The sequence below is a fragment of the Pteronotus mesoamericanus genome, unplaced genomic scaffold (genome assembly GCF_021234165.1).
Source record: "Pteronotus mesoamericanus isolate MK-2021 breed Mesoamerican mustached bat unplaced genomic scaffold, CSHL_Meso_final scaffold_167, whole genome shotgun sequence".
Classification (NCBI taxonomy): domain Eukaryota; kingdom Metazoa; phylum Chordata; class Mammalia; order Chiroptera; family Mormoopidae; genus Pteronotus; species Pteronotus mesoamericanus.
The window spans coordinates 14,875,980-15,005,105 of NW_026555308.1; the positions used below are offsets into that span (position 1 = coordinate 14,875,980).

The window sequence follows — 129,126 nt, forward strand, 5'->3', positions numbered from 1 at the left end:
TCTAGTAACTGAATCCATTCAGGACGAAAGAGGCAAATCCAGATTGTGGGACTTCCTGCGAGGCAACTGGCCTGGATGGTTCAAAAATGACAATGTTTTGAATGACAAAAAGAAAACCAGGACAAATTAAAGCTTAAAGGGTTAAAGGAGAATAAAGAGGCATGAAACTAAATGCAATTTGTGATCCTGGATTGGATTCTGGCCTTGGTTCCTCCCGACAGGGCTCTTTTTACGGAGCTTCTTGAGTGTCCTCCCAACACGGCAGCTGGCTTCGCCCAGAGCAGGCGGTTCAGAAGAGGGAGTAAAAGGCAGAAGCTACCGTATCTTTTATGACCCAGTCATGGAGGTCACATCCTGTCATTTCCACAATATCCCACTGGTTACACATATTGGTCCTATTTGGTTCATGAGGACTATACACTGGGACCTGAACACCATGGGGTGAGAATAGTTAATGACCATTTTGGAGGCTGGCTACCACAAGTACCTACCTCACAAGACGTTGTGGGAATTAAATGCATTTAGAGTAAGTACTCACCAATGTTAGCTTTTAAAAAAAAATTATTTTTAATCCTCACCCAAGGGCATATTTTCATTGCTTTTAGAGAGAAGAGGGAAGAGAAAGAAACATAGAAGAAAGGGGAAAACATTGATGAAAGAGAGAAACATTGATTGGTTGCCTCCCATACATGCCCAGATGGGGGCTCAATCATACCCACCTGGACAAGGGACTGAACTCGCAACCCAGGTATGTGCCCTGATTAAGAATTGAACCTATAACCTTTTCGTCACAGGACAGCGTTCTAATCAGCTGAGCCACACTGGCCAGGGAATACACGTTAACTTTTGTTATTATTGGCATTTTCACTTTCTTCAGCTACATATCACTGTCATAATTTATAAGGTAATATTTTAATCTTTAGGATACCCCTCAGAATCACCTGTGGAGTTTTCAGTTTAAAACTGTTTTAAATGGCTTTTGAACTTATGAAAATAATAATGCTTGTCCAGATTTATAGGAGAAAGTATAATATACGCTTGTTTCCAGTGACACAGAAACAAGAATAGGAAGTAACATTCCTTAGGCTCTAGCCTAAAGTACTTAGCCTAGATGAGTTCCCTTTCCTGCAACCACATCTTCTGGACAGACGTCAGGACTCCCCACAAGGGGGCGCAGGTGAGAGGGTGTGAATAGATTGCAGCCCCTGGACTGAGCACAGGCTGAATTAGCAGAGGCTCAGAGGTTACCTACCTTTCATTCATTACAAGCATCAGTGTGTAAACACCACCCTCTCAGGGGATGGCTGAATGAAGTTGTGTCTTGCACATAATGAATGCTCCAGAGGGTGGCAACAGCTCTGTTCTGCCTCTGGGGAGCCTGCCTTCTGGTTGCTATAGATGTTTCACAGTCACTTTCTTCCCAAAAGTTTTGATTAAACCTCTTTTATGATCAAAGCCTTAGAAGCACTTTTAAAATAGGTGGCCTCATACCTTCCAGTCCCTCCACATGAGATAAGTACTATTACTTTCTCAGCTCAATGACTGAGAAAATGGAGAAACAGAGAGGGCTAGCAACTTTCTCAATGACACAAAACTATGGAGTGGTAGGAGCAAATTTCATAGTCTTGAAGCAGGAGATAGTCAGGAAGGAGGAAACTCCAGGGGTGCCCCAGGGCTAAGATAAAGAACATGGATAAAGGCCGGAGACCCTGTTCTAAGACTGGTAGTTTTTGCTTTCCGGAAAAGCATTGAATCCTAGTGAATCAGGAATGTACCTGTGCAGAAGATGCTACCTGACCCCTGCTTCATTATAATAGCATTATAACAAATTAGCATTGTGGGACCCCCTTCCCAGTAGCCAATCAAGGAAATCATGGGAGACCCACCCTAAAGGAATAAAAGCCCTCTAGCCCCTGAGGTCGGAACTGTTAGGCCGTTAGGCTGTTAGCCTGTTAGGCTCTGCTCTGCTCTGCTCTGCTCCTCTCTGCTCCGCTCTGCTCAGAGTTGGCCTGCACCCATGTTCTGTGTAGCTTAATAAATATGCTTTCTCCCACTTTCTGCTATAAACTCTGTGTTCGGTTCAATTTTTTGTCCGCGATCACCAAGAACCTGGTTACCTGTGCCCACCTGAGACAGTCTTATCTGTCCAAACAGCTTGTATGCCTAACCACTGCACACAGAACCTTTCTGCTTGACATAAAGATGCCTGAAATGGAGCCAGAAGATATGGTTGACTCACAGTTCTTTTATGCTGAATAAATTGATCCTGCTCAAGTCCCCTGGTTTTGTCTGTTTCTCCATCAAAAATTCCTGTCAGGGAACAGTGTGACTCTTGACTCCACTAATATCCCTCTCACGGGGTTGTGTAGGTATCACACATGATAATGGGCATGAAAGTGCTTTTTGCAAAGTATGAAGAGATGTACACAGCTGGGGGCAAAATACAAATGAAAGAGCAGTGAGGAACAGGGCTATGGCTAATGAGTCTGACACGAAAGAGATGAGGGAGATATGTAGATTTCTGAGGGAACCGGGCTCCAGGCAGAGGGAGCAGCAAGTGCAACAGCACTGAGGCAGGACTGCGTTGAAATGATCCTAGAACAAGAAAGCCAGGTGCCGTGGAGCTGAGCGAGCACGGTGAGGAAGAGTAGGGGAAGTCAAAAGGGTGATAGAGCAGAGTACGGGATCTCACAAGCCATTGCAGGGACTTTGGCTTTTCCTCTGGGTCAGGTAGGAGCTACTGAAGGGATTTGAACAGAAGAGGGGCAGGATCTGATTGTGCTTTAGCAGTCTGACTGCTGGCTTAAGAATAAACTGGAGGGTCAGAGTGGATGCAGGCAGACCATGAAGAGGTCAGTGCACTGGTCAAGAGATGATGGTGGCCTGGACCAGGGAGGTGGCTGTGGATACAGTGATAAGTGGCCAGATTCCAGACATAATTTAAAGGTTGGGCCACCAGAATTTGCTGACAAAGTAGATGTGAGGAGTAAAAATAGAAGAAACATTGATGATTTTCCCAAGGTTTCTGAGCTAAAGGGCAATCTGGAAGGATGGAGCTGTCATTTCCTGAGAGGGGAAATTGTGAGAGGAACAGGGTTGAGGGGGGACTCTCAGGGATCAACATTAGCCTTCTGGTCTGGGATGCACCCTTCTTTTACATGAGAAGATGGATTCTGATTCTGCAAGGTTACATTTGCAGAAAAGTATGCTTACAGAGATGGAAGGAATTTGCGACCATTCTGCAATATATTGAATATCATAGCATGTAAAGTGGTTAGCACAGTTAGTGGCATGCAATTGCATTTTATTTTATTTAACAAGCACTTATATAGCCTTTACAGTGTTGCAGGCACTGCACATATAACATAACTCGTGGTATACGCTACCTCATTATATTCTTGAAACAGCCCTGTGTGGTAGGTCTTGTTACTGTCCCCATTTTACAGATAAGGAAATGGAGGCACTGAGAAAAGTAATTTGCCCAAGATTATGAAGCTAGTAAAGAAAATTGCAGAGCTGGAATTTGAACTCGAGTAGCCTGATTCAGAATCTCTGCACTTACCATTGATGTTAATTAATTAACTACGTGGATTAATTTTTGGTACCTGTTGGCTGTCATCGTCATCACCATCATCTATTTGATTTACAAAGCAGGAAAGTTCAAGACAATTGCCCTATATAAGATAAATTTAGACTCACCATGTGCCCTATTTCCCTGGGGTCTTTGCATGGACTGCTCCCTCTGCACATGCTGCCTGCCTTCCTCCCCTGTTTTACTCTGACTGAGCTTATCCAACGCATCACTTCCTTATGGAAGCCTCCCTTGACACCCAGTAACCTTCCCCATTCAATTTTAAAATCTTACAATACCATTTACCCCTCCTTGGTTGCAATAATCACAGTTGCATTTGTTATGGTATAGTTTTGTTTTGTTTTGTTTTTTATTTACTGATGAGAGAGACATCAATTTGTTGTTCCACTTATTGATGCACTCATTGGTTGCTTCTTGTACGTGTCCTGACCAGATATCAAACCCACAACCTTGGCCTATCAGGATGACTTTCTAACTAACTGAGCTACCTGGTCAGGGCCTAGTAGTTTTTTAAGTTGCGGCAAAAACCATGTAACATTAAATTTACCATCTTAACCATTTTTAAGTGTTAAGTTTAGTAGTGTTAACTATATTCATGTTCTTGTGCAACAGATCTCTAGAATGTTTTCATCTTGCAAAACTGAAACTCCATACCCATTAAATACTAATTTCCCCTCTCCCTTCATTCCGCCCTTTCTATTTTCTGTTTTTATGATTTTCACTACTTTAGATACTTTGTATGAGTGGAATGATACAATATTTGCCTTCTTCTTATTGGCTTATTTAGCTTAGCATAATGTCCTTGAGTTTCATCCATGTTGTAGCATATAACAGAATCTTCTTCTTTTTAAAGGTTGAGTAATATTCCATTGTGTGTGTGTGTGTGTGTATACACCATATTTTCTTTATCCATTCATCTGTTGATGAACATTTGGGTTGTTTCTACCTCTTGACTATTGTGAATAGTGCTGCAATGAACATGGGTGTGCAAATATCTCTTTAAGATCCTGCTTTGAATTCTTTTGGAGCCAAAAGTGAGATTGCTATTTTTAATTTTTTAAGGAACTCCCACCCTGTTTTCCCTAATAGGTGCACTGCTTTACATTCTCACCAACAGTACAGAAGGGTCTCAATTTCTCCACATCTTCACCAACACTTGTTATTTTTCTTGTTTCTGTTTTCTTAGAGTGGCCATCCTAGTGGGTATGAGGTGATGTCTCATCATGGTTTTGATTTGCATTTCTCTTATGGTTAGTGACATTGAGCACCTTCATGTATTTGTTGGCCATCTGTATATCTTCTTTGGAGAAATATCTATTCAAGTTCTTTGACCATTTTAAAATCTGGTTATTTGTTTGTTATGGTTGTTGAGTTTGTAGGAGTTTTTAAAAATATATTCTGGATATTACCCTAGCTGAGTGGTTCAGTTGGGTGGAGTGTTGTCCCATGCACCAAAAGGTGGCAGGTTTGATTCACAGTCAGGGCACATACCTAGGTTTTGCATACAGTCCTTTGTCTGGGAACATACTTGAGGCAACTGATTAATGTTTCTCTCTCTCTCTCTCTTTTTCCCTTCCTCTCTCTCTGAAATCAATAAAATAAATAAATTCTCAGGTTTGGATTGAATATATATCATTATTTATATATAATATAATTACATAATATATAGTATAATATATTAATATAATATATAATATTATACATTATAGTATTACATTATATTTACATGTAACATAATTACATGTATATTATATTATATTAATACATTATATTTAAATATTTTATATATAATATATTATAGTATATAGTCTGCATAATTATATAAATAATATACTGTATATTATAATATACAATATTATATTGTTTATAAAGTATATTGTTCATATATTATTTAATTATATATGCTATTATTTATATCTTTAATATGTTAAATATATATTATATATTCTCTGGGTATTAATGGTTTGTCAGATAATTTGCAAATATTTCCCCCCATTCCTTAGATTGCCATTTCTAGTGTGAACCTCCAGAAGGAATATATCTGCCAAGAAAGGCTCCTCATGGTTAACTGGAGTCTAGCAGTCGTTGCTGACAAAGGTCTCTCACACAGACTGCACTCCAAGGAAAAGCCACAGACTGAGATACTGTCCTCCTGCCTTCTGAATCAACCCTTACAAGTGAGTTTCTGGTATCATCTTCCAAACAATGGACTGAGACCTGCCCCACCCAATTATTTGCATTGATACTGACCAATCAGAACAGCTCCACAGCAACTCAAGAATCTGCCACTCAGGATAGTGCTATTTGGACCAATCAGACTGCAAATTTTGATTCCTCATTTGCATAAAAATGGACGAATCTGGAACCAACACAGGAAATTTCTGTACAAAAAGCAGCTTCCCCTTTGTCTGGAGGAGTGCATTTCAATTTCTACCTGACAGCACATTTCTCGTTTGTAAACTGTTTACCTGAATATTCTCCTTTTACCAAACCCCAGACTATGGACTCCATTGGCATTAGATTGGTGACAGTGACCACTAATTATCATACACTTTATTTAATAGCCCTCTTTCACCTGACACGTGTCAACCTATGATTACTGGTGTCAATTGTGGAATCCCCAATTTGGGGTGCAGTAAGGAAGAACGCTTTGTTCAGTGCAAACAGCTCAATCATCATGCCGCTGTGGAAGAGCTCAATTGTGACACAGCACAGCTGTGATAACAGCGTCGCTGTTAGGGGGCCTGTACTGGTCTGTTCTGCTCCAGGCTCCAGCTAGACTAGCTTCCATGTTTCACCTTTGGTGGTTCAGCTCCTGCCAGGGAAACATACTCTTCAGTCTTCATTGGTAAGGGAAAGTGCACTCCCAGAGCAAGAAGGGAACTGAACTTATATAGACAAAAGTCCCCACACTGTCCCAGATTGGTTCATCCTCATGCAAATAAGGACACCAAATCCTCGCAGTTTAATTAGTCCAAAAACTGTCCTGACTGGTCAAAAGGGAACGGCACTGATTGGTCAGTAAAGAAGTTGATGGGAATACAGCTGCCCAGTTCTAACTGGATGAGGAAAGCCCCAGTCCAGTTGGTTGAAATGGGGTTCCGTGAACTCTTTTATAAGGGCTGGCTCAGATGGCAGGAACACAGTACAGGCAGGAAGGTCAGTGCTGAGGAAGGTACTTCAGCGCAGGCTTTACCTTCAAATGCAGTTTGCATGAGAGACCCCTGTGCAGAAGTGGCTGCTAGGCTCTTTTTTAAAAATTTGAGGCCAGTTAGCCACTGGGGGCCCTTCTTAGCAAGTATCTTCTTTCTCAGGGTGCACACCTGTCAGCAATAGGAGGCCATGGGCAAAATCTGTTTTGCTCATCACTCTGTTTCCCCAGTGTCTAGCTGCTGGAGGAAGTAATGGAGAGGCAGTGACTGTCAGTTGACCAGAGAGCTGAACCCAGGCAAGCCTCACCCCCGCCCCTTCCTTGGAATATAAGTTCTGCCCACTCTTCTCACACTAGGAGCCATTTCAAGAATGCAGCCTTGAGAGAATAAGGTGTTGTTGAGACCATCAGGACCATACACGTGACTGAACCCTATTTAGTCCTCCAGAAACTTCAAGATTCTGACTTGTGAATTTGGATATCTACTCCTCTTACGGTACCCAAGACAAGCCTGGTAGAAAACGTTCCTTGATTGTTAACATTGCCAACTACACCTCTGGAGCAGTCTGCCTCTTCCCTCTCTTCGTGCCCTCCGTGCGGCCGGGGGGCGGGCGGGGTGGGGGGCGGCCGGGCGGGGGGAGCATAGGCAGCAGTTTCAGTTGTCACCTGAGAAGCTCCTGAGTTTACAGACACACACTAGTGTTATGACTGGAGCATGCTAAGTCTTCCCCAAGTGTTTTCTGAAGGAAGTAAGGAAGAGCTGAATAAGTTGTAGAAGAAATGAGAGAGGTATTTGGGAACACCCTGCGGGTTCCTGCCCAAGATCAACATTATCTAATAGAAGTATAATAGACATAGTTTAAAATTGTCTAGTAGCAGTATTTTCGAAAAGGAGAAACAGGTAAAATTTGTTGTAATAATACATTTCATTTAACAAATTGTACCCAGAATATCATAAACATGCAATCAGTTTAGAACTTGTAAATGCGTTTTAAAAAATACTTCCATTGCCCTATGTCTTAAAAACAGTTCACTTCAGTGGAGCCACCGTTTCCAATGCTTTATAACCACGTGGCTAGTGGCCAGCGTTTCTGAGAGAGCAGCGCTGGCCTCTGGGAGCCTGCAGTGCCCGTGCCTGGTGAGCGCTTGGTAAGATTTGCCGGGTGGAAGGAAAGAGTAAATGCAAACCCGCGGCAGTGGATACGCCGGCGGGTGTACACGCCCAGCACTCGGAGGAACTCGGCTTAGTTCCAAGAAGAAAGCGATCAGCCCTCCAGGCAGGACGCGCAACCCCAGGTCGGAGTCGCTGACTGGCTCCGCAGGAGAGCAGACAGGCGCTGGGACGCGACGGCGGGTGGGAGGTGAGGCGGTTTACCGGGTCCCGGGGCCGGCACCGGGACGTCTTCCCAGGTATCCGCCGAGGCGGACCGCTTGCGGAGCCGCCTCCCGGCCTCCGACAGGCGCCTCAGTGAGAGTGTCCCAAACGCGCAGCTGCGGCAGGGTGGCCAGGGGTGGCCGCTGTGGCCGGGGAGCGGGAGCGAGCGGGAGTGGGGTGCGAGAAATGGGGGGAGAATCACCGGGGGACCGCAATGGAGAAGTGGGGGAATCCCGGTGGCGGCTGCAGCTCCGCCAGCCGCGCTACCTTCTGCGGTAGCCAAGTTTCAGAGGAGGGCACGCAATCGGTCACCCCCATTCAGCCTGTCCGGCGGCTGCAGGGAGGAAAAACTAATCGCACCCATTAATCGGGAGTTTACTCAACGGTGCCCGACCAGGTAAACTTTGCGCGGCGACTGGGTTCAGAGCGCGGGCTTTAAAATCGCCTCTGGGCAAGGCACTTCCCTCTCTGGGCCACAGTTTCCGTCTTTTTTTCCCTTTCCTTTCCTTCCTTCCCTTCCCTTCCCGCTTCCTCCCTCCCTCCCTCCTCCTTTCTTTCTTTTCCCCTCCCTCCCTCCCTTCTTCCTTCAGTCCTTTTTCTTTCCTTCCTTCTTTCTTTCTTTCCTCTTCCTTCCTTCCTTCCTTCCTTCCTTCCTTCCTTCCTTCCTTCCTTCCTTCCTTCCTTCCTTCCTTCCCTCCTTCCTTTCTTCCTTCCTTCCTTCCCTCCTTCCCCCCTTCCTTCCTTCCTTCCTTCCTTCCTTCCTTCCTTCCTTCCCTCCCTCATAGTATTCCTGTTCCCTGGAGACCCAGGAAGCACTTCCTAAATGTTAGACATTTACCCTGGGATAATCTTCTGAGATAGGGCCTCCTGGTCCCATTTTACCCATGAGGAAATGCAGGCTCAGACAGATTAAGTGCCTTGGCCACAACAACGAGATAGAAACAGCAGGATTTGAACCCAAAAAGTTGAACTCCAGTGCCAAAGTTAATGTCTAGACCAGGTCCCACCATTTCTTAGAAGGAATGGGACAGGGCACTAAAATGATTCTGAGACTCCTTCTATCTGTGAAATGGGTGCAAAAACAGTGCCTAACCTATGGGTCATTGTGAAGATTAGCTGTGCTAACACATAAATGCCTACCTCCTAGAGTGTGCATGCCACAAGGGTAGGAATTTTTTTCTGGTTTGTTTGCAGATACATCTCCAGTGCCTGGCTCAAAGTACATGCTCAATAAGTACTTGCTAAATGAATGAGGAATGCATATTTTTACCCTTACAATAATCCCTTTAATCCCACACTACTGATGAGTAGACTGAGGTTCAGAGAGGTTAGGTAACTTGGAGGATGTTACACAGGTGGTTGGTAGAAGAATCAACATTTGAACCTAGGTCTGATCATCAAGTCTATGTGGTATTGACATCCAATTCCTTATCTGTAAGATGGAGACAAGATAAAGATGAAGCACTCAGCACAGTGCAGACACTTAGCAGTACTCAATAAACACTGGCTGCAGTGATTGCTCACTGCCCACTCCAAGAATGGAGGGGTTGGCACCACAGGCACGTCCATTTAGAAGAGGCAGAGAGGAGAGTGGAGGTCAGAGGTCGGGGAGGGGGGAGGCGGGGAGGTGATCAAGTTGCTTTCCTGCTTTCTGTTTAGTCCACAGAACCAGGCCCCATTTGCTCTCTGGAACACTCCTGAGAAGCCTCCCTTGCTAAGTGCAAAAGGAGGGATTGTCACCTGGTGTCCTGCTCTCCATCTAGTGTACAAGGAAGCTGTCACAAGGACCTGCTACCCTTCTGTTGTACATACAGGGCACAAAGTCCTCTCCACTTCTGCTGATTCCCTGTTGGCAAGTGAGGCTTTTGGGAGGAGAATTTCAGGTGGCAAAGACAGTTATGCAAATGTTATTCTAGCTAGATGGGGGTTCAAATATCATCTCTAAGGATTTCCGAGGTCGGAGGCTTTGGCAAGTAGCTTTCAGAGCCTCAGTTCCCTGATCTGTTGAAGGGGCACAATACTAGGACATCACAGGGTTGTTGGAAGGCTAATCTAAGCTCATGTCTAGACAACATTTAGCACAGTGTCTAAACCACAATACATGGCAACTCTTGCTTGTGTTACTGGATGCCTGATGCTTCCTTCTATTCCTGGCCTTAGGATCTCCTGCTGTGCAGGTAAAACTCTCTAAGGAGGATTAAATAAAGCGCCCTTTCCTTGAACCTCTCCTCATCTAGAGAGTCTCATTCCAGCGATCCTCACCTGTCAAATCCTTGGACTTTGTGCTCTGATAGAGCAAGTGCTGCCCTGAACTATGCCAGGCCAGTTTCTGGGGACCGTAAAGCTGGCGTGTGACGGGAAGGGCACTGTGCTCTCTGCCTCGGAACTTCCATCCTTTGATGTGGGCACTTGGTGGGAGTAGGGATCCGAACCTCTTTTAATATTATTTGAGTTGTTAACATTGTTTTGCGTACTCTGTGGCAGGCATTGTGCTAAGCCCCAGCTCTAGTGATCTATGGAAGCTGGGCTCCAGAGCTGGGCTGCCCAAGTTCTAATCCTACCTCTGCCACTTTTTAGCTGTATGACTTGGACCAAGTTACTTAACCCGTGTTTCAAATCTGTAAAATTGGATGATTATAATATACCTAATTAATAGAGTTGTTGTGAGGAAAGTAATATGTTTCTCATTTGACGTTTCCCTCTCCATCTCTTCCACTCTCTCTAAAATCAATGGTCATGGGTCCTTGCCAATGTCGTTCAGTTGGTTGGGCATTGTTCACACAGCGAAGGTCACCTGTTCAGTTCCAGGTCAGGGCACATGCCTGGGTGGCAGGTTTGGTCCCTGGTTGGGACACCGGCGAGGGGCAACCAGTCACTGATGTTTCTCTCTCACACTGATGTTTCTCTCCCTCTCTTTCTCCCTCACTCCCCCTCTCTGTAAAAAGAAATAAAATATTTTTGTAAAAAATCAATGAGCATGTCCTAAAAAAAAGAGGGAATCTATCCAATGACACAAAGCTTTATCCTTTCTTCTCTCTCAACTGCTCATTGTTGCCCATTCCACTGCCACCGTCGCAATTCACAACCCTTTCTTCCCATGTCCGGATTCCTTTGTCTGTTCCTGTCTAGGATCTGTTTCCTATTCTGGGGCTGCCAATATCTTCTGCTGCCTGAAAATTCTCTCCTTCACCTCCAAAACTTTTGGAGGTCCCCAGTGACGTTGGAACTAGTTCTTTTTCTTTTTTTCTCTTCAGCTAAGATAGAAGAGATGATTTATTGCACACATTACAGTCAGCCACAACTGAGACCAACTAGTCCAGAATGTCACAGGTCCAGGGAAAAAGACCAAAGGGGCTGTTTTTGAGCAAGGTGTGTCTCTCAAAAAGTGGTTGGCACAATCAGATGACAATGTACATTCTAGGTCCACTGAGAAGTTCTACACAGCAAACATGCAGTCCAGTGATTTGTACCAGTGTCCATGGCCTCTGGTTTCCCTTATTTCTGCTCCTGTGACTTCTATGGGTGCACAAACTAGCAGTTTACTTGGACCTCTGTCTCATTTCTGCACTTCAGCCTACGCATTTGCTTCTTCCTTCATTTGGCTCTCATGGCTTGGAGGTTTCTAAGAAAATTGGGCTAAGTTCTAGTTCTTTTTCTTTTACTCTTCCTATTGTTTTATCTGATTAAAAACATAATGCATGTACAAGTTACTTTAAAAATTTATTTCTTATAGGCCCTGGTGGGGTAACTCAGTTGGTTAGAGCATCATCCTTATACACCAAGGCTGCGGGTTGGTCCTGGGTCAGGGCACATACGAGAATGAACCAGTGGATGCATAAATAAGTGGAACAACAAACTGATGTCTCTCCTTCTCTCCCTTCCTCTCTTTGCTTCATGTATTGCATTTAGGTTTCCCATTCCCCCCCTCCCCAGATATACTAATATAGATTTTTTTAAAGTTGTCTTTAACAAAAATGAGATTATGCCACCCAAACTGTGTGCAATTCACAGCAAAAAAAAATTCAACATTTAATTTATTTTTGAGTGTTACAATTCTGCATGGTATAAAATCCAAAAGATGGCTAGGCAAATATTGAAAAATCTCTCCTTTCCCATATATCCCTGACTGCACAGTTTCTCACTCTAGAAACTACCTCATTTGCCAGTTTACAGTCCACCTGCAGACAAAGGAAGAAACATATAATTACAGTTTGTAGGGCTTAATATGTGGTCATAAACCACAATATGTAAAAATAAGTGGGGAGCCCTGATTGGTGTGGCTCAGGGGGTTGGGTGTCGTCTTGCAAGCCAAAAGGTCACCGGTTTGATTCCTGGTCAGGGCACGTGCCTGGGTTGCAGGTCAGGTCCCCCAAGTTGGGAGCATGCAAGAGGCAACTACTCGATGCTTCTCTTGCACATCAAGGTTTCTCTCTTTTCCTCTCTCTCTAAAAATAAATAATATTTAAAAAAAAATAAGTGGTGAAGTGGAGGGGGATGAACACTTTACTAGAGGAAAATATTTCTGTCTTTTTCCCATCTGAATAGTCTCATTCTGAGAGATAACCGTGTATGGCAGATTATCCATTGCCTGGAGTTCTCTCTGGGAACTTGAGTTTTAGGTGGTTTTTAATAACCTGAGCATTAAAATGGTCCAGACTTTGTCAAAGATGAACCCATTTTTCTCCTACCTACACTCGGAGGAGGTATATTTTCTTCATTTTGCAGAAGGGTAGAGTCACTTCAGAGCAATACAGCTGTTAAGTGCTGGTCAGGATATGATTCAAGTCACCCTGCCTTGAAATGTGGGCTGGTTCTAGGCTGACTGTCCTTTTATTCCTAGAGGGGATGCCACCACCATTGTGCAGGTAAATGTGTAGGGTCTGAATGTTGCCCCAGGGCAAAGGGGCCAGGGCTTGAGTGTGTCTTGAGGATTGTCTCTTTCTACTCCACCTCACTTTCTGGGGAGCAGTGACTGGGATACAACTGATGTGACTTACTTCCTTACGGTGCCCAAGAAATAAAATAGTCTCTAGAGAGGACTTTGTTCTTTTTACTGCACTGAGGCCAAAAGAAAATTAAGAGGGAGAGGCTGAGGTCCAGGAAGAAAGAAATATACAATTTGGTCCCTGAGTTACAGCTGCTGCTCCTCAAAGCCAGGACACAGAGGCAGTGGAGCAATCGTGACGTTGGGGACTGAGCACTGATCTGCGTTTAATGGGTGAGACCAGCCCCCATTCATTGGCCAGCAAAGGAAGACATAATAACCGGGGTGGCACAACATAATCATGAGCTGGTAAACATAACATAATCATGCCCTGGGAGACCAGCAGCATGACTAAGATTAAACAGGGCTGTGTTTAAGGCAGAAAAAGATGGATTGGTAAAAAAGAGGACCCACTATCTCTACGTGGTATAGAGGAAATGCCTGCATGTTCCCAGAGGTAAAAGAGGGTGCTTTGAAGGGATGATGGGGACATAGAAATAATGGGGAACGCTTGGTAATGTGTCTTTGGAGGAGAACTGAAACCAAGGCTGCCGTGTAGCTTACCAAATATAGAAAAATGCACAATAAATATTGGTTAGAGGAAAGAATGACTATGCGGAGGTGGGAGGCAAGAGGACATGTGTTGGCTGTAAGAGAAAGCTCCAGGGCTGTCTTACTGAATCGGAATCTGGGCTTCCCTGGGTCCTAGCTCTGAGACTCTGGGTGAGTTACTGTACTTTTCTGGCCTCAGTTTGCTTGTTTGTAGAATGGGTAGTATGGTGAGATGGTGAGAGCACCCACCTCTACGGGTGCATATTCAGATTAATAATAAAATATGGTGCACTGTGAGCACTCAATAAGTTTTTCCTTTAACTCATTCTCTTCTTCCTTCTTGTATTTATCATCGTTCTCTGATAACAACCAATGTTGATAATGATGATCAAAGTTCAGAGAGGTAGGGGTTTCAATCCCATTCTGCCTCTGATTAGCTGTGTGACTTTGGACAAATTACTTAACATCTTGGGACTTCACTGTATTCCTCATGAAGTGGGGATAATAAATTCTCTCCATAAGGTTGATTGAGGGGTGAGTGGCTAAGGCATGGGAAGGGTATAGCACAGTGCCTACGCTTTCATAAGTTTGGGTAAATGGTCTTCCAGGATGCAGAATCATCAGGGTCAAGGTTTAAACATCAGTAAGTCACCTGATGTTTGCCATGGTTTCCTAAAATGGAGTGGTGGGAGATAAGACTACTTTACAGCTTGGTTTATTTCCAACCATCTAAGGGGTCAATGTTACAGCTAAGGGAAGGCAAATCACTAGGTAGGGTCATTTCTAGGAAGAACACTCCTTAATAATAGAGAAAGAAATAAGGAACTGGGCGAGATCACTGTATTTCAGCTCCATTTCCGGTGGCATTTGAATTTGGGTAGGTATCAATTAAAAGAAGAAAGTCCTATTTCTATAATTTATAAGAAGGATTGGAGGCCCATAGTTACTGTTCCCAACCTTTCCTTTATTAGTTCCCCCAATAAATGCAAACTAGTGACTTCAAAGGAGAGCCAGAATTTTCCCCTGCGGTAGACAGTTATTTTATAAATTGTGCACTCAACGGAATGGTCTTAAAATGAGAGGAAGTAGGTGGTGGTCTCCAGGAAGATGGTTTTACTTGCCACAAAAACTGTCATTCTCAGGGTGGGATGACAGCACCTGGCAGCATGAGACTCACAGAACACCTGGATTTGGGGGTCCTGCCTGCCAATCAGCATCGAGCTAAGCCAAATTAGAGCAAAAGGACAAATTAGTAATCTTGATCAGGTCTTTATAGAAAATGTTGAATTTTGTTCATCATGGAATTTTGCATTATTTTCTACTTTTAAAAATATTGCTTGAAAGTATTATTTATCTTGATTACTGGGATTTTTGGTACCCCTCAAATTTGTGTCCCAGGTCAGCAACTCATTCCTTTACCGTGCTGTTGGCTCTGATGCAAATGGAACTGAATCTAGAGATTTCCCAAGTTTAATATCATACTTACCCATCATGAACAAAAAGATGACCAACATCAAGATATGAATGTGAACAAATGAGTTGGAAAAGAGCGAATTCGTTCCCCTGAAAAGAAGGAGCATCTATGATACTGCACTCCAAACTGCACAGCAACGTGCTGCTTCAAAACCACGCAGGTGGTCTCTAGGGATTGGTATTGCCCCAAACCTCCACCAGTCACTTCTTTGCATTTTTAAGTCCCTACTTAATTTTTGTATTTTTTATTTGGATTTGTGGACATCACATACTTTATTCTCAAAAAGTCATAAGATATATATTTATATATGTATATATGTCAAAAATACTTCAAATTAAACAAAAGTGTAGACTAGAAACTTAAGTGCTTTCTTCTCCTATCTCCTACCCCAAATCTCACACTGCACAAGGAACCACCTTTAACCCTTTCTGGTTTCTTTCACTGGCCATCACCAGTAAGCTAACGGATTTCCGTGGCTGGTGTGGCTCAGTGGATTGAGTACCGGCCTGTGAACCAAAGGATCACTGGTTTGATTACCAGTCAGGGCACATGCCTGGGTTGCAGGCTAGGCCCTCAGTAGGGGGTGTGCGAGAGGCAACCACGCATTGATGTTTCTCTCTTTTCCTTCCCCTCTGTCTGAAAAAATTAATTTTTTAAAAAAAGGGATTTCTTGCTTTGTCATATGTCCATAGTGTGTGTTGATTCTCCTATATGAAAGCTTGGGAATTTCTCTCATTTACTCTTTATTCCCTCTCCTTTCTCTTCTGTTCGTCTCCCATGCCATTCTTTCTCTCCCAGTTTTGTTTATTATTTATATTTGTTAAAAGTGTTCCTTTTGTAGCTATAAGTCAGGTTTTCTCAGCCTTTGCACTATTGCTGCATTAGGTGGGATAATGCTTTGCTGTGGGGGCTGCTCTGGGCACAGTAAGACATTAAGCAGCATCCCTGGCCTCTACCCCACTAGATGCCCGTAGCACACATATACACACCCCCCGGCTGTGACAACCAACAAATTGCCTGACTTTGCCAAATGTCCCCTGGAGGCGAAATTACCCCCAGGTGAGAACCATTGACAAGGATGCTATATTTAGCTGCATGAACTTTGGCCAGTGTTTTCTAACTCACCATTTAAGATGATGAAATTATCTCAACATTCTTATCTGATACTTCTCCCATCTATTTACCTACTCCCAGAAACTGAGCCATATATTTACTTACTGTGGTTTATAAATAGGTCTATCATCTCTTATAAACTATATTGATGTGTTTCTTGCATTGTCTTTGAGTGAATTATAAAAATTGAAAATTAATATGCATGGCTACAAGGTTATACTTATGTGCATATTAGGGAAAGTGGATCATAGAAAAGGGCATGTAAGACTAGTCTTTTATATAAACCAAAAACATCCTTGCATATAAAATTAAGAAAATGTATTGGTTCCCCAAAATACATTACTTTCTAGAAAAAAATTCACTACTCAGGTACTCTCCAGTGACGACCAATGCTCTATTCATGGAAGCCTAAAATAAGGACTGACATGTGGTACTTGAAAATAGTTATAACATAAAAAAAGGGACATGTAATTGCTACTACACCTGAGTCCCTGAAAGAAACCAATTCCAAAATTCTGGTGAATTGGGTTTTATTTTCATGAGCTTCGTTAATTACTCAGGTCAGAGTTTTGGTATTTCATATTCAGATCATGACTTTCTTATTTGGCTTTTGGGAGATACCTTAGAGTTTCTACGCTTCTTTAATTTTTTCTTGTAGACAGAGAAAACATACAACTTTGACTGCATGTTGGAGTTCATGCAGGCTCTTACTCATCCTCTTTGTGAGATGGTATAATTTGCACCAACTGCTTTTCAGGACTGTTGCGATTTCTTTCCAATGACCTCTTTGTCTTGCTTCAGCTTACCCTCAAGCAATTTTTAAATGAACAAGTGTATGAGCAATACACTTTCTTACACTTTACCTATCTGTACGCGTCTGTTTTAGTCCTCACTCTTGCTTCTGTAGTTTGGCTGGGCACAGGATCTTAGATAGAGTCATTTTTCCTCGGAACTTTGCGGGCTTAGAGATGACCTCTCAGTAGCTGAGGGCAAAGCCCAGACTCCTGTTTAGATAAGGTTAAATTCTTTACTACATGGTGTCCATTCTAAAATCAAAGGGTACCCTGTAGGTACCAGAATGGAAACAGCCTGCTTGTTTTCTACCAATATTAAATATGCCAATGATTGCCTCTCAGCCCATGTGGGCAATCCTTACCTGTCTGCCCTGAGCTTGGCACCTTCTTGGCTCTGAGCTGGGTGGAATGTTCCACCTCTGCCTGCCTTCCTGCGGTGCGGGTTCTGATGTACAGTTTCCTCCACCCTTGCTTATCCATGAAGGGGTCCTTTCACTTCCTGTATTTTGGAAATTCATTGTCATCTCTATCCAATGGTTGCCTTCCTCTTGTCTTGTTCTTTACATTGTTATGAATTTATTCCTGTTTATACACTTTTTTTTGTAACTTCACTGAGACTTTAGCCGGAAGGAAAGTTCTGCCCATCAGGCTCAGTCTGCCATCTTGAATCAGATTACAGTTTCTTTTGTTACGTTCTGAACATAAGATGATATCTAGCATTTTGTTTCTTCCTCCTGAACCCCTTCAATAAATTTGTCGTGTGACCAATCAAGGACAAATTAAATTTGTCATGTGGCTCAGTGGAGGCATGAAGGACTTAGAGTTCTGCAGACCTAGGTTCTAGCCCTGGATATGGACAAGACATTTAACTTGTGGCAAGTTACTTTCTGTCTTTGGACACTATAAAACACAATGATGCCAGTTTTGGAATCAGTTTACCTGGTTTTATATCCAAGCTCCTCTTCTTACTGGCTGTATTTCCAAGTTACTTAGTCTCTCTCTGCCTCAGTATCCTTCTCAGTAGATCAGGGGTAATAATAATAGCACCTATTGTAAGGATTTAATGGGTAACACCTGTCAAGTTCTCATAACAGCGTCTGTCTGGCACATACATATTAATTGCTTTGTTTTCATTGGTTTCTGCTTTTGTTTTTCTGTCTGCAAATCAGGAACAATGATACTTGGGTTGTGTTACATAGTGTTTGCTTAAATAGGCAGTATAGAGATTATTATATTGTGGGGATCTGAATTAGTTTGATTAAGAATTAAGTTTCTACAGACTGATGGTTGAACCAGTCAGAGGCGAGAGGGGTTGGGCGGCTGGGTGGAAAAGGTGAAGAGATTAAGAAGTAGAAATTAGTATTTACAGAATAGTCACAGAGATGTAAATTACAGCATAGGCAATGTAGTCAATGATATTGTCATAACTATGTATCAGTAGACCACTCTGTAAAGTACATGAGTATCTAACACTATGCTGTAAATCTGAAACTAATACAGAATAATGCTGTAATTGAAAAAAATTGTTAAAAGGACAAAATAAAATAAACCTTTAGCTTAAAAAAAAAAAAAGGAATTAAGCTTCTAAGTCCCCAGGATGAATCCAGAAGGAGGTCCTTTATCTCCTAAAGGCCAAACAGACCCAGAGCTACAGGGTAAGGCTCAACGTGGCTTTATTGCCCCCTCCTGCCTTTCTGACAGAGAGAGGTGAGAATCCCTAGCCACAGAGGGTGTTAATGTTTATCATTTTTCACTGCTCCTGGCAGGATCCTGAGCACATGGACAGTGGGAAAGGGGCACAGACAGTTTCCATAGCTTATGGAGGACTCCAGCCTGTGAAGTCCATCCGAAGGCCCCGGATGAAAGAATGAGTCATTCCAGACACCATTTTCCTGTCAAGGAAAGGGGATGGCAATTACCTCTGAAGGAGACTCCCCTGAGCCCCTGTGCTCAATGGCTTTTATTGAGAGGGTTGAGGGTTACGAGTGGGGGATAGGTAGCAGGAATGTATAGGTAATCTCATTACATCAACAATTTAACCTTACAGAGAATAGGCGTTGTTTAAAGATGACAATAGCAGGAACACACCGAACTGCTTAGGTCTGAGTTGAGCAAACATTATGGCGCCAGATGAGATTTGGGTCAGGGTCCAAGATGACCAGAGCTTGAGGGAGAAACAAAGCATGCTTCAAGGAGTGAAATTTACTTCTAGGCCTGATTTCCCCCCGGGGCGCTTGTAGGTATTATTGGGTCCTGCCTATCAACCTCACTACCAGTGTTCCGGCCAAGTCTAAACGGGTCCTCTCCCAGGCCCCAGCTTGCACGGGACTACAGTTCCCAATACCACTCAAAGCAGGCCCCCTACAATAGCCTGCAATATGTCTCAAGGAAGCAGTTCTTCCTTGGGTAGCAGAGGAGCCCACTCCTTCTAACAGGTCTCAGTGGGTACAAGAATCATGATGTGCACCTCATGACCCCAACTGCCCCAGAGACTGGTCCTCCTTCCCCTGGGATGGGCTGGCACATTCCAGCCAGGCAAAAAGGCACAGAGCTGCCAGGACACAGGCAATCCGTGAATCCACTTCTCCCCTTCCCCTCTCTCCGCCTGCTCCTTGTAGCTTCCATTAACCTGCAGATCTGCAGTGATTTTCAAACCTTGGTGTACAGAATTTCCAGCAACCCCCCCACCCCGCGGCAAAAGGCAACTTCCCAGGTCCTACCCTGAATTCAGTTGTTGAATCAAAACTTCTGGGAATAGGACTTGAGCTAGGTGGTTCTTCCAGGTTCCAAGGACACTGAGCCTCCGATGCTACAACTCAGAAAGTTCTGTCCAAACTGGGATGAGTTGGTCACCTAATGACCCCCAGCGCCCCCTCCTCCCAAAATCTAGCAAGCTCCCAAGTAAGTATCATAGACAACCCAGCCAGGTGCTCTCTGATGCACACCAATCAGCGAAGTTTAAGTGTTGTAGTTCCTTCAGGCTCTATTCTTCCCTAGACTTGCCCTGTAAAATATAATAGCCCCATAAGCTACTTATGACTATTTACAATAAAATTAATTAAAATCAAATAAATTTACAAATTCAGGGCCCTGGCCAGCATGCCCCTGTTGGCTGGAGCATTGTCCTGTGCGCCGAAAGTTCTCAGGCTCAATCCTAGGTCAGGGCATATACTTAGGTTGCAGGTTCAATCCCCAGTTGGGGCACATACGGAAGGCAACTAATGGATGGCTCTCACATGAATGTTCCTCTCCTCCCCCGCCCCCCACCACCTTCCTCTTTCTCTAAAATCAATAAATGGATCCTCAGGCCAGGATTAAAAAAAAAATTCAGTTCCTGAGTTGCATTAGCCACATTTTAAGTACTCAATAGACACATACACCTAGTGGCTTCTGTGTTGGACAGCCCCATATAGAATGATTCCATCATCAGAGACTTCTATTGGACAGTATTGCCCCAGATGATCTCTCTGTAGATTAGGGTTTCTCAGCCTTGCCACTATTGACATTTTGGACCAGATAATTCTCTTCTTATGCAGGGCTGTCCTGGGCAATGTAGGATATTTGGCAGCACCCCTGGCCACTACCTAATAATAGATGCCAGTATCACACCTCTTGCTTCACGTTGTGACAACCAAAGATGCCTCTAGACATTTGAAATCTGCTATCAAGGGCAAAACTGCACTGATTGAGAATCGCTGCCCTAGACACGTGGCTTTCACCAGTCTCTAAAATTGAATATTAGCTAACCACACACCCTGCAGTTCAAACAGACCCCAGAATGCAAACACTGTCTTGCAACTCAGGTGCATCAATCAGCTTATATCTAAGGCCTGTGGCTTTCACCTTCTTTGATGGCAGTCTTACATACAAGAAAGTCTTGTTACAAGATGTCATTTGCATGGGGTGGGTGGTTAGGGTTATAGTAAGGGTAAGACCCCTAGGAAGAGTTTGGTCCAGAAAATTCCCACTGAGAAAGGATTATAGTAAAAGAAGAAGCATCTTAGCCAGTGCAGTGAGATTTGAGGAGCTTCAAAATGTTCATGTAAATAAAATAATTATCCCAGTCTAGCTTCTTGAATTTTCCTCATGGAGATTAATTGGTGACATTTGCCAACTCCATTGTCCCAAGTTTCCCAATTCTTGTTTTGAAAATATATTTGAACTCATTCTCTGGATGTATTTTTGCCATGTCTAGATGGTGCCCTTCATGAGATAAAATTCATGTTTGTTTTTCAGCTTCTGACACTTTCTCATGTGCTTAACAAGCTAAAATCTTATATGTATTTTACATTCATGAAATATAATTGCCTTTCCTTGTGAATTAAGTAAATATATTGAAAACTTAGTAAATTCTTTGGTGAAGGGAAAACATAAATAAAGAACAAGAAGACATACCCATTTTATTTTATTTAGACTTTTCTGCTGCTTTTCATAGCTTTGATTTTGGGTCTTGCATACACAGATCTGATTTTTTGAAGGGCCCAAACCCGTGGCTCTGAACATGCCCAGGTCAGAGGCGGAAACACGCTGGAAAGCACTGTGGGGTATGCGCTACCAAATGTTTGGTTATGGGAGGGTTTTGTAAAATGGGTGATTAGAGGTTATGCCCTCATGTGCTTTTAAGAAACTGTTTACATTGCCGTTATTTCCTTGTTCTAAATAGTACACACGACAAGTAAAAGATTTAAGGCATTATCTTGTAGTGACAGCAGAAGTAATCTGTAAGCTAACATGACAAGCCCAGAAAGAACAATGAAGTCTTTGTAAACAAAAGCTGCATCTCTGCTCAAATGTAGATTGAGTGCTGGGTGGCCTGGTGCATGGGCAACCTCTTAGGGACATGTAGTGGCCTTCCAAGATCAAGAGAAAGGAATCGAAGCTTCCAGAACTGTGATTATGAAAGCTTCATTGAAATGAGATGCCTGGGATGAGCCATTTCTTCTGGCTCAAAAGGAAAACAATCTTTTTCCTTCCTTTTCAGGAATTTTTAGAAACACAGACTTGTATTGTGTGTGTGTGTGTTGGGGGAAGGAGGCAAGTATGCTATTATATTTCTGTATAACATCCATTGTTTCCCAAAATTTAGTGATTTGCATTCCACTCTCATAATTTTTGCCACTTTAAAGAATTTTTTATTGATTAATTTTAGAGAGAGAGGAGAGAGAGAGGGAAAGACATCAATTTGTTCCACCTTTTTATGCATTCATTCATTGACTCTTGTATCTGCCCTGACTGGGATCTAACTCACAGCCTTGATGTATTGAAACGACACTCTAACCAACATAGCTACCCGGCCAGGGCCTTTTTGCCATTTTTTTTACCATGCATAGTAACATTTATGGATTCTCATTTTATTTTTACCTAGTAGGTTTATTTTTAAAGGAAACCAATGTCATTATTGTGAATGGGAAACTTGTACCACTTGTTTATAAATATGGGTGACTATATATTTATATGAATACATACATACAGGGAAAACCAAATCATGTTATTAAATTCTAGCTAGATCATGTTGAGTGAAAGAAGCTACATACTGTGCAATTCCATTTATATGACATTTTGGAAAAAACAAATCTATAAGATCAGTGATGGGCAAAAGGTAGGGGGAGGGGTTGATTATAGAGAGGAGGCATGAGGCAGTTTGGGGTGATAGAACTGCTCTGCATCCTAATTTTGGGGGTAGTTATGCATGTGTTTAAACTCATAGAACTATGCACTAAAAATATTTTATTGTGTGTTAATTTTAAAATAAAATAGTTCAATTCTAAACTTCATGTGGCCTCATGACGTTTCTGAGCTTGGAGCTTTGCTCTGTCTTTGGTAAATTCAGAGAGGTGTTAAAGATTTATTAGCACCAATGGAGACTTTACCTAGTTATTAATTCAAAATATGAAATGGGAATTAAAAAGGAAAGAACTGTTGCTGGGAGATTCCTTGTTATTTGCCACCAGGAAAATGGTCCTTTCAGGAATCCCTGAACTTATCCAAAACTCTCAGTTTATAAATGGGATGTGTTTGTGCCACTTACGGACCCAGGCGTGAGAAGTGCAGGCCCTCCCCTCCCCTCCCCACCACTCCCACCCCCGCTGATGCCAGTGTAGGTTTAGTTCCCTTCTCACTGGCTGAGGATGGCCTCCGCCACAAGATGGACTCCAGGTGGTGCATGAAATGAATGAGAACTTTGTGGGACAACATTCATTCATTCATTCAACAATATTAATTGAGTGCCTTCTATATATTAGGCATAGTGTTAGATGCTGGGGACAAAGTAAGCAACACAGAACAGCTCCTGCCCTTACAGAGCTTTCAGTCTAGTGGAGGACAAATACTGAGCAATACTAGCACAAAACTAGTATATAATTACAAACCATATGTCTTATGGGAACAGGGCAGGATACTGCAAGAGAGACTTTCAAGGAAACTATTTGTCTGTGGAGGGAAAAAGGATGTCTCTTTGCGAAAAAAGAGCTAGTCACACCAGGAGTGAAGAGAAAACCATTCTAAGCAGAGGGAACAGCATGTACAAAGGCCACATCCCAGGAAAACAGCCCAGTGTGTGTACTGCAGGCGTTGACAAATGATGCCATGCACTTCAAATGTGGCTGATGAACTAAGAAGGATTTTTATATTTGTAAATTGTTGACAAAAGAATAATAATTCATGACACATGAAACTTGTGACATTTAAATTTTGTTGACCATGAACTGGAACAAAGACACACCCATTCATGTTCTCTGGGTTGTCAGCTGTCTTTGTCAAGTGCAGATGGGGTTGGAAATGTGTTCAGGGCTGTTGGTTTTTAAATTTCCTTTTATTGCTGTAATGGATGTTATGTTTAACATTTCATTGGTGGTTTTATTGTGCTTGTTTTGGGGGCTTTAAGTAAATTATGCAGTTCAAAAACGCAATACATTTTGATTACAGCTAATTTTGATTTATTTTAAAACCTCCACAGTTTATTTGGGGATTGGGCAAAGAAGCATTCACACAGTCAGCTTATTCCAGCCTTTTCTCCCCTTTTACCCCACAGTGCTTTAGTGTTTTTCTCGTTTTAAAAACTGGTTTTTATTTTAAAATGACCGTGATTTGGAAAAATTTTTGTCGCATTTTTTTGTCTTTACTATTCTTCTTTTTTAATTGTGGTAAAATACATGTAACATTAAATGTATCATCTTAACCATTTTTAAGTCAATAGTTCAGTAATGTTAAGTACATTCACATTGTTATGTAATCAATCTCTAGAACTTTTTTTGTCTTGCAAAACTGAAACTCTATACCCATTAAACAACTAACTCCCTGTTTTTTATTTCTATAAGTTTGACTACTGTAGATAATTTATACAACTGGGGTCCTACAGTATTTGCCTGTAACCGACTGGCTTATTTCACTTAGCATGATGTCCTTAAGGTTTATCTCCGTTGTATCCTGTGTCAGAATTTCATTCCTTTTTAAGGCTGAATAATAGTCCATGTGTAGCTATACCAGTTTTGTTTATCCATTCATCCATGGATGAACACTTGGGTTTCTTCTACTTTTTGGTTTTTGTGAATAATGCTGCTATGGATACGGGTGTACATATATCTCTTTGAGGCCCTGCCTTCGATTCCTTTATGTGGTAATTCTGGATAATGTGGTAATTCTATTTTTAATTATTTGAGGAACCACCATACTGTTTTCCATAGCAGCTGCGCTATTTTACATTCCCACCAACAGAGCACAAGGGTTGTAATTTGTTCACATCTTTGCCAGCATTTGTTATTTTCTTTCTTTTTCCTTTTTTTAAATAGTGGCCATTCTAATGGATATGCAGTGATATCTCGTTGTGGTTTTGATTTGAATTTCTTAATAATCAGTGAAGTTGAGTATCATTTCATGTACTTGTTGGCCATCTGATTATCTTCTTTGGAGAAATGTCTATTTAAGTCCTTTGCCCATTGTAAAATCTGGTTATTTTGTATGTGTGTGTGTGTGTGTGTGTGTGTGTGTGTTTGTAGTTGGGTTATAGGTATTCTTTGTATATTCTGGATATTAACCTGTGTTCAGAGATACGATTTGCAATTATTTTTCTCCCATTTCATGTGTTGCCTTTTCACTCTTTTGATTGTGTCCTTTGATGCACAGAAGTTTAAAAAATTTTTTAAAGATTTTATTTATCTATTTTCAGAGGGAGGGTAAGGGAGAGAGAAAAAGAGAGGGAGAAGCATTGATGTGCGAGAGAAACATTATTGGTGTTTCATTATTGCCTCCCTCATGTCCCCAACCAGGGACCCAACCTGCAACCCAGGCATGTGCCCTGACCAGGAATCAAACCAGCGACCCCTCACCTTGTGGGACACGCCCAACCCACTGAGCATGCTGATCAGGGCTCAAATTTTGATATAGTCCAATTTTGATATAGTCCAGTAAAAATTTTTGCTGCTGTGCTTTTTTTCACATCCAAGGAAGTAATTGCCAAATCTAATGTTGAATCTTTTTTCCTGTTTTCTTCTAAGAGGTTTATAGTTTTAGGTCTTATTTTTTTAAGGTTTTTGATCCATTTTTGAATTAAATTTTGTATATAGTATAAGGTAAGGGACCAACTCCATTCTTCTGCACGTGGATCTGCAGTTTCCCCAACACCATTTGTTGAAAAGGCTGTTCTTTCCCCATTGAATGGTTTGGGCATCCTTATAGAAAATCATTTGGCCCTTTAAGAGAGGGTTTACTTCTGGGATCTCTTTCTATTCCATTGGTCTACATGTCTGTCTTTATGCCAATTCTTGCCAATTGTTTGTTTTTCTTTCTGCAAAAAAGAATTTTATTCTCCTGGATCAAAATTGTGTTGTTTCTATTATCTATCTTTAATGGAGCAAAAACTCTGCCCTTATTTCCCCTTTTCCTTAAGCAATCTTCACTGATTGTTCAAAACATGTAATTTTTAAATTTTATTTATTTACTATTAAAGAGAGGGGGAGGGGGAGAGAAATATCAATGTGCAGGAGATACATCGATCAGCTGCCTCTTGCACGCCCCGAACTGGCCACCTGGCCTGCAACCCATGCAAGTGCTGTGACTGGGAATCAAATAGGTGACCTTTTGGTTCACAGGCTGGCACTCCATCCACTGAGCCACACCAGCCAGGGTGGTGTAATTAAACAAGTAAATTAAAAAGTGAGGAGATCAGTCTACGTGGGAAATGGTCAAGTGTAGTTAAGAAACTTACATTAAAATCCTTGCCCTTGCTTACTATGTGTGAGAACTTGGAGAAGTTTCCAAGTTCCTCTAAGCCTCCATTTCCTCATTCATATAATACGAACAGGAAGAGTCCTTGATGCTGAATCGAGTAACGATTCTGGGAGAGTATGTTTGTGTATTGCTCTGCTCTATGCCTGGCTCAGAGTAATCAGTAAAGCTTATGCCTCATTTTCTTACTTTGTCCATTTCACTTCCTAACTTAGATTACACTTTCATCCAAAATGTCTGCCCTTTTCTATTTAATGAAAAAGTTTCCCCTCTGCTTCCGTTGCTTTTTTTCCCTATAATTTTTTCTTTACATCATTGACTTGGAGAATTGGAAAAACCCTTTTAGATCTCCAACGTTATTCTTAGTTTAACTTAGTCATTCTCAAATGCACGGGTGGGGTGGGATAGAAGGAGCCGTGATTTTGTCATCTGAAGACATTTGACAATGTCTGGACATATCTCATGGCCACGCTTTAAGAAGATGCTATTGACACCCATAGGCAGAGGCCAGGGCTGCTGCTGAACATCCTACGAGGCACAGCATAGCCCCCACAGCAAACAATTACCTGGCCCCAAATGGCAATAATGCTGAGAAAGAGAAAACCTGGTTTCACTGAGACAAATCCTGCCAGTCTTGTTTTTCTATATTAGTGTCTCGGACTTGCCTTTTTGCAAGCTTCATTGGGTACTGACTGGATATAATCCGGAGAAAAGGAAAAAGATCAATTTTGTGAATGTTCTTGGTTGTCCTTCTGGGGTGACAATGTGAAAATGAATAAGCTAATTACCTATAGCTGTTAGGAATTAGTACAGCTACTTGGGACCCACCTCCAGTAGGAGCTGAGAACACTGACATTGAAAATGCCGAAACCAACCTGGCAAAACCACTTCCAGGTCTCTTCCTTTGAGAAATTTTTTCATGAGCACAAAGAGACGCAGTTGGGATGCACACTGATCATTTCGTGGTGAAAAATGGGAAACAGCCTCGATGCCCACCAACAGGAGAAGGAACAAATACAATGTAGTTTGGTCATATAATGGAATAGTATACAGCCATTAAGATGAACAAACTTCTAGACTGTAGTTACTAGACATTCTACTTGTAGTTACTAGAACCGCCAACATGGATAGGTCTCAAGACCAACTTTATGTTAAAAAAGGCAAGTTGCAGAAATATGTAGGGGATGAGATAGATAGCTTTAGATATAACTTTTATGTGTATTGTTACTTTGACATATATGTGTGGCTTCCTTAGTTTCCTAGGGCTGCTGTAACAAGGTACCAGAGACTGGATGGTTTAAATAACCAAAATTTATTGTCTCACGGTTCTGGAGGCTGAGACTCTGAACACAATGTGTTGACAGGGTAATAGTCTCTCTGACACTGGTAAGGGAAGGAACCTTACTTGCCTTTACCAAGTTCTAGGAGCCCCAGACTTTGCTTGTCTGTGTCAGGAAAGCTCCAATCTTCACATGATGTCTCCCAATGTCTCTTCACATTTTCCTCCCTCAGTACACATCTGTATCCAAATTTCCTTTTTTGATAAGGACATCAGTCATATTGGATTTGGACTCATCCTAATAACCTCACTTAACTTCATTACTTTTATAAAGACTCTATTTCTAAATAAGGTCACATTCTGAGATTACAGGAGCTAGGACTTCAACCTATCTTTTTCTGGGGTCACAATGCAACCCCTAACAATGGTCAAAGTATAAACAATGTGACTTGGAAACACGCCAAATTCAGTGCTGGTTTCCGGACGGCGAAGAAGGGTGAAGTTGGTGGGAAACTGGATGGGGAGAGGCATAAAGAGCTTCAACTTAACCAACAATGTCTTACTTCCTTGGTAAAATAAACACTAATCTTGAATTAATATGAAAAAGATTAGTATTTGCTAATACTTGTTCTTTTATTCTCTATGTTTCTCTAGTTTACTTTTTTTTAATGTTACTAAGAGAGAAGAAAACAAGAAGGCATGTGAGCCAGCATTTCTCACTTCCGGGTACACCTGACTGAACTGTACCATATGAAATAAACTTTTATAGGTGTCAAAGTTCTCTGTTTTTCAGGGTGTATGGCTCTGCATACAGTCAGCGATTTGGAAAATTCAGACTTCAGACCAGTGTCAGAGATTATAACCTTTCATAAACCATCTGTGCCTGCTCCTATCAACAGCCAGCCTGAGAGGGGCCCAAGCACAGCCAACCCCCAGGGTTTCCAACACCATCTGCAGACCAAGTCGAGTTGCACAGGTTGCATCTGTTTAGGGCAAAGTGAGAAAAATAAGGAGAGAGGAGTAAATTTTTATGAAGCTAAATCTATTCAATTAAATGGCTTCCCTTCCTTTTGAGATTGGAGCCCTCTCCTTTTTTAAAAATATCCATAAAATGTTTTATGAAATAACAGGGATAGTAAATTGTTAGCTGTCATTGCTTTTACAATGTCCTTATTTAGCAAAATGTTTCTTCCCCTCCCCCATTTTTAACAATTTGATTGGTCTTTTAAATCAAATAGATCTGGCTCACTGAAACTAGTTAAGAATTTCTATAGAATCACTTTGATAATTTTGATTGTGGGTTTTAAATATGTATGTATCTTATATCATTTGTAGGATAGTAGCTAGCATAAGAATGTTGATTTCATTTAGGTTGAAAGGTTCACCTTGCCCCCTGTTGGCATGACAAAGTTCACCCGTTTAGGGGGGAAAAAAAAAAAGGTGCACTTGATCCTGGAATTTGTGGCTTGGCTTTGCCTCTTATGGGGTGTTGTCTTGTATTTGGTGATCAGGTTTGTTGCTATACAAGCCCCTGCTTTCTCTTTCCTTGACTTTCAGGTAATAAATGACCTCAACTAGCATAATTAACCTTTGTACAGTTCACAACTACGTGGCCACGATATTCTGGCCTGAGCCTAGGGCAGGAGATAGAAAAAGGAAATTTGCAAGAAGAACCATGACCAGCCATCTTCGGCTGGTACACGTAGGTCTAAAGCTTTCTTTTTTTGATAACAACGTATTTCATTATGCAGATGTGCTTACAGATTTGGCCCATCACCCATGGATGGACTTTTAGATCCAGTTTTTTGTTATTATATACAAAGCTTGACCTGACAACCTTTAATGACTCTGTGTCCCTGTTTTTTGTGAAGTCACTTTGGCAGCTGCAGGGAAGAGTTTGTGGGTGGCTTGCCTTGGCTTATGTTATTTTAAGACTGGCAAAGCTGAGAGGCAGCAGAGATCCAGATAAACATCCTTAATGTAATCTCATCGTGGTTATAAAATACACAGTAAATTCTTACTTAATATTATCAATAGGTTCTTTGACTTTAAGTGAAATGATGTGTAACAAAGCCAATTTTACCAGCGGCTAATTGACATAAACAAGAGTTAAGTTTCTACAGCATCTCATCAATGTTATAATGAAATGACATTGAACAAAACAATGTTATTCGAAGACCTGCAGTAATTTAAACGTGAATATTCCTGGACTAGCTGAATGACAAATGCAAGGTTTTTGTGATCACCCATTCAAACCAGGAGCCTTGCAAGATCAAATAGGGAGTCCACAATTAACAGACTTAGAAAGCATATGATTGCTTGGGAGTGTAACTGAAAACCTTGGAAACAGTGAAGTGGGAAACCCTAAATGGGATGACAAAAGGAGGACTCAGAATAGAGGGTTCATTGGCCCTTTTAGGAAAGTGTTAGAGCAGTAAAATCGAGAGGGGAAAAAAGTATAGCATCCCCTCTGTGCTTTTTCCAAGGCACAAAGAAGAATTATTCCTTTGAAAGGAAAGGATATTTGTTCCTCTAACAGTGAATAGGAATCAATGAATAAGGTTCTTAGAAGACACACCCACTTCATTTGACCGTTAATACAGGACTATTTCCTTAAAGTTACTTCCTCCTTCCTCTTCTTTCCCAATCCTTTTCTGTGGGCTTAGTTTTTTATTTGTTTAGGAGTTTGTCCCAGTGCAGGTGATAGTGGTTAAAGCACCATTTGGTCTCGGGCTGTGAAAAAGGCAGGCAGTACACAAGCTCCTGTCTAATGACAGTAGCAGAACAGAGAACTGTATCAATAAACTTGAAACTAAGTGCTGGCTGATCCCCTATGACATCTATCTATCTATTTATCGTCCATCCGTCATCTACTTTTTCTACTTTTCTACATCTACCTATCTCCACCATCTGTTTTTGTATCTATGTGTGTTTGTGTGTACTACATGAATATACTTGTATATATGAATAAATATGTAAAAATAGATTTGTCAAAGATTCTAAACAAAGATGACCTTGTATCGGTCAAGCTAAGCTAAAGCACATCAAGAAACAAATTCAAAATTTCAATGGCTTAACACATAAAAATTTATTTCTTCTTCATAAAAACAATTTGGGTTCGTGGAGGCAGACGTGAGCTGTGTTCCATGTAGACACTCAGGAACCCAGGCTGATGATTGAAACCCCACCGGAAATGTCACTGGCTGCCTTGGTAGGGAAAGTTGGTGCCAGCGGGTTGTGTTTTAGTTCTTAAATGCTTTGGCTTAGTCACAGTCACTTAAGTTCACAGCCCATTGGCCAGAAATAGCCGCATGCCACTGCCTTACTGCAAGGTGGCCGCACATCTCCTCACAGTGGCCTGAGGGGGACTCCAGAGTCTCCTCCCCACTCCACTCCCGGTTTTATTGTGTGGTTATCTGATCCCTTTGGAAACGTTCTGATGATATGTTGTTTTCAAAAATTTATGCTGGGAAGAAGTGTAACCCTCTTAAAAAACTAGTATACTTCCTCTGGTTCACAAGTGGTGTCAGATAATCCATCATGATTATTTTCTAATAAGCTCACAACAAAATTTAGTTACAGCCCCTATTACAAGCTAGGAATTTTGCAGACTTGCTCCTTCCTTTATCTCATTATAAAACATTTCCTTTTTCTTTAATCATGACCTTCTTAAGTGCATGACTTCTATTGTCTACCAAACCGGCATCTCCTTGGAAGTTTCCAGGGTTTGCATTACACTTAAATTCAAATAGTGGTAAAACAAACAAACAAACAAACAAACCCCAAAACAAAAAAAACTTTCATTCGGTAAATGCTTACTTGTTGGTAGCTGCTTTATGTCCCTTTTCTCAGTCATTCCTTATGACAGCCCTGTGAGATATTATTGTCAGCACTGGATGGGTAAGGAAACAGACTCAGAGAAGCCAAGTGGCTTGCCCAAGTCCACACAGCCATCAGAAAGAAACTGAATCCGGTTCTATCTGATGCAAAGAGCTGGGTTCCTAATGACTTTTATTTCACAGCATCACATAGACAAATGATTTAATTCAGGTAATGGGTCCTGTTCTCATGAAGCTTTTGCTTTCATTAATTCAGATTTTCTGGGATTATATCCAATTTGTGTGTGTGTGTGTGTGTGTGTGTTTGTGTATTTCATATATAAATGAAATTTGAAATGTTTGTGAGCCAAAATCTTTCATTTTTAAAAACAGGTGTAGTGGCCTCCTGGGGAAATAGAAAGTTTTGTATTATAGCTTCTAGTTTAGGTCTTTTTACTTTTCTTTTAAAAATTAAGAAGTAATATATTTACAGAGATGTGTATAACTCTAAAGTGTACTTGATGAACTTACACACACACACACAACCACCACCTAGATCCAGATGTAGAACATGTCCAGCACCCTAGCATTTTCCTTGCATCACTTTTCATCTCCTCCGTTTTCCAAGCTACTTCTGAGTTATATCACCATTTCCTAGTTGGTCTTTTCTTGACCTTTGTATAAATATTACACAGCATGTACTCTTTCACTCTTTGTGTCTGACTCTTTCACTCATCATTACATCTGTAAGATGCATCCATGTTGTTGCATGTAGCAGAAATTCAGTCTTGTTTCCTGCTGTATATTATTTCATCTTAGAACTATGCCACAATTTATTTATTCATTCTGCTGTTGAATGACATTTGGGTTGTTTTCAGTTTCTGGCACTTATTTAAAAAAAAAAAAAGGCTGCTGTGAACCCTCTCATTGCCTTTTTGGTGGATGTACTAATTTCGTTTGGGCTGGTAGTGTTGCACCTGCTTTTATTTTCTTGAATTTAGTAGGTGTCATTTTGCTTGTTACATTTAATAGCTCAGGTTTTTGTAGGACATGGAAGTCTGAGACCATAAATGTAGTAATATCTAGTTTTACAATACCAGGAAGTGAATAGGTTCAATTTCAGTCTTATGAAAAATAGCAACAAAGCATAGTATTTAGTCTTCAGATCACTCACAGTTTGTGTAGATGTTTCTGTTTGCAAAACTTGGTATATTCATCAGAATTCTTCTTTTTCATTTGCAAATTACAGAAACCCAACTCAGAATAACTTAAGTCAAAAAGAGAATGTAATGTATCAAGTATTCAGTGGTCATTTGCCTTCAGGCTTGGCTGGTTTCAGGTGCTTAATTAATGTCACCAGCATTTGATTTCTATTTCTATTTATCTCTTGCTCTGTTCTCTTCTCTGTTGGCACCAGAGAGCTTCTCTCTTCCCAACATATCTGACCAAACTCCCGGAATTGAATCTTATTGGTTATGACTGGGTTATATACCCTGACCCAATCGCTGTGGCCAGAAAGAAAATAATCCTGATTGGCTCCTAGTTCCACACCTGGACTGAGAGTGGGGGTGTTACTCAAAGAAAAGTTGTTACCATAAAAAAGAGAAATACTGGGAAGAAACAAAATGTATAAAAATGGACTACCACTATGCTGAGAAGTATGGAATTGAGATGCCAAGTGAATGTTCTAAGACTATAGGTGATGGCAGGAGGTTAATTGTTTCCAGCTCTGATTACTCAACAGAAAGTTTAACTGTTTCTGTTTGCAGAGAGATAATCTTGTCAACATTAGCTGAACTTTTAAAATGGTCTATTTTCATTTTTCAAAAGCGCCACCATTCATCTAATGTTTGCTTGCCTGGAGATATTTTGTCTTTTATTTTCCTTCCCTCTCGCCCTTCCCTTATTGGTTCAGTGCACAAATCCTATTGATTCTTCTTTTAAATTTTCTCCCCTGCTTATTATTTTCTTTACTGTTCCTATTGACACTACATCAGCAGTTCCAGGCTTACGGTCTATCACCAGAGCAACCCTAATGACACAAGAACACGTCTTTCCCAGCTATTCTAGTCAAAGTCTTAGAAGACTGACTTGGGTTAGGTGCCCATTCCTGAACCAGACCCTGGGCCCAGGGCATGGTGGACACTGATTGGCCAGGTCTGGTTCATGTGACCAAGAGTAGGGGAGGGGCAAATAACCAGAGGAACATCAGGGTATTGATGCCAAAAGAAGGGGAAATGGGCCATAGGCATGTAAAAGCAACTGTCTTCCAGCACACTTAGAAATTAAAACTTCGACACTTACGATTTGAAAGTATGCTGTATGCCGTGTCTATAAATTATAGTTTGTGGAGCTCATAAAATCATATTTTCTAAGTGGAAGAGATGGTACCAGTTGTCTCCTTAACCAAGTCCTCTAGTTACCATTAACCATTCTTCCTTCAGGTGCCCATACTAATTTATGGTTTAAACCCTAGAACCACTGGTGTAATCAGAGTGCTTAAAAAGTCCTCGTTCCTTCCAATCTTTTGGTTCATTGTACCTTTCTCTCCCAACCAAGGAATTATATTGGTCAGAATATAAATTTGGCCACAAATATCAGAGACCCCTCCCTCAAAAAAAACAGTGGTTTACATAAGATAAACGTTTTCTTTTCTTTACCTAAAAGCCCAAGCTGATATGTCAGCACTGATCTGTGACATCACCAGCAACCCAGGCTGCTGCTTTCTGCTGTGCCGCTATCCCTGTGACGCGTGCTGCCTTTCTGTGCACGCCCGCCATCACACACCATCATTTCCGCATTCCGGCACATGGGAAGCAAGGACAGGGAATGGGAGGAATACCCTTTCCCTTTGGCCGCACCACCTGGAAGTTGTATATATGGCTTCCACTCACATCCCATTGACCACACTAAGGGCCACACCTAGGTGCACAGGAGGCTGGGAAACATAGACTTTATTCTGGGCAGCTATGTACCCAACTATGAAAGGAAGGAGGACAAACACTTGAAGAAAGCCAGCAATCTCTATAAGGAAAAAAACACCTGACCTTTACCTTCCTTTTTGTTTTTCAGATTAAGAAAAAAAAAGATCCCTGAGTAACTCAAATGCAGGAACATTTGAACATTCCAGGGTAAAAGATCTGTACTAGCATGTCTGCCTACTACAGGAACAATGGGTATGAAGAACAGCCAGATTACCCTGACTATTCAGGATCACGGAACCACACACAGGGGTATTTGAAAACTCAGGATTATCCGGATGCTCTAGGTCCTCTGAACAGCTCAGATTACTCCAAAACCAGGAGCAACCCATACTCTGAAGACTCCAGAACAAATCCAGACTATCCCAGGTCTCTAGCAGAACCAGATTATCCTGGATCTTTGAGTAATCCAAACTATCCTGGCACCAGAAACAGTCCGCACTCTGCAGGCTCCAGAAGAAATCCAAACTATCCCAGATCTCTAGCAGAGCCAGATTATCCTGGATCTCAGAGTAATGCAGACTACCATAGCATCAGGAGCACTCCATACTCTGCAGGCTCCAGAAGAAGTTCAGACTATCCTACATCTCTGGCAAAGCCAGATTACATTGGATCTTGGAGCAATCCATACCATCCAGACTCATTCAAAGAGCCAGACTACTCTGAGTCTCAACGAAATCCTGACTTTGCAAGTTCCAGAAGCAGTGGAAACTATGCAGGCTCCAGAACAAATCCTGATTATCTTGGCTCCTGGGGAGAACCAGACTACCCTGGAGCTAAGGGAAATGCTAACCATCCTGGCCCTAGAGCCAATTCCAATTACTATCCAGACTCTAGAAGGAACCAAGAATATGCTGGTTTTGAAATCAAACCATACATAGATACTCTGGGAGACCCTGATTATCCAGATGCTGAGAATCAACCTAACTCTCCAAACTTTTTAGGGAAACCAGACTATCATGGTGCTGAGAACTATCAGAATTCAAATTTCTGGGTGGAGCCTGATTACCCAAATGCTGAGGATGATCATGATTATGGCTCTTCCAAGACTCCAGAAATGACCACGGAGTAAGTGCAGGCGTCTCCCTCCAGTAGGTGCGGGGGGTGAGTCACTGAAACTTGGTTGGCATTGTTTGGGTTAGGGACATGTACGATGGCTTTTGTGAACTGAAGTTATGGTGAAACTTTCACACTTGCCTATAGATCTCACCTGCGCCATGAACTCTCAACCTGAGGCTTTAAGCCTTTACCTGAACATAGCCTTCCATCACTCGTTGCTTGTGTAACATCTTCCCCAGTCCCTACTTGGTACCCATTCTCTGCAAAACATTGACTAGATCCCCACTGTTTTGACCTGCTACTTTGCAGGTCAAAGACTTGATAGCGTTAAGACTTGATAGTTATGAATCCAAACATTTTAACCAGAAGTATATCAACAGGAATGCATTGCAATAAAAAAATCTTTTGAAGACCTAATTCCATGAACTCAACCTAATTCTTTAGTTGGTTATTTTTATGGCTGAGCCATTAAAAAAACTTTAATCTTCCATCAAGTTTTGGTCATTGGCAAATTTTTCTGGTACAGTTCTGGACATTAAAGTGCTAGTTTGGGTGACTTAGTTCTACCAAGTCTAATTTTTTGTAGTTTAAATTTTTCAGTGTTCATTCTTCCAGCAAAACATGAATCTTTAGTATAGGTTTGTTTGTTTTTTTTAATTTAAATTTTACCATGTGAAATTTTAAGCAATATGAATCTCATTTTGTGTATACTGTTTCTACTAGTAATATTTATGAAATCAATGAAAATTAATGGCTTGTATTTATCTTAAGGAACAAGGATATGGGATTTGGTGTATAGCAGGGTCAAAATGTCTTCAGGTCTTAAATAGTATGGTTAACAGGACCAGGCCAAAATGCCTTCCTTGGTCTTGTCCCCTCTGCCTGATTTATCATTCCAAAATATACATTTGACCCCATCACTCCTTTGCTTCTCATATTCTATGAGTCCCCATAACCTTTGGGGAAAGGCCACACCTGTGAGAACATTTAAGAATGAGGATGCACTGCATTAATTGTAAGATGCCAACCAAAGACCAGCCTGACTTGACCTCCTTTCTCTTCTCTTAACCCCTCTCTACCTTAAGCTTATAGTCAAGGTCAGTGGTTCTTGACCTTGAGCGATCCTTAGAATTGCCCCATCAGCTGGGGAATTTTAAAAACAATGCAGATAACTGGGCTCAACTTTCAGAGCTTCTGACTTAATTGTCTGTCTGGGGCCTGAGAACTGGTATATACATAAAATTGAGAACCACTGTTCCAGGTTAATTGATATTTAACCATTCCCTTTATATATTCATCACTTTCTGGTCTCACGCTTTTATTTATGCTGTTCTTCATTCTGGGAATGCCATCCTCCTAGGCTCTATATGTGAATTATTCTTCCAGTCCCAGCTTGGATGTAAATTTCCCCCAAACTCCCAGCCAGAATTATTCTCTTTCCCCTGAACTACTTGGGCCTGTTTTCTGATATTGACCTGTTGCTACTTGTATAAGAATGGCTTATAGCTGTTTCTAAGAAGCTCTGCCAGATTGTATTGGGAATTCCTGGAGGGTAGACACCTCGTGTCTTATCTTTGTGTCCTCATCTCCCAGCCTATGGCTAACACATGGTTAGCATTCTGTTGGCATTTGTAGGATGGATGGATGGATGATGGATGGATGGATGGATGGATGGATGGATGGATGGATGGATGGATGACTCTCCTTACCACAGTACTGGATGAATATTGATCCATCATTTTGGGATTTCAGGGTGCTCGGCAGAACATCTTCAATCCAGCCCTCATTTCATCATCGGGGTGACAGCCCTTTGGGCTTGCTTGCAAGAGAGAATGAAGATTACCCTGAAAGCATTGAAATGCAATCTGTAGGGATGGTGAATCCATATGGCCACTCTGACAATGGCTACGGTAAGTATTTGTTAAGATGAGGATCATATCCTGGGAAGAAACTAAAATTCAGTGGACCTAGGGCAGCAATCATTAAAGATTTGCAGTAATAGAAGAATTTGTTTATCCCTTCCCACTCAAATACTCACCTTACAAGGGCTGAGAACTTGACATCTAGAGAAGGAGCAGTATCATCAATGATCAGAGCAGGCCAGGTAGGAATTGTGTGTATGTGAGGTGGCCAAAATTCAGGTTTGATGCATTGTGGTTATATGGAAATGGGCATGCCGTGTGGCCAGATCCTCAGATTTTTCTGAAACAGTGAGGAATTTTTGTTGTTGTTTTTTTTTTATGTGAACCCCCTCGATTTTTACATGTTCCAAAGTAATAATAAAAAAAAGTAAAAACGCTGAGCTGGGAAAACAAAATCACCTATGGGCTAAATTGAGCTTGTGTGCTACCCATGGCCAGCTTTAGCTTAGCACATACTGAAGGTGTTTGGACAGTCAGCTCCTATGTTTTCGAAACCTACTGTGAGGCAAAGGGAGTAAAAGGCAGCTCTGTCCTCAAGTTCCTTAAGTGGGTAGGTGACACCAGCATATTAAGACTAAAGAAAATTAGGAAGCAGACAGTAATATGAGAAAAATCATGTCATCTTCAGAATCTGCTGTGTATAAAGGTTTAGCTCTGGGAGGCAAAGGAAATTCTACCAGTTCTTGTCAGAGGGAAACAGGGTCTTGTTATTGGTAGAGGAAGCCAGTTTATTACACATGAGTCAATGTTACAGGAATTTAGAATCCACAGCGACCAGAAATGGGAGGGGGTGTTCAGCCAAGAACAGAATAAGGGACCCAAGTGTTGGTTGGTGCAGTGCTCAGCCCTGGAAGGGTAGATGGGGAAGAGTTTGAAGCAGGCAGAGAGGAGGGGATGGGATGTATTGCCTGCACTAATGAAAAACACCGACGCTTACACATTCGCATAGAAAACTTTCATTTGGGCTATTCCAAACCTTATGCCATGCATTATTGATGAGGCAAAATCAATCCCATGGGATGAAAATTTATTTTTAAAAGGAAACCAAAAACTTTACTCTTTTTTATGTATGAAACACAGATCCACATACTGTATATGAACAGATATCCAGTTCAATATACAGCCTATCTGTGGTATTGGCATTTCATGAGGGAGGGCAGTGAGGAAGGAATGTCTAAAAAGACACGTTACGGGGCCAATAATAAACTAAAGATATTGTCTCTCTTCAAGACACTAAGATATTGAAGCTCAGAGAGCTTAAGTAACATGTGCAAGGGTGTGGCACACAGCTAATGAGTAACAAACGTGGGGACTAGTTTTTGGCAAGGAGTTTCCAAACCCCCTGCAGTGTAATTTTGTGTGTGTTACCATCAAAATGAGCTCATTTCTTCCAATCGGGAGTTGAGTCTTTAATATTTATCATGCATTGAACTGAAAGACACTGAAATGTGACACTGCCATTTAGATAACAAGTCTGGACTCTGTCCCTAAGAAAATCATGTCTTATTTGCAATTCATGTATGCATAATCATAAAATGTTAAGAAGGAACATCTAAAATCATGTAGACTTTTTTTTGCTTAATTTAAAAAAAAAATTAAGACTATTTTTTTTTTTAGCTTCACAGTAAAAATGAGGGGAAGGTAACAGAAATCTCCATACATCTCCAACCCCCACATATAGAGCCTCCTGCATTATCAAGATCTCCCGCAGAGGAGTACATTTGTTACAACCAGTGGACCTACACTGACACATCATTATCATCCAAAGTCTATAGTTCACATCAGCATTCACTCTTGGTGTTGTACATTCTGTGGGTTTGGAAAAATGTATAATTACATGTATCCATCATTATGGGTATCATAACAAAAATATTTTCACTGCCCTAAAACCTCTTGGTGCTCCTCCTATTCATCCTTACCTCCCAGACAAGTATTTTTCAAACTCTGAGTTGTAACCCATTAACAAGTAGTGAAATAAATTTTTATAGAATGGAATAGAATAAATGGAAAAGAATAAGAAGAATATGTCAGAGTGCTGTTTATGTAGTCAACCAAAGTATTGTTTTGTGAAACTTGTTTTTTAGTTATACATTGTAGGCATGTCCTAGATCTCAGTATAGCAATTCTTTTAAAGATTTTATTTATTTATTTTTAGAGAGAAGGGAAAAAAGAAGAAAGAGAGGGAGAGAAACATCAATGTGTGGCTGCCTCTTGCACACCCCCTTCTGGGACCTGGTCTGCAACCCTGGCATGCACCCTGACTGGGAATCAAACCAGTGACACTTTGGTTTGCAGGCTGGCACTCAACCCACTGAGCCACTAGCCAGGGTCAATAACAATTATTTTTAACTATGGATTGAGCAAGCCTTTTGTACTTAACAGCATTATTTTTGTATGTGTGTCTTATTTTTCACCCAAGTTGTTAATTATTAATCTACTAGAACCTTGAGGTCAAGGCCTCAGTCCTACTGACCATTATGTGCTCAGTAACATCTAAGGTGGTGGATTAATGATGGTATGTCCTGCCTCTTCATTCCAGTGAACCCTGCTTATGTGGATGAAAGTAGCCCTGGCCCAGCTTACAGAAACCCACTGTCTGGAGGTGATTGGTACAAATCGTCCCAAGGTAAGGCTTAAATGACCAAAAATTCAGTGCTAGAGAAGGAACATTCAAGCAATGTAGACATTGCCATTTCCTCTTAGCCTTTGCTGTGGCAGCTAAGCTGTACTTGCTAAATTTATCATAAATATCATACATTTTCTCTTAGACATGCAGAATTTTTTCTCTTCTGGATATCAAGGTGGCTTTCATTAGGACTCTTCTGGTTGCAAGTGACAGAAACCCAAGTCACACTGGCCCAAAGTGAATTTAGTGGCTTGTATAGGGGGAAGGACTTGAGTGAAACAAAGAATTGAAGGTAGAATTACCTTCTAGAACCTGTACAGTGCCTAGCACATAGCTGGTGTTCAGAGGTATTTGTTGAATTAATTTGTTGAGTGAGTTATAGGAACCAGGGTCTCTGAGTCCAAAGCCAGGGATTTAGTGCCACCTGGACTCTCTTTCTCCATCTGTGTCTCATCTGTGCTTGACTCATCCTGTCTTTAAGCTTCATCTCATAGTCAGGAATCCTCCACAGGCCAGGGAGCATGACTAATAGCATGCCTAGATGCACACCCTCAGCTCAGCAACCTCATCAGGATGTCTTTCTTTCTTCCTGGGTCTATTAGTCAATGCTGGGGAAAGACTCTGTCCAGCACTCTTTGGGGCCACATGTCTACACACAGAATAATCATTTTTACCATAAGAAAGGAGATTATGTCACATGTCCATCCTGTGGCTAATACATCTGTTGGTGAGGTGACAGGGCTTTGATCGATTTTTTTCTGAATTATCATATAATTATTCATGATGATGGAGTATAGAAGCAAGTGGACTGGTGAAAGACAGAAGACTTTGAAATCAGTCAGGAAGCTCTATAATGATCACTGTGTGTCAAAGTGAAAGTTTGATCAGGGGCAGAAACTAAGAAATAAAAAATGAAGCAACAGAAGAGAGAGGCCATGGAATGCTGGAACCTAGAGGCAAGTCTGTGAACAAGAAATAAACCCATGGTGTTCTCTATATAATAATGCAAAATGAGGAGCCCCATGACTTAAAACTACAGTATCGCTCACCTTCAGGTGCCCTAGCCTATATGATAAAGTTTCACCTCATACTTAAGAGCCTTCCCAAGGAGGTGTGTGTCTTCCACAAGGGCTGGCTATTGCTACTTGAGAGGGAAAACCATGGGGACATAAACAAATCTCCATTTGTTTCCCACCAGAACAGAGGATGGCTTTAACTACTGGGGAAAAGAAATGTCTTTAAACTTCATCAGTCTTTTCTATCTAGCCAGCATGAGGTTTGGGGCCTCTGGTAAAGGAGGAGCCCCCAGAACGCAGAGACAGGTAAAGAAATTGAGGATCCAAAGATGAACCTGCCTTTCTGTCCCATTTTGCTCTGAGTTGGTTCTGATTGTCAAACCATGTGCAGTTAACTGGAGGGCAGCCTAATGATAAAGGGTCACTTTGATGGATTATGCTATGCACCTGAGGAAGCACCTGGTCCATAGTAGGTGCACATAAATATATTCATTCTTTTATGAATGGATGAGTGATACATCAACATCTTGTAGCAGGAAGGAGCCAGGGTGAAGTGATTAAGAGGCCTTGCTTTGGGGCCAGACACACCTGGGTTTCTTCTGCTACGTACTGTTTGTGTGACCTCAGTTTTCTTAGTTATAAAGTGGGGTTTATTATAGTACCTACATCACAGGGTAATGATGACAATTAAATTAAATGATACAATTAAATGATATACTCTATTTAAAGCACTTGTCTTGACATAACGGCAGGTATTGCTACTGTTGATTATCGTTGGTGGGGAGGAGTAGAGTTCCAGTCCAACCCTGCCATGTAATGAGCATGATAAGGAGGGTCAGTCATTTCTATGCACCTCATTTTCTCCAAATATTAAATAAACAGCTTGGCTGGGCTGATTTCCAAATCAGGTCAGTAAGATAGGAATTGTGTTCAGGCTCCTGGCACTGAAATAGGACGTTGGCTAGCAACAAAGGGATTTATTTTTCTCATGTAATAGGAAGTGTGGAGGGAGGGAGTCCAAGTGTGTACAGCAGTTCTGCCCATATGCTCTCAAAGACTCCTTCTGCCACTTTTTTCTCCACCACCCTTGGCAGGTGAGTGTTTTGTACTTCTGTGTTCAAAACGGCAGCCTCTGGTCAGGAAAAAGGAGAAATGGTGAAGGGAAAAAGGTGAAAGCAGGCAGACTGTCACCTTCTAAAGAGTATTGCTGGAGGCCACATGTCTCATTGGCCAAATGGGGTCAAGGGTCCACCTTTAGCCACAATGGAGGCTGGTAGAATTTTAACTGAACACAGTGCCTACACAGGAAAGGAGGCTTCTTCTGGTAGGAGAAAAATGGAGATTGTGTATTGGGAGGCAGACAAGTATCAGGGTTGGCCACCCAAGGCAACCAGGAGATAATAATTGTTTCACTATAAACCCATCTAGATTTATAAAGGCATATACAATTATGAATATAAAAAAATAAAGTTTAAGCCAAGGACATCAAATTAAAAAGAAAATACTACCCTGTGATTATGAGTTGTTTAGAAGACTCTCTGACTTATGTTTCTAGAATCCCATTGTCTTTAATGAAGGATTCTGTTTCCGGTTTCTTCCCTAGCTACTGAGACAGAACTCTCTTTGGGAGAACACAGCTTCTAGGAGACGCCTATATTGCAGATGTGGGGAGTTATGTTGTAATTTGTGTGGGGCTGGCTTTGGCGATCTCATTCTGGCATTTTAAAAAAATGCGAATAGAGCATCCATCTATGATGTTACCATTTTCTTTGGTGGCTCCCACCAATGCCCTGTGACAGCAGTGGGAGGCCTGCGGAAGGCCACCCCTGTGCAGAATTAGGCTTGGGGGACGCAGGAGATGCTGTCTGATGACCAAGTGAATGAAACCATCGTTGACTTTGAGAATGTTCCACCTGGGGTCCAAAGCCATCTATCCTCAAACCTGAATGTTCCAGCAAAGATGCTGGTGAAGTCAAGCTTCAGCGTGGCCTCATCCATATCCGACATCGATGTGACAGACGCTCGGATTTTCAGCCACCAGAATAACAAAAAGGCCAAGCAGTTGTTACGGTTTTCAACATCTTTGAATGAATCGTTCTCTCAGACCCTTTATAGCCCAGAGCGTGTGGATGTAGACACTCCTTGTACCTCACATGAAAACATTCAAGGTGGTAAGACAGTGGGGCAAAAGAGCAAAGACAGCTTCCAAGTGATTCCCAGTGTTTTTTAGTTTTAAGATGTCAAGTAGGTTGAAGGTTTGATAGATGACCTGAATAGCTAGGGACGGAGAAAGGGGTCACTTCGAGAACATCTAACACCTAAAAACAAGTTGATCTTGATCAATCTGATTTTTGTGTGCCTGGCTCTCTGCTGAGCACTTTCTTTTTGTTATTCATTGAATTTAGTTTTATTTTCTCCCCATACTCTAGTCTACACCTTTAAGGCAGGCACGCATGTCATTTCCATCTGCTTGATGAAAAAACTGAGGCTCAGGGATAGTAAGTGATCTGGCAGATCTGGGACACAAACGCAGGTTTGTCTGATTCTCAAGGGTGACACCTTAGCCACCATCCTATCCTTCTTTGGTCCAGTTCCTCCCCCACCTGGATTTGGCGACACAGGATACATGTTATTGCCAAGTCCACCATGAAACCAAGTCTTACCTGAGAGCTCCCTGCCTCTCTGCTCAGGATGTCAAACACTGTTTAGTCTTTTAGATGCTGTTTCTGTCTCACTCTATAATACTCCAGGCATAAAGTCCAGTCTCTCTCAATGGTTTCTAAGAGGGAAAAAAAATCAATTTAAACCAAAGCATTTTGTGGATTTAGCACCTTAAATGAAGACTGGGACATCTCCTCATGCTTCTGTCTCCTCTAATCTTTTTTTTTTTTTCTCTCTTCCCTCCTTCTCCTTTCTTTCTCTCTGAGAAAGAGAGACAAATTCCTGGTCCTCGGTCAAGTGATGTGGTGGCCTTCTCCTGGGGACACTCACTCCATTTCAGTTACAGAATGTCACTAGAGGTTCTGACACAATAGCTTGACCAGGGAGCCAGCCTGCGCTCCCTCACTGTTACAAGATGGTGGCAGCACCTCCAGGCATCACACGTGGACACAACAACATCCAGGAGAAGAAGAATCTGTCTTTTCCTTGTGTTTTGAGTTATGCTTTTTTGAGAAGGAAGAAACCTTTGCAAAGAAGCTCTTCTGCAGGCCACCCCTCACAGAACATTGGCCAACATCTTGTCACATGCCTGTACCTAAATCGGTCACCTGCAAGGGGACAGGATCTTCAGGATTGGCTTGGACTCATCAGGACTTGTCCCCTATGCCTGGAGATAGGTCCCACCCTGCAGAAGTTCAAGGACACAGAGGGAGGACATAGATTTTTTTTATTATTTTTACTATTATCATTATTAGTAGTAGTATCATTATCTTAACACTAGGAAATCAGACAAACCAAAGCCTCTTAATATTTTCCTGAGTAACCGCAGAGACATTTGTCATCTCACCAGAAGAGGCTTTATTTTATTTTCTCTAAGAATTTTGTCTGAATTTGGTTAAACAGCCACCAGAGCCTTGTGATCCAAACCTTTCCAAATATCAGTTCACTGAATGTGGCAGAGACTGGCCAACTGTTCACCCAAGTGCTTCCTTTCCTGCTGGACACAGAGCGAGACTGCTTCCCCAGCCCCTGTCTCGGAGAGGTCGTTAAGTGTGACCATTGAGTCAGCTCTAGCCAAAAGAATGAAGTAGGAAGTAGTTTATGCTTCTTGCAGGCTCAGACTAGAAAACTCCCCCATGATCAATTCCTCACTTTCTGTATTAGTCATCTACTGTGTAACAAATCACCCTACACCTTAGAAGCTTAAAGTAACAAATATTTATTATCTCACACAATTTCTGAGGGTCGAAAACCTGGGAGTGGTTTTCCTCGGTGTTTCTGGCTCAAGGTCTCTCATAAGGTTACAGTCAGGCCACTGACCAGGACAGTGTCATTTTTAGGCTTCACTGGATCTGAAAGATGCACTTTCCAGGGGCTTCCTGGTATAGTTGTTAGCAGAAGGTCTCATTTCCTTGCTGGCAGTTGGTGAAAGACCTCAACTCTTCACCCCATGGGTCTCTCTCTCCACATGGCCACTTGAGTGTCTTTGTGACGTGGCAGCTAACTTCCCCCAGAGTAAGCAATCTGAGAGAGGGGGAGCTAGCTGGAAGCAGTGCTTTTTTTCTTTTGAGTAACAGTAGTTTTAATTCATTTTCTTTTTTAATATATATTTTATCGATTATGCTATTATAATTGTCCAATTTTTTTCTCCCCTTTATTCCCTTCCACCCTGTGGCAGCCCCCCTTCCCCCAGCATTCTCTTCCCCCCTCCCCCCCGCCTTTTAGTTCGTGTCCATGGGTTGTACATAGAAGTTATTTGGCTTCTCCAATTCCTGTACTATTCTTAACCTCCCCCTGCCTATTTTGTACCTACTATTTATGCTGCTTATTCCCTGTACCTTTTCCCCCATTCTTCCCCCTCCCCCTCCCCTCTGATCTCCATTTCTATGATTCTATTCCTGTTCTAGTTGTTTGCTTAGTTTGTTTTTGTTTTTGTTTTAGGTTCAGTTGTTGATAGTTTTGAGTTTATTGTCATTTTACTGTTCATAGTTTTTTATCTTCTTTTCTTAGATAAGTCCCTTTAACATTTCATATAATAAGGGCTTGGTGATGATGAACTCCTTAAACTTCTCTTATCTGGGAAGCATTTTATCTGCCCTTCCATTCTAAATGATAGCTGTGCTGGATAGAGTAATCTTGGGTATAGGTCCTTGTCTTTCATGATTTTAAATACTTCTTTCCAGCCCCTTCTTGCTTGCAAGTTTTCTTGTGAGAAATAAGCTGACAATCTTATGGGAACTCCTTTGTAGGTAACTGTCTCCTTTTTTCTTGCTGCTTATAAGATTCTCTCCTGCTCTTTAATCTTGGGGATGTAATTATGATGTGCCTTGGTGTGTGCTTCCTTGGGTCCAACTTCTTTGGGACTCTCTAAGATTCCTGGATCTCCTAGAAGTCTATTTCCTTGACCAAATTGGGGAAGATCTCCTTTATTATTTTTTCAAATAAGTTTTCAATTTCTTGCTCATCTTCTTCTCCTTCTGGCACCCCTATGATTCGAATGTTGGAACAGTTAAAGTTGTCCCAGAGATTCCTAAGCCTCTCCTCATTTTTTTGAATTCTTGTTTCTTCAATTTTTTTTCTGGTTGAATGTTTATCACTCCCTTCTGCTCCCAATCGTTGATTTGAGTCTCAGTTTCCTTCCCTTCACTGTTGGTTCCCTGTATATTTTTCTTTATTTCACTTTGCATACTTTCACTTTTTTCCCCATTTTGCGACTATACTCAACCAATTCAGTGAGCATCCTGATTACCACTGTTTTGAACTGTGCATCTGACAGGTTGGCTATATTTTCATCACTTAGCTCTGTTTCTGGAGCTTTGATCTGTCCTTCATTCGGGCCATATTTCTTTGTCTCAGTGTGCCTGTTGCATGGGAAGGGGCGGAGCCTCAGGTATTCGCCAGGGCAGGGCAACCCAGGTCACTGAGTTGTGATGCTGTATGTGGGGGAGGGGTCAGAGAGAGAATGATGCTGCTTGCTCAGCTCTCAGAGGCTTTCGGTGACTTCTCCTGCTACCCACAAGCAGATTGGGGCCTTCTGGCGCTGATTCCCAGGTGGGTGGGTTTGTGTACCTACTAGGACCCTGTGGGTCTCTCTAATGAACTCTCCTGTGAGGCTGGGAGTTTCTCCCACTGCTGCAACCCCCACAGTTTTTTTTTACCTCCAGAGGTTTTGAGACTTTCTTTTCCTGCACTGGAACCCTAGATTGCACGGTCTGTCTTGCTCCCCAGATGTTCTTCTTGGTTTATCCACATGTAAATGTGGGACAGCCCAGTCCTCCAGCTGCCACCTTGCAGCCCATCGTCTGCACCCCGGCTGCCCATCTCAGCCCCTCCTACTGGTCTGGATGAATGCTTCCTCTTTAGCTTCTTGGTTGTCAGACTTCCATACAGTTTGATTTTCTGGCAGTTCTGGTTATTTTTTGTTTTTAAATTTGTTGCTGTCCTTCTTTTGGTTGTGTAAGGAAACAAAGTGTATCTACCTATGCCTCCATCTTAGCCAAAAGTCAAGATTTTTAAACAAAGTTGGGATTCTATTAAAAAGGAGTGGTGACATGGTAGCAGGCTACCAACAGTATCTGCCACACTGACCCAAAATGTGATTATGAGTTATTGGGAACAGAAGTAGGGAAGTCATTCCAGGTGGAAGAGCATCTGACAGCAGTCAAGCACTTTAAAAAGATGCTAGGGCCTGGAGTCCAGGGAGAAAGAGAAAGTGATACAGGATATCAAAGTGAGGGATATTAATGTACAGACTGTTGTCAAAGAAAAGGAAAGCATTGAATTGGAATTGCATGCAAACTGTCATTTTCTTTGGCTTTGAAATTTAACATAGATGCATGCTGTCATCTTGCTATTTGTGACCTTTGGAATCACTGAGTCTACACATTCTTCTTTCCTTGTGCTGTTATAAAAACGTATTCTAACAAACTCCATTTATTTTCTTCCACAGGGCAAAAGTTAATCGCATCTCTGATACCCATGACATCTCGAGAGAGAATTAAAGCCATCAGGAATCAGCCAAGGACTATGGAAGAGAAAAGGAACCTTAGGTATGGACCAAAAGCTTTTCTTTCTTCCCAGATTTTACACCGATCTCAATCTTCTACTTTTGCCCCATTTTGGAAAGATGAGAAATAAGTAAATGCAAGAGAAGAGACCATCTTCCTACCGAAAAATTCCACGTAATTTCCTATCATCTGGAGTGTGGGCTATGTGTGCTTAGTGACTGCCGTCTAAAGAGTAGAGTTTGGAAATGGGGGAAGGTAACTTTCCAGAGGTGAAGTTCAGTTAACACTATAACCTGGGCTAAGTGATCAAGGCTGATATCCTCAGAGATAAGTCATGTGATTAGAAGGTCCTATCCCTTCTGTGACACTCTCTCCTAAAATCTGTAACCCTAGTCTAACCAGAGGAAAAAGTCAGGTCAGGCAAATCCTAACTGAGGGTCATTCTACAAAATACACAACAAGTACTCCGAAAAACTGTGAGGTCACAGTAAATGAGGAAGGTCTGAGGAAATTGTTACAGACTTGAGGATTCTAAAGAGACATGATAGCTGATTGCAATGTGGGATGGGATTCTGGAATAGAATATTCCAGCCATCTCAGTCTCCGTGTGGTTTTGAGTGTCCCTATGCATGGAACAATCCCTTACCCATACAACAAACCCTTCTGCTCTTTCAAGACTTCACTCAAACGTTGTGCATTTTCAGATTGTAACACGGTCCCCACCCCAGCATTCCCCATCTCCTTACCCTGCCCTGTTTTCCTTTTTCTTACACATAGTATAAATCACCTAATACGCCATATAGTTTACTCATTTTATTATTATATTTATTTTTTACTGTCTTTCTCTTCCAACTAAAATGTTAGTTCCATGAGGCATGGAAATCTGGACCTGTTTTTTTGTGTGTGTGTTCAGTTGTTTTGGTATTTAATGTAGTAGTAATTAATTTTATTTTACATTTTTGAAATTGGTCTCTATCTCCAGCTGGGACTGTGGCTGGCACATAGTGGGGGCTCAGTAAATATTTTGGGAATGAATGTACGACAGCACTTGTATCTCTCACTTTCTTGTGCCATTTCCCATAGGAAATTGGTTGACAAAGAGAAAAGTAAGCAGTCCCATCATATCCTTGAGTTCAACTGTTGCACTCAGTGCCTGAACTCCTTTTCATTGGTAAGTCAGCTTTCAACTGCAGTGAAACACAAGAGGGTGAAAACAGGGAGGTGGGAGAGCAGCGATGAAAGGAGACCCACGGGGAAAAGGGACCAATTTCAGGGCTGTTTCACTGGAAGCAATGAAAATTGGGTCAGTGTAGGTGTGGGGAAATCAGGTAGGTATGTGAAGGTCTGAGTTATTTGGGCAGTTTAGCCATTTTGAATGTCACCTTCAACAGCAAACACGGGAAATATAAAGTGAGTAATAATGCAGTCACTTTAGGGGGTGGTCCTGCGGAGTGAGTGAAATGACTTTTGTAAATGCCTTGTGAGGTGCCTGGCACATTGTAATGCTGTAGAAATGGTGGCCATTTCTGATGTTGTGGAAATGCTCATTAGATATTTGTTGAGGAAATGTCAAGCTTTGTCCTAATGCCAGGCATACCGGAGATCCAAGAACTGCCTGTCGGAGCTGCTCAATTCCATCAGCCTGTGGCAGAAGACACTCAAAGTCATTGGAGGCAAATTTGGAACCAGTGTCCTGTCCTACTTCAACTTTCTGAGGTGGCTTTTGAAGTTCAACATTTTCTCATTCATTGTGACCTTCAGCTTCCTCACAATCCCTCAGTTTACTGTGTCTGGAAGGAACACTCTCCAATTCACAGGACTGGAATTTTTCACAGGAGCGGTAAGTCCTCCTTTTCCCCGACCTGGAGTTCACCACCTTGGAAACCCAAAGACACACGTTGCTGGTCGGTCACCTTTCCAGACCTCTCACTTTTTCCTGGGAGTCAACTGATGGGGGAAGTTTGTGTTTAAATGTTTTTCTTTTTTCCCCCAAAAGTAGCATAAATACAACATAGCAGAATTTCTGTTTCCAGAGGTAACCGTTTGCATTGTTCAGAATCCTCTTCTCTGAGTACACCATATGCATGTACATATACCTCCTTTTCTCTTTGTTAACAAAAGATGAATTATTCATAATACTGCCTGTGATTTGCTTTCTTTACCTAATATATGTGGATGTCTCATGTTGGTGTTCATAGAACTACCTTTTCTTCTTCATTTTTCTTTCTACAAAATATAATGCTCCATTTGAAAATATCCTACTACAGAGGAGAACAAACTAAGAGAAGTCCATTTTACCCTTCTTCCTTAATCTGACTCCTCAGTTCAGAGGCTATCTTTGTCCACTGTTTTACTTCCTATATAAGCACTGAGACATACACACATAGCTAGCTAGGTAGGTAGATAGATAGATAGATAGATAGATAGATAGATAGATAGATAGATAGATAGATAGACAGACAGATGTTCTTTTAAACAAACAAAAAAGAGAGCACTGTCCAGTGTGGCTCAGTTGGTTGGGCATCATCTCATAAGCTGAAAGGTCATAAGTTTGATCCCAGTCAGGGCACATACCTAAGTTGTGGGTTTGATCCCTGGTCTGGGCATGTGCAAGAGACAAACCGATCAATGTTTCCCATATCGATATTTCTCTCCCTCCCTTCCTCTCTCTCTAAAATCAATAAAGATGTCCTCAAGTGAAGATAAAAACAAAACAAAATAAAATAATAAAAACAATAGGATAGTGAAAATCTTGCTTTGCAACTTTTTTGCTTTACTATGTATCTTGGATATCTTTACAGATCCACATTATTCTGTTTAACAGCAACCATAATTTATTTACCCAGCTCTTTATTGAGACACACAGCCCCTACATTGTGTGTTCACCTTCTAGGAAAGAGTTCTGCCATTGAGATTCTGTAAACCAGGGATCGACATACTACAGCCCAAGAGCCAAATCTGGCTGGCCATCTGTTTTAGCACAGCTTGTGAACTAAGATTGGTTTCTATATTTTTACATGCTTGAAAAAAATCAAAAGAAGGATGACATTTAGAGAAGCATGAAAATTATATGAAATTGATATTTCAGTGTCCATAAATAAAGTTTCTTTGGAACATGGCCACCCGGATTTGTTTGCATGTCTGTGCTGCTTTTCTACTGTGTCGGCAGAGTTTTCTGCTATTGCTGTGACTATCATATTGGCCTGACTTTACAGTGGAATGTTCAGAGTAAGGTCCTTCCATTTGTCTTTTTTTTCCTTTTTCTGTTAAAAATTTTTCCTTGGGATAGGTGAATTTAAGTGGAATTATTGTGTATTTTTTCTCATTACTATGTATAATTTGTATATATATATATATATGAAGCACTTTATTATGAAAAATTTCAAACATACAAAAAATAAAGAGTAGCATAATAAGCATCCAAATACATACTATGTAGGTTTAAAATTGTTAACACCTTGCCATATTTGTTTTATCTTTTTTTTCATGATTTTAGAGAAAGAAAGGAAGGGAGAGAGAGAGAAACATTGATTTGTTGTTCCACTTATTTAGGCATTCATTGCTTGATTTTTGTATGTGCCCTGACCAGGGATTGAACGCGCAACCTTGGTGTGTCAAGATGACTCTCTAACCACCTGAGCTACCTGCCCAGGGCTTCTGTCTTATTGTTTTGGGAGGCATTTTACAGTAGATCACAGACATCAGGATATTTCACTCTGAATTTCTTCAATGTGCATCCTGCTTTTAGTCATGCTTTGCTTGGTCACTGGGTCCTGGTGGTAATAGCTGGGTCCCTCTGTTATAAACCTACACTGGTTCAGGATTCCTTTTTAACTCTGAAGGCCTAGTGATAAAACGTCTAGGTTCTCAGTGGCCTTGGATGCTGCTTTCCTTGCAAACAAAATATCTAAACTGATTGGTTCAAGCTTCTAGAAGACCAAAGAGGTCAACTTGCTGACCATAGACATTCATTGTTTTCTCAAGAGACCCACCTGACCTATGGCGTATTGTCCCTTTCAGGGTTATTTTCGTGACACAGTGATGTACTATGGCTTTTACACCAATTCTACGATCCAGCATGGGAGCAGTGGGGCACCCTACAACATGCAGTTGGCCTACATCTTCACAATCGCAGCCTGTTTGATCATCTGCTTTTTCAGTTTGCTATTCAGGTATAAAGTGTCATCATTTCCTGATTCTAATCTCTTTTTAGATTTAGGCAAAATTCAAGGGACTCAAAAGTTACCTGGCAAACAGTTTCTCTGTAATCTGTCTGAGTATTGCTTGTCCTGCAACATAAATGTGAGTTTAGACAGAGGAGAGAGGTTTTGTGTACTTTAAAAGAAATTGGTCAGTCTGAACACAAGGATCCAATGACTCAAGTAGTTATATGGACAAAAGGACATGGACAAATAATTGCCAAATGATAATTGTCAAAGAGGAAGTACAGATGTTCAACCTCTGTATTAGTTTGCTGGGTCTGGGTGGCTTAAGCAACAGGAATTTATTTTCTCGAATTCTGGAGGCTAGAAGTCCGGGATCAAGGTGCTGGCAGGACTGGTTTCTTCCAAGGCCTCTGTCCTTGCCATGCAGATGGCTGTCTTCTCTCTGTGTCCTCACATGGCCTTTCCTTCTGTCCATATCTGAGCCCTAATTTTCTCTTCATATATGGATATCAGTCATGTTGGATTAAGACCCACCCTTAATGACCACGTTTTAAATTATTTACATCTGTAAAGATCCCATCTCTACATATAGTTGGTATCTGAGGTACTGCATGTTAGAACCTCAACATAGGAAATTTGGGGGGAACACAATTTAGTCCAGAACAACCTCATTGCCAGCATGAAAATTTAAAGTAAATTGCCAGTATAAAAATTCAAGGTAAAATGAGATTTTTTGTTTGTTTGTTTGTTTGTTTGTTTTGCGCTATCAAATTAAGAAATACATCCTACACTGCTGTAACTCAGTGGTAGCACATTTTGGAAATGGAGTGTCCATTTTACTCAGCATTTGTTTATCCTGAGCCTGATATCATTGAGTCCTCCTGACAGCTCAGTGATAGGAACAGCTGCTTTTACTGAGTGCTTATTGCTCTGGGCACTACATAGACTCCTGTGGTCAGCTGAATAATACCTCTCACCTCCCAAAGATGTCCTAATCCCCCGAGCCTGTGAATGTGTTACCTTTCCTGATAAAAGGGACTTTGCATATATGATTAAATTAAGGATCTTAAAATGGGAAGATTACCCTGGATTATTCAGGTGGGACCAATGTAATCCCAAGGTCCTTGTAGGTGGGAGGCAGGAGAGTCAAAATCAGAGAGTGTAAGATGTTACTCTGCTGGCTTTGAAGATGAGGGAAGATCCCACAAGCCAAGGAATGCTGGCAGCCTCTAGGAGCTGGAAAAGGCAAGGCACCAGATTCTCCACTACAGCCTCCAGAAGAAATACAGTCCTGCTGATGCCTTGATTTTAGATCCATTTTCTAGTTTCCGACTTCCAGTAAGAGAATAAATTTGTGTTGTTTTAAACCACTAAGTTGAGGACAATTTGTTAACAGCAGCAATAGGAAACTAACACACCTCTCATAATAACTCTGTGAGGTGAGTACTATTATTATCCCCATCACATAGATGTGGAAACTTAGGCTTAGAGCAGTTAAAATGACTACAATTCCCCAGCTCACAATTTAAGATTATAAGTCAGGCCTATCAGATCCCGAAGCAAGAACATTTAACCATTATGTTTGTGACCACACTGTTTCAGAAGAACTTGGAGCTATCTTTTCCATGTTACCTTTCTCTGTTAAAGATAGGACTTCCTTTTCTTTTAATCCATGCACTCCCCAGCACTTATCCTAATAACCCTCGGATATTTTGGTTTCTGATTTCCCTAGCATGGCCACATATTTCCGGGACAACTTCATTAACCCCCACATTTACTCCAGAGGGATCACTAAACTTATTTTTTGCTGGGACTTCACAATCACTCATGAAAGAGCTGTGAAGCTGAAACAGAAGAATCTTAGCACTGAGATAAGGGTAAGGCAAGCTTGCTTTTTACAACACCTTCCCTAACCAGTCTCCTTCTCTCCTTCAGTATGTCTATAACCTTTCTTAAAGTAATAATGAGTTATTTTTTTTACTGCCTATGAGATTGGAAAAAAAAAAAAGGATACACCCCAAAAATCCAGAAAATATATTCATACTGGCTGGTGCTTGTGATGGTTTAGGGAAATGGACATTTTCACACAACACGGTGGTTTTGTGTTTGGTACATGCTTACTGGAAGACAGTTTAGCAATTTATAAAATGTTAAATATAAATACTTCTTGACCTCATAGTTCCAGGTTTAAAATTTTATCCAGTGGTTTTCAGCCCAGGGCAATTTTGTCCTTCAGGGAATATACAGCAATGACTGGAGACTTTTTTGGTTTTTACCCAATTGAGAGGGAGTGCCTTTGGCATCTGTTGGATAGATGCAGCTAATCATCCTGCAATGCACAGGACAGCTGCCACAGCACAGAACTATCTGGCCTCAAATATCAGTAGTGCCAAGGTTGGGAAACCCTGGTCTATTAAAAAAAAAACTTATTAAAAGTAAAGCACAAGCAGAATGTCTAAACAAAGGGGCTTTGTCAAGAGGATTGCAGATGTTAACTTATTCTTCAGGTTTCATGACCTCAATGGACTTTCCTTGAGAGCACTGTCCCGATCTACTGGTCCTATCTGTTCCTCTAAGATTTTTTTTTTAAAGGCATTTGGTGCAGTGATGGGGGTGCTAATGTAACTTCTTTGTGTTTATAGGAGAACCTGTCAGAAATCCGTCAGGAGAATATCAAGTTAACGCTCAATCAGCAGCTGAGCCGCTGGTCTGTCTACCTAGCAGCCTGGGTTGTCTCTACTGGAGTAGCCACTGCCTGTTGTGTAGCTGTTTATTACCTGGCTGAGAACAACTTAGAGGTAACCAGTGTCCCAGAGGCACCAGAGACCAGAGCAGAGGGGAGAGTAAAGTAGACCCTGCTACTCAAATTAGGTCCATTGGTATCAGGTGGAAACTTGCTTAAAAAATGCAGGATCTCAGAACTCTCCTGTAGCTCATGGACTAAGATTCACATCTTAACAGTATCCCCAGGTGATATGTGTGCATGTCTTAGAGTGAGAAGCTCTGGGCTAGTGGAGAGGTGGGAACTTTGGCTGCAGACCAGGGGTCAAGTTCTGTTTTTTTCCTTTATTATTATATTCCTGATGCTTCCCACAGCCCCTGGCACAGTGTAGAATGCTCACTAAGTATTGTGATCTGATGGAATGTGGCAAGTGATTTAATTTTTGTGAGCCCCAGGTTCCTTACCTACAAAATAGGAATGATCATGCCTATCTGTGTAGGTGTGTGGTTGGGACTAGAGAAAATGTATGCAGAGAAGCTACCCAGTGCCTGGTACTGCGTGTGATGAAGGAACGTTAGTTTTGTTTTGTTTTTAAATAATATGAACTCTGAGATTAATTAGCTGTGTGGCCTTGTTAAAGTACTATTTTTCTGTAGATTTCAGTCTTCCTCTGGGGCTAAATGTAGACAGCTTATCAACCACTAGAGTTGTGATACAGCTTGTTCACTTTTTTTTAATTGGCTTCCCATTACCTTCAATATAAAATCTATCCTCTGTGGCATAATTGATAGATCTTTTATGATCTGACCCCTGCCTACATCTCTAGCCTCAACATCCCACAGCCTCCCATATCCCACACCAGCAACACTAAATGGTGTGTTCATTGTTCTCTGAACACACCATGCTTTCCCTTATCTCTAGATGGGAAATATGTATTGTATTCTACATCCCCCCCTCACTTCCCTTCATCTTGTAAACTCCTCCTTTCCCTCCTCTAGACCTCAGCATGGGTGTCACTGCCTCCAGGAAACCTTCTCTGACCACCACACCCCTCACTAAGCTGAGTCAGGTGCTTCTTAACCTACAGGCTTCCCTTGTCCACTTGTCACACACAGCATCGAAAATACCCGCTTAGGCATCTGTTTCTTCAGGAGACTGTAGCCAGAAACTTGGCCTAATACGCGGTGCATAGTAGGTGCTCAACCCAATGAATGAATAAGTGAAGAAGAAGCCAGCCAGAATAGGGGTGTGGGATTACACAGCCCCGCGGTTTGCCAGTAACTGTATTAAGGCGCGCCCTGAAACAGGGGCGTTGAGCCGCAGTCCTCAGGGGCCTGGCATTGCCCCGCTGGGTTGGAAACTGTGACGGGGCGGCTGCAGGAATAAAGACATCTGAGTTTCTCCTCCACCGGGAGGTTTCCTCCGTGCCCACCGGACCTGAAGGAGGACAGCAGAGGGGGCGAGCGGGCAGCAGGGGCATCACTCCTGTTGTTCGAACATCCGTTCCATGCCAGGCAGGGTCAGCCCGTTTCACAGCTGCAGGGGTCACATTTATTGAAAACTACAATTTCATGCGAATGGTCATTTAGGGGCCAGACCTTGCCTTACTGTTCTCATTTAGTTCTTGCAATGTCACTATGGGTTCTGTGACAACTTCCCCATTGTGCAGATGGCAGAGCAAAGGCTCAGAGAAGTTATTTATCCGGCCCTGGCCCTTGCAGTTTTTAAATATGGGGAGGGGGACAGAACTTGTTCTGCTGGTTCCCAGTCTGCTGCCTAAAACTGGAGTGGTGTTTTCAAAACCATCCAGAGGTAGATGGAGGCAGGGTCAAACCTGGGGCTGAGGAGGGAGAATTGTGAGACATCAGGCAAATCCACTGGAATCCTTCATTCCAAGGATGCCTGGCAGAGGGGCAGCCCAGGCTTCACTCTGAGCCCAATGCCAGGGTGTTGTGTCCATCTGAGGTAAGGGGGCCCCCCTCCCGACTTCACACAGAGCTAGCAGATGCTCCCCTTCCCCTACTGCAGCATTCAAGGATGGGTAAAGCCTGGTGGAAATGAACCAGGCCACGCAGGAGGGGGGGGGGCTGGGGGGGGGGAGGTATTCCACAGGGATGGAAACCCTTGTGCTGTAGCCTCAGTAGGTTCAAGCTTTTGCTCCAGCAGCCAGGAAACATATTCTCATTTCAAGAAAGTCACAGAAAGGCTTGTTGGAGTAGGCTCCTAAATCAGATAGACCCTGGTTCAAATCTATCACTTCCTATCTGGGTGACACTGTGCAAGCACCTTCACCTCTCTGAGTCTTGTTTTGCCCATCAGTTAAGTCAGGCTTAACCTGCTGGGCTGCAGTGAGGATTAATGCAATCACGTGGGTAATGAATGCTTGACACAGGGAAGTGCTCAATAACCACTAACTTAATAGCTAACCCCAGAGGAACTACTTCTGGGGATTTTCATGGTGGGGAGGTCTTCTGAGTGAGGCAGAGAAGGGTCCAGTGCACAGTTGGCACCTGGATTCTCTCCCTCCCCTGCAGTTCCTGCAGAGCCACAGGGACCCCGGGGCAGTGCTGTTACTGCCTTTCACGGTGTCCTGCATCAACCTGGCAGTGCCTCGCTTCTACTCCGTGTTCAAGCTGGTGGAGCGCTACGAGGTGCCACGGCAGGAAGTTTACGTCCTCCTGATCCGGTAGGTGTGTCTGTTACTGCCAACACCAGCCTCCCTTTTCATGAAGGGAAGTGGAGTGGGAGCTAGAAAGGGTTATACTCAAGTAATGAAGTTCTGTTTTCCCAAAAGAATTTCAGGAGTATAGTGTGTTTGTATGGTATGAGTTAATAGACATACAATCCAAAGAGCTCAGAGAAAATACAGGTTTTTAGTTACATCTGCCTTTTGCACAAAACAGTGGCTTTTCTTTCCCATTTGCTACCAGCCTAAGGATTAACATTATTCTTCGTTATAAGATATAGGGATTGGGCAGGGTGTACACTGCACAAAGGTTCCTGGCTGAGGTGCCGTATGGGGACTGAAATCATCCAGTGTGTACACAAGTCAAATTGTGAGCCCTGGTACCCACTGCATGAGTCGGGAAGAAGAGGCACACTTTTATAATTCAACCACCCAAATGAAGGTGGAGAGAGTGCTTTTGGCAATTCTTTGGCTGGGGTAGGTCGTGCCTTATTTTGATTCCCACAAAAGCACTGTATGTGCCTTTTTTTAGAGGTGATCCCAGGGTTTTGGTAAACAAAGCATAAAACTACCCAAATTGTGTTCTTATTGCTCCTTCTTGGCTAATTATCTACCAGTTCTTTGTGATGATGGTATTTACAACGATAAGGTTGTACAGTGCTAGTTGAGTTCCCTTACTGATCAGTTCCAGAGCCCATGGCTTCTGAGGTCTGGCCCCCGGCCAGCTCTCCCACCTCCTTTCCTCTGCTTCTCCCCCGACCTCAGTGCATGTGCCCCCAACATTACTGGCAACCTAACTATTCCCAACCATGCCAAACTATGCCCACCTCTGGACCTTTGTACTGATTATTCCTTCTTTCTGGAATGCTCCTTCTGCAGATAGCAAATCTGTACTTACATCAATGTTTATAGTTTCTTCATACAGAACTTAACATTTTTGTTACCTTCAAATTTATAACAAAGATGTAAATATATACACACACACACACGTGTGTGTGTGTGTGTGTGTGTGTGTGTGTGTGTGTGTGTGTGTGTGTTAGATCAGTAGTTGACAAACTAGAGCCTGCAGGCCAGCCTCCTATTTTTATAAATAAAGTTTTATCGGAAGACAACCATGTCCAGCTGTTGACGTATTGTCTGTGGCTGCTTTCCTGCTACAACTGCAGAATTGAGCAGTTGCAACACAGACTGTTCAGGCACAAAGCCGAGAATGTGTATTATGTGGATGTACACAGAAAAAAAGTTTGTTGACCCCTCATTTAGGTCAGTGTTTAGAGTTAGTCTATGTACGTATTACTCCCCTAAAGAAGAATCTCAGCCATCCCTCACTTCTTCTCACCTCACTCCACTGGATGCTTCCTCTTTGTGGTTAGAAACAATTGGGACTTTTTAAAAATTGTGGTATATATCATAAAACGTGCCATTTAAACCATTTTTAGGTGTACAATTCACTGGCATTAAGTAATTTGGAATTTCTTTAGCATATACTTTAATAATAGTTTCACTGTTTTCTTCACTCACTGGTATTTATTTAATTTATCCTACTTACAGCATCTCCTTTTTATATTGTAAAAGGAAAAATTATTTTACAGTAGGTCTGGAGGTGATCAACTTTATGAGTATTTCCATGTTCTAACATATCGTTTTTTTGCGTCTTTACTCGCATGTGGGTTTGGGTGGGCCAAACACTCTGTGTTTTAATTAACCTCTTCCAAGAGCCAATAAGTGCTGCTCTGAAATTTTCTGACACTGAGTGTGGTCACATACCCACCCAGCTGCTCCTCCCACGTCTGTGTCGGCTGCCTCTGAGCTCCAGCCACGCCAGGACTACTGCCACCTCTGAGGCACTCCTCTGCCGCATTTGTTTTAAGCTGCAGTTTTCTCCATTAACCCCCTTTCATCTTCTTGTCTTTCCATCCTTTAAATTTGCTTTCTATATTCTGCAAATTCCTCTATATTTCTGGTATGTTCATGATGACTTTTCTTGTTCTTCATTGCTTTATGAATCTTTTATCTTCTAACTTTTCTATCATTTCAATACAATTTGAACAGAGAGGTGGTAGACATATATACTCATATGCCAGTTTGACTGAAATGGCTTTGTTATTTAATTTGCATTTTTCTGATCACTAGAGAGGTTGGTTGTCTCTTAATATGCATTAGCCATTTGTACTGTTTCATAAAATATTCAAAATCTCTTTTACATGAAGAGAAAATGGGAAAGCTCAGAAATAGACTGTCTTTCTGCTATGGTAAGATTTATCTTTGCTGAGAAGAGTGTGTTTTCACGTTTAACCTGGAATTATACTGCAGTGTATGAGTGTATAAAGTCCTCACACCAACTCTAGTGTGTATGGGGTTTTCCCCACACCACCATGCAGTTCTCTGATGCCAGCTGGGTATCTGAAAATTCAATTCAATTCAGTTCTGACACTATTTACCTGGCGATTAAACAGATTAAGGACACAGTCCTACAAGACTGTCTCACCCCCTGGCACCTTCAGATGCCAGTTACAAGTCTGGGTTGTTACCTGTGTTTCTGACTTACCAGCTATAGACTGGAGGTTCCCACTCCTTTCTCCTCAGGTCAGATTAATTTGCTCAAGCGTTTCACAGAACTCAGAGAAACATTTTACTTACTAGCTCACCAATTAATTACAAAGGGATGACTCAGGAACGGCCAGGTGGAGAGATGCCTTGGGCACGGTGTGGGGAAGGGGCGTGGAGCTTCCATGCCCTCCCCAGGCGCATCGTTCCCCCAGCAGCTCCGTGCGTTCCCCAGTCCACAAGCTGCAGGCCCTCTCCCTTTCACTTTTTATGGAGCCTCATTACATAGGCATGGTTGATTAAGTCACTGGACATTCATTCGACTTCCAACCCCTCTCCCCTCCCCAGGGGTCAGGAGGTAGGACTGAAAGTTCCAACCTTCTCAGTGCTTCCAAAAGTCCCTCCTTCACACAACGAAAGACATCTTTATTGCTCTCCTCACTTAAAAAATTCTAAGGGTTTTAGGAGATGTGTGCTAGAAATGGGGCCAGGGATCAAATATATATTTCTAATAACTCACAATATCACAGCATATTAAGGCATTAATCTAGTAAATATCGAGGGCCATAATAGGGCTAGGCAGTGGGCAAGAGGTTAAGGATCTGGCATTAAAAAAGACATCTAATTCCCTTCCTACACAAAGGAGCCTTGCATAGCAGTTCTCAGCCTTCAGTAAGCACCAAGATTGCCTGCAGGGACTGCTAGGCCCCACTCCCAGAGTTTCCAATTCCATAGGTCTGAGGTGTGGCCCAAACATTTATCCTTCTAACAAGTTTACAGATGATGCTGATGCTGCTGGTCTGGGGACCACATTTTGAGAACTACTGGTCTAGTGACATGATTCTTGACACACCAATCCTGAAGCCCCATTAAAACCAGAAGGTATTCATTTAAATACCTGGTGTAAGAACTGAGGCTGTGAAATCACATGTGCTTAGTTTGAATCTTTGTCTTGCCCTTAACAAACTGTGTAACCTTTTGACAACTTATTTTTATCTCTCTGAGCTTCAGTTTCCTCATTGGTAAGGTAGGCATAAAATACTACCTCCTTGAGTATAGAGTTGTAAAGATTAAGAGGTGTGATTTAATAAAGTGTTTAACACAACATACTGCCTATGGTAGCACCCAAAGAATAGGTTACTATTATAGTAAGAAGTGAAATCAGTGTAAAGGACCCATAGACAAAGACAACGGACAGGGAGGAGTGAATGTGGGAGGCGAGGTAGGTAGGGCAAGGGAGAGTAATTGGGGGAAAATAGGGACAACTATAATTGGACAACAATTTAAAAAAAGTGAAATCAGATCATTTTAAGATACAGCAAAAGAGGGTGTACCAGTCAGAATTAATTAGGTCATGCTGCTGTAGTAACAAACTTCTCCCCTCAACCAAATCTCAGTGACTTTAAATACAAAAGTTTATTTTTTGCTCATGCTGCAGGGCCATTGTGGACTGGCAGCGGGGTGGTTTGCTCATGTTGTTAGTCATGTAGGGATCCAGGCTGAGAGAGCGGCAATCTTCGAGAATATTGCTGATGGCCATTCCAGAGGGAAGGCAGTAAGTTCTGGGGTGAGGGAAGTGTCTCACTGGCATTTACATGCTCCAGCCTAGCAAGGACACAAAGTGACACACATCACTTTTGCTCACAACCCATTTGCCAGAACTGGCTATCTGGCCCCACTTAACCTCAGGGGGCAGGAATTTCCATCCTACCTTGTGCTCAAAAGGAAATATTGGCAAGCAGCACTAATGACTGCCATTAACAGTAATGATAGTTGTTTCCTCTTCTGTTTTTCAGAAACATCATTTTGAAAATATCAATCATTGGAATTCTATGTTACTATTGGCTCAACATTGTGGCCCTGGCTGGTGAAAAGGTAAGATTTTCATGCTGTTTTGTCTTAATTTTGGTTTCTTAGACTTTGGCAACCAGGGAGGAAGCAAGTTTCTCAAGTTTCTGAAGAGTTTCTGTTCAAGATATTAGAGCAAATATCACGTCATTCTGTCTGTCCATCCATTTCCCGATCCATCCATCCATCCACCCACCCATTCTTGAGCTGTGAATCCAAAGCTTCCCTCTCCTCCTTCATTCAGCCAAATTTAAAAGCTCTCACTCAGTCCCTCAGCTCATGGTGCTTCCTGCAGAAGTAACCGACTGCCAGTTCCATGAACGGACCAATTCAAAACCTTCCAGTTTGTGATAGCTTGCTACACCTCTAGGCTACTTTCTTAGGTGAGCAGATATTAACTGATTTTTCATAAGGTTAATAAGCAAAAGGAGTAGAGGCATTATTAGCTACTGATGACTCCTGTTCTCCTGAAGAAACTGATTAGCTCTGGCTGAGAAATGGGATACAGAGGGCATAGGAGAGAGAGGAAAAGCATTTGAAGGAGATAGAATGAGAAGAGGAAGTTTGGGTGCAATGGAGGACAACGCTTCCTGGAGAAAAAGTGTCACAGAGAAAGAATAAACACACTGAAACCAAACTAGGCCTAATGATGCATGTCTGCCAAGAGTGCTTTTCTGGATACCCAAGAGCTCTGTCAGACAGAACCACCAGCCATGCCTGAGTACAGGATGCCAGGAACAGATGAAAAGGGAGGCAACAGTCCCTACCCATATCCTGACTCTTGCTTGCCTTCCAGTGTTGGGAAACCCTCATTGGCCAGGAAATCTATCGGCTCCTTCTGATGGATTTTGTGTTCTCTTTAGCCGATTCCTTCCTGGGGGAGTTCCTGAGGAGGTAAGTATTTGTCCGCCTTGAGTAATTAGTAGCTTGGGTTGTAACTGGAGCCACTGTCTTGACTGAGCAGGAAGTATGGGTCCCTAATGTTCTTTAAGAATGCATTGTTCTAAATCTGCCCACTGTCCTTTGGGATATTGTTTTCTTCTGAATCAACTGAAGTTTCACCTTGACCTGACAGTCCTGTTGTCAAAGTTCTTTTCATTCATTTGGCCCTTTCTAACCTTCCCTTAAAAAAAAAAAGTTCTAGAATAAAACAAAAACTGAGGGCCATTTGAGATCTCATTCGACATAGATAATTTTAATATTCTAGTGTATATTCTTCCAGATTTGTCTATCTACACACTGCTTTGTGTGTGTGTGTGTATACTATATAATTATCAAAGACAACAATGGGATCCCACTGTGAAATCATTGTGGAGTTTGCTCTTGTTAACCTAGTAACAATGCCTTGGCACCTTTCCATGCCAGTACATACAGATTTATCTCATGATTCATTTAATTGAATTTAGTTAATGTACCAATTTTTAGTGTAGAACCCAGGTGTGCAGAATTGAGCCAGTGTCATCATTAGCCCGCCTGTAGTCCTCTTTCACTCATTCATTCATTCCTTAGTGCTATGATGAGCATCTCATTCCTTATAGACATTTACATATCTCTGCAAGCCGCCACAGTGATAGACAGCATGACACAATGCTGATCCTTTCCTCAGTGGATATGTTGAACAACAAAATTTCTCACTCTGTCTGCCCAGACTCACTTATCCTAGCTTCTGTCTGGGGTGTGGACATAAAGGTGAGAAATTTGGGGAGCGGGGGTGTCGACAGCACTTTTTTTGGAGACTCTTCTATGTGCAGAAATAAGTGGTTTCACATTTTCTCAGAATAAGTGGGAACTCATTTTCTTCCCTGTGGATTTGGAAACAGGAAAACACCATTAACTCAACAGCAGTAACCCCCAAAATTGAAAACTTTTTCAGTTTATTTGGTTTGGAGGGACGGAGTTTATTTGGTCATGAAAAAAGGCTTGAGAAGCCAAAGTTGTGTAAACAAGATAATAGGTGGGAAAACAAATAAAAGGTAAGAAATGTTCTCTAGAATTTTAAAAACAATTTTAGCTGTGTCTTCCAGCCCGATTTGAATGCACTGGGTCAACCCCATTTTCTTTCAATTCCCTCGATTATTTCTTCAAAAACATGCTTATACTTGGAACTTCTCAAAAATTTGCAATAGGATTTATGACTTTATTCCAAACTGGTGAGGGTCTCCTTTGTTGATTGTGGGGAGTCTTTTCAAATAAGGAGTTGATGGTTCAGGTCCTAAACTCAGTATGTTTTCACAGAATCATTGGGATGCAATTTATCACAAGTCTTGGCTTACAGGAGTTTGACATTGCCAGGAATGTCCTAGAACTGATCTATGCACAAACTCTGGTGTGGTAAGTTTGAGAATCTTCTGGTTCCTGCTTGACTGTGGATTCCGAGTTTGGTTGGCAAGTCCCAGAATCTATTGTTTTTAAAGCTGCAAGGGCTATACCAAATCCAGCCAGTCTGAGAATCATGAATTTTTGTCCCTTTTCCTTTACAAGGATTTCAAGCAAGAATCCAAGTAGAGCAGGAATCCCAACCTGGAGGCCCCCAGGATGCACCTAGCCTGCAAGTGCATTTTGCTTGTTTCACAGTGCTTTTTCTAAAAATTTAAATTAGCTGCCAATATTTAAAAATCAGGAGATTGTACATAAAATTTTAAATTTCTGGCTTCTCTCCAAAAAAGGAGAGATCTAGACTATGTCCCATTCTGGTAACAATTGGCTGGGTCTTCAGCTGGGCTAACACCTCCAGTTTGTCATAGTCCCCACCTCAAACTGTTATCTTCCAAACGTAGAGTTGCCATTTCTTGTTGCCCTTATGGTAGAAGATTTTACTCTGCATTGATGTGTCGACAGAAGAAAGGCAGGAGGGCTGTCTATTTCTTATACCTGGCCTGCTTCCCTCACTGACGTAACACCTGATGGGGTCATTGTGGCCCTTGGGGCTTGCCACCTCTTGCGGCAGCTGTGGATGTGCATGTGTATGTGCCCGTGTGCCTGTGAGTGTGCACGTGTGTATGGAGGCTAGCTGGCTAGTGGCATCAAATTTTTGACAAGCTCACCTAGAAACTCAAATCTATAACCAGCCATCATTTTTATTTGTTTTAACATGATGTAATGAAGGCCAGAATTCTGTATGGTATATTACATTCCCAGATTCTGTCTGTTGGGGTGTTGCTAATTTGAAAGTAGGGGATTTGGAGTTAGAAGCAATCTTCTCCTGTATTAGTTTATTAGGTGGCTATAACAGAGAAACTTGGCTTCTGGGGCTGGCTCTGCTCCTCAGTGAGGTCACTGAGCTTCTCAGAACCTCAGTATCTTCATCGGTAAAATGCACATAATAATACCTGCCTTTGAATTGTTTTGAGGATTGAATCAGATGATATATGAAAACCACTTTGCAATCTTCAATATGCCATACAACTAGAGTACTTTGTTTTCTAACTCTTTAAAGTTGCCCTGAGTTTTTTAGCTATCTGCAAATAACTCACTAATGTCAATGAATTTATTTTTAAATGTAGTGAGGGCTTTTTCTTCGTGTAGTTTAGGTGATACATTTATTTGAACACAGCCAGGTCACCCCTGGCAACTAGGCAGTTTATAAAAGCTTTTCACCCACATTATGTCAACTAACCAAGAAGCCTTTGGGGCAAATGACTTAAACTCTCATAACAGTTTTATAATCTGTTAATGGAAGAGATAATAGTACTTACTACACAGGTTTAGGTGAAGATATAATGAGGAATAGGAACTAAGTGCTTAGTGAGTATCTGACTCAGAAATGTTTTATAAGTGGGGGAAAATTTACAATCAGAGATGGCCATCATTACTTCTGGGCCTTTAAGGCTTTTGTTAATAAGTTATAAATAAGCATAATTGAAAATACACATATCATTTCCTTTCTCAGTGGCAATTATTAGATTTAACCTCTGTGGGTTTTAGAATATTGCCTTTGATGATGAGCTTCAAAAGAAGATAATATAATAACAAATTGAGTGATGTTAGGGATGATGGTAGAGATAAGGTGAGGAGAGTTTGAGGTGAGGTGCAGTTTTCCAACTTCAGTCTTTTGTACATCAGCCTACCTACTATTGGTATATGTACATATCACCTGCACTGTTTTTTACTTAATATTATTTTTAAAAATATTTGCCTTTTTTTAGCTTAAATACATTTTAAAGGAGTCTCTATTTTACAATTATGAATAGAAAACCAGTGTGATCTGACAGACATTGCCAATAGTTTGAAATGTAATATCAGTCTCATCACAAGCAGTCATCAAATTCTAGCTAAATGCTTCTGTCTGCCAAGTCTCAGCCTAAAGCCTGATCCTTTTTTCAACAATATGGGAGATTGGCAAGTGTTAGGAGTGGAAGAAATTCTAGCACCAAACAGAGCTCTTCCTTTGGGCTCAGGAGCACTGAGGAGAGCTGAAGAGGGAATGCCTTCTCATTTGTAACTCGTTGCCGTTCAATGTCTGTCCCTGAAAGATTGCAGACCTTGAATGCCTTGGAGGGAGCGGGAGACAGTTCCACATTTGGGACACCTAGGTTACAGCTTGCTGACAGACCTCTGGTGTTTTCATGGCTGTGTGGGTGGGATTCTCTGCAAAATCTCTTTTCCAGAGACTTTGGGAAGAGAGTAGCTGCAGATACTGGATATGGTGTGAATTTTCCTGGTTTGCAGGGGTGGAAGCAGTCTCCCTCTGTATTAATTTATTAGGTTGTCATAACAAAGAAACATGGACTAGGGGGTGTAAACAATGCAAAGTAATTTTCTCACAGTTCTGGAGGCTAGAAACCCATGCTCAATGTGTCTGCAGGGTTGGTTTCTTCCGAGGCCCATCTCCTTGGCTTGTAGAAGACCATCTTCACCCTGTGTATTCACATTGTCTTCCCTCTGTGTATCTGTGTCCTAATCTCTTCTTTTAGAAGATTGGATTAGGATGCACCCTAGTGACCTCATTTTACCTTAATTACCTCTTTAAAGGCCCTATCTCCAAAAACAGTCACATTCTGAAGTACTGTGGTTAGAACTTGAATATATGAATTTTTGAGGGACACAGTACAGTCCATAACATCCTCTTTCCCTTCCCCCACACCCTACATTTGCCCCACTCCCTTTGTCTCCTCTGATCTCCGACACTCACCCTCTTTCCCTCATAGGATTGGAACCTTCTTCTGCCCTCTGCTGCCCTTTATCCAAATGGTTACTCTTTTCATCATGTTTTACGTCAAAAATGTGAGTCATTCTGAAGTTGGGACCAATCAGCCTGACTCAGTCACATGTGACCCTATGGTGGGTGTGGGGTGTGGATGGGGGAACTGGGAAGGGTATCAGGAAGCCCGTGTCTGGCTGGGGTCCCTCTGCCTGCTCACGGATGGTTGGTGCATCATTCCCTCCAGATCAGCCTGATGATGAATTTCCAGCCTCCAAGCAAAGCCTGGCGGGCCTCACAGATGATGACCTTCTTCATCTTCTTGCTCTTCTTCCCGTCCTTCACTGGGGTCCTGTGCACCCTGGCGATCACCATCTGGAGGTAGGAGATAACTGTCTTAGGAGTTAAGGTAGGAGATGAGGTCTTAGGGCTGGGGTGGGTGAGTGCTTTAAAATGTAGGTTTTATAATTAGTAAGGTATATGAGGCCAGCAAATCAGGAGATGACTGCCTCTGAAAAGGGAGTTTGTTATGCTCACAGATTCCCCCAAAAAGGGGGGACACTACACTACAAAGGGTGGAGGAGGCACATGGGAAGGCACCATTATAGTTCAGAAGGCAGAAGGAGCAATGGGAAAAGGTGGGCAAGAGCCTTTACTGTGGTTTCCATGGGAAAGAATGGGCCAGGCAAGGTAAGCAGGTTTAGGACTGGCTAGTTTGAAAAATGTCAGCGAGCTCTGGGGCATTGGGTCTGTCTGGAGTTGCAGGAAACCTGGCCCTCGGGTGAGCAGGTCAGGAGAATAGTGGCCCGTGGTGTGATACTTGATAGACGAGCTGGGAGGTGGGATGCAGGCTCTGAATTGGTTGGTTTGCAAATGAAAGACTTGCTTTGTAGGCTAGCCCAGGGGATGGCAGTCAGAAAAGCCCCAGATGCCAAAACACCAGTAAAAAGATGTGCTTAATATGGTGCTCTAACCCCAAGTTTCCTTGCTAACCCACAGACACTACCACCAAGGAAGGAAATGTGTCTGAGTTAGGTGCCCCCCATCACGACTGGCACCGCTGCCTCGCCTTCCCCAGAATGAGAAAAGACAGTTCCTCCACCTGGAGAACAGAGCTGCATTTAAATAACCTGAAAGGCCCTGTCTGACCAGGCTCTCTCTCACTTCTCCAATCTGATGCCCATTGGCTCCGCCCTCCTCTGGCCACACAGCTCTCCCTCCATTACTGGGACTCTGAGAGCTGCTCTGCACATGCAGCAGGGTGCTCTATTTGAAGAGCTCTCCCCACTCCCTTTGCTTGGGGGCCTTCTTTCCACCCTCTGGCTCTTGGCTCAGAAGTCGTCTCCAACATCTGACGCTCATGGCTATCTTTGTCTACTGTCACTTTCACCTCTACTTTCAGACGAGTTTTTTTCTTCGTTTCCTTGTTCAGTCAGAAATGCCTTTGTTTGAATCTTTGTTTACTCATTGGTTGCCCATCTTTCCCACTGGAATATAAATTGCACAGGGCAAGGACCATGTCTGTCTTTTTTTACTATGGACTCTCCAGGGCTTAGTATCTAGTGCAGTGCCTGGTACAAGTGCGATAAACCTAGAATGAATGAATGAATGAGGGAATAAACAAACAAAGAAGTTAATTTTTAGGATACATATGGAACTGGAACCCTTGGCAATTCAAGGAAACCTAGAATGAATGAATGAATGAGGGAATAAACAAACAAAGAAGTTAATTTTTAGGATACATATGGAACTGGAACCCTTGGCAATTCAAGGGGCTTCAGGGCAGGCTACTCTGTTACACAGCTGCCCTTGCTACTCTCTTGTGTCTCTTCCTAATCAGTTCCTTATTGTCCTCTAATTTCTGTTTGATTATAACAACTAACTGCACATGGCCATCATGCCACAACTTCAGGTCCCATAGATTGCAGGGTCACCTCTTCATATGTCTTGGTTCAAGTTCCCGAGAAAGAGAATCTGGTTGCCCCAGACCATTTCTTTGAGCCAAGGTACAACAGAGGCTACTGCCTCATCTTTGGATTGACGCCTGTCCAAGAGCTGGTCCTCAGAAGTGTGAGTCATGAGTATAAAATATACCAGCTGAGGCTGGGAGAAGGAGAGTTTCCTTTGGAGCGAGGGTGGGGGTAAGCAGGCAGGAATTGCTGGTTTCAGAGCCCAGAAAGGACACCTTGACTGTAGAACAAACCAGACCAGAGTCAAACATTAGAGGTATTTTTCTGTTCCTTGTTTTATCAGATTGAAACCATCAACTGATTGTGGCCCATTTCGAGGACTGCCCTTCTTCATTCACTCCATTTACAGCTGGATCGACACCCTGAGTAAAAGGCCTGGCTACCTGTGGGTGGTTTGGATCTACCAGAACCTCATCGGAAGTGTGCACTTCTTTTTCATTCTCACCCTTATTGTATTGTAAGTGGGGCACCTTGGGAAACACTTTACTGTGTGGACAGCCATACAGATGGTTGGTAGAAAAGCAAAGGGCTGCAGCATCGCTCAGTGTTTTGGATGATCCTGACTCTGCCCCTGAGTTTAAAAAAAAAATTTCATATTTTCTTATCTTAGCTTTTTTTTTTTTTTGCCTGTTTTATGAAGAAAGCAATACCTTTTCTGTCCTTCTTAAGAGAAAATAAAATGAAAAAATAGATATGAGAATGTTTAGGATAATTATATGTGTGATTCTTCCTGAGATTGTGATGTTAAAATCAGTTGATCATTATTGATACATAGGATAGTGTATTTTCATTTTCAAATAGAAAAAGGTCAACTTCTAACTTCTTGTGAAAAGAGTAGATTTGCCAGGACTGGGCTCGTTTTCCCACATGAACAACTCGCGTGGCTGACTAATGGCAGCCCCTCTTTGGAAGCCCAGCCCTGATGGTATTTGAGATTGTGGTTCCTCATATGGAAAGACACATGGCTCTCAGCCAGGCCCTCCTTCCCCAACACTAAGTTGCCATTGGCCTCTTTAAAATGGAGAGTCTTCCTAGTGTCTTGCTCCTTCAAACTTCTAATTCCCTGGAAAGCTTGTTAGAAATGTAGAATCTCAGGCCCTATCCCAGACCTACAGAATCAGCATCTCCATTTTAACAAATTCCAAGGAAATGCATATCACACTGATATTTGAATAGAACTGTCCAGATTCATAAATTCTGGCTGCACATTAGAATCATGTACATTTAAAAAATACTGATGTCTGGCCCCACGCCCAGAAGAGCTCAACTGGTTTGATCTGAGGAGGGGCCATGGCATGAGTCTTTTTACTACCTCTCAGGTGATTCCATGTGCAGAATGGTGAGAAGCGTTGCTGTAATGTATTCAACCTATAACTCAGTCAGACACAACTTTTCAGGGACACCGTTGGGCCAAAACCCATTTTCAAGCAAATATTACAGTTCCTTTGCACCCAGTTATAATTCAGAGCCTGCCAAACACTGGCAAAAGTGTCTGCCATTCTTTTTTTCTTCTCTTCCAGAATCATCACCTACCTTTACTGGCAGATCACAGAGGGAAGGAAGATTATGATCAGACTGCTCCATGAACAGATCATTAATGTAAGTTCCATTGGACACTTCTGTTATCCTTTGCCCTTTTTAACATTTTATAATGGAAATTTTCACACATATTCCAAAACACAATTAGTACAGTGAATCTCCACCTGCCTACCACCCACCCCTACAACCATCAACAATTATGTACCCTTATTTCATCTAGCCACTATCCCTTCACTGCATATCACCAGATCATTTTTAAGAAAATCCTAGACTTTATACCATTTTATACCAGTTTAGGCAAAACTTGTATATGCCTAAGATATATAGACCTTTTAAAAAAAATAACCACAATACCAATTATCACACCCAGAAGAAAACTTAAAAATTCCTTAATATCATTTAATATCCAGTCAATGGTTAGACTTCTACAATGGTCCCATTAAGTATCTTTTTTACAGTAAGATTATTCAAATCAGGATCTGAAAAAGTGCCAAATATTGCATTTAGTTGATGTGTCTCTTATATGCCTTTAAATCTATAACTGTTCACTCCTCTCTTCCTGTGCCATTTATTGTGGAAGAAGCCAAGTCATTGTCTTGTAATAGTTCCTACATTCTGGATATATCAGATTTTCAACACTGTGGTGGTATTTGGCATATTTATTTTTACTTTTTATTTCTTGTAAACTGTTGGTGAGATTTAGAGACCCAAGTAGATCCAGATTCAACTTTTTAGCCAGAATACTTCATAGATGGTGTTATGCCCTTCTTAATAGCATTTGAGATATAAAATGTGACTGTCTTTCTAAAAAACATTTTACTATTTATTTTAATCAGATTGAAACCACCAGGGGAAGGGAGGGAGTATGAGAGGGAGAGAAACATCGATGCAAGAGAGAAACAACTGACTGCCTCTCCTTCCCGCCCAGACAAGGAACTGAACTCCCAGTCGAACCTATGACCTTTCTCTTTGTGGGACAACACCCAACAAACTGAGCAACACTGGCCAGGGATAAAATGTGATTGTCTTTGTAGTGTGATGTTAAGAGTGATCAGAGGGTCCATGCTCTGTTAGCCTGACCCATCCATCATAAAGCTCCCCATCAGCCTCACTCTCTAATGGATTTAGCAGCCTTTGATGACTATTGCCTAGAAGATCCATGTATTTCATTGGGAATTACAAAATAGTGATATTCTAATTCTAAATTTCTTCTGCATTTATTAGCTGGGGTTCTTCTATTAAAGAAGAATTTTTACTCACCAACAATTTGATTACCTTGAAATACACTTCACAAAGGAAAGGCAAAATCAATGCACTGAGGGGAAGTCCCATTCCATGGTGTACTTCTGGTCACGGATGAAGAAATGAGTTGTCCCAGACACAATCTGTCTGGCAGGAAAGGGGGGTGGCGATTCCCTCTAGTGGAGAATGCACTGAACCCTTCCCTAAAGTGGCTTTTACTGGAATCCATGTGTGCAGGGGTATATAGCATGCATGCAAAGCTTATCAATCAATACCTAAAGGCTATATTTACAGGAAACAGATATGATTCACAGATAACAATTGAAGGAACACAGAGATTTGCCTCAGGTCTGGGTCTGAAAGACATGCTGACACCAGATGGCAGATGGTCGTCAAGGCATGGCTCCTGAATTCAGGATTTACTCCTGTTTGGAGCTTAAACACCTGGTTTATATTAACAGAACTATGCAAAGCAAAGCAAGCTGCAAAAGGTACAATGCATTCTTCAGGCCTGATTTCCCATGGGAACCCTCAGTGCTAGCATCGGATCATGCCTGCCTCCTACATTCCCGGTGTTCTGGTCAAGACTTATAGGCCTCTTTCAAGGCCTCAATTGTGCAGGACTACAGTTTCTGATACCACACAAAGCAGTCCCCAACAATGCACGATTCTTTCCCTTTATTTCCAGTTTTCAAAATGCCTACTGTATTGGTTTCCTAGGGTGTCATAAAAATTACCACAGACTTGGTGGCTTAAAACAATGGAAATTTGTTGTCTCACAATTCTGGAAGCCAGAAATCCAAAATTAAGGTGTCGGCACAACTGGTTCCCCTTGAAGCTCGGAGGGAGGTCCTGTTCCATGCCCTTTTCCTCACGTCTGATGGCAGCTGGCTAATCTTGGTGTTTCTCAGTTTGGGGCTTCAGAACTCCTACCTCTGCCCCCATCTTCTCAAGGCCTTTCTCTCTGTGTGTCTGTTTCTCTTTTTCTCTGATGGACTTGCCATTGGATTCAGGGTTCACCATCATCCAGGATGATCTCATCCCCAAATTCTTTATTTGATTACATTTGCTAAGACCCTTTTCCAAACAAAGCTGTGTTCACAGGTATTGGGATTAAGATAACTTGGACATATTTATTAAACTATTTATTAAATTTACTGTAGGCAGTAACCTTCCAAATGTTGCCAATGAGGATTTTAAAATTATCATTATGAATTTATGGCTTTAAGTATATTTTGACATCTTTTAGTTACTGTCATTTGTTTATGCTTAAATAGCTTCTTCCTTTGCTAGAGGAAATCCCTTTGAATTAGCTCCTGGGTTCTTTTGACATGACTCCAGAAGTCATTGATAGCTTCCTTGCTCTCTGTAAGAGTAAGATTCTGGATTCATCTTGTTCATTTCCAGTCCCAGAACAGGAATCAACCATTATTTTAATTATTCAAGGAGTCCTGGTGAAATGGTACTTAGAGACCACAGTCTGGGCAAAGGGATACTAACTGCTACTGGGAAGGTTCTTTTCTAAATACCAGCATAATCATGACATGAGCTCTTATGTCTAAGAACATGGGAAAGCAGGACTCTCCAGGGTTCTCTCTGCTTGAAACGTTGGGGTTTCAGATCATTTGACTTGGTCCTTTCTGGAGTGTAAAGGAAGGGCATGGGTTAGTTATGCTTTTTTTCCCTGCCTGTCCCCAGAAACATCACCTATATATTTCTGATGCAGCATTCCAACTGGTTTGGTCAAGTCTTATGAAGATCTCAACACGGGAGGGATTTAATTCTAAAATCTCCTGTTATTGAGGCAGGCAGGCATTTGGATGGCATCATTTCAGAGAGGCCCCAGAAACATCACCACAGGCCTGCCTGCCTGGGGGTCCTGCCCCAAGGACGACCACAAAGACCAGGACATTGTCTCCAAAAGAATCCAGACAAAGAAGCTGGGAATAGGAATGGCAACAACCTTCCCCAATATGACCACCTGCATCAAAACTTCTGGATGCTTGTTAAAAATGCGAATTTTCTTCCCATTTCCATCTAATAATGGAAACAGATAACATTTATTGAGGACTTAGATGATGCCTAGCATTGTGCTAAGTGATAAACAAAAATTTGTATTAAATTTTCATTTCTCTTTCTGGGTACATACATTTCTTGAAACCACTATTGTAAAGTTAAGGTATCCAAAGTTTACAGAGTTAAGTGATTTGCCCAAAGTAATAGGACTAGTAAATGGTGGGATTTGAACCAGGTGACTCCAAAACTTGTACTCTTAACTACATGCAGTTTTGACTCCCTGAGTCAAAATCTGTTGGGGAAAGGCCAAGGGTTTGCATTTTTGCACGCTCTCCAGGTAATTCTAATTCACTCTAGAATAAGGAAACAGCTGCTGCATATGAGAGATTTCCAAAAACATCAGCTACATCCAAGACTGCTGGAGGAGCTTGTTAAAAATAAAAATTCCCAAGTTCAGCTCTTCCCTAGAGAATAATTCCCATTAATAAATGTAGAAGGAACACAGAGAACAGAAAATCATGACGAAGCAAATAGCACAGTAGTAATTGTTGCAAGCAAGATGGTGGATGCTAACATTAGTGAGTGAAAGTTTAAGGAAAACCAAGGACATGGGAACTGGATGGACCTAGACTGGACTGACCATCAATGGTTCGTGCTAGCCCACCTCAACACAGGTGGAACATACCACTCTCTTATCTGCAACAGATCCACAGGAAAGTGACTCGCCCTCCTGGAGAAGGCATATCCTCTTCCTTTCTTCCCCATCCCAACTAGGGAATTATTTAACTGGGTCTATTCCACTAACACAGATCACTTTGACAAGTGAAATATATTTGATGTCCTTAGATGCATAGCTATGAGGTTTGACATTCTCAGTGAGAAGACAGGGCAGGTCCAGGCAATGCAGTTTCCCAGACAGGGTTTTGGGACAGAGGGAATGCCAAGAAGAGGGATAAAATAAATCATTTGTCCTGGGCCTTCAGCCAGTGTCACATAAGTTGCTTCTAGAAACAGGGCTAGAAAAGCTGCTACTCAAGCTTACTAGGAGAATTGCTTTAGAGGAGAATATTCTACTTCATGAGACTTTGGAGGATATAAAATGTTTCTTTTGCTATGAAATGTTCATTTTCTTTCATCAAGAGAAAACATGGCAGCAATAGCCATCCAATGGACCCCACCTGCCTAAACACAAACCTTTCCAACTTTTGCCTTTCAACCCCACATCCCCATTCATCCTCCATGTTTTTATCTTCATTTTATTTCTTGGCAGGAAGGCAAAGATAAAATGTTCCTGATAGAAAAGTTGACTAAGCTGCAGGATGCAGAGAAGAGAGCAAACCTCAGCTCCTCCACACTGGAAAGGAGAGACATGGAGGTGAGGCTAGAGGCCGCCTTGGGATTCCCATGACACACACTTGGCTCCCTGTGAAAAGGGCATCAGGGAACCAGTATCACATAAGAACACTTCACTTTCTATGTTTAGACATTTCTGTATTTTTTTATTTAAAAAGTAGTGCTCATTCATTCAGCACTTTCTGTGCCTTGCCTTGTTACAGGGCTTGGGTGTATTTACTTTTCATACAAGTGGGGCTATATTAGACACATGTATCATAATGCCCCTTTAATATCCCAGACATTGTTGCAGTCTGTCCATATTTGGACATTTGGGTTTTTCCATGTTTTTTTAAAGTGCTAAAAACAGTGTGCAATGCGACACTTTTGTTATAATTATTTTATGTATTTCAGCCACAAGACACCCATATGATAATATTAATAGATATTGCCATATCACTGCCCCAGAGCCCATGCTGGCTTCCTTGGTGTTCTGGAAACACAGCTAAACAGTAAACCCACCTTAATTCAAATGCCACTAGTTTTGGAAGTTGTGATCTTGTCAGAAGAAACTGCTGTGTCATTTTCTATCTCTGTAATTAATACTACTGGCACCACTCAGGGATTTCGAGGCTCTACTCTGAATCCTATGAAGGCAGGAACCATGTCTATACCCTTGCAGCCCCAGGTCCTAGTCTGTTACCTGGCAAATTATAAATGCTCTGTGAAATGAATGAAAAAATAAATGGAATTACAGTCCCTAAAACATACAAAACATGTTTGATGTTTTTATGGTTGAGCCTTGTTCTTAACCTGTCACCTATTAATTTAAAATCATGGGAGGCCACAAACCTTACTGACTCTGCAACAGGACCTGGAGTCTACATTACTTTCCACTGATGAGGCTGCCTGTTTTCTTGTTTTTCAGGAGCCAGGCCCTTTGTATGTCGGGGAACATGAAGCTGCTTGTGGTGAGTAACCAAATTGATACTGAAGAATATCTAACTTCTCTAGACCACATAGTCCAAGACAGAGTATCAGAATTGTTCATGTATCAATTACTCATTCAACTGCAAGAACCATCCCAAAGTGGCTTTAGCTAAAACCCAAGAATAATTCTTGTTCTAAAAGCTGGGGCTCACAGTATGCCACAAGAACCTGGTTTCTTTCTGTTCAATTCTTATCCATGTTAGCTCCTTTCTCGAGTAGCCTCTTCCTAATAACTGCAAGACAGCTTTATCAGCTTCTTCCATCAAATGGCCGGATCTGAGCTGCAGGCCCCATCTGTAGATACAGGTGGAACAACCATATAGGCTACAGGGGAAGAGTGACTTCCCAAAGAAAACCTGTGGTTAATACAAGAAGGGAGATGAGTGCTGGGGAGGAAACAAAAAAAAAACAATTCATCTTTTGGGGGATAGCACTTACTGACAGCATCCAATGATGGGACTACAAAGGGCAGGACTGAAGAAGCTTAAAAGGAGAAGGGAAGGAAGGCAGGAGAAGCTGAGCAATCTTGAAGGCCAATTTGCAGAGATGGGGCAGTGTGTGTTTGTGCTAACTTCTCTTTCCTGTGTCAAATCCAGACCTGCGATTTAGGCGGTCAGTTCAAGAAGATAATCCAAAGGCCTGATGTTTATTGTAATAGCCAGACACTAATCAAATAAGGAAAGAAGATAAAAATGGAACACCTTCTTCCACAACACATAGGACTTCCAGAGCTTCTCAAAAGGGAATTCAAGCCATTTGTCAGGAGTGGAAACTGACCACAGTGTAAATACTGAAGTAAAATTGGCCATTCCCTGTTGGTATTTTACACTTGAATTGCTGATTTTTTTTAACATAAAATATTTGGGATTGTCTAATAAAGACTGTTGTAATATTTTTAACTAGTTTGTAAAATCCTGGGAAGAGATAACCTGGGAATGATGTATTTTGTTTTTAAGAAATGTGCATATGAATTACTGGTCCTTAAAAATCTCTCTTCCCAGATCTCCCAGACCTAACAAAGGTTTGGAAAATGGTGCTAAGGCAAGTGGTCCAGCCTGAATAAAACTGTGATCCTCTGTCAGGGATGTAATGCCTCTGAGTTGTGGAACCTGCATTTGTTCATGACTTTGAACTAAAAATATCCCCATGTTACCCAAAGATAAAATAAACCAGAGGTCTCATCTATGAACTTAATTGCATATCAAGTTCATGCATCTTTGGGATTGGACGGGCATAAAAGTGTGTGGACTGGGACTCTGACCTATGGTGTTTTATACATGAACATCAAACTCTTATGTTGAGCCAATCATGAGACCAGTGGTATGTGAGGAATATATGTGTGTGTGTGTGTGTGTGTGTGTGTGTGTATGTATATATATATATATAGGTATATGTGTGTGTGTGTATATATAGCATTCTTTTGCAGATATGCTGAATGATTCACAAGTACTTAAAACTGAAGGGTCCAGCAGAAAGGTGCAGTTACTAAACTACTCAAGGTGAGGGGAATCTCCTCTTGAGAAATCATTGTCATGAAATCTAATTGGAACTGAATTTAGAAAATTTAGAAAACATTTAAGATACATTTGAAACATAACCATCCAATCAGTGTTCAGTCATGGATTCACGTTTTAATTCACTTATTTATTCATTAATTGATTCCATCAACTGAATTAATTTTTTTTGGCATCATCTTTGCTAGTGGTTGCTAGTAGTGTTCATTCATTCATTCATTCATTCATTTTACAAATATGGGCCAAATGGTGAACAAGATAGTGAACAAGTCAAGACAGTCTCTGCCCTCATACGCTTACTGTAGCAGATTAATTTAGGCAGGAGCTTAATAAACAATAATTATAATTGTGATAGGTGCTGTGAAGGAGAAGCCCAGGTGACAATTGGGACACAACTTGTCTGTGGGGTCAGTGAAGGCAGCCTGTGGTATTGATTTTTGAAATGTTTTTTTCGACTCTGTCTCTTTTTAATCCTGTTTGTGTTTCTCTGGCTTCTATATTAAATGTAACTCCCTCTGAAAGTGTCTTTTTGCTGACTCACCATATGCTAAGGGTTTCTATCTCCAGTCACCCCCATCGGGTCTCCACTTCTGTAAAGCCTCTGCTTATCCCGGAGTTATAAACACAGTAGAGAGATCTTCTGTAGACCTCACACCCGTGTTTGGTAGAGAATGCTTTTAACACTTGGTCTTGAGATAGGAGATATATTAGTTTTCTGGGGCTGCCATAACCAAATACCACAGACTGGGAGGCTTAAACAGCACCAATTTATTTTCTCAGTTCTGTTGTCCAGAAGCCCAAGATCAAAGTGTTGGTGTTCACAGTTTCAGGTTCAGTCTGAGGCCTCTCGCTTTGGGTTGCAGATGGCCACATTCTTGCTGTGCCCTTACATGGTTTTGTCCTCAGTGTGTGCACATTCTGGTGCACATGTATGTGTTCAAGTGTTCTCTTCTTAAAAGGGGACACCAGGCAGATTGGAATGGGACTGACCTTAATGGCTTCCTTTAAATTCATTCACCTGCCTAAAAGCCATATCTCCAAATATGGTTACTTTCTGAGGTACTGGGGGTTCAGATTTCAGCATACGTAATTTTGAATCCACACAGTTCAGCCCATAACAGGGGCCAGCTCTCCCCCTCCCCCTCCCCGGTCCCTATAGGCAACAGGGTTCTCAATCCTGCCTCTGAATCACATGGGGAGCTGTCCGACAACAGCCAGGCCCAGGCCCCACTCTAGAAGAACTAAATCAGGCGTGCACACTTTTTCTTTAAAGCTCACCAAATGGTTTCAGTAAAAAGCCAGGGTTGAGAACTACTGAGCTCGGATCTAGACTAGTTCTTTCCAAACTTGCCTGACCATAAAAGCCACCCAAAGCACTTATTAAACATGCAAATACTGAGCTAATAATGTGGCATCGAAATCTTCAGGGAACACGCCCCATCTTCCTCTTCCAATCCTTATTTTAATTTGTTCAAAATAATAAAAGTAACTCATGCTTTCCAACAGTCACTTGAAAGCTGGATAACCTCTGCAGTTTTAAGTATAAAAAAAAGGATAGCCTCTCTTTTGAATTTCTGCAGGATCTGATCCTTCCAGTGGCCTCAGTGAACGGCCTAGTTCATTTCTTATGAGGCTATTAGAGGATTTTCTGTGAAATTCAGTTATAAAAGGAGTGACTAAAATAACACAGACTGGCATATGTTTTTATAATCTTTGAATTGAGGAAAGGTAGGAAGAGCTCGGCGCATGAATAAGAATTGTCTCTGAGTATGGTAACCAGCACTTCGCAGCACCCCCCTAACTTCTCCAAGTTGAGACTTTTTCACAGCATTTCCATTCTGATCACCTGCAAGATAGACCACTGAGAGGCACTCTAGTGTGGAGCAGAAGGACCCTCTGCTTTACTCATGACTGCACCTGCCTGATACATGTAGTGCCTTACACTCGTGTGGTGTTACTCTATCCTCAGTGCCTTTCCCACTTTAATCACCAGAGCTCTTATTATAAAGCAGATTATAATTTGTGAGGTTGGGGAGAGGGCCTGAGAGTCTGTCTTTCTGTCTAGTGCTATGGGTCTGAGGACCACACCCTGAGTAGTATGTTTTTAGAGCATCTCCACATTTTTCTTAGTTTATCTTTATAGCAATAGTATTATATGGTTAACACATTTTTTAAAAACACTTCCGCTTTTATCATTTGAACCTCATAACATTATTGCTATAAGACAATTAGTGCAAATATCATAATTTCTATTTGATTAGATGATGAAAACTTAGGCACACACAGGTTAAGTGATATGTCTAAGGTCTCATCACTAATTAGTGCCAGAATTGAGGACTTCAGGTTTTCTCTAGCTCAGTGTTTCGCAGACTTGTGCAAGTATCAGACCTTCCTGGAGGGTTTATTAAAACAAATCCCGAGCCTCACCTAGAGTTTCAGTAGTTCTGGGATGGGCTCTTGAGAATTTGCATTTGTAACAAGTTCCCCCATAGTCGAGGATGGATAAATGTCTCAAGGGACACTGTGCCTAGCTGATATCCAGCCTCTTAATACTTGGTGTTTGAAGATAAGATTTTGAGCATAAAGTTTAATGATAGAACACATAAAGTCATTGTCAGTATTCTTGACCAAAGAAATCAAGTAACCTTACCATTATCACTCCATGCTAAAGGTTTGAGTGGATATTTGTAACATTTCATTAACTCACACCTTTGTTGTCCTCAAAGCTGTGGTTTACTGTCCTGTTGAAGCACTATTTCCACTTTAGAAAATGGTATGTGTAATTTTATTTAGAAATTTGCATCTAATAAAAAAGAATACTTATGTCTTGGTGAAATTCTTGTCAAAAGATTTTAGACACCAGTCTCCAAATAAGAAAATAAGTGTTGTTTAATCAGTGGATTAAAGAGTGAATTTTTATTTTTTTAGGTCTTTTGAGATAGCTCTTCATTGTTACCTATCTCTAGACTCCTGAGAGCAGACGTGCAGTCCAATAAACAGCAGATGAGATTTTTATCTGTATTGATGTAACGGGGTACAGCCAGGGCCCCCAAAGCAGATTTGTAACACGACCCAGAACTTGGGGTGCCCAAGAAAAATATAGGATATTCTTCGACCCACTCCACAAGGTGGGCAGCCTTGAGGGATGGGAAACAAGGAGCAGGGCCATTAAGAGTCATTTTGCATGTCAGTAACAGCTGGAGAGCTTCATTCCTCACATGCAAAGATGGTCATTTTGCTGTCAGCAAGGCTAACCAAGAAGGTTGGCATAATTTTAACCTAGGATGTAACTGGCAAGCTGCTTCCCCGGCTGTAGTCGGAGTTGGGGTTGTGGGGGGAGGATTCGCATGGCAGCCATGCTAGAGGTTTTTAACCATGCAGCTTAGGAAGCAGGAAAGCAAGATGCAGCATCCACACAAGGTAGCTCCCCGTTACAACACGTGTGCATGAGAGGTCAGAGATGGTTCACTGCATGACACAGGGAAACAATGCAAAGACCATGCAGGAAGGGGAGAAAGGACTCTTGTTAGTGGGCCATGAGAAGGTGTCATGTAGGTTTGGATTAAGAGCGGGAAATCACGCAACACAGCTGATGGTGCTGGGAACCGTGAAAGGCCTGCCTAGCCAAGCTCCAGTCTTCTTCTGGACAATTTGCTGATGTGTAATTCTTTACACGCATCAGCAAGAACCAGGTCTCTCCTATCAACATTGATGTTCTTAGCAGAATGCTATCTATTGGGATTTTGGATGGCCCCTTGATGCTGCTGAATCCTGAATCATTTATCTAAACACCCAAATTTTCTTCTCCCTGTATCTTTAGTTTCCTCAAGGAAGTTTCCATTGATATATCTTAATTCATCCCTTGAACATTTATTGAACATCTACTACGTCACAGGCATTGTTATAGGTGTGGACCAGACGTGATAAACAGGAATTTAGGGGGTGAGCTCCAGAATTAATTACCTGGGCCTGAACCCTTATCCTATTACTGTTGTTTGACTTTAGATAAGCTATTTACCTTCCTTGAGCTTTAGTTTCCTTCAGTGTATAATGGTACCTACCTGTGTTGCTGGAGAGTAAACACATGTTAAGCATTTGAAACAGTATCTAGTGCATGGTCTACAGTAAATGTTATCAAGACTCCTGCTTGCACTTTCATTTAATCTCAGCCACCCTCCGGGGTGGTACTAACACTGCCCTTATTTTATAGATGAATTAAGTAACTTGCCCAAGATCATACAGCTGGTATGCTGCTGATCAGGAAAGCAGTTTGACCTTTTTCTGATCCTACATCCTGTTTTTAACCCCTTTATCAAGCTTTCCAAGTAGGTGCTTAATAGCAGTACTTTTTAACTTCTCCAAATTCTCCATTCTTCAAGGCCCAAACCACCTTAACATAGCATCTAAATCCTTAATTCGGTAAGGTGAAGAGCAAAATGGATTTGGGACAAAGGTCAAGACAGTATATTGGCTCTCAAAGGACTTCACAACAAAAATGATGTTAACTATACTGCTCCAAAGGGAATTCCTTCCCTGCCAGTTGCAGTTTCCAAAGGCACAAAGGAGGAATTCAGTCCACAGAATTTTTGAGTCGTTCTTCTGTTATCATTCTGGTCATAACATGGCATGGAAATACATGCAATTTAGTTATGTTCCATTTATTGAATAAATCTTTGTCCTATTGTTAATTTTTTAATTCAAGAAAAACTTTTGTAAATGTTGACTAAAAATGTCCCAAGCCCCAACTATATGCCACTGCCAACACCAACTGTAAAAAAATCAAGTTTGCTTCTCACTGCCATTGAGCTGTGTGGACTGGTGGCCTTTCTGCTGCAAGTGTGAGGCTGGTGACCCAGTGGGACTCTGGAGAGAACTTAGGACTAACCTGGGGGGCCTGTGATTAAAGCTGCATACTGACAGGGCTGTAAGGTGGGAGGTGGGGCAGCTAAAAGAGAAAGACAGCTTTGCAATTTTTTAAAGACTCAACTTCATTTTAAATATTGCTATTTAAGTTCACAGTAAGACCCTCTGGAAACTCCTGTGGGAAGGAGCTGGGAATCAAGGGCTTTATAAAGGTTCAGGCCAACCTGGATTTGAGTTCCAATTGCACCAAGAAATTTGAGACCTTGCGTAAGTGACTAACTTCACAGTGCCTCGGCTTTCTCATCAGCAAAAATCAAATACCTCTAAGAGTTTTGTGCAACAAAGATAATGTGTTAAACCACCACACTGTTGGCCCTAGTTGGTACCCTGCCCCACCACGTCAGCTAAGACCAGGCTCTGCTGTGTCACCAGCTGTATCATACCTGAGGAAGACCCTTCCTTTCCACAGGTTTCCGTTTTCTCATGTAAAATGATACCTAATATCCTTGAACTGTCTCTGATCATCAGTTGTAGAGCAGCATGAAAGAGTGCAACTCTGCTCCCTAGTGGCCTGTAGTTATTTCAAAATACGTACCATAAACATTTCCTCAGGCTGGTGCCAACACTTCCCCAACCTATGCACCACACTGAAGCTGTTTGCCCCTGGTCACTGGATTGCTGACAGCAACTTCCTTAAATTCCTTATGTCCTAGGATATGATGCTTGATATGCAGTTTTCCCTTAGTGTTCCTTTTAATGATTGTTAATAGTTTGATCACAAGTTTGACATCTACAGTACGTTGATGATGTAGCTGAATGCAAATATTTTAAGTAAATTACCTAAGTGTGTCAAGTTTTAAAATGTCAACTTTGAATGGTCATGCATTTCCCATGCATTTGCATTTGCACCCCCAAACTGCACAACTCAATTTGTGCTTATCCTCACTGAGTCTCCGGTCTATGCCTCAGCTAGATCTGGGCAGCAGCTGTTGTGCCTTTCTGCAGACCCAGATTTTCAAAAGCAACATTATTTAACTCAGGCATTCCATGGAGCACAGTGACAACACCAGGTTTTGCTTTGGTTCGGGTAAAAATGCAATTACCGACTTGCTTGGCTGGCCACCTGATCCCCCATGGCTTGGGGCTAGCACAAAGGGTTTTTCAATATCCCTGCTTAAGGCCAGCAGGCAATCTCTGTACCCATGGTTTCCTCCCTGGGGAAAAGTCTAGAACTGAGATGCACAGTCTTCCACCAAGCTGTCGGTGACATAGCTGGAACCAAGATGGGACTCGTAGTAACTTTTTTCATCAAAGGTATTAACAGTCCAACCAACAACTTGAATGCCTTTAGCCGACCACTTCTTTAAGTAGTTCCTGGAGAAAGAGGAAAAAAAAAAACCCCCAAATATATTAGAACAATGACCACTTGGCCCAGGAATCTATAATGGGCACTATCTCTGGTACTCCCTGAATACTAACAGTGCTCAGAAAGAACCTCTCAACTGACCTCTGCACTGAAATCAAAGGGAGTGTTCCAAAACCCAGTATGAGAACTTCCTCCTGTTCCAGCTCAAAACATTTCACTGGCTTGCTAAAGAACCCGTCCCAAAGTCATATTGGAGGCCATACTTGCCTTAGACCCACCTGTCTCTTTGGCCTTGTCTTAAAACACACTCCCCCTTTCTTTTCTGTGCTGCAGAATATTGTTTTTCGTTCAGTTCCTTGAAAGAACCAGGCTCTTTCCTGCCACAACACTTTTGCGCATTTCTCCCTCTGACTTGATCTCCACACTTGCCTCCCTCAATTCCTACTCACCCTTCAGACCTTAGCTTAGTTGTCACCTCCTTGGAGATGTTTTCCCTTACGCCCCCAACTAGGTCAAATTATATAGGTACACTGTTCTCTCCTACAAAGCATTTATCCTAGCTGAAATTTACTGAATTTTTATATGATTAGCATCTATCTCTTCCATTTGACTACAAACTCCATGAGGACAGTCATGATTTTGTTTCTTTACCACAGTATCTTCGGATTCTTAGTATAGTACCCTGCACTACTCTAGTCACACGCCAAATATTTATTGAATTATATGCATACACATCCTTGAAATAATATAAAACAAATTATAATACACAGCTATAAAATTGCTAAAAGAAAGATTCAGAGATTGCCAGCACATTAGGGAACAAAAACTTTCTTGGCAATGACAAAGCAGAGCCTGTAAGGTATAGGGGGAGGGAGAAGAAAGATGTGAGAGATGAGTTAGGCACCCACAGGGACACCTTCATTGTGGTCTGACCTGGATACTATGTTGGTTTTCAAAGGGAGCCAATCACGAGGAAATGTAATCTCTCATCAGTTTGGTAAATTTACTTTTTCTGTAAAATGCACTTAAAACCAAGAATATTTGATCAACTTATTTTGGAAATAAAATATGCCTGAACTCTTCCCACCTAAGAAGCTAGTGGCATTCCAATTTAAAAAGGCATGGTGGACTTTGCAGGTGGCAACCAACCCAGGATGTTCACCATTAACTCCTTTCCAAGAAGAGTGTTCGTGAGATGTGTCAGAACAAGACAAAAACACCTTCCAACTTACGGGGATACAAAATCCTTTTGTATAAGGAAAGCTGAAATTCCACACAGGTACCACAAGATATTGTGCATGCTCCAGTCGAGCAAAATGTCCAGGACCACGAACATGGACTGTTTCCACAAAGCGTCATAGCGTGGTTTCCCATCTCCTGTATGGCTAAGACTCCAAGGTCTGTGAGTTAAAGCCGTTACTACATTCTGATCTGTCTGTCTCATCTGAAAAGGAATTTTGGGAAAATGAAACAATTATAAATCCAATACCTTCCACTTATTTAAATTTAGCCAATGTACTCCTTCTAAGAGGTAGTCAGAGTTGGTTCCTTGCCCCCCACGTCTGCTAAATAAGTACTCTATCATAAACCCATTGAGAAAATAATGTGATGGATGTAAAACATTTAATATAAATGTAAGTATAAATAAGAACACTTCTTTCACAATCGTAAATGAACTGCTATCCTATCTTTAACATGAGAAAATTATAATCTCAGCATCAAGTTTTAACAATGTCACAAGAAAAAAACTTTCAGTTGGACATCAACTTAAATTCTGGCCAGAAATAATTAGAACTCAATGAGGATAGAACTAAGATCATTTCAAGATGGGCTGATTAGCTTTTAATCCCTTCTACAGAAAATAGCTGAAAAGAGTGGTTGGGGTGGGGAGGCGGGATGAGAATGTATGAGAGGAGGGGAGAAGAGTAGGTAGTGGGGATAGGAAGAGGGCAAAGGAGAAATAGGGAGATGCAGATGGAATTCTTTTAGTCTGTGTTCTATGCTCCTCTGGAAAATATAATGTACATTTTAAAGGTCTCTGTGGCCAAGTAAGTTTGGAAAACACTGATCCAAATATCTGAAAGCCCTATGACACTATTCATCTCAACGACAGTTTATATGTGGACAGGCTACAATCTTAATGTAAAATTTTAAATGTATGCTCTGTTGGTCACTGTTGAAGAACACTACTGAAGCAACTCATTACTTTGGAAACTGGGAAATTCAAGGAAAAATTAAGCATTTATTTGCCTAGTGGGTAACTAAATAGTAGGTGAGACTTTCTTTCCACAGAAATATTTAGCTAATACATGAAATGATAGAATTAAAATATTAACATTTTGCAACCCCTAGTAAACTGAGAGCTAGCCACTGGCATCAAGAGTAACTGCTCACAAGAGTCAGCCAGATGTTATGTGCTGTCTGATGGAGAAATATCCTAACCTATGAAAGTGTCTTGCCAAGAACAAGTGAACCTAATTTGATCAAGCCTTTAGCTTTCACCAGCAATTGTTTACAGGAAATATACAAAGAAGAATGTGCTGATTTGTATCATGGCATAATTAGTGAAATGAAAATGTATGTACTAACTGGACATTTGATGATCTTGCAGACTTATTGTTAATGATTGTAGATGAAATAATGGTATTATGGTTGTTTTTAAAGAATAACTTTTTAAAGATACTTAATGCAATTTTAATGGATGAAATATGATGTCTGGGATTTGCTTCAAAATAGCCCTGGTGATGATAAAAGGGGGTACGAATAAAACAAGCTGGATCATGGTTAAAGGGGCTGACTGTACTACTATTGCCTTTATGAATATTTTAAGTTCTCTAAAATTAAGAGTTATTTTTTAAAAGGTATACTTTGCTGTTACTCAATGAGATGTATAGCTGCATAATTCTGTGTTCTGAGAACGTTTATCAAAGTAATCTGAATGAGCCTATAAAAATAAAAAAAGGAGCTAAAAGGAATTGTGTTATTTTAAAATGAGGTATGAGTACAATCCCCTTCCTGAATTCCTCTGACAATTTAAAAGAGGTGTTTCTTAACTGATTCAGTTCAATTTAACAAGTACCTGTCTCATGTTTACTTTAGCCCATTGCTATTATCATCATCAACTAGTAAGATTACATACAACAAAAATCCATGATTTTAGCCCTGGCTGGTGTGGCTCAGTGGATTGAGCACCGGCCTGCGAACCGAAGGATTGCCGGTTCAATTCCCAGTGTAGGGCACATGCCTGGGTTGCAGGCCAAGTCCCCAGCAGGGGGCATGCAAAGTGCAACCACACATTGATGTTTCTCTTCCTCTCTTTCTCCCTCTCTTCCCTTCTCTAAAAATAAGTAAAATCTCTTTAAAAAAAAAAGTTTTTAAAAAGTCCAGAATTTTACCTTATAGATAACTTCTGGCAAGAAAGAGCAGACCATACTATTATTGTATAGTTGAGGAAACTCCATGTACATTTTCTTTAGAGCATCAGTAGCCTGTAAAACATAAGAGATTTGCCCTGACTGATGTGGTTCAGTTGGTTGGGCGTTGTCCCACAAAGCGAACGGTCACTGGTTCAATTCCCAGTCAAAAGCACATGCCTGGGTTGTGGCTTCAGTCCCTGGTCTGGGCACTTGCAAGAAGCAACCGATCAATGTTTCTGTCTCACATCCATGTTTCTCTCCCTCTCTTTCTCCCTATCTTCCCCTCTCTCTAAAAATAAATAAGTAAAATCATAAAAAAAAAACAAAACCAAAAAACAGACCATGTATTTAAAATCTATTAAATGTAATAGTCTTAGGCAATAACTATTATATATTAAGTACAACCCTACCAAATATACCAGAAGTTTACTTATATAGGGACTTTGAAAGGAGTACTAGTAGAACCTACTATTCATTGGCATACTTTTAAACTCACATCTGCAGCAGATAAAGAAGTTGGGATATCCCTGCTTTTCTATCCTGCTTCAGGCCCATCCCCTTTGTCATATTTTTGGGAAGTATATAGCAGATGTAGGCCAGTGGAGACTGGAAGCAAAATTTAAAAATCTTTTCCCTATACCCTGGTTTAGCCACTAGGAAAAGTCCTTTTATACCTACAGCTCTATCACCCTCTGCTTTTCCTAGCTGAAGCATGAGCCACCAGCCTAGGAACTACGATGGGTAGACTTTCTCAGTCCAGGCGACTGAGAGGAAACATCAGCCATCATCAACAAGAAGGCAGAAGCAATGGGGCAATGAGGAAATGAGAACACCTGGAAGTCTCTCAGCTCTTCCCAAGATGAACAGAAATTTCTTTTTGAAGTCCAGTTAATAAATGAAGAATAACAGAATTAAAATATTGACATTTTATAAGCTCTAGTGAATTAACAGTTTTGGCCATTGAATATAATGCTGCTACATCAAAATTCTTGAAATAACGTTAATTTTTGGAAAGCCACATATACCTATAACCAAATATAAGCAACAACATGCATTCCAAAAAAGAAAAAAGAACATAGAAATTATTCATGTTATGCTTCCCCTTCACTAATGCAAGCTATAGGGCCAAAGTTATTTTCTTGCTGTTTGAACTATCATAGGCACTGTGTGTAATAACTCTTCACCTACATCATTTATTTAATTCTCACAACAACCTTATGTGGTAGTGTCTTTCTTTATTCCCGTGAGAAAACTGAAGCTTATCAAAGTTGAGGAAGTAAGTCCATGATCTTGGCTCCTGTGCTCTATCTCCAATTAGCTGCCAACACTTGTTCCTTTATAACACCACTATGATAAGTTAGATCACTATGTTCTACCCAGTCTTGCCCAAACTACCTGCTGAGCACCCAACCCGAAAGCTTAAATAGCTGTATTTTTTAAAATTGTTTTCTTCTTCTCTCCCCAACTTCCCTCTTATTTGAAGAGAATAACCATGAAGGTTAGTACACCAAGGGTGAAATGCAGAACCCATCAGGGTTCCCAAAAATGGGCCATATTATCAACAAAACCTGAAGTGCACATTAAAAATACATGTTCCTTTATCCCACCATCCTAGACATTTTTGGAATTTCTTATCTAGGTGGTATGGCTCAGAAATCCATTTATTTATAATAGCCATTCTGATTCTGATGCAGAGCACCTGGAAAACCTAGAACTATCAATTTAGCAAAATAATAAATTAACCAGGGCACCATTCTCCTTTTTCATCAAAAATAGTTTACTGTACTAAAGTTAGAATATATACTGAGGTTTATATTTCAGATTTTAACAACTGGTTTCAACTGTATCCTGGAATTGATTAAAAAAATTGACATCATCAGAATTCTAAACCAGCAGATGGTCATTACTGATTACAGCTATTGCTAGAGGTAAATACACAAGTTGTCCAAATGTGGAAAAAGATATTTGTATTTGAAAAGCTGGTTATAAGAGAACAAATGTAATCTGAACCATATTTTCCTACTTCTTTCCATTGAAATATGTTTTTATGAGTAAAAGTGTATGTCCTAAAATGTAGGCAAAATTTTATTTAGGAATATCATACATATATGAAAAAATTATAGTAATTTTCTGATAAAAGTATAACTACTCAAACCACAGAATAACAAAACTATACAAAAGGGACAGAAATCATACAGAAGGAATAAATCTGTGTAAAAGATAAATATCCTATTAGCTATCAGAAGCTTTAAATTTCATCCTTAGTTGTTGTCCATCTAAGACATTCGATAGAGGAAAATGATGATATCCAATTCCTGAATTCCATTTATGAAGTTACTTAAGCAGTCTGTTCAAGAAGTTCCTCTTTACTAGTAGTTTATTGTTTATTTAATATCTTTGGCAAATGCTTTATGCAGGTAAGAAAAACCTGACTCTTTTGTTTGTGCTAGTTGTAGACTATCAGGAGTTGTTAAAAGGTTCTATCAAAGGTTAAAAAGTTTGGAAGATTCTATAATTTACCATTTTCCCTACAGATGTGGGTTTCTGCACTGTATACTTCCATTAAACAAATATAATTTGTAAAAATAATTTAAAAATAAATAACAAAATATATAGTTTTGGAAATGACTAACAATTAAAGATGTCTTTTTAAAAAAGTGAAATCTATGGTATAAACTGTACCTTATTTGCATGGCCTTTAACATCAAAGAAGACAGTGAGGTTATGCTTCAGGCACTCTGCAACTGCTTCTCTAAGGGTAGGGATTTTTTCATCAGGGAAATCATTCCTGTCAGAGAGGGAAAAGGCATAGCACATTGTGGGGCGGGGGGGGGGGGGGGGGGGGAGAGAAAAACAAGTTTAATGGAATAGGCATTTGACAAATGTGCCAAACAAAAGGAAAGTGTTTTCCCCAACTTCCATTTTTCGACCACACTAAAGTCTAAGGACAATTTACTATAAAGACTTGAACCAAAGTACAGATATTCCTGACCAAAGAACAGCAACAACAAAAATCACTTAATTTTTAGGAAATCACTGCATTTCCACTGAGTTAATATAATTAGCAGCGCTACTCACCCAAGGGCAGAGTATATGCCACCTCTGTTAACTCACAGACTTAATTTGGACATTGTAATTGCCCTAACAGAACCTTTGCAGGAAAAGTTCTTAAAATACATAAATCTGTTGACTATCCTGTTGCTCATTTAAGTTCAAATGTTTAAAATAAATAAAAGTTTCACTCTACATGATTTAACTTATGTTAATTCAACTGTATTATTTCAACTATGAGATCTTAGCTTTAAAAAGAGGTATTTGAGATCTTGCTCCCTAACATATGTCATCAGTTTGACTCAAATAACACCATATCCGACACACACATACACACACACACACAATTTATATGACACTACAAAGTAACTGTCATTTTAGTGACTAGACAGAGTATTGTTTTGAGAATAATTCTGAAGCCAAATTTGGCCTTAGTGGGAAAAGATGAAAAAATCCATGACAGATTTCAGTTGTTCCTGGAACCTTCTTTTTACTTGGAAAACCTATATACAGTTCAAAATAAAACACCGCAAAACAACCCTCCTGGAAGCAGATGTAGCTTGAAGGTGCCACTGTCTGTCTCTGATCTCCAACAAAATCTGAAGAAATGTTTAAATGAAAATAAACCACTTACCTTAATCTGTGATTTGCTGCAGGATTAAGCTTCCTAATTTGTTCAAATGTCAAATCACACAATCGCCCAGTGCCATCTGTTGTCCTATCTACTGTGTTATCATGCATTAAAACAGGAATTCCATCAGAAGTAAACTCAATGTCCAACTCCACGCCTGTTGCTCCATTCTTAGCTGCCTTAACAAAACCATCAACAATATTAATGTCAAGTGTCATTTTGCAATATAAACACTCAAGGTAACCAACAGGGCTAAGTAGACAGCTACTCTTACTGATTCCTTTCACATTTACTTCATCTATTCCTCAGTGGATGGACATTTTTGTTTCCACTTTTTGACTATTATGAATAATGCTATTAATATTAATATACAAGTTTTTACATTTCAATTCTTTTAGGTGTATACCTAGGAGTGGAACTGTTGGATGAAACGGTAACTCTGTTTCACCTTTTGAGGAACTGTTGGGCTGTTTTCCCACCAGTAGTATAAGGTTCCAATTTCTCCATATCCTCAACAACATTTGTTTTTGATTACAGACATTCTAATGGGTATGAAGCAGTATTTCATTGTGATTTTGATTTGCATTTTCCGGGTGGGTGATAATGTTGGGTATCTTTTTTCATGGGGCTTACTGACTACTTGTACTTCACAGTCCTTCCAACAAATACTTATCAAGTGCCCCCTATGTATCAGCAGTGACAAGAGAGTGGTGAGCAAGAAAGAAAAGAATCATGGATCTCACATTTTAGTAGGGAGAAACAGGCTACAAACATGATACATGTACATTATGATAGTGACAAATGTTTCTTAAAAAGAAAATAGAGAAAATAGAATGCAATATGAAGGCCAAAGCAGGTAAGGGTCACTAGACAGGGCAGCCAGGGGGAGGCATCTCTAAGAATATGACATGTGAGTTGAGACCATAATAATAAAAGGGAGTCAACTATGCAAAGATCTGGGGGGAAAGTTTTCCAAGCATAAGACGTGTCAAGTATAATACGAAGGCCACAAGATAGGAGGGAGCCACAAAGTGTTGACCAAATCAATCTACAGATCCTTGGACTAAAGAGCTTAAGTTTGTGGAGGTCTTATCAGTCATTCCTTATCCCATTGCCCTATTTCTTCATTACACTTTTCGCTCTCTTAAAAGCGTCTCATTTATGTATTTACTTGTTTAAGGCTGTCTCCCTTTCTCCAATGCAAGCTCTGTGAAAGAGAGCGTCCATGAATGTCGTGTTTATGACTGTCGTGTTCATGATTGTATTCTCAGTGCCTGGCACATAGCAAATATGTAGTACTTGCCGTGTTCTATAAATACTTGAAGTCGGGAGCCTTTCCAGACTTCGAAGGGATCGAGGGTCACTTCAGAGACTTTCTGGTGAACGAACAGGCTACTGGGAAGGCTATCATGAGGACGCTGGGGAACCTTCGGAAGGACGAGCAAAAGTCCAAGCTCCCAGGAGCGGCGCGAGGCGAGGGGGGCTGGGGAGGAGGCTCACCTGCCGAATAGCCGCCAGCGTATTCTCGGGCGCGTCGTGGCTGCCGCCGCGGTGGGCGATGGCGGAAACGCGGTCCCTAGGCTTGAGCACCTGCAGGGCCCTGCGGGAGGGCAAAGGCTCAAAGCTGAAGAGGCGCAGCAGGAGGTAGAGGCTGCCGGTGAAGAGGCAGGCATTGAAGGGGCTGCGTGTCACCAGCAAGAGCAGCAGTAGTATGAAGGAGAAGGGGCCCAGGAGGCCCCCCTCTTCCTCCCACACCCACATGCCGGCGCCCGCACCGGCACGGACGGGAGTCCCGGACCCGCCGGGCTCCAGCAATAGGACAGCGAGAAGCAAGGGCAAGAGCCCCAAGCACTCGCCTAAGAAGCACCCTTCGAGGGGTACAGCGCCGCACAATGGCGGCGGCGGCGGTCACATCCGGAGAGAGAGCCCGCAGTCTAGCCAATCAGGGTGGGGGATCTCTGGAGATCGGGGGCGGAGCCACTGGATGACGGCAGAGGCGGGCCCAGGTTCTAGGCTCACGTTCCAAAAGGGGCTTTTGGGTTACTCAGGGTCCTGACTTCAACCGGCTTTCATATTCCAGAAGGACAGGAATGCAAGAGCCGTTGTACGGTTGTACGACGGCAAGGGATCTTAGTGAGTGCTTCATTCTGCCCTCGAGGACACTTCCCAGGACTATTCAATTCAAAGTGTGCCAAAAAACCAATCCGGGAGCTCAGGACACAGCAGTGAACAGGACCCTACGGGGTCCCTGTTCGTCTGGGACTTACATTCTCATGGGAGAAAATAATGGTGTTAGGGAGTACAGCTAACATTTATAGAGTACTTAGCATGTTCCAGGTTCTGTGTGAGCAAATGCTTCGTGCATTATCTCATGAATTTTCACAACAGCCTCAGTGGGTTGGTGTTATCTCAGGAGACTAAATCCAGTCGACTTTAGAAGGATTTTTCAGATTCTTAGGGAATGAAAAAGCATATCAAAAGGAAGTATAATCGGACTATAAAAATGGAAGGGATTTTAATGATTCCTTCATTTCATAAGTGAGAACACTGAGGACAGGAGAGGTGAAGTGAATTGGGTAGTTAATTGCTGAGTCTGGACTGACATCAAGTCACCCCAGTTTTAGGCCAGCGACTTCTCCACCGCTACTTTTCCTCCTAACCTTCTCCAACTCCTAAGGACCAATAGTGGGGCTTATGTACCAGGTACTGTGCAAGGATTATGTTGTTCCTCATAACTAACCTGTGACAATCACTTTTAAAACTCTTACTTTACATATGTAAAAATACACATGGGAAGGAGGCAGAAGGTAAAACCGAGTTAGGAAATGAAACGGGCCACTACATCATATTTCGGAAAGCTGGTAACATGTTTAGATAGAGAACTTTGACGAAACATTCGGGGCTCTTCCTGCCATCTTGAACATGCTACCTCTCTCTCACGTTATTTTCCCACTGATTTGCAAAAGGATAAGAGATGTCTTAACTTTTAGAGGTGGCATATAAGATTCCGCAATTTTTTATTTACAGAAAAAAAATTTTGGTGAATATCGTATGCTTTTCCAAAGACCACAGAAAAAGGGACAGTTTCCATTCTAATTATAATGGTAGAGGCGTTAGCTTGCAGTGAAGACTACATTTCCCATCGTGTACGGCGCTGCTCACAAGTAATAAGCCCTCCATCATTGGGCCAGGACGCTTACGCACCTTGGGGCTTGTAGTTTTCTGGTGGCCCAACCGTTTCGGCAGCCCGGGAAGCAACCACCGGAAGTGCCTGCCTAGAGAGGTGGAGTCCGGGCGGTGGCGGCCGTTGCCTGGAGCCCGCGTTGCCTCCTGAGACCGGTAATATGGCCGGGAGGAGAAGGAGAAGGCGGCGGCGGACCGAGCTGTTCTCTGTTAGTACCTATTGAGCCGTTTGCTTCCTGACGAGGCCCGTGGTGAGGGAACGAAAGGTGACCGTGCCGTGGGAGATCAGGTGTGTACGTGCCGAAGGGGCTTAACTCAGAGGGTGCCTGTTGCGAGGCCACCGGGCGAGGCGAAATTGGCGCTCAGAGGAGCTAAGGGCGGGCTTCGGACGAATGGGGAGCGCCAGTGCTGGGCTCCCGGACCTCAATCCCCTGGAAAGGCGCTGGTGTGAGGAGGCGGGTTCCTGGGCGCCGGCGGCAACGAAAGCAGAGGTGATGCTCGATGCTGACACTGCTTGGTGGGCCCTCGGGATGGAGCCTCATCAGAGGCTCCCAGGGAGGTAGACGTGCGGCGCTGGGGCGAAAGCAGAGGTTTGGGGTAAATAAACTCCGGCCGCACCCGGAGAACCGCCTGCTATTGATAAAACTGGGCCTTTTTTTCTGCTCCTACGAGCTGGTGAAGGAGGCGTCTCCAGGGTGTGCACTGGCCATTTCTGAACGCGGGTTACCGTAACCAGAAGCTCTAGGAGCGCTGTTTACTCTGCCTTTGCGACTCTCTGGGGCATAAGCAGGAGGATAATTAAGCAAATTCCCTCGATTGCCCCCGATGCTACTAGGTAGTTCCCACTCTTTGCTTCTATCTGGTTTTGACCCCACTTCCCTACCCCTAAATTAGGCAAATGGCAGGTGCTGGAGATTGATTTAATGAGGAAGGGTCTGGAAGCAGCGAAATGAGGAAGCTGTTGTCCCCCTTTCACGTTTTTAAGTTACGTTTGAATCTTATCAGGACCCAAGCATTGTCATTGCCCTCCAGTTCATAATGTAGTGGTAAAAACCAGCATCATTATCATCATCATCATCTGCCTAATGAAAGCAGCCCCGTTTATTGATGCTTTCTGCATGTCTTGCAGTATATTAATTGCCATACATGTATTAGTTCATTGAATCCTCACAGAATCTCTGAGACAGATGAGATTATTCCTGTTTTACAGATGAGGAGACTGAAACATAGCGATGCTAAGTGAATTGCCAAGAACTTAGAGCTAGTATGTGCCTAAGAAACCGTCCCCTCTTATTGCCTCCACAATAAGTTTACGTCTTTGGGAGAATTGATGAGTAAACAACCAGCTTCCATCTGAAAACAAAGCAAGATCTGTTCTGTGTTACTTTTACCATTCCCTTCAGTGACGTTTCTGGTAGAGCACTGGTGAGGAGTCTGTGGGGTTTGCAAAGAGGCTTATTTGGAAAAGGGTCATGGTATAGAAATGGGGAAGACAAGGCATGTCTGAACTTGATGTAGCGGATAAATTATTAATTCAAGTGGGCCGGTAATGCCTGATAGGGAAGTATAGGGCAGTAGAGTGGTGGTTGGAGTGGCCTTGTAGTGAAGTCTCCCTTAAAATAAAACTGCTCACAGAGGTAATTGTGTTGTGAGAAAGGAAGTGCTCTCTTGCTTAATCGTATAGGATATGGATGCTAAATTTTTAAATGGTTGCCTTCACAGTTTAGAGGTGCCAGTTTCTTTGAGTAGGGTTATCCATGAATCTATCGTTCTCTAAATTCCATTCTTCCTTGCTAGCTTTTTCTGGTTTAGTATACATTATTGTTTGAGCTAATTACCCTGATTTATTTATTCGATACTTTTTATCAAGTGCTACTGTGTGCTGACGCTGTTCTGTGTAATGGGGATTCAGTGGTGAGCAAGACTCAGAAAGTACCTGTGCTTATGGAGCTTACGTTTTGGTGGAGGAAGACAGACAAAAACAAAGGAAATAAACAAGATAATTTCAGATAGTGGTAAGTGCTATGTAAATTGGGAAGCAGCAATGTAATGTCGTGGTGACCAATACAGGGTTAATTTAAAGGGACAGCCTTTCAAAGGCAGGGACAAATAAGCTAAGACTGAAGGATAAGAAGGATACAGTCATGCTCCTCTGGGATCATTTGGTGATTTCCTAATCATATTAGCACTTGTGTTGGGATGTTTAATGCATTATCATATACCATAAGTTATGCTGTAATAAGTTACTGTACATCTGTAATATAACATACATGTACTGTTTAAGGGATGTGAATTTGACTTTCTGAAACAATGAGGCACATCTATATGATGTTGTAGAAAGAAAAATAAAACTATGTCATAAAGCTATTTTAGCAATATTTCCTTCAATTTCCCAGACCTTTAAGATAGAATTTCATGCTTTGCATGTATAATCATAGGAAATATATTACATTAATTACATGAGTAATCTATTTATGTTCTCTGTACTGCTAGATGCATAGATTGTGTTAAAAAATATTTTGAAGTATTTTAGTAGAAATGGGGTCATTTGATGTTCTCTTACAACTTACCTTCTGCATGTTTTGGTTGTTAAAAACATAATATGGGTTGAGATCTAGACTAAAAATTGAGGTCTTGCTATGGTTATGCAGTAAGGTGTTTTCTTTTTTACTTTTGTTTGTTTTATAAATATAAGTTTGGAAAACAATCTCATTCACACTCTAGAGAACCATTTCTTTGAAATTAAACTCTCACTTTGCATAAGTCAAACATAGGAATAATTAGAATTGATGGGATGGTAGGAAGAAGTTAATTAAGACTACCAGTTGGTCAAAAGTAGCAACATATCTTATTTTTTAATAATTTAATCATAATTTGAGTATGCTTTTTCTTCATTTCTAATTGTGCTATAGTTTGCCCCTGACACTTGAGTGTACTGAATTTTTAAGTAACTTGAGGCTTAGGACATTATCATATCCTATCTTATTTCATCTCTGCATATCCTACATTATGAATTGAATTTACCTACCCTCTTTCTTTTTTCATTAATGAATTGTTTTAAAATGAACACTGAAAGGAACATTATTGTATTACTTTTTCTATTATCATAATTCATTCCCTTGTTGGTTAAGAGTCTGATGTCTCTTTATTTTTTCTTATTTATTTATATTTGAAAATCCATAGTTGTTATATTTTTCCTTATTTAAAGGAAACAATGTTGGACATAATGCTATAGAAACAGACAACTAAATATTTAACGCATGCTAAATGAATGAATATGGTGGCTAATCCTTCACAGTTACCTTGTATTTTCATAGCCACCATCACAATTTCCAGAAATGGTGAAGCTACTGGGCTGATTATTTTAAGTAGATTGGCAATGGTTCCAATTTTTAATAATAAAATAGAATTATTACAAGAGTCAATAGATTTTCTGTCTTCTGCTGACTGATTTGGCTAGTGATGATGGAGTCATAATATATTTTTAAAATATGCAAGTAATAGACTTTGAACACCATGATAGAAAAAGAATTTTTAAAAGTAGGTATTTCTTTTATTTAAATAGAACTATCTTTTTTTTTCCCTCCTTTTGTCTTTTTTATTTTTTGGCTACCTTTGTATAATTTAGTTTTTCTTGTGCTGTGTAGCTAAATTCTGCTAAAGAAAATATATTCTATTTTAAAATCTAAAGTTAGTAAAGTGGTATAGAATTTTGTGTCCTTTAAGTAGATTTCACTGGTATGGTCTCAGTACTTTTGTAAAAATCGATTTGCACACAGATGTTCAGAAATGCTTACTATATGAAGCAAGCCTTAGCTGCGTAGGATCTTGACCTACTTACCATATACTCAAGATCTAGCTCCTGATCAGTGAAAAAATTTTTAGAAAGGCCAGTTCTAGGAATTTATGAATTCTAGGAGTATTTCAGTGCTGTATAACATTTGCCAAATATTTAAGATCTATTTTTATCAGCACATTGAAAATGACATTTTTCTCTTTTGTAGTGTGATTGTGGGAAGATGGAGGAATATGAGGAGTTCTGTGAGAAAAGTCTTGCCAGAGTCCAAAAAGCATCACTGTCCACAGAGAGCTTTCTACCTGTCCAGTTTGAGAGCATTTCACTTATTCGCTTCCATGGAGTGGCTGTGCTTTCTCCACTGGTAAACATTCTTTGATTTTAAATAACCTTTTTTTCTATAGTGAGCCACTAAGGCAGGTCACTAGAAAAATAAAAGAAAGTCTTATAAACATCAGAAAGATGCCTAACTTATTTGTAATTAAAGAAATACAAATTAGCACTTTTTTACCTACTAGATTGGCAAAGATCTGTTGGGACCTAGTTAAGTGTTCCTTAGGTTGTGGGTAGAAGGCACTTTTGCTGAGAAAATCAGTTGACTTTATTTTTTGGTGAGCAGTTTGTTAGTGTTTATCAGAATTTAAAAGTACATAACCTTTAACTCAGCAGTTCCATTTTGGGGAATATCTTACAGTTATATTCTCATCTAAGTGTCCAAAGAAATAGCCATAAGGTTATAATAACATCATTTAAAATAGTCTATCAGTAGTGGACTAGTTTAACCATGGTCTATTTTACAGAATCTCATACATGCCATTAAAATAAGTACAGTAGACCTAAGTGTATGGGTATGGTACGATCTCCATGAGCTGCCATAAATCACTGCACACAGCATACTTTTAGAAGCAGTGTAGACTAGTGGTTAAAAACCCAGCCCTCGTTCCTTATGGCCTGGGCTCAAATCACTGCTCTGCCACTTGCCTGCTATGTGAACTTGCAGGTCCATTTCCTTTATTTGTTAAATTAGGATAAAAATATTGCCTACCACATAAGGCTGTTTTAAGGATTAAATAAACTAATACATTTGGATTTTTATTTTATTATTTTAATTTTTTTAACTATTTGGATTTTAAATAAGGATATAAGGATATTGTATTCTTTCTCTGGAGAGGGGTAAGGAAATGTAGGATGAGAGGGAAGACACACTTTTAATCATAAACCCTTTGATAGTGATTGAATATTTTTAAAATGTACGTGTTTATATTTCAGATCAGAAAGTTAATTGAAAGAAAACGAGTTTAATTTTTTTTTTTTTTTTTTGGTATAACAGGAGTTAAATGATCGGTATTTTCAGCCAACTTTTTGTAATGAAATTTTCAAATATACAGGAAAAGTTGAAAGGATAGTACAATAATTACCCATATGTCTACTAGTTAGATTTAACAATTCTTAACATTTTTGCCATCTTTGTTTTATCATGTTTGTGATTTTGTGTGTTTGTGTGTGTGTGTGTGTATTTACCTACTTTTTTTGTTTTATTACTGAGCCATTTGAAATTTGCAGATACATGAGACTTCTCCCCTAAATACAAACTGGGGCAAAAGTAGGTTTCCAGTTGTTCATATGAACAATAATGCAACAATTAATAAATAGTAATGCAAGAATAAACTCACAACTGTAAGTAATGTAAGAATAAACTTACAGTTGTGAGTACAGTTACTCATACTCACAACTGTAAACCTACTTTTGCCCCACCCTGTATTTTGATATACATATTCTAAAAATAAGTATATTCTCTTATGTAAAACCCCAATATGATTATCACACCTTAAGACAATTAATAATAATTTTAATAACATCTCATTTTCTGTTCATAATCAAATTTCTCAATTTGTGCTCAAAATGCGTGTTTTAACTATATTTTTCTAATCTGGATCCAATCAAAATTAACAAATAGCATTTGCTTGTTACAATTTTTTAAATCTCTTGATCCAGAACAGTTCCTCTACCTATTAAAAATATTTTTTTATGATAGTGAATTTTTAAAGTTATCTTGTAGAATGCTGTACATTTTGGATTTGTCTAATTGTTTCCTTCATTTCCTTCATGGTGACGTATAACTTGTCCTCTTGTTCTGTAGTTCCTATAAACTGGAAATTAAGTCTAATAAGAGTTTTTATTAGTCATGTTAAACATTTTGGGCAAGAATTGTTTGGAGAAGATGCCAGGTACTTCATAGTAAATTAAATCAGAAGTTACATAATCAATAGTTCTCTATTTTGATGTTTAGTTTGAGTACTTGCTTTTACAGTGACTCTTTAAAGGTACACATTTTCTTTCTCCTTTTTTATTAGCAAGTAAACTGTGGGATGACTTTTTGGTACCATGCAAATAAGAAAAAATTTTAAAGCAACATTTTTATCAGCCACTTAATGACAAATTGTTTAATTAGTTTCATATGGACCAAAGTGTCTGCATCTTATAGCTTAGGATCTATGACTCTATCAGTTACTTATTTATAAGCAATATCTGATGTTTAGGGATATTAATCTATGTTTTTATGTTATATTTGATGAGTGACTTTTGCATCTTTGGAATAATATTTTATGACATTTTCATTTGCTTAAGTCTAAAATAAGTCCTTGACTCCTTAACACAGTGACTAAACTTCCCAGGACTTGATAATTAAAATTTAAATCCACTGAAAAAGATATAATGCCTAGAAGCCTTCAGTTTTTTTAGGTACATTATATTTTTAGTGGAGGTTATACAATGAAGTGGGACCAAATATGTCTTCTGATTTTGTAGGCAAACAGAACACCACATATTTCTCTTATTATTAAACCTTTGGACATTTTCTTGAGATAACAAAGAGGTAATTTGTACTTTTATTGGAAGGTTAGAAATTGAAGAATCTAACTCACCTAGTAAAGTAAGACATTACCAAGTGAAAAACTCAGCATTGGCCAAAAGGGCTGATTTTATACCTCATTTTAGAGCATTTGATAAGGTTTTTTTTCTTTTAACTTTTTTTTAGTTGAGAATAATTTACATACAGTAAAATATACAGATCTTAAGCAGTAAAGTTCCATGGATTTTGATATATGGCATACAGTTGTATAACTCACACCTACACAGGATATTTTTATCACCAGTGAAAGATCTTGCGTACCCCAGTCATTACCCCTAATCACTTCAGATTTTTTCACTATAAATAATTTTAATCAGTCTGATTCCAAACTTCCTGATTATATGCTTTTTATATTTATGAAAAATACTTATTTGTAATATTTTGCAGCTTAACATTGAGAAAAGAAAGGAAATGCAATATGAAAAGCAAAAAGCACTTGAGGTAGAAGCAAGAAAGCAAGTCAGCAAGAAGAAAGCTTTACTGACTCGTGTCCAGGAGATCCTTGAAAATGTTCAGGTATGTAATTTAAACTCTTTTTAATTATAATTAAGAAATCATGACGTAAGCATTGAAGATAACTTTTCAGAAATATATTTGCCCTTAATAATTAATTACAAATATACTTTGCTGTTTTGTTTGAGAAGCTTCATAATTTGTGATATTCCATTTCAGTTACTCTAAGGAAAATTCACTTGCTTGTCAGTGATGCCCAGTACTTGAATCAGAGGGCACTTAGACAGTGGAGCCATACATTGAATATAATTGCTTATTGTCTGTGTCTTATGACTCTAAAAACATTGAATTCTCAGTGACAAAGTGATAGAATTGGCTATTGTAGTTTACCTCTGAATTAATCAAGACTATTGACTCAATGACTTTATTCTCCTTCTCCACTAAAGTAAATAACTGCCCCCAAATTTTTTTGGTGAAAATTCTGCTCTTAGATGCACAAATGCAATTTAGATTAGATAAACAGAATTACCTGGATGCTTCTTAGGTCCAAATTAAAACCATTTAAACAAGAGGTCCATACCTTTTATAATTATTTTTATTTAGCTTAATTTAAATTTGTATAAACAGTTTGTTTTAATGTCTGGATCTCATTGCATACTAAGAAGAAAAACAAATGAATTCAATTGAACAAATAATTTCTGCCATATATAGCACTGTTTTGCTGGTTATATCTTTTTATTTTTTCATATCCTTAGTGGGTAGTGGTTTGTGTAATTCATACTAGATGAGACATGTACAATGAACCTTAGAATATTTTCCATTAACAGTTACCTTCATTTCTCTGTGGATAGTAGATTTTAATTTGCAGATTATAATTATTTCTCATTAAGTTTAAAAAATATATATATAATATGTAGCACAATAAGGGTGGGTTTTTGAATTACTAGATTTTTTTAAATATTGAAACAAAAATAGTATATCGTTCTTGGTCCATTGAGGAAATATATCAAATACATTATTAAAGAGATTGTTGTTGAGTCTGAAAACTTTCTCTGTTTAATAGTGCATGTACAGTGTTGAACTGTAATGAATTAATTATGCAGGTAGAGAACTTTTGTATATTAAAAATAGATTTCTAAGGTCTGTTTCATCTGTAAAACCTTTGATTCTACGATAGGTTTTTGTTGTTTTTGTTATTTAAATCATGTAACCAAAGACTCATGTTAGTGGTACACGAAAAACATTAAACCTATGAATATGTTCATAAATTTCATAAATACATATTTCTTTTGTTTTATTTTGGTCCTGAGTTGTGACTGAACACCTTGTTGTGCTGTTTATTTCATAGTACCTGGAAACCATTACATGTCTTGGGATTTGTAAGGTAAAACAGGAGTGCCGTATAGTCCAGGAAAAAAGCACATGTAAAACAATCTGAAAACCTTTCAATAATCAGGATTCTGGTATCTGTGTTCACATAATAATATGACAGTGATTTCTGCTAGTTTAATATATGGTTGTATAATCTTTAGAAACCATCTAAGTCACTTTTAATTTTTTTACACAGTTGAATGATTTAGACAAAGTGTAATTTTATTTTTTCTTTTGCCTCTCTGGTGTATAAAATTGTTCTCATCTTTATTTATTACATTTTTTTTACTTATTTTGCTTGTTGTAAAACCCATTAACAGATTCCTGTTTTATCCTTTTTCTTTTTTTTATCCTCACCTGAGGACATTTTTTTTTTCACTGCTTTCAAAGAAGGGGTGTAGGGGAGGGAGAGAGAGAAACATCGATTGGTCACCTCTTGTAAGCTCCCTATCCAGGGACGGAACCCACAACTTAGACATGTGCCCTAACCAGGAATCGAACCCACAACTTTTCAGTGAATGAGACAGTGCTCCAACCAACTGAGCCATTGTGGCTCCGACAACAGGTTCCTGCTTTAAGTGGCCATCAGTTAATCAAATTTAACATTTTGCTTTAATAAATTGGATTTTAAATGGAAATTTTTTTTATTTTTAAGTAATTTAAGTTACATGGTTGAGCTATCATTTACTACAAAATAATTGCATGATATTGAATGATTTTAGCTAATATTGGAGTATGTGGGAGGCAGGAGTCTTATTACTGAATTATTTTTTCCTAACCAATATCCAGAGCAAGTTAGTCTTTGTTAAGGAGGGAATCACTTATGTAAGAAATACAATTACTTGCTATTTATCTTATGCATCATTATCCTTAAGTGATGACTCTTATAGGTGGAACAGTTGGTGACGTTAATAATATAACCAGAAGAAAATTAAGGAAAATACTTCTATTTCAAGATTATATTGCACGTGGATATTTGAATATCTGTGTGTGTGTGTGTGTGTATACACATGCACATATGTTCATATTTGTTATCAGAATAGGTAATTTCCTTTTAAAAAACTTAATAAGTAGACAGAGATGACTAAGAGATGTTACCTGTAGTCATTTGAGTTCCATGTGATATAGGATACTATAGAAAAAGGTAAGCTCAGTTTTTCATTGTGTTTTCAAACATTAGAACTCTGAATCTTCAATTTTAGTTTTATTTTAGAAAACAATGAAATCAAAGGTTTTTTTGTGCAATGAGGAAATAATAATTTTTAAATTACCTTTTTCAGGTTAGAAAAGCACCTAATGCCAGCGATTTTGATCAATGGGAGACTGAAACAATTCACTCTAATTCAGAAGTCGGAAACTTGAATGTTCCTGCTACTTTTGCAAATAACTTGCCAAGCCCTACTGAGCACTCTACTTTAGCAAAGTTTGAAGAGATAACTGGAATTTTGCCATCAAATAATGAGGACCAACTTAAATCTAATGAGATAGACTTAGCTAGGGATTCAGAAGAATTTAATTCTCTGAAGCAATGTGATAGTTCAAATATTAGTCATACAGGAAATGAAGCTTCTCTAAAGACCTTCCCAGCAACCCCGCAAGAGACTCTAATCTCTGATGGTCTCTTCCCAACAAATGAAGAACAGAATTCATCACTTTTGGAAGAAGTTACTCCAGATCCCTACATAATGAGTCTTCAAAACCTGATGAAAAAGTCAAAGGAATATATAGAAAGAGAACAATTTAGACACAGTTTGAGAAGTGCAAAGGGCAGCGTTAATGAGAGTCATTCAGACAAAGAAAATGATGCTGTTAAAGTGACTGACCGTGTAAAAGAGAAGACCCAGTTGATGGGCAAACACTGTGGTTCAGTGATTCCTGATAAACCAAGCCTTAATAAATCAAATGTTCTTCTCCAAGGTGCTTCCACTCAAGCGAGCAGCACGAATACATCAGTTTTAGGTAGCTTTTGTAAAGTGGACACATTTGTGGGAACTGGTCACCCCACTCTTTCGGATCCTGATTCTGATTTTAAAGTCATTCCCACTTTTGTTACTGAAAATAATGTTATCAGAAGTCTTACTGGTTCATATGCCAAATTACCTAGTCCAGAGCCAAGCCTGAGTCCTAAAATGCACCGAAGGCATTCTAGGCCATCGTCAGCATGTCATATACTTATAAATAACCCAGTAAATGCCTGTGAATTAAGTCCTAAAGGAAAAGAACAGGCAGTAGACCTAGTTGTTCAGGATACTGATGAAAAAACAAACATACCTGAAACTGTGCCAAATTTACCAACTGATTTAACAGGAATTTGTTCAAGCAAGGTTTATGTCAGCAAAAACACATCTGAAGCCGTACAGGAAATGGTTTTAGGTAATTCAAATAACGTGTGTCAATCTTCAGGCACTCAATTAGGAAATAAAATTATTCATGAACTTGCTATTGTGGAAGGTCAGTTAACATCTGATGGGAGAGGACCACACAAAATGGACAGTACAGGTACTGCCATGCCAAGATTGCATGAGCCATATGCCACCCATCCCTGTGTAGCAAGTCAAAATGTTGGAACCACGAGTGGACTCAGGTCAACCAGTGTGTTAGAGAAAAGCTGCAGTTCACAAATGGAACTGAATAAGTCTTATGATGTAAAAAACCCATCTCCTTTACTGATGCAAAACCAGAATACCAGGCAGCAGATGGACACCCCTACATTGTCCTATGGAAATGAACAATTTTTGGATAACAGTTTTGAGAAAGTTAAACGGAAGCTTGATTTAGATATGGATAGTCTGCAAAAAGAAAACTGCTCATCTGTCATAACAACTGGAATCACTGACCAGGAAAGGCAACATTTGCCAGAAAAAAGATATCCTAAGGGATCTGTCTACATCAACAAGAATAAAATGTTGGAAAGTATTTCCAAAGGTAAGAAACTTAGAAGGGTTTGATACTTGTCAAGCAGATGGCACCTTTATTTAATACTTTTAATTGACATTTTGCAAGTAATATCGGTAATCATCTTTATTGTATATTAGAGTACTTAATTTCATTTATCTTATCAGAGAGCATATAATTAAATGCACTTTATTGCCATTTGATGGGCTTTTCTTACAGGATTTTAAAATTGAAATTATGAATTTTTCACAGTCCACTTGGTATTATACAAAATATTGTTAATGGCTGGAGGAAAAAGTTTTTGCATGAAACATCACTCATAGCTTTAATCCAATGTATTGCTATAATGTTTTCCTTTTGGACTGTGGTTTCTAATATTTTCATCAGCTCTTTCATTTGTGATGAAATCTTCCTGTAATTGGCCCTTCAGTAAACACATCAAATTATTAGAGAAGAATATCACAAATAAGGCTGTGTGAGTAGGGTTTCAGGAATAGTATCTTTATTGATAGAAATTACTCAAATTTCTGTTGCATCTAGTGTTGTGTTAACAATTGTTAAAACATGTCTTCTTCATTATTCCTTACTTTGTTGTCATGGTTCATAGATTCTTCATTGCTGACATGGGAGACATACAAATCAAGTAAGTGAAGTTCTTAGACATAGACATTTCAGCTCTAATGTGATATTTGTCTTCCTGGAAAAAACTTCATGTTCTGTAAAATTGCATCCTAAAAATAATAGGTTTTATAGGAAAAACAGGATTAGAGCAGACCGTTTAAATCTTGTGCAACTGCATATATAACAATGCTAATAAAAACACTTCATAACCTGGGACGCTAACCTGGATTATTCTTGTAAGCAACATACCATGGCTAGAGGTTGTCTCAGTGAATCCTAAAAGCACACAAAGCCAACAGGTGGCAATTCTTGCAGTTGAGGTAGCTAGGTTACTATCAAAGTGGATAAGGGAGACCCTTTCCTCATAGCACTGGGCAACACTTAGTGAGGAACTCCCCACGTTGTTGTTACTACAATACTTTTAAATAAAAGCTTTGTCAAAAATACAACCTTTCATATGGAGTATTTTGAGAAGAGAGAGGCAGAGAAAAGGGACATGGAAAAAAGCTCACTTGTCTGCTCCCCTAGCACATGTTCAGCAGGACCTTTTTTTCACATTCATTTAAATGATATATTTGAAGCTGAACATGCTATCACAGGATAGGCATTTGCCTTTGCACCTCCTACACAAATCTTGGTGATGGTGGGCAAAGAGCAATCCTTAATAAGTTGGCAATCATCTTAACTCAGAACATTTTTAATAATGTACACTTAAAAAGTATTTTTACAAATTGTTCTGCAATCCAATTATACAATGTATTGCTACAATGTCTTCAATGGCTTGGGAAATATTTAGAAACCAAAAGGCAAAGTAAAAAGACAGGTTAAAACAACCAGAACGGTGCAAGTTCAATATGGCTCTGATTTTATAGTTTTTTACCGCATCATCGGTATCAGAAAGCTGTTCCTTTGCCTGGCTTCATTGGTCAGAGTTTAAAGAAATACCTCTTCTTCCTGGTTTCATTTCACCTTCCAGATCCATTCAATATCCTCTAATATCAATTAGGACTCTAATATCAATTAGGAGCTAGAGGGAGACCCTTTCCAGGGAAGAGCTCCCTCTCTAAGAATCTGTTGAATGAGCAAGTAAGGGTGGTGAGACGCAGGCCTTTATTGGTTAGCATGAAATAAGAGCCACAAAAGAAAGTGTTGTTCAAAGAGAGGACCTAGCTATATCTTGATTGTGCTTTGTCAGATCCAGGAGTAGTCTGGTCGGAAGCATAATTTAAATTGATGATATAAAACATCAGATACTAGATTTATAAATTTTCTAAATCTGAGGGGATGTGTTTCTTTTCAGAAGGTGAGGAGATATTAAAAAGCAAGATGTTAGCCTTTGAAGATATGCGGAGGAGACTGGAAGAACAGCATGCTCAGCAGTTATCACTACTCATAGCTGAGCAGGAGAGGGAACAGGAAAGATTGCAGAAGGTGAGGAATTAAAATATAGAAATATAGGGCTGGTAAGTGGAATTTAGCTGGGGGTACCTAAAGTTTTAGTCATGGATAGGATACTTGTAATTTTTCTCCCAGAATATCTTAATTTAAGGGGTCATTGATTTTGATACATGGGTAACATTTTTATTACCAGAATGTGAAGTTTAATGTTTAGATTCGCATCTAAAAATAATGTAGAATTTATCAGAAAGGTACTTTATTGAATCCTTAATTCAAAACTTAATACTTTAAAGATATTTTATAAGTAGAATCTGAAATAAGCATTTCGTGAGAGTATATTGTAAGAGGAGGACACTTGTTTTGAGATTATTATTGTTAATATATCACATTTTTAACATCAAGTAAATAGTCAATTTTATTTGAGGGAGGAAAATGAAATAGATAACAATTTGCTGGTAATTATACATACTTTTAGGTAAGCCTAAAATGATACTATTCGGGGATATAATTTAACAAAATATCTAGCATGTTATAATAAACTCTTAATTTATAGGAAATAGAGCAACAAGAGAAAATGTTCAAAGAGAAGAAAGTGATTACAACAGAAGCCTCTGAATTGGATATTAATAATGCAGTGGACTTAGAATGGAAAAAAATAAGTGACTCTGGTTTGTTAGAAACAATGCTATCTCAAGTGGATTCCCTCCATACTTCAAATTCCAATAATTCTGGTAAATATTTAAAAATCCTTTTCCATTTGGAAAAAAAAATCTTATAACAAGATATTTTTATTTGGCACATTTTAAGATTGCAGCTTTTTTTCTTCAAGTATTATAGTTCCATGTCCAACCTATTGCTATTTGCCAGCTGCTTAGTAACTAGACAAAAATTAAGTGATAGCAGCAGATTAAAGACCGGTGAGCAGGTGTTTGTGAGGAAACCCATCCTAGCAAGGAAAATACCAGGAAATTTGACTCAGAGTCCAGTCTTTGTTCATTCATGCAGCAGGTGATATGCTTCAAGTGAAAACACAGTTTGCTATCTCCAGAGTGATCTTGAATTACTACATTTAATTCCTATCCTGGTAAGAGTTTATCTTCACATCTCCAATTATCCTGAGATGCTGTTTGTGTTGAAAACATAAGCTTAAAGTTCATAAATACTTTAAGTGGATCAGTTTCAGAGGCAGTTGTCATTCCTTTTTGTTGGTAGTAGTGTTCTTAATGAGTGTCATGTTATGTGGGTGTTTTGCATATTCTGATTATTTGACATCAAGTATAATACTCTGTATTTCTCTAGGTTTCACAAATTCTGCCCTACAACATAGCTTTGGTTCTGTAAATGAAGCACCCTTCTACCTCTGGGGATCATCAACTAGTGGCTTGACCAAACTCTCTGTAACAAGGCCTTTTGGAAGGACCACAACTAAATGGTCTCAGGTGGGCATACTTAATGATACATGTATGTTCATCTATTATTTATCTACCTATCTTTCTGTATTTTTTAAAGAGCTACATTATACAAATAAGCATGGATATTTTTGTCATACATCCACTAGTGTAGCTTTTATTAGAGTTGAAACTACACAAAAAACATACATACATAGAAGAATTTATTTCATTGTAATAGATTAAGAAAAACAATTGAGTGTAATACTCAGATTATTAAAACATTGTGTCTATCTTATTTCTTCTAGGTTATCAGTCCAGAAGTACAAGCAAAATTTAATAGAATAACTGCTGTGGCCAAAGGATTTCTTACTCGTAGGCTTATGCAGACCGATAAATTGAAGCAACTTCGACAAACTGTAAAAGTAAGAAGATTATTGTAAATTATTTGTATTTCACTTCTGTGTCAGTTTGTGTCAGTCTTGTAATAGCTGAGTTAACAAATTAGTTCAGAACTTCAGCAGATCATACTTCTTTTTAGCTACTATAATATAGGGAACTTTTTTTTATTTTAAATCATTTTTATTGTTATTCTGTTACAGTTGTCTCAGTTTTTCCCCCTTTACCCTCCTCTGTCCAGGCCACTCCCCACCCCCTGCTCCCACAGTCAATCCCCACCCTGTTGTCCATGGCCATGGGTCATTCATACCTGTTCTTTGACTAGCCCCTTCCCCTTCTTTCCACCATTCCTTTCTCTCTCTCTCTTTTTTTTTTTTTTTTGGTGGAGGGAGTGGATGTTGATTTTTTTTTTTAAATGTCAAAATCCATTATAAAATACTAAAAAATTTATTTCCATTATAAAGTCTCAGCAATTAAAACATGACACCAGCACAGAAATAACAAGTAGATCAATGAAATACAATGAGCGTCCTAGAAAAAAACATATATATCTGTCTAACAGTACAATATATAGTTAAATTGATATTTCAGATCAATGGGGAAAATAAGGCTTATTCAACAAATAAAGTGCATGGACCACTATTACTTGAAATAAAACAAATATAGAGCCCTATTTCACACATGATACAAAAAATATTAAGGTGAGTTAAAACTCAATATGTAAAATCTAAGGAGTTTTAGGAGAAAATACAAAATAATATTTTTCTTACCCTGAAGTAAAATATTCAAATCCAGAAGCTATAAAGTAAAATGTTGACAATATGACTATATTAAACATTTAAGACTCTATAGTAATGTACATATAAAAAAAGTTAAAGGACAAGAAATAGAAAAGGAAAGTTTTTGCAACACATCTAAAAAAGGGTTAAGAGCTTTTTAAGGGCAAAAATTCTACAAACTTTTAATCAAAAAATGGATAAAGAATACCAAACAGTCATTTAAAGCTTTTTAAAAATAATAGAAATAGGCAAGAAATATACAAAAGCAGGTTTAGTTTCAACAAATAATAAAGTAACAATTAAAGTAACATCATTGTCACAATCAGATTAATAAGTGTTAAAAATATTGGTAATGTCAAGTATTGGTGACTGTGAAAGGAACTGGGCATTCATAGACTCCTCTTCTTCGTCTTCTTAAAGCAGTCCCTTTAGCATATTTTGCAAAGCTGGTTTGGTGGAGGTGTATTCTTTTAGCCTTCTTTTGTCTGGGAAACTCCTTATTTTGCCTCCCATTTTAATTGAGAGCCTTGCTGGATAGAGAAGTCTTGGTTCCAGGCCTTTGCTTTTCATGACTTGGAATATTTCTTGGCATTCCCTTCTGGCTTGTAGTGATTCTGTTGAGAAGTCAGCTGCTAGCTGTATGCTCCCTTATAATTTACTACCTGTTTCTCCCTTGCTTCCTTTAGGATTCTCTCTTTGTCTTTGATATTTGCCATTTTAATGATGATGTGTCTTGGAGTGGGCCTCATTGGGTTCCTCTTGAATGGGACCCTGTGTGCTTCCTGGACTTGTGTGACTTTCTCTCTCCTCAAATTAGGGAAGTTTTCCATCATTGCTTTTTCAGACAAGTTCTCTATCCCTTCCTCCTCCTCTTTTCCTTCTGGTATCCCTATTATACAGATATTACTACATTTCAGTTTGTCTTGCATTTCCCTAAACACCTCTTCATTCTTTTTGAGTCTTTTTTCATTTTCTTGCTCTTCCTGGGAGCTTTTTCCTACCTTATCCTCCAGCTCGCTGATTCGTTTCTCTGCTTCTGCTAGCCTGCTATTGATTCCTTCTACTGTGTTCTTTAATTCAGAAATTGTATTCTTCATTTCCTCTTGTGTCTTATTGATAGTTTCTATGTCCTTTTTCACTCTGATATAGTTTGCAGTAAGTTCCTTGTAGTTTCCCTGTGGTTTTTTGTAATTCTCTCTGAGCTCACTGAGCCCATTGAGCTCCCTTATAACCATTGTTTTGAACTCAATCAATATCTGATAGTTTACTTTTCTATTTCATTTAGTTCTCTTTCTGGGGATTCCTCCTTTCCCTTTAATTAGAAGGTGTTTCTTTGTTTTCCCATTATTTGTGAGACTCTTCTTTTTTGCTTCTGCTTCTTAAATTGATCTGTCTTGACTGCCTCACTTTGTGGTGTGAACTTCTGTGGTAGGAGACCAGTTTTTTCTTTCTTGATCTGCCTCTGATGATATCAGATGTTTACCCTGTCTGACCTTAGGCAGTCTGTTTGAGACTTCCAGGAATCTACTGTTTGTGGCTGTCTCCTTCAGTTGTTAAACTAGTCAGGCTTAGGCACCACAGGGTGGGGCAGAGTCCTTCCTGGGGGCAGGGTTATTGTGTCCTGTCATGCTGGTGCTGCTCAGGGAAGTGGTCTGCCTGAGCCAGATGGCTGCTGCCATATGGGGGAGGAGTCAGCACCAGGATCCTTCTGGCTGCTCTCTTAGTTCCCTCCCCAAAACCTCTGTCCTAAGATAGACAATTTTAGAAATCTAATTATTAATCTCAGATAATTTCTAAAAATATATAAAGAAACTTGTGTATTTTCTTTTTTTAAAATCTCTTTTTAACTTATTGATTCTAGAGAGAGGGAGGAAGGGGGTGAGGAGAGAAAGAGAGAAACATTGGTTTGTTGTTCCACTTATTTATGCATTCTTTAGTTGATTCTTGTATGTGCCCTGACTGGGGATCAAACCTGCAACCTTGGCATTCAGGATGACGCTCTAGCCAACTCAGCTACCTGGCCAGGGCAGTTTGTGTATTTTCATCCCACTTTAAAGTGGGTGCTGTTTTGACTTTTGAGAAGTAATAGATTTGTGTTCTTAGTAATTTTGGATTGACTGAGAAAAAGAACAAGAGGAAACTGCAATGATCACGAATCTTTCCAGAAAAATGGTTTTTGAAGGAACATTTCATCTTTCAGGACACAATGGAATTCATAAGAAGTTTTCAGTCAGAAGCACCATTAAAGAGGGGAGTTGTTTCAGCACAGGATGCTTCTCTTCAGGAAAGGGTGCTGGCTCAGGTAAATGTACAGGTCCCAAGGGCTTGGGGAAATGGAAATGCTTTATTTCTCTCCCTTCACTTAAACACTGAAAATATATTTCAATGAAAACTTTACCCTTTTTCTCTTAAATAAAAGTGTATGTAATATTAATGAACCCTAACCTCATCTTTTTAAATGGGTACAATATTTTCTTTTTTTGAAACTAGTTGCGAGCTGCCCTGTATGGTATTCATGATATATTCTTTGTAATGGATGCAGCTGAAAGAATGTCTATTCTACATCATGACCGAGAAGCTCGCAAAGAGAAAATGCTCAGGCAAATGGTATGTTACCTGATTTTGTAATGAATGAGGGAAAAAGAAAAACTCTTTCTTCTACAGTCATAAAATACTTCTGATACCAGGTGTGTGCGCTTTTTTCCCCCACACCGATGAACTCTTTGACATGCTGGGTGTCCTACTATTCAATTCAGCTCCAACAGTATCTACCTGGAGTTATTAGATACTACAAGTTAAGGAGGCAGTTAAGACTGCCCCCACTTCAAATGCCGTTCGTAATTCCCAGGTTGTCACTTGAACTTAAGACTGATGGTTATAGTTTGGGGTTCCCGTCACCCTCTCCTTCAGGTGACTAATTTTCTAGAATGACTCACCGAACTCAGGGAAACATTTAACTTACACGTTTACTGGTTTATTATATAATAAAGGATATAATAATTAATACAGATGAAGAGATGCATAGGGTGAGGTCCAGAAGGATCCTGAGCACTCTGTTCCTGTAGAGTTGGGACCATCTTTCTGACACATATGTCTGTTTACTAGCCTGGAAGCTCTCTGAACTTTAGGAAATTTTATGGAGGCTTCATCATGTAGACATGATCAACTATTAACTCAGTCTCTTGCTCCTCTTCTGTTTCCAGGGAAAAGGGGGCGAGGCTGAAAGTTCCAGACTTCTAATCATGCTTGGTCTTTCTGATGACCACCCCCCTTGTAGGAGTCCACCCAGAGTCACCTCATTAGAACAAAAGATGAAAATTCCAATGGGTTTAGGAGGTCTGTGTCAGGATCCAAGGTCAAAGACCAAATATGAGGAAAAAAAGATGTTTCAACCATCCTTATCAATCAGATTACAAGGGTTTTAGGAGCTTAGCTCTGTTAGGAACTTGGGTCAAAGACCAAATATTAGCAGGAAGCAGAGGCAGAAACATATATTATATATATGTTCCTCTGGGTTTGGAATAATTGATAATAAATATTTTCTGTTGACTTCAGCACCCTTCCAACAATTCTTAAGCACAGGTAATTCCCAGGATTACCAACAACATTTAAATCTGTAGACAGATTTAAAAGAAATTGGTGAAAGAATTACATATTGTTTTGTGATTAGATTTTGGAATTAAAGCTTTGAATGTTGTTTGTGTGCCTGATAAACTATCTTCTGCTCCTGATGGAATTTACTTGAAAGTATCATGTAGCTTCTGCCTTTTTTGGAAATCAGAGTTGGAACAAGCCTTCAAGTTAATTTGAAATACACCATAGTATTAGAGAGTTGTGATTTGAATCAATCATCTTGGTATGGTTGGCAAAAGAAAAACAAGCAAATTTGATATTATTTCTTTGGGGGAAAATAATTTTAATTATTTTTTAAAAATTAGACTGCTTCAGTTGTAAAGACAAAGTTAAAGTTCAAAATGCTGTTAAGAGAAGCTTGTCCGTGCCATTGACATCATCCTATACTGCAGTTTAGTGGTATTACTGGTACCGCTAGAGCTTTGTTACTTTTGTATTTTAAAGGATAAAATGAAAAGTCCACGAGTGGCTCTTTCCGCTGCAACACAGAAGTCTCTTGATAGGAAGAAGTACATGAAGTAAGTTTTTCTCATGTCGTATCACATTAATTTAATTATTATCAAACCAATTAATTTTAGTCATCTGTTGGTCTGTTTGTGTATCTATATTGACAATAACAGTTCACTCTTCTGCAACTTAACTGATAGAAATCCTGTTTTTTTAATATAAAGAGTTTTATTAAAATGTGGTAAAATCTGATTTAATCTTTAGATAAATGTATTTATTAACTACTAAATTTGTCAGTGTTCAAATTGTGTAATTGGTAGTCAATCAAATATTAAAAATAGTTCATCCTTACATGCACTGTTAATTTTATATCTTTTAAATATATTCTTTTTCTAGTATCCTAAAGACTTCATGGGAGGAAAAACTTGATGCAAGGAATATCCTAATAACTACCTTATTAAAACTCTTCTTTCCTTGAAAGTAGTCTTTAATATGTTTAATAGAGGTCTTTCATGGTGCATTAACTTTTAAATGATGATTTGTCTCTGCCACCGTGTATCACATTTGTAAACGTGTTTCACCTCCTTTCTAAATGCATTACTTGTGTGTTCTTTTTTTATATTGTGTTAGAGCTGCTGAAATGGGAATGCCAAATAAGAAATTCCTGGTTAAACAAAACCCTCCTGAAACAAGGTGAGAAAAATCACTTAGTCTCAATGAGAGGGTATTTTTTATTTTTAAAGAAAAGAAAATGTTATAAATTTCAAGCTTGCTTTTTATTGGTTTTGTTCCACTTTACCTCAGCAGAACACTCCCTGCTGAGTTGGAAGATCTCAGAGTTAGAATTCATATTAACACCTGGTCATGTACCTGCGCACTTACTTGTCTAGCCTCGAGCTTTCTGTGGGACATGCTCTCTCTTGTGGAAATTTGAGTCCATATGTCCTGAGTTCAGTCCATATCAAGAGGGTCTTTGATATTTATTTGAAAACCTTAGAAAGCTAGCTTAATATTTCTGACCTGTTTTCTACTCTTGTAAAAGTGAAGTTTCTTCTCTTAGATGTTTGAAAGGAAAAGTTGGCTTTTGTAAAGTAGATAGATAAATTATCTAAAAATAGAAGGATTAATACTTTTGTTGGGTATCTCTTTAATGACAGAAACCTAAGGCTTGAGCTCTTGGTGAGCAAAATATAAGTACCATATTAATTTGCTTTAATCAGTTTGCTTTGCTTTGTCATATTATATTGGCCATATCATTGCACAGATGACTTCCACCAAACTGTTATCATTTATTTATTGAAAGAAAATGGCGGGGGGGGATAATGGAATTTATCCTGTTGAATTAATTTTTTATTTACTTTGTTAACAGAGTCCTTCAGCCAAACCAAGGACAAAATGCTCCTGTTCATAGGCTACTTAGTAGACAAGGGTAAGGATGCAACACATAAGGGTATTTAAAAAACACTCAAATCAAGATTAGCTCTGAGAAGAAAAATAATTCAGTGTTCTTTACATAAGAGATAACTATTTTTCAAGTGTAATTTTTTTTTTAATAGCGTTAGGAAGATTTTGTAAAGTTTTGTGTTCAAAGATACCCTTTGTTGTACTATTGTGTATTATATTTTAATTATCATCTTACGTTGGCATGTTTTTACTTTTCATTTCATACCATTTTGCTCATTAAATATTGTAAACATCCATATAGTAAGTTCAGCATCACTAAAGTGATTCTCCAACTAAGTATGTTATAGTCTCCTGCTGAAGTGAAGCATAGCTTCCTTAATGAGCATGCATGAGACTTAAATTCTTTTTAAGTCTTATTTTCAAGCTTATATGTGCTAAGAACAGTTGATACAATATGGTTGCTTTCTTTGAATGTTGAACATCTAGACCTTAATGCAAGTGACTTATTAATTTTTTTATATTCAATTAGAACCCCTAAGACATCAGTGAAGGGGGTTGTGCAAAATAGACAGAAGTCTTCACAGAGCAGAGTGCCTAACAGAGCGCCTGTTTCAGGTGTGTAGCAATGAGTTCCCGAAGCCCATGCAAAAGAAAGAAGTGCACAAGTTGCCCCATGATGCAGGCCTCACGCGTTCTGTCCTTGCCACCATAATTCTGGCATATTCACAGTCATTTCCACTGGTGATCATTTGTGTATGTTGTGGCAGTCAGGAGATCTTAGTAAAACTTGTTTCAATTTTAATTTTTGTAACAATTTCATGGAAAGACTTTTTTTTAATCTGAAAAAATTGTAAAATTATACATGCTTAATTCAGAAGCCTTTTTATAAATGAGTGAAATGTATGGATAACAATGAGCACATTCCTAAATCTGTGCATGTTCAGTTTTGAGGAAGTGTAGCTATTACCCAGGAATATTTTATCTGCACAAAATGGGAAGAATTTCTCTGTCTGACCACAAGATCAAATGTGAATATGCCAGTTGGGAGAGGGTAAGGTTTTTTTTTATTTTTTTATTTTTCTTAATCTTGTGCTCAATGAGAAGCGTGAGTTAAATCTCTTTTGTATTTATTATTTGAGAACTCTTTAAAGGGTAAACTAAATACTGAATTTTTTAATTCTATGTATGGTGGCAAGAAGACAAATTCAGTGTTGAGCTAATGCAAAATGCTTAAGCTAATGTTTTAATATTTTTTTAGGCATATTTGTTGAGACACTTCAATAAGCTTACCAAAAATTTACCATATCTATTAAAATTACTTTCTTTCAAAATGCTCTTCTTTAACTATACTACTTTTTAAGGATTTAAAAGAAACCGATATTAATCACCAGACAATGAAGATTAAATTTTTAATCAATTCTAATCTCATTTAATATACAATTACAGTATTTTAGAGCTTTTACTATTAAGTGATTTTCTGAAATAGGAGGGAACAAGCAGAATAAGAATTTTTTCTAATGTTATCACCACTTGTTCACAGAAGTTCAAAGAAGGAACAAGATATTTATCGTAATTTGGAAATGATTGCTGACCTTTTACATATAGAGTGAATGTAATTCGTAATGTTGCATGTATAGATGATAATTTAAGTGTCATCTTTTGGAAGTCATCGTGAGTGAAGTAGGTTTATTAAAAGGGGATTAAGCAGGTGAAGATCCATCTTATGCCAGAGGTAGACAAAACCAGCTGATTCAAAAGGTAACCTTTTGAAAGAACTCAGACAAAATACCAGATCAGTTGCTTGTGAAGTTGTATGGAATTTTAAGACATTTTCAATTTTTTTCCATGTTAGTGATATGTATTGTAATAAATCCTAGCTAGTTGGCAAATCATTGAGAAATTAGTATTGTTTTGCCTCATATTATCTATTTGTCACAGTGACTACTCTCCATGTTCTTTTCTCATGCATTTCATCTCCACTTTTTGTCACTTGTGAACGTATAAGCAAAATAGCAACTACTGTTTTTATTCAGTAATGTTCAACAGTGTAAAGGCTGAATAATATGCAGTTAATAATATACATTGAAGCTGAGTATTGCGAATTAATGTGGTTTAATTGCATCACAGTGTAATTATGAATACAAATGAACTTAATCCTTGAATTAACATGTATAATTAATATGTATCTAAACAAGTACAGGAATTCCTTCCTGCCCTGGCTGGTGTGGCTCAGCTCATTGAGTGCCAGCCTGTGAACCAAAGGGTCACCAGTTTGATTCCCAGTCAGGGCACATGCCTGGTGGGTTACAGGCCATGTCCCCAGTAGGGAGTGCACAAGAGGCAACCACACATTGATGTTTCTCTCCCTCTCTTTCTCTCTCCCCTACCCTCTCTAAAAATAAGTAAATAAAATCTTAAGAAAAAAAACAACCAAAAAATATAAATAAACTCTTAAAAAAAACTTTCCTATTTTTCTAAAGATTTATTTACATCGGGTTGGCCAGAAAGTCCATTTAGTTTTTTCCGAAAAATAAAAGACATTTTTCATTTTCACCAATAACTTTATTGATTTGGCTATTTTTAGTATGTCAGGTATCTCCTGTGTGGCATAATATTGATTGTTTTCAATTAATGTCTCAGTTTGATCGCTGTCAAATTCAGTTGGTCTACCCAACAGTGGAGCATCGTCCAGCAAGAAATCCAGCATGAAACTTCACAAACCACTTTTGACACGTTTAATCAGTCAACATCACTTTCTCCATACACTGGACAAATCTTTGCATTTCAGTTTTGTTTCTACCTTTCTTGAAATAATAAAGCATAATATGCAGAAATTGTTGCTTATTTTCTTCTGTATTCAGTATTAAAATAGGTACACAAAAATTTGGCAATTTTACTAAGTTTTTTTTTTAATGCACTCTGATACGACAGCTGTCACAATACAACCTAACAAAATTGTTTTGAATGAAGTTAAAGACAACTAAGCACTATTAGAGCCACTGTATGGAAATAAGCCAAATGAACTTTTTGGCTAACCCAGTATATGAGTGCATATTTAAATAATTTTTTTAAAAGACCTGAGAATTTTATCCTTTGACATTAAAATGAAAATTTGGGATATGACTGATTATAATTCTAACTATGAATCTCAATACAGGGTTCCATAGTTCTTGAAAAGATTACTCTTTCTGTTCAAATTTTTAATGGCCTGGATTATATTTCAAACAAATTTGAAATTGTGCTTTGATATCATCTATGTGGAGAACAAACCATTCAATAAGCAATTTTAGGAAACTCAGTTTTGTTAAGATGATAGAATAAACATACTCTTAGACTGAAGTAGAATTCTAAGGTGTTAAAATTTGCTGCAAAGTACTTAAAGTTGTTTATAGTTTTTACAAACTAAATTGCAGTCTCTGATTTTGTATGTTTTAACACATACTTGCTCATTTTATGTTTTGTGCTTAATTCAAGTGTTGGTAGTGAAATTCAGAAACCACTAATTAAAGCAATATATGAGGCAGTAACACAAAGTGGTTAAGAAATACAACAAATTAGGTTAAATTTGGTTCTCAGAATCTCTACTTCTAGCTCTCCTGTGTTTCAGTTTTATTATCCTTAGGATGAATAGACATTAACAGTTTCTACCTCAGAAGTTTATGTAAGGATTAAATATGATAATATATGTTGCTTAACATAGTGGTTGGTAGATAATAAGCACTCATTAAATGGTATCATTATAGAAGAGCCAACATTGAGAAATAATACTAGTTTTGCTCTATTTTTAGGAGTATATGCAGGAAAAATCCAAAGAAAGCGGCCAAATGTTGCGACAATTTAAGAAGACAACATTCATTAGGATAAAGTAGGGGAGGGTTTCGTCTATGTTATTCTCCCTGCCCAAGACTTTTCATTTAACCCTGGATTCTGTTTACACAAAGTGACGTCAAAGGGCTGAGTAATTATGTAGATAATATGGTCAACCTGGCTAATTCCTTCCCATGCCCCCATTTTCCTCTCTTAATATTAGATTTGGGTGAAGACGAATTAGTATTTAGTTAATTGACTCTATGCTTAACTTATAATAACATAAGTTTGTTTCATGTATGCATATGCCTGTTGAGAGCCTCTTTATAAACTTAAAAGGGCATTTCGGTTTATGCCTATAAAATATTGAAAAGGTGAGATAAAGTACAAGCTTTGAAATATAAATTTCATTCATCTCTGGATACTGATTGCTGAATTTGATAAATTAGATACTGTTCTATTCAGGGGGAAATTATTGCAGAAAAATGTTTTCCCCTGGTTTTGTAAAAACTGATTAATCTCTCAGTCTTCATATTCTTGGACTTACAAGATTACCACATAGAATAAAACACTCGCCTGCTGATTGTGGTCCACCTAACATTTATCACAGAAGTATCTGGGGTCACCTTTTTGGTCATAAGCACACATCTCTCAATAGCTAATTGTTTTACAGAAATGTTAGGTTTAATGTATGTTACCCCAGCACTCTTAGAAACATTTCTAATAAACTATAAAATCTTTCTGTGGTAGGTGACACCTTTGGTGAAGACAGCACAATCTTTCTGAATGTAGTGGCATGCATAATTGCATTCATTTCTGTAACATAAAATGTTGCATGCAGTTTTATTTTCTATTTAGTCTGTATATTTTGTTTCTTCATAGTCTGCTTTTTCTAGCATGCTTGATTTAGAGAATAAAGAGCTATATAATAATAAATTCAGATTTTCAAATGGGATGGTAATATTGTCTAGTTGAAATTTTGCATTATTTAAGAGGCACTGCTTTTTAAAGTTTTTAATCACTAACATATTCATTTAAAATATAAAACCAAAAATGTTATCAAGGGAATATGATTTTATGAGAATGCCATTGTTAATTTAAGATAGCACTTCCAAAAAGGGCTTTGTGCTTCTCACATAAAATTGGAACTGTGTACATTTAATCTTTCTGAATTTTTAAAAGATACTGGTATTTTGAAAATGTAGACTATATATATTCCTAATATTCTTTAAAGAATGGAGATAAAGATTGTTCTCTGATTTTCTGTTCTATTTAAAATGTAATTTTTACATCCAACTGTACGCAGAAAGTAATAACCTACTCTGTGTGTAAACTTGATTTTCTTTATTGAGATGTATTGTTTATTGACTGACTGAACCAGGAAATTAGAAGACAGTCAAAAATGTCTATGTTACCAATTTTATTACTTGTAGGCAAGAAAATCAGATTACCTTCTTAATATGATAAATTGTGCTTTATCACTCTGAAGACTCAGGAGACAGCTTACTCATATCATTGTGGGTCTTTCCAATAAGAAAGGTAGATACTAAAAGTTTTGTGTACACTAATGCAAATTAGCTAAATAAATAGTATATTTCAGAGAAAGTTAAAACTAGTTTTAGGTTAAGGATGAGAAACTTGAGTGTTTTTTTAAAGATAAGAGCTTGTGTGTTTTACACATTTCTTTTTAATGTTCACAGCTTTTCTCATAAAAGTGCCAGACATTGTTTTGTGCTTTTAATTGATTTTTATTTATATACATTATTTTTTTTTATATTTACTTTGAAGTGGAATGTCCATTAATGTAAATTGTATTTATTTTTATACTTTAATTTTCACTAATTTTGCTTCTAGGAAAAAGGCAAAATAAACTTTTTATCTTAAAGGAAATCTGGTTTGATCTTTTTTTATTTACCAAGGGATAGATATTAAAAAGTATCTGCTTAAAATATTAATACTGTAATGTGATCATTTTTTTACAAATAAAAGTCCCATGAAAGGTATATCTGACTATTTAATATGTCACCTGTACCAGTGCTTATTCCACCAGTTAATTTTGCATGAGTTGGACTTCTCAAAAGACAAAAAGTTTACTACAAGTGAAAGTGTCTTAGCTTTTTGAGAGCTAGAAGCCTGCTAAAGAGCAAATGGAAGAGAACACTAGGTTGAGCTCACATAAAAACTGAATTTGCACAGCTTTAACGATCCAGCTCTTATTACTGCCTATTGTCTAGTGTGAGCCCAATGAAATTCCTCATTTTCACCTCTTACTGAATCCTGCATTTGATAATCTGTAAGGCAGTGTGAGAAAAGCCCCTCACTTTTCACACGGCCACCCTTTAACAATCGTTCATTTCATATACTGGGAATCATGGATATGACAGGAATCTCCTTATTCATACTGCGTGCAAAGCAAGGACCCATTCTGGAGACAAAAATCTTTGCTTTCTGTCAGGTGTTGCTGTTTCATGAACAACCACAATCTACCTCTTCCCCATGAAAAATAATAGTTATGGAAAAAATAGGCAAATAGAGTTAGAATGCTTTATCTCTAAGGGACCATAGTAAGCACATGTATGTCTAGGTTCTAAAAATAATTACGCGAAAAACAAAGGAGACTTGGTATTGATGAATACAGCAAATCAAACTGGAATATGGTGCAGTGGAGTCACATCCTTAATCGGTTCTAAAGACAGCTCTGAGCAAAAATGATGCCTAACCAAAATTACACTTGACAATAAAATGGCTTTCCATTCTTCCGTTTCTGGAGGTGATTGGCCGAGTTGCCATCTGGATGGTGGCTTTTTTCTCAGCCTATGGTGGGTAAAACCCCTTATTCACACTTCACATAGGTTTTAATAACCTGTTTCCGGATGAGTTGCATCATTTGTTGAACGCCCTTTGGGGATCCGTGTAACTCCAGAGCAAGGGCCTTGAGAACAGGCCAGGGAACCTATCCTGGGCCAGGACACTTTAGGAGAAGCCATATCTCTCAGGCAGTCTTGGAGAACAAATATGCCAGGTTGCAAGCTCTCATGTATGCACAGAGACTTACCCTAAAGCCAGATGTTACTGGGACACTGAAGGTTTGATTGGTGACCAGTCTGTCATGGAATGGGAGACACCTGGGAGTCCTGCTTAATGGAAAGGCCCAAGAGTCTCATGAGTAGAATGACATGGGGACAGACTATTGCCACATTTTCAGCCCCAGTTTTAGATCATATTGTGGATGGGGAATGAACCCAGGGAAGTATTTAGGCGGTGTGGGTGAGCCATGGCCCCACAGGCCCGGGGAGCCCTGAAGCCCTAAGCCTGCCGAAGGGTTGCGTTCTGCTCCCCCGAGTGGAGTGTGGTTCAGGGTAGCCACAGGTAGTAAGGGGCCAAATCACAGGCACATGTTCATTCAGGACAGAAGACGTGCCGAAATTCTAATCCTTGTCTTACCAATGTCACTTGTTCCCCCGAAGGCAGAAGAGCATGTAACTCAAAAATCTTGCCATGGAGGGGTGGGGAAGGACTGGCTCTGGAGTCTTCCAATGAGAGACACCTTGGAGTCCCGGTTGCTGGGTGGGTCACAGCTGCTGGAGGCCTGGGCTCGAGATTAAACTGCACATGCAGCTCCTGTTTACGTGAGCTCCAGAGCAAGGGGGATAAGACCCAGCCTGGGTCCTGGTCTTGATCCAGGAACCAGTTCAGGAGAGACCAGGCCACACTCGGGCCTTTGTGAAAAACCAGGCATCTACCAATGTTCCTGACTATGCAAGCATGTAGGATGCTATTTTACAGGAAGACAAATATTGTGAGAATTATGAAGCCTTAATTGGTAAGGCTGGACAATCTGGAATAGGAGACACCTAAGAGTCATAAGTCCTCGAAAGGACAGGGACCCCCATCAGCAACACAATCAACTGGGGACTGACTGTTGCCACCTGTGAAGCCCCAGTATCATATATAGCAGGGGGAACCCCTCCAACAAGGGTAACACCCAGAAGGCCTGAAGAGCCCTGGAGTCCAAGGCCTGCTGAAGGAATGCCAACTGCCCATGCACATGCAGTGCAGTTCGTGGTAATCAGGGAACAGGAAGAGTTCAAAACTTGTAAGGGGCCATTCACTATAGTGGGTTCATGGAGGACCCAACCCATCTACCTAATTTCAACCCCTATTCTACCCAAGTGTCACCTATACCCTCCTAAGACAGTTCTTGGGGGAACTCAAAAGTCTTACCAAGTAGGTGTGGGTACAGATTGGCTGGGGAATCCTCCATTAACACACACCTGGAAAACCTGGTTGCTGGGTTGGTTGGAAGCTTCTACAGGCCTAGGGCCCTTAAGCAAATGCAAATGTGTGTGCTTGGCAGTTCTCTGGAGCAAGGGGAAATGAGACCCTCCTTGATATCCGTCCTGGACCATGACACAGTTCAGAAGAGACTAAGCCACTCCTGGGAGCAGCTGGGGGAAACCAGTCATCTGCAAATATTCATACCCATTGCACAGATTTCCTAGTCACCTAGAGGCTAAATATCATGGTAACTTGAAAGCCTTGACTGGCAACACCCAGGAGATCTGGAATGGGAGGCACCCAGAGGCTGGGTTCTAAAGAATCAATAAAGAATCACTATCACAACCTTTGCATCCACAGTTTGAGATTGTATGCGTGGAGAGAACCCTCCGTCCAGGAAAATATCCAGGTTTTTGGTCAGGCTGTGATCCTAGAGGACTGTACATCCTGTTTACCAAAAGGCCAAAGTGAGAGGCAAGTGTTTACTTGAGATAAAAAAACTATAGTTATTCTGGAAGCACTGATTCAGGCAGAAACCTGAATAGCATTCCCATTAGGAGGTGAAGGCAGGGAGAATTTATGAGAAAGGGAAGAGGAACAATTATGTTAATAAAAGGAAGGAATTTCTATAGGTTCAAATAAGCTAACATGGTGATACTAATTCTAAAGAATGTTTTTAATATTTAGTCCAGTAGTCATCAGTCTGGTAGTTTTAATATCTGCTTTCTTGTTATCTTTGCAAACAGTTGTTCGGGGTACAGTGCTACTTTAGGTCTAGTCCAAAGGTCATTGTGCCCAGTTTTAACATTACAAAGGTTTGAGGCCTAAGAAGTGCAAGGTAGTTTCTCTGGGATGGCGGCTCTGACTCCATTTTAAAGTTGCTCTGCTTATAGTATTTTCTACATGTCCTCCTTTTGATGAAAATCCTTCCTTAAAAACATCACTGATCAATTATTCAAAAGCAACACAGATCAGTTATTAAAAGCATCATTGGTCCTCTATTGTCAGGAGGCCCAATTTAGTATGTCATGCCAGTGTTGGTCCCTCATCACCAGGAAGGCTCATTCCTGGTATATCATGTCCCATGTAGGAGGGAAAATGGTTTTATTAGGGTCCTTAGGCCATAGTTGAGTAACAAGAGCACTGGAACAGAGGGAGAGTTTACCACCATGTTCTTTTAATGGCAAACACCTGCAGTTTCTTCATGTTTCTCATATGAAGTCTCATAGGCCTTAGTGATCACCCTAAAACATTGAGCAACCATTGTTAGAATGGAGACTTAATAACATTGCGGTATATAAAACATAGGTCTATATAACAGCAAACTTTTTTTAATAATAAACAAAGTGCTAAGTTCTGTTTGAAGTATAGATCTGAACCAGGAGGCCATACCTGAATGCAGTCAGCTGAAGATATTAGAGAATCATGAGATATCAGTGGGCAATGCATTTAATCGTTTGGCTTGGGCCCAGATTACGTCTAGTTTAATCTTTATTTTATCAAAGGTGTTTCAGTCCAAGTACAACAATAGGTATTAACAACAAAGGAAATCCCATATTGTTCTGCTAGGATATGGTTAAGAGCAACCTTACTGTCTAATATAACTCCCACAAGGGAATTTGAAAATTTTTCCTGGTTGAGTATTGCTTTGGCAGTAGCTCTAGGAATTTTCTCTTAAGTTTTTTTTTTAAATGCTTCTAATCATGTATTCATTAAGGTAACAGTAACTCTTATAGTGAGTGCTTGACCTCTCAAATAATTTGTGAGACAGGAAGGAACCAAAGTAAGAAAAGAAAATTGAAATTGTAGATTATACAGTTTTGGTCCGGGTCTTGAATTATTTACCACAACAGACGCCACCGGTTCCACTTCCTAGTAACTTTGATTTCAAATCTTCTGTTGGTTGAACAGTCCAGTGAGGTACAAGAGCTTTCTTTAAATGGGAAACATGATTCCAAGTGTCAGCACCTTTAAATTTGGCCACAAATGGATTAATGAAGGATACCTGATCTGGTCCTTTTAATGAATCTCTATGAAGATAAAAGGCATAGCTTTGCAGAAACACTTTGGTAAAAACATCAGATTAAAACAATAACTGTCTGGAAATGACAAAAGACTTTAAAATGCCCATGCATTTTAAATGATCAGGTGAGGGCTCACATACACATAAACAAACAATGCAATAAACTTAGTTGTCCATTCCAATCTTAATCAGTTTAGCCACATACTAAATTATTTTTCCAAGATTGTTTTTCTACAAACCTGAAAGTTCCACAAACCTTCTGTAATTTCCATAAACCTTTCAGCTTTTGTCCTTTTTATTTCTTATTTTTAAGGAATCATTTTACTTCAGGAAAAATTACTTTCTATTTTGTTTTTCTAATATATATTTTATTGATTATTCTATTATAGTTGTCCCATTTTTTTTCCTCCCCTTTATTCCCTTCTGCCCAGCACAGCCCATTCCACCACATTCCTTACCTTAGTTCATGTCCATGGGTCGTACATAGAAGTTCTTTGGCTTCTCCATTTTCTATGCTATTCTTAACCTCCCCCTGTCTATTTTGTATCCACCAGTTATGCTTCTTATTCCCCGTACCTTTTCCCTCATTCTCCCCTCTTCCCCTCCCCTCTGATCTCCATTTCTATAATTCTAGTTGTTTGCTTCATTTTTCTTTGTTTTGTTTTGTTTTGTTTTTAGGTCCAGTTGTTGATAGTTGTGTTTGTCATTTTACTGTTCATAGTTTCTCTTAGATAAGTCCCTTTAACATTTCATATAATAAGGGCTTGGTGATAATGAGCTCCTTTAACTTTCCCTTATCTGGGAAGCACTTTATCTGCCCTTTCATTCTAAATTATAGCTTTGCTGGATAGAATAATCTTGGATGTAGGTCCTCACCTTTCATGACTTTGAATACTTCTTGCCAGCCCCTTCTTGCCTGCAAGCTTTCTTGTGAGAAATCACCTGATAGTCTTATGGGAACTCCTTTGTAGGTAACTGTCTCCTTTTCTCTTGCTGCTTTTAAGATTCTCTCTTGATCTTTAATCTTGGGTAATGTAATTATGATGTGCTTTGATGTGTGCTTCCTTGGGGCCAACTTCTTTGGGACTGTCTGACCTTCCTGGATCTCCTGGAAGCCTATTTCCTTGGCAAGATTGGGGAAGTTCTCCACTATTTTTTCAAATAAGTTTTCAATTTCTTGATCTTCCTCTTCTCCTCCTGGCACCCCTATGATTCAGATGTTGAAACAGTTAAAGTTGTCTTGGAGGTTCCTAAGCCTCTCCTCATTTTTTGTGAATTCTTGTTTCTTCATTCTGTTCTGTTTGAATGTTTGTCTCTTCCTTCTGCTCCAAATTATTGATTTGAGTCCCAGTTTCCTTCTCTTCACTGTTGGTTCCCTGTAAATTTTGCTTTATTTCACTTTGCATAGCCTTCACTTTTTCCTCTGTTTTGCAACGATACTCAGCCAATTCAGTGAGCATCCTGATTACCAGTGTTTTGAACTGTGCATCTGATAGGTTGGTTGTCTCCTTGTGACTTAGTTCTATTTTTGGAGTTTTGATCTGTTCTTTCATTTGGGCCATATTTATTTGTCTCAGTGCACCTGTTATGTTGGAAGGGGCGGAGCCTTAGGTATTCGCCAGGGCAGGGCAACTCAGGTCACTGTGCTGTGATGCTGTATGTGGGGCAGGGGTCAGAGAGGGAACAGTGCCTCTTGCTTGGCTCCCGGCTGGCTTTCATTCACTTCCTCTGCTACCCACAAGCAAATTGGGCCATTCTGGTGTTGATTCCCTGATGGGTGGACTTGTGTATGTTCTAGGACCTTGTGGGTCTCTCCAACGAACTCTCCGTGATGCTGGGAGTTTCTCCTGCCACCACATCCCCCAGAGATTTTTACAGTCAGAGGTTTTGAGGCTTTCTCTTCCAGCGCTGAAACCCTGGATTACACGGTCTGTCTTGTTCCCCAGCTGTTCCTCACAGTTCATCTGCATGCAAATACGGGACCGCCCGGACTGCCAGCTGCAGCCTGGCCCGCCTGGTCCTCCAGATATCACATTTCCGCGTGCCCTCTCCACCCCGGCTGCCCGTCTCCACCCCTCCTCCTGGTCTGGATGAATGTTTCTTCTTTAACTCCTTGGTTGTTGGACTTCCATGCAGTTTGATTTTCTGGCAGTTCTTATTATTTTTTCTTTTTAAATTCATTGTTGTCCTTCTTTTGGTTGTGCGTAGAGGCAAGGTGTATCTACCTATGCCTCCATCTTGGCTGTAAGTTCTACTTCCCATGTAATTTAACATACTAAATAAGCCTAATTATTTTAACATTTCTCTTTTATAAGAGGGAAGACAGAGAGACCCTTTGAAATTTCAAAAGGGCCCTTTTTCTGGAAAAATACAATGTTATTTTTAAAGTGAAGAAAAACTCTATTTAGTTACTGAATTTTGAAAGTTCATCAAACATGAAAATTTTTAAAATATTTGGTCAAATAGCATAATCATAGGTCATTGTGAAATAATACTTAGTAATCTATTTAATCATGTTGACAATGACTTTTCAAGCAAATACAGAAAGTTAAATAGCTGTAAGCAAAAATCTTCTTTCAATACTGAGAATACTTGGTTTACGTTAGTAATCAAAGACTTGATATGAAAAGTTTAGGAAATCATTTTAATAAAACATAAAGTGTATGCTTTCTCTTTATAATCTCTAATTATGAGCATACCAATAAATAGTACACACTATTTATTTGGATAAAACTATTTAAAAGGATAAAAACTTTGCCCTTTTAACAAAGAGAAAGAACCAAGCTCTAATTTTTTAGCAGGTTACTTCTGATCTTTAAATTAATTAATTTAATTGAATTTATTTGATTCAATTTAGCTGTCTGTTTTAATTAGTTTAATCCTGTATATTTTTCCAGACCCTGAAAAAATTTGGGTCAATTTCTGTAATATTTCTTAAATTAGTAAATAATTCCTTTAAGCCGATAAGGCAGAGCTCTTTATAAACCAATTTTATTAATCCTCCAGAGGTAGTTATACATGCATACATGCAGACAAATGCAACCAGAGGCCTGATAGTTTCATTTTTTAAAAATTTCAGCCATGATATAAGTAAAATAGGACAAAAACCAACTAATCTAAAACAATTGAAATAAGTTTAATTGTTCAGATGTCTAATACTTTTGTTATTTTTAGAGGAGGCTTTTAAGACTTGTATTTGTCCTTGATAAACAATATTTGAGAAGGCTGGGGGGCAGCACTGCTTAAGCAAGGGAAACTTTTCAGCTACTTGTGCTTTTAAAAGTCTTTTCTTTCCCATTGTTTTCCTTGGTTTGCTTAGTCTCAAGCAGTTGTGGGCTGTTTGTATTTCTAATTAGCTGCAGGAGGGCCTTGGTAAATGCTAAGGGGGCTTTGAAAAGTCTGTTAGAAATGTCTGTTAGAAATTCTGCTAAATTTCTGATCATATAAATATTTAACTCTTTGAAATATCTTGTCGGTTTCTGGCAGACAAACAATAAGAAATTTTAAAGCACCTGCTCAGATGGCCAAAGTGTGTGTGTATTTAAGATGCTTTTAAAGAAGTCACTGTGTTTTTTAGAAGCTTCTGCATGTTGATAAAGAACGTGTTCCATTTTCCCTAAAAGGTTCGCAATCCTCTCATTCGGAGGAGGGCGATGGGGAGGGAGAGACCTGGCC

At 39.9% G+C, this 129,126-nt stretch overlaps 3 protein-coding genes across 11 annotated transcripts; 2 read left to right on the top strand and 1 right to left on the bottom strand.

Moving 5' to 3' along the window:
- The first annotated feature begins 7,967 nt into the window (after nucleotides 1-7,967).
- TMC5 (transmembrane channel like 5) lies at nucleotides 7,968-76,562 on the top strand. Its single transcript, XM_054589660.1, has 21 exons — nucleotides 7,968-8,104; nucleotides 34,427-35,403; nucleotides 37,147-37,304; nucleotides 39,856-39,942; nucleotides 47,569-47,668; nucleotides 48,710-48,797; nucleotides 49,218-49,466; nucleotides 51,647-51,798; nucleotides 53,525-53,669; nucleotides 54,435-54,590; nucleotides 57,049-57,200; nucleotides 61,544-61,622; nucleotides 62,392-62,489; nucleotides 63,831-63,926; nucleotides 66,743-66,818; nucleotides 66,983-67,116; nucleotides 68,989-69,162; nucleotides 70,226-70,304; nucleotides 74,773-74,877; nucleotides 75,763-75,805; nucleotides 76,421-76,562. Exons 2-21 carry the CDS (start codon nucleotides 34,505-34,507, stop codon nucleotides 76,465-76,467), a joined length of 3,117 nt encoding a protein of 1,038 aa, XP_054445635.1. The 5' UTR covers nucleotides 7,968-8,104; nucleotides 34,427-34,504; the 3' UTR covers nucleotides 76,468-76,562.
- A 5,859-nt stretch (nucleotides 76,563-82,421) lies between these two features.
- GDE1 (glycerophosphodiester phosphodiesterase 1) lies at nucleotides 82,422-92,575 on the bottom strand. 4 transcript variants are annotated; one of them, XM_054589649.1, is made up of 6 exons: nucleotides 92,166-92,574; nucleotides 90,669-90,844; nucleotides 89,666-89,771; nucleotides 86,963-87,055; nucleotides 84,800-85,011; nucleotides 82,422-83,575 (listed from the first exon to the last, which is right to left on the bottom strand). In XM_054589649.1, exons 1-6 carry the CDS (start codon nucleotides 92,424-92,426, stop codon nucleotides 83,428-83,430), a joined length of 996 nt encoding a protein of 331 aa, XP_054445624.1. In that variant the 5' UTR covers nucleotides 92,427-92,574; the 3' UTR covers nucleotides 82,422-83,427. The 4 variants fall into 4 exon arrangements, with proteins under 4 accessions (XP_054445624.1, XP_054445627.1, XP_054445626.1 ...); XM_054589652.1 differs by having other exon boundaries at nucleotides 90,669-90,840; nucleotides 92,166-92,290; XM_054589651.1 differs by lacking the exon at nucleotides 92,166-92,574 and adding an exon at nucleotides 91,969-92,134 and having other exon boundaries at nucleotides 90,669-90,840.
- A 1,373-nt stretch (nucleotides 92,576-93,948) lies between these two features.
- CCP110 (centriolar coiled-coil protein 110) lies at nucleotides 93,949-120,864 on the top strand. 6 transcript variants are annotated; one of them, XM_054589643.1, is made up of 17 exons: nucleotides 93,949-94,137; nucleotides 95,719-95,863; nucleotides 97,853-98,008; nucleotides 100,943-101,071; nucleotides 103,660-105,304; nucleotides 105,882-105,917; nucleotides 107,196-107,326; nucleotides 107,847-108,024; nucleotides 108,593-108,732; nucleotides 108,990-109,106; nucleotides 112,060-112,161; nucleotides 112,350-112,466; nucleotides 113,937-114,010; nucleotides 114,570-114,632; nucleotides 115,309-115,368; nucleotides 115,873-115,958; nucleotides 119,132-120,864. In XM_054589643.1, the coding sequence occupies exons 3-17, from the start codon at nucleotides 97,868-97,870 to the stop codon at nucleotides 119,182-119,184; spliced, it is 3,072 nt and encodes a 1,023-aa protein (XP_054445618.1). In that variant the 5' UTR covers nucleotides 93,949-94,137; nucleotides 95,719-95,863; nucleotides 97,853-97,867; the 3' UTR covers nucleotides 119,185-120,864. The 6 variants fall into 6 exon arrangements, with proteins under 6 accessions (XP_054445618.1, XP_054445621.1, XP_054445620.1 ...); XM_054589646.1 differs by lacking the exon at nucleotides 115,873-115,958; XM_054589645.1 differs by lacking the exon at nucleotides 105,882-105,917.
- The last annotated feature ends 8,262 nt before the right edge of the window (nucleotides 120,865-129,126 follow it).

What these genes read in the sequence shown, in the direction of transcription:
- CCP110 (XM_054589643.1), top strand. Translation starts at nt 97,868, where the DNA reads ATGGAGGAATATGAGGAGTTCTGTGAGAAAAGTCTTGCCAGAGTCCAA. An exon ending in GATAGGAAGAAGTACATGAA is followed by an intron (nt 114,011 to 114,569) that starts GTAAGTTTTTCT and finishes ATATTGTGTTAG; the next exon opens with AGCTGCTGAAATGGGAATGC. An exon ending in AGGCTACTTAGTAGACAAGG is followed by an intron (nt 115,369 to 115,872) that starts GTAAGGATGCAA and finishes ATATTCAATTAG; the next exon opens with AACCCCTAAGACATCAGTGA.
- TMC5 (XM_054589660.1), top strand. Translation starts at nt 34,505, where the DNA reads ATGTCTGCCTACTACAGGAACAATGGGTATGAAGAACAGCCAGATTAC. An exon ending in CCACTCTGACAATGGCTACG is followed by an intron (nt 37,305 to 39,855) that starts GTAAGTATTTGT and finishes TCTTCATTCCAG; the next exon opens with TGAACCCTGCTTATGTGGAT. An exon ending in TATGCACAAACTCTGGTGTG is followed by an intron (nt 63,927 to 66,742) that starts GTAAGTTTGAGA and finishes TTTCCCTCATAG; the next exon opens with GATTGGAACCTTCTTCTGCC.
- GDE1 (XM_054589649.1), bottom strand. Translation starts at nt 92,426, where the DNA reads ATGTGGGTGTGGGAGGAAGAGGGGGGCCTCCTGGGCCCCTTCTCCTTC. An exon ending in GCAGCAAATCACAGATTAAG is followed by an intron (nt 89,772 to 90,668) that starts GTAAGTGGTTTA and finishes CCTCTCTGACAG; the next exon opens with GAATGATTTCCCTGATGAAA. An exon ending in TTAAAGGCCATGCAAATAAG is followed by an intron (nt 87,056 to 89,665) that starts GTACAGTTTATA and finishes TATGTTTTACAG; the next exon opens with GCTACTGATGCTCTAAAGAA.